The sequence below is a fragment of the Muntiacus reevesi genome, chromosome 3 (genome assembly GCF_963930625.1).
Source record: "Muntiacus reevesi chromosome 3, mMunRee1.1, whole genome shotgun sequence".
Classification (NCBI taxonomy): domain Eukaryota; kingdom Metazoa; phylum Chordata; class Mammalia; order Artiodactyla; family Cervidae; genus Muntiacus; species Muntiacus reevesi.
The window spans coordinates 99,626,882-99,770,717 of record NC_089251.1 but is presented as its reverse complement, the minus strand read 5'-3'; the positions used below and the strand labels follow the sequence as shown (position 1 = coordinate 99,770,717).

At 44.4% G+C, this 143,836-nt stretch overlaps 3 protein-coding genes and 1 non-coding gene across 8 annotated transcripts in view; 2 read left to right on the top strand and 2 right to left on the bottom strand.

Annotated features, from left to right (window-relative positions):
- The window catches only part of LOC136164614 (two pore channel protein 2-like), a 51,962-nt gene extending 3,254 nt beyond the window's left edge, over window positions 1–48,708 (bottom strand). Inside the window, exons 1-18 of the mRNA XM_065929829.1 lie at window positions 48,435–48,708; window positions 40,571–40,659; window positions 39,472–39,586; window positions 36,454–36,582; window positions 30,064–30,180; window positions 29,399–29,517; window positions 29,094–29,195; window positions 27,014–27,140; window positions 21,977–22,178; window positions 15,342–15,486; window positions 13,041–13,226; window positions 11,647–11,708; window positions 10,091–10,178; window positions 8,638–8,707; window positions 7,174–7,393; window positions 6,872–6,962; window positions 3,419–3,532; window positions 3,065–3,189 (exon numbers count right to left, since the gene is read on the bottom strand). Coding sequence (XP_065785901.1) covers window positions 3,065–3,189; window positions 3,419–3,532; window positions 6,872–6,962; window positions 7,174–7,393; window positions 8,638–8,707; window positions 10,091–10,178; window positions 11,647–11,708; window positions 13,041–13,226; window positions 15,342–15,486; window positions 21,977–22,178; window positions 27,014–27,140; window positions 29,094–29,195; window positions 29,399–29,517; window positions 30,064–30,180; window positions 36,454–36,582; window positions 39,472–39,586; window positions 40,571–40,659; window positions 48,435–48,509 — 2,176 coding nt within the window. The 5' untranslated portion in view covers window positions 48,510–48,708. The remainder of the gene's footprint in view (window positions 1–3,064; window positions 3,190–3,418; window positions 3,533–6,871; window positions 6,963–7,173; window positions 7,394–8,637; window positions 8,708–10,090; window positions 10,179–11,646; window positions 11,709–13,040; window positions 13,227–15,341; window positions 15,487–21,976; window positions 22,179–27,013; window positions 27,141–29,093; window positions 29,196–29,398; window positions 29,518–30,063; window positions 30,181–36,453; window positions 36,583–39,471; window positions 39,587–40,570; window positions 40,660–48,434) is intronic.
- LOC136165713 (U6 spliceosomal RNA) lies at window positions 4,126–4,234 on the bottom strand. The gene has a single exon (XR_010662711.1). It is a non-coding gene; the product is annotated as a U6 spliceosomal RNA (small nuclear RNA).
- A 17,660-nt stretch (window positions 48,709–66,368) lies between the features above and the next one.
- On the top strand, window positions 66,369–67,422 carry MTLN (mitoregulin). The gene is made up of 2 exons (XM_065927468.1): window positions 66,369–66,719; window positions 67,320–67,422. Exon 1 carries the CDS (start codon window positions 66,413–66,415, stop codon window positions 66,581–66,583), a length of 171 nt encoding a protein of 56 aa, XP_065783540.1. The 5' UTR covers window positions 66,369–66,412; the 3' UTR covers window positions 66,584–66,719; window positions 67,320–67,422.
- Window positions 67,423–73,066: 5,644 nt separating this feature from the next.
- NPHP1 (nephrocystin 1) lies at window positions 73,067–139,995 on the top strand. 5 transcript variants are annotated; one of them, XM_065929825.1, is made up of 21 exons: window positions 73,107–73,215; window positions 73,931–74,129; window positions 77,032–77,105; window positions 80,910–80,970; window positions 81,977–82,101; window positions 88,965–89,184; window positions 89,509–89,610; window positions 92,897–92,997; window positions 93,322–93,364; window positions 94,473–94,560; window positions 96,365–96,459; window positions 96,556–96,684; window positions 112,113–112,187; window positions 114,942–115,052; window positions 116,351–116,433; window positions 118,943–119,019; window positions 120,245–120,344; window positions 130,466–130,578; window positions 134,770–134,843; window positions 135,448–135,492; window positions 137,534–139,995. In XM_065929825.1, exons 2-21 carry the CDS (start codon window positions 74,127–74,129, stop codon window positions 137,804–137,806), a joined length of 1,992 nt encoding a protein of 663 aa, XP_065785897.1. In that variant the 5' UTR covers window positions 73,107–73,215; window positions 73,931–74,126; the 3' UTR covers window positions 137,807–139,995. The 5 variants fall into 5 exon arrangements, with proteins under 5 accessions (XP_065785896.1, XP_065785895.1, XP_065785897.1 ...); XM_065929826.1 differs by having other exon boundaries at window positions 73,151–73,225; XM_065929824.1 differs by lacking the exon at window positions 73,931–74,129 and having other exon boundaries at window positions 73,067–73,215; window positions 94,476–94,560.
- The last annotated feature ends 3,841 nt before the right edge of the window (window positions 139,996–143,836 follow it).

The window sequence follows — 143,836 nt, the reverse complement described above, 5'->3', positions numbered from 1 at the left end:
CATCCATACATGACTACAGGAAAAACCACAGCTTTGACTAGATGGATCTTTGTTGGCAAAGTAATGTTTCTGCTTTTTAATATGCTGTCTAGGTTGGTCATAGCTTTTCTTCCCAGGAGCAAGCATCTTCATTTCATGGCTGCAGTCACCATCTGCAGTGATTTTGGAGCCCGAGAAAATAAAGTCTCTCACTGTTTCCATTGTTTCCCCATCTATTTGCCGTGAAGCAATGGGACCAGATGCCTTGATCATAGTTTTCTGAATGCTGAGTTTTAAGCCAACTTTTTTACTCTCCTCTTTCACTTTCATCAAGAGGCTCTATAGTTCTTCTCTTTCTACCATAAAGAGTGGTATCATCTGCTTATCTGAGGTTATTGATATTTCTCCCAGCAATCTTAATTTCAGCTTGTGTTTCATCCAGTCCAGCATTTTTCATGATGTACTCTGTGTATAAGTTAAATAAGCAGGGTGACAGTATATGGCCTTGCTGTACTCCTTTCCTGATTTGGAAGCAGTCTGTTCCATGTCCAGTTCTAACTGTTGCTTCTTGACCTGCATACAGATTTCTCAGGAAGCAGGTCTGGTGGTCTGGTATTCCCATCTCTTGAAGAATTTTCCACAGTTTGTTGTGATCCACACAATCCAAGGCTTTGGCGTATTCAATAAACCAGAAGTAGATGTTTTACTGGAACTCTCTTGCCTTTTTGATGATCCAACGAATGTTGGCAATTTGATCTCTGGTTCCTTTGCCTTTTCTAAAACCAGTTTGAACATCTGGAAGTTCACAGTTCACGCCCTGTTGAAGCCTGGCTTGAAGAATTTTGAGCATTACTTTACTAGCATGTGAGACGAGTGCAATTGTATGGTAGTTTGAACATTCTTTGGCATTACCTTTCTTTGAGATTGGAATGAAAACTGACCTTTTTCAGTCCTGTGGCCACTGCTGAGTTTTCCAAATTTGCTGGCATATTGAGTGCAGCATCTTCACAGCATCATCTTTTAGGATCTGAAATATCTCAACTGGAATTCCATCACTTCCACTAGCTTTATTCGTAGTGATGCTTCCTAAGGCCCACTTGACTTCACATTCCAGGATGTCTGGCTCTAGGTGAGTGATCACACCATCGTGATGATCTGGGTTGTGACGATCTTTTTTGTACAGTTCTTCTGTGTATTCTTGCCACCTCTTCTTAATATCTTCTGCTTCTGTTAGGTCCATACCATTTCTGTCCTTCACTGTGCCCATCTTTGCATGAAATGTTCCCTTGGTATCTCTAATTTTCTTGAAGAGATCTCTAGTCTTCCCCACTCTATTGTTTTCCTCTATTTCTTTGCATTGATCACTGAGGAAGGCTTTCTTATCTCCTCTTGCTATTCCTTGGAACTCTGCATTCAAATGGGTATATCCTTCTTTTTCTCCTTTGCACTTCACTTTTCTTCTTTTCTCAGCTATTTGTAAGGCCTCCTCAGACAACCATTTTGCCTTTTGCGTTTCTTTTTCTGGGGATGATCTTGATCACTGCCTCCTGTACAATGTCATGAACCTCCATCCATAGTTCTTCAGACACTCTGTCTATCAGATCTAATCCCTTGAATCTATTTGTCTCTTCCACTGTAATCGTAAGGGATTTGATTTAGGTCATACCTGAATGGTCTAGTGGTTTTCCCTACTTTCTTCAAGTTAAGTCTGAACTTGGCAATAGGAGTTCATGATCTGAGGCACAGTCAGCTCCCGGTCTTGTTTTTGCTGACTGTATAGAGCTTCTCCAACTTCGACTGCAAAGAATGTAAACAATTTGATGTCAGTGTTGGCCATCTGGTGATATCCATGTGTAGAGTCTTCTCTTGTGTTGTTGGAAGAGGGTGTTTGCTGTGACCAGTGTGTTCTCTTGACAAAACTCTATTAGCCTTTGCCCTGCTTCATTCTGTACTCCAAGGCCAAACTTGCCTGTTACTCCAGGTATTGCTTGACTTCCTACTTTTGCAGTCCAGTCCCCTATAATGAAAAGGACATCTTTTTTGGGTGTTAGCTCTAGAAGGTCTTGTAGGTCTTCACAGAACCATTCAACTTCAGCTTCTTTAGCATTGCTGGTCGGAGGATAGACTTGGATTGCTCTGATATTGAATGGTTTGCCTTGGAAACAAACAGAGATCACTCTGTCATTTTTGAGATTGCATCCAAGTACTGCATTTCGGAATCTTCTGTTGACTGTGATGGCTACTCCATTTCTCCTAAGGGACTCTTGCCCACAGTAGTAGATATATGGTCATCTGAGTTAAATTCACGCATTCCAGTCCATCTTAGTTCGCTGATTGCTAGAATGTCAATGTTCACTCTTGCCATCTCCTGCTTGACCCCTTCCAATTTGCCTTGATTCATGGACTTAACATTCCAGGTTCCTATGCAGTATTGCTCGTTACAGCATCAAACTTTACTTCCATCACTAGTCATATCCACAACTGAGTATTGTTTTTGCTTTGGCTCCATCTCCTCATTCTTTCTGGAGTTATTTCTCCACTGAGCTCCTGGGCATACAATGGAGAACAAAAAAGATACAGCCCTGCACCTGTGGAGCTTTAAGTCTGCAGAGAAGACAGATGGTGGCCAGGCAGTCACTCAGCAACGCATGTGCATCTGACCTGAGCTAAAAGGCGGGGGAGGAGAGCTGGGGGGGAGCTCACAGGAGCACCTGACCTCTTGGGGAGCCCAGGATGCTTCCCCAAGGAAGTACTACCTGAGCAGAGACCTGTAGGAGGAGAGGCCTTGATTAGGCAAGGGGGGGTGGGATGAGAACGTGGGGGGAAAGCAGCATGCGCAAGGGGCCTGTGGCAGGATGGAGCAGGGGAGCCAAGGAAGTAGGGCCAGCATGACTGAAGGGCAAAGGCACAGGGGGTCCTGGGCTGAGATATTCAGGGGAAACAGAAAGGGGCCCCAAGCCCACGGCAGGTCTTTATCCTTGACCCACAGAAAGCCCCTGAAGGTCAGGTTTGCCTTCTGGAAACATCACACCAGCTGCTATGAGAAGGATGGATCAGAGGAAGTTCCAGGTGGGTTAAAACTTACTTTTTGATGCAATTCTAAAGTACAGTCCTTTCAAGGCCTTCTTTCTGTTGTCTCCATCGTCCGCACTGAAGCCACTGTCCTTGGTGTCCATGTGGTCAATGAGCCCCCCGTCCTGGACTTCTTCCCTTCAGGGAGGAAGACGCATGTGAACACAGCTGAGTCCCGCAGCTGAGTCCCTCTCTGTCCTCCCAGCCGTGGCCCCACGTCACCCGTGCAGCTGGTGAGGGTCTCTGAGAACTGGCACCCAGGAGCCAGCTGGCTGTCAGGGGACCTCGGGGGTTAAAGGTGGTCAGGACCCTGCCAAGAACATCCCACCTCCAAAGCCCATGAGCCGTGTCAGGAACTGCTACTCACTCTTGGACCCCCACTCCAAGCTCCTGAATCTTCTTCTCAATAGCAGTTTCCACTTCACTCTTTTCTAACGAATACGCCACAAAAAACGCCTCCAAAATGAACGCTATGAAAATACTGAGAAAGAATAAAAGGCAGAGGGTGTTATGTTGAGTCAGCCGTGGTCTAGGTGATGGGAAATCATAATGCCAAAGAGTTTTCAAGTCCAAATGAGAAAAAGACTGCCCATCTTTGCAAAGAAAACATAACATGAAGAAGAAATGACAAAATGTCTTTCAAGCATTGGGCACAACTTTTTTTCACCTGGAAAATCATTCTTCCTCTACATCCTATTTAAACAGTGACTATTAAGAAAATAGAGGGTTTTTTAATTCACAATTTTTAAAGATTATATTCCAGTTATAGTTATTATAAAATACTGGCTATATTTCCTGTGTTGTAGCTTATGATAAGTCACATCAGTCATGTCCAAGTCTTTGGTAATCTAAGGACTGTAGCTCACCAGGATTCTCCAGGCAAGAATACTGGAATGGGTTGCCATACCCTTCTTCAGGGGATCTTCCTGACCCAGGGATCAAACTCGAGTCTTATATCTCCTACATTGGTAGGCAGGTTCTTTACCCCCAGCGCCACCTGGGAAGCCCATGCTTGTTTGTATCTTATTTTATATGCAACAGTTTGTACCTCTTAATCCCCTACCCCTATATTGCAAAAGTATGAAATGATTCACCAATTTGTGTGTCATCCTTGTGCAGGGGCAATGTGAATCTTCTTTGTATACAGTTTCAATTTTATTACAAGTGTTGCCAGATCAAGCACAAAAATACAGTTTAAGGGGAAACTTGGGCCAAGTAATGGTTGATAGACACCTCTCCATGAATGCCTCATGTTTCTGCACATGAGATCTGGATCCTGTCTGGATCCTGGAGCAAAGGCACGGGAGTCAATTTAGGGATGTCTTAATTGGAAAAAAAATTCATTTATGGAAAACCCGAACTTTTTGACCACCCCAGTACACTAGACTCTGGAGATGTCCCATGGTACTAAAGCTTGGTGCTGCGTCCTCCCCAGAGACCACTGTGGCTAGCACAGACCTCTCTTCCCCAGAGAACTGCTTACATTCAAGAGTAAAAATAAGGTCTTTCCTGAACTTACTTACAAAATGGAAACAGACTCACAGACTTGAAGAACGAACTTATGCTTGCCAGAGAGGAAGAATGGGGGGAAGGGATAGTTAGGGAGTCTGGGATGGACATGTACACACTGCTGTATTTAAAATAGATAAACTTTTTGAAATTTAGTAATGTTTATCTTTTTGCCAGTTTTTCTAAATGTCCTCTGGACATCTAATAACAACTTATGAGATAGAAAAATTTTAATATTTTTATGTGGGATATGATTAATATAAATTAAATATAAATCTATTATATTTAAATTATTAATGACATCATTCAAGATGCTCCTATTCTTATTTTTTCTGCACTTGATAAAATATTCTCAAAGAAATGTTAATATGTCTCACTATGATTATATATTTTTTCTTTTCCCTATATTTCTTCTGATTTTGCTTTATTATCTTTGTTTCTTTGCTATTAAGGTGTCTAACAGTTTATGATGTCTATCTTCTTTGGGAATTGTACCTTTTATCATTAAAATTTTTCACCTTTGTTTCATTTAAAATAAATAAATAAAATTTAAAAAATAAATAACAGAAAACAAACAGGGACCTTCACATCTAGCACAGGGAACTATGCTTAATGTCACATGGCCGCCTGGAGGTGAGGAGAATCTGGGGGAGAATGGATACATGTATATGAATGGCTGAGTCCCTTCCCGACTCACTTGAAACCATCACATTGCTAACTGGCTATACTCCAAAACAAAGTAAAAAAGTTTTAAAATAAGGTGTTTCTCTTTTTCTCTCTCTCTCCAGAGGGGAGGATGGGCAAGTCTTTCCAGATATACAGATTAGAGTTTCCTCATTTTGAATTTCTCGTTCCACAGTCTAGCCCATCCAGCTGGCCCTCGTCTCGCTGCTTAGTGGGGATTAGGGCTCAGGGAACAGACCCAAGTATTGCTCTGGCTACAGCTTCTGCCATGAGGAATAAGCCATCTTTGTCCTGGACTCAAGGTGTCACACTCTGTCATTAAACACGCACGGCACACATGCATGATGACCTGTTAATCTGTGAGTAGGGAACCCCAGCCCCTTCACCATCTTGACTTAACACGATGCTGATGGAGCCCCCGGCTGTCACCACCCCCACGAACCTCGGGGCAGAGAGCATCAGAAAAACCCCCACAGCTTTCCACGTTGCCCAGGCCCACCATAGCATTCTGAAAATCTCTCTGAGAGCCACTGGGAGGCGTTTCTCTCTTGTTCCTGCTGCTGTTCAGTCCAGACTCTGCAGCGGGTTGGCAGCCAAAGCAGCCTAGGTGTAACAAGGTCCGGGGCTGGGCTGTCACGCTGAGAATTGTGTGCCCTGGGCGCAGAGAGGCGTACAACAGCCAGAAAACATCTCTGGGAAAAAACTCAGCGATCAAGGGCTTCCCTGGTGGCTCAGTGGGAAAGAGTTCATTTTGATCCCTGATCTGGGAAGATCCTACATGCTGCGGAGCAACTACTGAGCCTGTGCTCTGGAGCCCATGAGCCTCGAGTACTGAAGTCCATGCACCCTAGAGCCTGTGCGCTGCGAAAAGAGAAGCCGCTGCAAGGAGAAGCCCATACATCACAACGAGAGTGGTGCCCACTTGCTGCAGCTAGAGAAAAGCCTGAGCAGCAACCAAGGCCCAGCACAGCCAGAGAATAAATACATAACCAAAATTATTTAAAAAACGAAAACCTGTGACCAAGGGAACCCAGAGGCCCACAGGGAGCAAGCCAACTAGAATCAGAGAGTGGCAAGCTGGAGGGAAAGCCCTCTCAAGCGCTGAGATGTCACAACTGCTTTCAAACAGTGGCTAAGCTCCCCCACGCCCCAGAAGACAGATCAGGACAGAACCAGAACCACCGAAGAGAATTAACCCGTGGCAGCTGTGCAAGGACAGGTGAGGACCAGAGCTGGACGACAAGGAAACTCACTCACTCAGGTTCTAACGTGTCCCAGGACTTGGGCAGATGCCAGCAAAGGGTGGGCGCAATGCACAAGGATGTCCATCCCAGTGGGGAAGGGTAGGGAGACCTGCCCGGACCCTAGAGCCCTTCTGACCCGAGCAACTTGCGAGGCTATGAGGTGTATGTGACATACCGACATGCACGGCTGGCTGACACTGAAGAACGGAAGTGTGGATAGAAGTTAGATGCCTCCCTTCTGGTGTCCTGGGCATCCAGCAGGGGAGACGTGACCCACCCACAGGGAACTGCAGGGTGGAGCCAGGGAGGGGGGAGAGGGGAGCGGCTGTAGGTCTGGGGGCGGGCGGGCAGACCAGGAAAGGCCCACTGGCAGGAGAACTCACTTCACGATGAGAATGACGACCACAACGTGGAAGCCGATGAAATACAGCTTTGCTGCCTGGTGTGTCACGAGGGCAAAGCCGTCCGCGAGGAGTGCAAAGCTAAGGCACCAAACCTGCGAGGTCGCAGGTTCGTTAGTTGCTCAGTCGTGTCCCACTCTTTGCCACCCCTGGACTGTAGCCCACCAGGCTCCTCTGTCCACGGGATTTCCCAGGCAAGAATACTGGAGCGGGTTCCCATTTCCTTGTCCTCCCAGGAGCTGCTCTGAGCATCTCCCACCACACCCGCTCCTCAGAAAGGATATTGTGCCACTGGTTAACCACGGTGAGCTCCGTCAGCAGGATGAGTGAGGACGCCAGGTCGTTGAAGTTGTTCTTGCAGTACCTGCCTCGGGCAAATGCTGAGTCTTTTAAGGCTGGGTTCCCACACACCAGGGCATCAGGACTGCCAGAACCGGGGTCCAAGAAGTGCACTTTGCCGTGGAACGCTTCCATCCCAATGATGGCAAATGCATAGTAGACCACCTAGGGTGGGTGGCAGCAGTCATGGGGTGGCACGCGGGGTGAGGGGAGGCAGGAGGACATGGACATGGGTGGGCCAAGTGACAACAGCCAGCAGAAAAGGTGGCTACCCTCATTCCAGGAATGGCTGCACCCTAGCCATCAACATCAGGAAGAAGGGTGGGTGGGGTCTGCCCATGGACCACTGGGTGGTTCAGGGACGGGAAACACACCGGCTGGGCCCACCTTGACCTCTCCCAGAGTCTCCACTTACAAAGTCAAAGTGATGCTGCTAGCAAGTCAGGGGGTTACATTTGCTATTGTTGTTCACTCCTGTCTGACTTTTCACAACCCCATGGAATGCAGCCTGCCTGTCTCCTCTGTCCATGGGATTTTCCAGGCGAGCATACTGGAGTGGGTTGCCATTTCCTTCTCCAGGGGGGGTTTTCTGACCCAGGGATCTAACCCACATCTCCTGAATTGCCAGGCGGATTCTTTATTGTTGGGCCACCAGGAAAGCCCAACTCATTAGATTTTGCATATTTGTCATATTATGCACATTTGTCATACTGTATAGCGATTTCCCAGTAGAACTTAAAAAATAATCCAGATACAAGAGCCATGCACTGGAAGGAGCTTAAATCCCTGAGAACCACCTGGTGGTTAGGGCTAGGAATACCCCCTGGACTGTGGGTGAGAAAGAAACTTCGACGAGATTAACCCACTGAGGCTGGGGTGTTTATCATAGCAGCCAGTGTACCTAAACTGTTTGCATGTATAAATGTCTGACGTTTATACACATTTGCTATTTCTAAAAATGGGTCCTAGAAACCACTGAACTCATTGATTTCATCTCTCTTTCTTTCCATCACTTAAATAAGGCTCAGAGAGAGCTGCTAAGAATGAATCTCTTAGACTTTCCTTACTGCTGGTACAGTGGCTAAGAATCTGCCTGTCAAAGCAGAGGACGCGGTTTGATCCCTGGTCCGGGAAGATTCCATATGCCTTGGGCATCTAAAGCCTGTGTGCACCAACTAATGAACCCAGATGCTGCAACTACTGAAGGCCTAGAATCTGCGCTCTGCAACAAGAAAAGCCTCCGTAATGAGGAGTCCACCCACTGCATCGGAGAGTAGCCGCTGCTCAACAAAGCTATAGAAAGCCCAGTAAAGCAACGAAGACCCAGTTCAGCCAAAAGTGAACAAGTAATTTTTAACAACTGAACACCTTACCACGTGCTTCATGTGGATCAGAAAGAGAACACTCACCAAGACCAGGCCGCCGAATGTCAGCATCGTGGGGCCAATGTTAATCAAGGTGGTCACGATCACCCGGAACCTGGGATAAAACGAAGCTTCTGACGCAAGGAAAAGGGCAGGTGAGAATAAAGCTGACACCAGCCTAGCACCTTTGGTTCAATGCCTCTCCCTCCTGGCCTGGGTCTGTTCTCTAAATGCCGCTAGGAATCTGCCTTTACAATTTTGTCGCTGTCAGTTCATCTACCGAGCTGGGTGGGAGGGGCAGCAGGTGGTTAAGTTGTATTTCACCTAGAGCAAAGCAAGGCAGTTAAAAAAAAACAAAAACATGAGAAAGATAATCAGTTTCACCAGTAAGACAAAGGTGGGTTCTGAGGCTGAAAACCCATCCAGCCTGGGTGGACCAGCGATTAAGACTTTACCTTTCAAGGCAGGTGGGTGAGGGTTCGATCCCTGGTTGGGAAGCTAAGATCCCACCTGCCTTGTGGCCAAAAAACAAAACATAAAACAGAAATAATATTGTAATAAATTCAATAAAGACTTTAAAGACGGTCCACAACAACAAAAAAAGAAACTTAAAAAGAAGAAAAACCATACAGTCTCATCTGATTTTTTTCCTCCACCTTTTTTTCATCAAAAATCCAATCTGTATTAAAGCTTCCTTGGAGACTTAGGTGGAAAGAGTGAGTATTTTGTGGGGTAGCAGGCCAGTCCTCGAATGGAGGCATCCCGCTATACTCCTAGAAAGTAACCTAGCCTATCCAAAACAGAGTGGGTTTTTCCAGGTGTGGGGATCTGACTCCTAGGTTTGTGTCCTAGTTCTGTTTCTTTCTAGCTGAGCAACACTGGGGAAACTACTCACTCTCTCTGAGCTTCAGTGTCATGACCCATGAACTCAGGATCATTAAAGCGTTGTTGGAAGGATTTGACAAGCTCCAATACTTTGGCCACCTGATGCAAAGAGCTGGCTCATTGGAAAAGATCCTGATGCTGGGAAAGATTGAAGGCAAGAGAAGGGGATGGCAAAGGATGAGGTGGCTGGATGGCATCACTGACGCCATGGACATGAGAATGAAGGACAGGGGAGCCTAGAATGCCGCAGTTCATGGGGTCACAAAGAGTCAGATGCGACTTAGGGACTGAACAGCAACAAGACGATGGCTATCACACTGTTACCATGAGCCACCATCATGACATACAAGCACAGCAGAGGGACCAGGTCACGGGGATGAAAGTGATGGGCTGAATTCCTGCCCTCAGGGAGCTGCCACGTGGGTACCCTTCAGCATCTTCACAGGCTCCCTGCCCCCGCCCACTGCCCCCGGAGAACCCAGGTCCACGATACAAGTTCCACCCTGGGTACACAGGTGGGCGTGCTTCTAGCTCCCAGGCAGGATGGTCTCTGTCGAGCCCCAGAAAGGGGAAACCACCCAGGGGCAACGGTTCCCCATGGTTTCATCCTTACCTCTGAATGCTGACGATGACCCGTAAGAGCCGGAGTATTCTCAAAATCAAGACAATATCCAGTATCTGCTGACTGTTGTATTTTCTCGCTGGAAAAAGAACACAGTCAACTCACAATGTTCTTTCTGAGCACCTCCAGCTCCTCCTTTAATTCAACGACGCCTGAGACTCTGTGCGTCCTGGGCAAATGCACATCTCACTTCAAGAACAGGGTGATGGCTCCGAGCAATAAGGAAGGGAAGGCTCACCAAGCTGATCAGAGCTGAGCTGAGCAGCCCTGCCAGTCCTAGAGTAAAGACTCATGAGCGCAGGGCCAGACTTCAGACCATCGTCAAGAAGTGACTGTGGGTCCCATTCTACGGAACACGTTTCAGCAAGCCCTTCTCCCCCAGCATTCATTTCATAGTCAGGTTAAGAAGCTACTCTGTCTGGAATTCCCTGGTGATCCAGTAGTTAAGAATCCGACTACCAATGCAGGGGACCTGGGTTCAATCCCTGGTCTGGTAAGATCCCACGTGCCTCGGGGTGACTAAGCCCATGCCACAACTACTGAGCCTGTGCTCTAGAGCCCGTGCTCTGCAACAAGAGAAGCCACTGCAACGAGAAACCCACCAGCCTGTGCACTGCAACCAGAGAAAAGTCACACGCAGCAATGAAGACCCAGCACAGCCAAAAATATAAATAAATAAAAATTTGAAAAAAAAAACAAAAGAGAACCTGCTTTATCTGTAAATAATCCTCTCTGCCTTCTACAGGAAGGAGTGTGCAGGGTGGTGATGGCATGTGTGGGGAAGCCAGAGGAGGGTAGAAAGAAGAGGGTGGGAGGATGGTGGGCAGAGGCTGATGCTACAGCTGGATCCAACATGGGCAGGGACCAGCATGGGCAGAAGGTCAAGGATGAGCCCTGAGACCAAGGGCAGTTTTGGAGAAATAACCAGGTGAGTGTTTGGTATGATGATGCCTACAAATGAATCTCTACATAAAGAAGGCTGAGCACCGAAGAATTGATGCTTTTGAACTGTAGTGCTGGAGAGGATGATTGAGAGTCCTTTAGGCTGCAAGGAGATCAACCCAGTCAATCCTAAAGGAAATAAACCCTGAATATTCATTAGAAGGACTGATGCTGAAGCTGAAGCTTTGGCCACCTGATTCGAAGAAGTGACTCATTGGAAAAGACCCTGATGCTGGGAAAGATGGAAGGCAGGAGGATAAGGAGACGACAGAGGATGAGATGGTTGGATGGCATCACTGACTCGATGGACATGAGTTTGAGCAAACTCCGGGAGATGGTGAAGGACAGGGAAGCCTGATGTATTGTGGTCCATAGCATCGCAAAGAGTCAGACACAACTAAGCAACTGAACAACAACCATAGAGCTAAACACAGACAAAGCTACCATCCCTCTCCAGAACATGGGGCATTTTTACTGATTCTCTTTCATCCCCTCTGCATTGCTCCAAACACCCCTAAGGGTGCGCCGTGGATGTTCCACAAAGATTACTGATTAAACACATGATCCAGGAAGCAGAGAAGCTGGGAGTCGGTGATGACACTGACCTTGAATGGTGGTGTTGGCCACAGTGGCCAGCAGGGCTGCGATGATGATCAACGTATCGAACCTAACAGTGAAGAAGCAACATCAGTAAGAAATCCAGAGAAAAGTCTGTCAAGCTCAGGATACAGTGAATCCTAAGAAAATGCTGAATCCAATCTCCTAGGGAAAGCCAAGATCCAGCCATCAAACTCATCTCCATGATTTTTAGGACAGCAGATACAAAGAAAGAAACACTGTGTTTTATCACTGACTGGCTGGTCCAGTGAACCATTCCGGGAAATCTGTAGAAATCAACTGATTCATATCACTCTGCCTTCCAACATAGCTACGTACTTGCAAGAACACTTTGACACATTTTCAGACTACACAGTACAATCTTTCTTGGCATTAATTTTACTAAATGCATTGCAACTTAAATTTATTATTTTTCTTTTTGTGTTTTGGCCACACTGAACAATGTGTGGGATCTTAGTTCCCTGACCAGGGATCAAACCCACAACCCCTGCATTGGAAGCACGGAGTCTTAACCACAGGACCACCAGGGAGGTTCTGCAACTTTGTAATTAAAGATGAAATTCATCACGCCATTACTTTTCCTTCTGACAAGGGTGCCATGGTCCTGGACAACCCTGGTCAGGTCCCTCCTGTTGGGCCACACAAGAACTCTAGAGAGCTTCTCGGCACTGAAAGCAGTGACCACAGAGATCCAACTTTCCAAGCTGTGTCCTCCTAAAGTTGGTGTTCCGTGATGGCCGACACTCAGCGGCACCCAAGATGGTGGGCAGCATGCGGGCGATGGTTTGAGGCTGGCAGGTACCCAGCCTAGAGGAGAGAAGGGCACAAGAGATACACCCAGCCCAGGGAAGAGCTCACTCAGGTCCTCATCATCCAGCCACGCAGGCCGTGTTTTCTGATAATAAGACTAGAGTGTGGGGCCCAGCAGTTCTGGAGGAACTGTCTCACTGGGTGTGTATCCTAAGATCCCTTTTCAAATTCAAGATGCCATGATCTGTGATTCTAATTTTAGCCAGTCATTCGAACTGACAGGATAAACCACAGCTCTGACAACCAGATGTTCCCATGTCCTCAAGACTCATTATAAGAAGCCTGGGGGGCTCCCCTGGACTCCCAGAGGTTAAGATGCCACACTTTCACTGCAGGGGGCGCAGGTTCGATTCCTGGGAGGACTAAGAACCAAGATCCCTCAGGCTCTGCAGCATGGTCAGAAAAAACAAAACAAGACTAATGAATAAAAAACAACAAAAAAGAAACCTCAAAACTAGGCAGATGAAGTCTGAAACACTCCACACTGTATTCCCACAGGGTGACAGGAAGCCCCTGTCCTCACCCATGATCCCCCCACCACCCACAAAAAAAAAACAACACACAGACTCACCAGTTCCAGAACTGATTCCTTCCAAAATAAGCTCTGGGTTCATACGTATACAATTTCAGGAGAATCTCAATGATATATAGAGAAAGGAAAAGCCATTCTGCGTAGGAAATTAAGGAGTCTTTCTCATCCAAAGCAATGAATATGGTGTTTATTAGAATGATGACATCGTAAACCCAGACGAAAATCCTGGCAGCAGGGAAAAAAGAAGAGATTCTGTCATATATTGCAGTTAAAAAAGAAAAAAGCAGGTTTAGAGCCCTACAGGGACAAATGTGTTTCCTGTCAATGTGATGAATGGGATACACTCACCACCTCCCCCTCTACCAACACACACACACACACACACACACACACACATACACACACACACACATCCACCCCTCGTGGAAAGAAAGGCCCCAGCATGGTCAGGGCCCTGACATTCACCTGCCTCCCAGGCTTTCCTGCCAAGGAGAAAATGAAGGCAGAGTGAGGGAGCAGGACGAAGGCCTAGTGTTCCCAAGTTCGCCTTTCCGGCACAGCGGCTGGGTCAGAGGAAAGGTTCGGTAGACTCAAGGGGCAGGGAGAAGGTTTGGGGACCACTGTATCTCTACTGCTTGTCCCTGGAAAACTGGAATCCTTTGCTAAGAAAGCGCCTAAAAACTTCTTTTTTTTTTTAAACCAAATACTCTTTTATTTTATTTTTCTAAACAGGTTAAGATTATTTTAACAATATTTTCTATTTAACACAGTACACCCAAAATACTATCTGTTTAACATGTAATGATCACAAAAATTATAAGTGAGATATTTGGCAGCCTTTTTTGGTATGAAGTCTTTGAAATCCGGCGTGTGTGCATGTGTCTTTTTGTGTGCCTTTTTTAAAAATTGGGATACAGTCACTTTACACACACACGAGACTTCCAGGGAGTCAACATGTCCTATTTTCTCACCAAGTCACGGGTAAAAAGGGATGAAAAAAATGTGATATTTGGGCTCAGGCTCAACTTTTCAATGACAGAGCAGGTTGCCCCAAGCAGGCATCTGTGCTCTGTGCTCCAGAGAATCCTGGGTGAATCCTGGACGAATCCTGGACGTGGCCACAGGAAGATAGAGTCCTAACCCACTGTTCTGGGGAAGCTTCAGATTCTAGGGGTCAGCCCTGGATGCCACATGTAGACACACAAACATCCATCACATGAAACACATCTGTAGCTCAATGTCAAGATGAATGGAAAGGACCCTTCACATAAAGGGTTTTGGTTGATATAGAACACGGGCACTGAAAGGGATATTTACCTACATCATAGGCTGGGCTACGTTCAAGGACTTCTGAACAATTTACTTTCTTTAAAAAAAAAAAATTTCTTTATTTTGCAACAGGTCTTAGCTGTGGCATGTGGGATCTTAGAACTTTGTTGCAGCATTCGGGATCTTTAGTCATGGCATGTGGGATCTAGTTCCCCCCAGGGACAGAACTTGGGTCCCTTGCACTGTGAGTGTGGAGTCTTAACCACTGAACCACCAGGGACATCCCATCATTCACTTTTATGAGACAATAAATTCAAAGAAGGCAAGAGGGAATCTCTGCTGCTAGGAGTATTCCAGGCAACACATAGTGAAAATAAGGTCTCCAACCAGGATAAAGGACTCTTTCTGGAGCACATTGTGCTGTTCAGTCGCGTCTAACTCTGCGACCCCATGAACTGCAGCACTCTGGGCTTCCCTGTTCTTCACTATCTGCCGGAGTTTACTCAAACTCACGCCCATTGTATTGATGATGCTATCCAACCATCGGCCTGCCCCCCATTCTCCTCCTGCCCTCAGTCTTCCCCAGCATCAGGGTCTTTTCCAATCAGTCGCTTTTCACCAAGTCCATCTACTTGAGAATAAAAGATTCAATTGACATTCTTAACAGTCATTCCAGGGATGCTAACTCACGTCTTCTTACCATATACTTTACAGAGTCAAAATACCACACTTGCCATCAACTTCCTAATGACTCTGATAGGGCTGGAACTTTCTGAAATCAGAGAGTGATTAGCTTCCCTGACTCAGAAAGCACAGCCAGTCTGTGGCTCTTGAGAATTAAAAAAACAAAAACAAAATCAAAGAAGGAAGCGTAGTCTAAAAGCCTGGCCTCTGGCTAAGGTTAAACGCAGCTTGTCCAAAACCCTTTCCAGGCCTCCCTGAGAAAACAAAGGCAGCGAGCAGGGGGCTGATTTAGAGCTTCAGTGGTGAAATGTGCTCAGTCCAGACAGCACTAACTGATTCAACTACTTTGAGAGCAACTTCAGAGAAAACCGGCTCCATCTCACTTGCCTGTGTTGAACCATCTTCTGGACCAAGAGGCTTGTGGACGACTGGTATACCCGAGGCATCCAAGTTTCCAGTGGGTGTCTCTTGATGTTGATGGCGACCACCCGGATGTTGAGGAGGTCAGCCAAGCGTAGAAAGTTCATTTTGTCTGCAATGAAAAGACGACCCCCCAATATGGGGCCACTGTGACACTATGGTCCAAAGAGGGACACTGAGATAGCATCCTGGATCTGCATTTCACAGATGAAGATCTGAAGCCTCAAAGGCCAAGGCCAAGGGGCCAATGAGTGGCCCAGGCTCCCGCCTGTCCTCAAGCAGACCCTGAGCCAGCCCAAAGCAGCCAAACCAATGCTCTTAGGACCTGCTGATCGCCCAGGGCAAGCGGGCTATTCTCTGTCACCACCCAGGCATATGGGATACTGAGCAAGAGTCCACTGGGTTGCATGAACAGGAGTCCACTGTTCATGTATGAACTTCCTGTTACATACAACTTAAAGAAACATCACATTGATGGATGAAATCAGATTACACAGTGTTGCTGCTTCTTTGAAAACCAAGTTGAAGGCTTTGTTAAGCTTTAAAGAAAGTTGTAAATTGCACGTACAGATTCACGTATAGCTGAGATAGTTGTTAAAGAGTGGGGTGGATTTTTTTTTAAATTTTTTAAAGAATTATTTTTTAAAAAAAATATTTATTTATTTGGCTGTGCTGGGTCTTAACTGTGGCCCTCGGGATCTTTTATCTTCGTTGCGGCATGTGGGACCTTTAGTTGTGGCATGCAAGCTCTTAGTTGTGACATATAGGATCTAGTTGCCTGACCAGGGATGGTACCCAGGCCCACAGCATTGGGAGCACACAGACTTAGCCACTGGACCATCAGGGAAGTCCTGGGATAGAGTTTTTAAATTCTAGAATGCTTCTTGGTTAGAGGCCTAGATGATGGCCAGGTCTCCAAGTTTTCAGAAGTAAACCACCAGTCATGGATCTACAGATGTCACCATAATGATTAACTTGAGAATGACAGTGAACTGCTATCAACAGACACCCAGGCAAAGAGAAAGCCTCAGCCATGTCCAAAGTGTGGCCTCATCTGAGTGAGGAGCCTGAGTTAGACAAAACACTGAGTGATATTCAACAGTCAAGTTGCTTATATTCTCTAGGAGAGCCACAGTAAAGAATCTGCCTGCATGCAGAAGACCCAGGTTCGATCCCTGGGTTGGGAAGACCCCCTGGAGAAGGAAATGGCAACCCGTTTCAGTATTCTTGCCTGGAGAACTCCATGGACAGAGGAGCCTGGTGGGCGATAGTCCATGGGGTTGCAAAGAATTGGACATGACTGAGAGATTAACACTACACACTCAGTGATCCTAAGAACACCAAGTTGAATGAAAACATTCTTACATATCTTAGGATATCTATGAATACCTTATTCTTAGATTCTAACTCTAAAGATTCTGGGTCTTAAGAGTTAGAACCAAAACACATACATTTGTCTTAATAGTCAAAGGCGTGTAGTACCCACTCAGGGCGAAGGGCAGCCTGGGAAAATTAGTTGATGTGATAACTTGAGTTCAGAGACTTGGGCTATGTGAGCTCCACCATCTGACAGTAGGGAGACACTGACATGACAACCACAAATAGGGTCCAGGGGAGCCTCCTGATAAGAATCCAGCCAAGGGGCTTCCCTGGTGGTTCAGTGGCTAAGCTCTGAGGTCCCAGTGCAGGGGCCTGGGGTTCAGTCTCTGGTCTGGGAGCTCGACCCACATGCCACAGCTAAGAGTTCAAATGCCACAACGAAAGATTCCATGTAGTGCAACTAAGACCTGACAAGTCAAATAAATAAATAAAACTCTATGTGTGTGTGTGTGTGTGTGTGTGTGTGTACACAGAATCCAGCCACAACCTCAGTAGTCAAATAACCTCAACCAACAGGGACTCTATCAGTATCACTGGGCTCACATCTTTTCATCCAGAAGATTCTGTAGAACAAGAAAGGACAGGACTTCCCTGATGGTCCACTGGCTAAGACTCTGTGCTCCCAATGCAGGGGGCCAGGGTTTGATCCCAGGTCAGGGAACTAGATCCCATGTGCTGCAACTAAAGATTCCACATGCTGCATCTACGACCCGGCAGAGCCAAATAAATAAATAAACATTAAAAAAAAAAAAAAAGAACAAGAAAGGACAAAGAGGGTCCAAATTATGGTAATTTTGTGTCAAGAAATTTGTGCCCATCTGGTACTATATGTTGGAGATTAGGGGTCAGCAAATTCTTTTCTGCAAAGAGTAAATATGTTGTTTTGTGGACCAATTGATCCCTGTTTCAACTTTTCAATTCTGCCACTTTAACATGAAAGCAGCCATAAACAAAACACAGATGAATGAGCCTGGCTGTGTTCCAGTAAAATGTGTTTATAAAAACAGGCAGTGACCATATATAGCCTGTGGATCACAGCCTAGCAACTCTTGTTGTAGACACATTATTCTCTATACTCTCTGTTAACAATTCTATTCAGCCCTTTTCTTTCCACATCTATAAGTTTCATCTTTCTCAGTTTAACACCAGATTTAAGTCTAACACTTTTGGCACTAACAGAATTCCAGCATTTAACCTTGGAAACCACACAGGCCCATAGTTATAGATCAAGGGAGAAGGTGAGCATGCTTCACAGAACTGGTGGTCTCCCTGCTCGTACTGAGTGGAGACTACAGTGAAGTGTGAAATTCTGTGTGTCTTTCTGTTATTAAAACTGTCTTTGAAAGTGTTGGCTAGGGACTTCCCTGGTGGTCCAGACTTCACCTTTTAATGCAGGGAGTTGGGGTTCCATCCCTGGTGGGGGGCTAAGATCCCACATGACTTGAGGCCAAACATCAAACAGAAGCAATATTGTAACAAATTCTATGAAGACTTAGAAAAATGATCCACATCAAAAGAAAACCTTTAAAAAAATTTTTAAAAAGAAAGTGTTGGTTAACCAAAGGAGTCTTTGCACACCCAGACACCAGAAATAACTGCTATCTCCCCTAAAAGATAACCTACAATCCCTAGAAGTTAACAAATCTAATTGGCTGTCTTCCTTAAGCACATGTTTGCCCTGGTAACAGTATTTACATTGACATCCCTGTTTTGTGAAAGGCAAAATACTGGGGAAGTCTGCTAAGCCATGAGTTCACGGGCACCTTCTTGCCACTTCCATGGAGTGCTAATAAAATCTGTGACTCAGACGGACTCCTTTTTTCAAACTAGATGAGTCCTGGTCTCATTTAATTTACTAATAGGATCATGACTCAGGGGGCAAAACTGAGCAGGGTTTCCTGGGCATATATCTGGAGAAAAGTGTGCTCCAAAAGGATACCTGCATCCTAGTGCTCACTGAAGCATTGTTTAGAGCAGCTAAGACGTGGAAACAACCTAAACAGTCATCGACAGAAGAATGGATAAAGAAGATGTGGTGCGTGTATACAATGTAATATTACTTAGTCACTGCTGCTGCTGCGGCTGCTAAGTCACTTCAGTTGTGTCCGACTCTGTGCGACCCCAGAGATGGCAGCCCACCAGGCTCCGCCATCCCTGGGGTTCTCCAGGCAAGAACACTGGAGTGGGTTGCCATTTCCTTCTCCAATGCATGAAAGTGAAAAGTGAAAGTGAAGTGCGACCCCATGGACGGCAGCCCACCAGGCTCCTCCGTCCATGGGATTTTCCAGGCGAGCGTACTAGAGTGGGTGCCACGGCCTTAGCCTTAAGCAGAATGAAATAACGCCATCTGCAGCAACATGGGCAGACCTAGAGATTCCCATACTGAGTGAAGTAGGTCAGACAGAGAGGGAGAAATCCATGGCACCCCTTATCTGCGGAATCTAAAAAGAAATGATACAAATCAACTTATGAAACAGAAAGAGACTCACAGACTTACAGAACAAACATTGCTGGAGAGAAAGATGGGGGGTCATTAGAGATAGTTAGGGAGTTTGGGACAGACATGTACACATTGCTATAAGTAAAATGCATAGCCAATAAGGACAGGAACTCTGCTTGATGTTACGTGGCAACCTGGACGGGAGGGGAGTTTGGAGGAGAATGGATACATGTATGTGGATGGCTGGGTCCCTTTGCTGTCCACTTGAAACTGTCACAACATGGTTGATCAGCTATACCCCAACACAAAATAAAAAGTTTAAAAACAAAAAATTGAGCAGGGCTCAGAGCTGAGGACCGAGGCCTGCTGACTCCAGTCATGAGCCAACCAGTGGCAGCCAAGGTCATGGGTAGATATGCCTCAAGGGCATCTGCCGACCCCCTTTGCCCCATCTCACCTGCTCAGAAGGCCGTGTGATGTCCTTTGCTGAGCGTCCCCAGGGCATCAGAACCTCAGGGCGCTGCCTGGTGAGGTCTGGGGCTGTCGTCATGCTGCAGCTTTGCAGCCTCAGACCAGCCTCACGTCATGTGAGGGGGAAAGCCGTGTATGAAGCAGAACCACGGCGGTGCTGTGCTTTGAGTAAATGTTCAAGTTTGAGGTTTCGATAACCTAAGGCTATAAATCTGACACAAGTTTTCGAAGATTAGCAGTGCTAGGGCGTGGGGGATGGTAAACCAGAGATAGAAGAAAGTTCTAGAGAAGGCAACAGTCTAAGGCCGGAACCAGCCAAACAGGAGTTATGGGCTGATCTGTGTCCCCTGAGATTTAATATGCTGAAGACTTAGCTCCCAGCTCCTCCAAGGGTGCCTATATTTTGGAGATGGAGCCTCTGACGAGGTAATTAGGCAGAAAGGAGGTCATTAGGGTGGGCCCTGATCTCATATGACTGGTGCCCTTCATAAGAAGAGGAGGGGCTTCCCTGGCAGTCCAGTGGTTAAGAATCTACCTTGCAATGCAGGAGATGCAGGCTCAATCCCAGGTCAGGAAACTAAGATCCCACATGCAGCACAGTGTGGACAAAAAAACTTAAAAAAGAAAATCCACCCAGGAGGGAAAATTTAGTAATGAAAAATTGGGACTTGAATTTTATGTGTTTTTTTAATTCCACCTTTCTAGTCATTCACCTTTGCTGTGTTTTACCCAAATATACAAATCCATGGCGGGCTAGAAATTTAAAAGCTTCACGCACTTTCCAAAGAACTTGCAAAGTTTGGTGCTCAAGGATTGGCCAGCCACTCTTCCCCCATCATTAGCGGAACCCTAAGTCTCACACGAGGACCCAGAGTGTATCAGTGCCATTCCCTAACAGAGCCACCAAACCTGACTCTTCAGGGGGCTGAGAAGCCTGGCTTCTGAGCCATCGAGTTGGGTGGCTGAAGGCACATGCCCACAGCTCAGCGAGGACGCCTGGCAAGCCCTGCTGACCTGGCCTCCTGGGTCCAAAACCCTCAATGGAGGATGCTGGCACCCCCTGTTTAACAGTGTCCGGCCACACAGTTCCCTCTTTTCCCTGGACACTCTCATAAGTTCCAGAGGATCAGTCATTGTTTTCTTCTTCTCACACAGGCAGTGAGCCCTAAGAAAGCCCTGGCTCCGCTGGACTGCTTTGAGACTTCTTGTCTCACTTAAATCTACATCCTCTCAGACTTACCACAGCATTTGGATGCGTCTCCCTCTAGACTCTTCTTGAAACTGGTGAACTGAAGTTGGAGTGTACTGCAGTCATCGTATATCTTTCCCCATTGCTACCTCATCTTTATGGTCATTTTTAAAAGCATCTTTTAAAATGTATTTATTTATGTGACCACACTGCACAGCATGTGGGATGTTAGTTCCCCAAACAGGGATCAAACCCATGGCCCTTGCCTTGGAAGCATGGAGTCATAGCCACTGGCCCACCACGGAAGTCCCTTCATGATCATTTTTGATGTCACCAACATTTCCTGTTAAGCGACCCTTAGAATTTGGGGCAGTTTCGAATAATGATAAAAGGCAGGGGCCTTGGAGTCTAGATGGCCTGTACCACACTGCAGCTGTGTGGCCCTGGGCAAATGACTTGACCTCTCTGAGTCTCAGTTCCCATACTGACAAAAGAGGATAACGAGACCCCCGCCTCAGTGAGTCTGGGGAAGATCACATACAACAATCACAACAGTGGCACGCACATGGCAAGCACGCTACCAATATCAAGCATTACTGATCATCGCTATCAACCACTTATACATGAATATGGAGGTTACTTTCAACTTCTCACTTGTAAATGCTAAATGCACTTCAAGCGTTTATTTATACAGCCATTTTCCATGTTTTAGATGTGCTCCTGAAAGCAGAATCCCAGACAGGGAATGACCGTGTTCCAAGGTAAAGGGCGTCCGGAAGGCTCGGCACATGCTGACTACATGCACCCTGGTCAGAACACAGCTCGGGACCCTAACTCCACGGTAACACCTCCAGCCAATACACACCTCCATTTGCAAACGTGAGGAAATGAGGGACTTCTCTGGTGGCCCAGTGATTAGGAGTTTGCCTTCCATTGGAGAGGTTGAGGATTTGATCCCCGATCAGGGAACTAAGATCCCACAAACTAAGCCCACCTGCCACAGCTAGAGAGAAACCCGTGTGTCCCAGCTAAGATGGGACTCAGTCAAATAAATACATAGCTTTTTTAAAAAGAAAATGAAGACAATGTCCCATCCCCCCACTTCTCATTGAGGCTTCTTACCCACGTGCCCCGTCTGTCCCTCGTCGGAGATCCTCAGCAGGAGCTCCAGGTGGGAACTGCTGATGTCTGGAGCCACGACTTTGACCAGCTGCCTCCACCGGGCTTCCTTCACCACAAACGCTGTGCCCACCTTGACTTTCAGGATGTTGAAAGCTTCCGTCATTTTGTGACGCTTCAGGTATGCCAGTGTGTGAATCTCATTCTTGAAAAAACAACAGAAATGTGTGCGTTTTTCTTAAGAGGAAGATTGCAAGAAAGCCTCATTTCTCAGCCTTAAACATTTCAAGGTAATGGACGAGTTGGGATGAGTGCATCCTCGGGACCACGTGTATCCTTTCTGGATGAGCAGGAGATACCCAAGTGGAAAGGTCTCACCACGCCTAACGAAGACTCGTTGTCCTGCTCCTGCTCCTGGGTTTGCAACATCTCATCTTGTAATAACAACCCAGGAACTCATGCCACAGGGGGAATCGCAGAGAGAAGTCACTGATGAGTCTGTTAATTTGCAAGGTACAAATCCCTCCCCTGCTCCAGACATGGGTAACTATCCAGTATCTGAAGAAACAGAACTCTGCTTACCACGTGCAAGTGAGGGAACCCATGAAGGATAATCAGAATGCTGAGAAAACAAAGCAGCAGGAGGCAGACAGGTCCAAGCTCCGCCCTGCCCAGGAGCGAGGCAGATTCCAGAAAGGAAGGAGATGAGGTATGCTGCTGAGAGAGAGGGAGACGCAGGGGTGGGAGAAGACAGATCTGACATTAAGTCGATGAAGACAGAGAAGGAGAGCGGGAGGAAAGCAGGTGAGTGAAACAAGGCTAGAAGTGGTCTAGAAGGAAGAGGTCTGGGCTGCCATTAAGCCTGACTGTGCACAGGGAATCTTCCGGAAGAGAAGAACCCCTCTTCATGGTATAATGGGCCATGTGGATGCCCATCCCTACTGCTCCCTGTAAGCTGATAACATAGCTAGACCATAAATTCTTTTTTTAAAACTGAGTAGAGGTGATTTACAATGTCGTGTTCATTTCAGGTACAGCAAAGTGATTTAATCATATATAGATAGATAGGGTAGATAGATAGGGCTTCCCAGGCGGCACAAGTGGTAAAGAATCCACCTACTAATACAGGACATAAGAGATGCAGGTTTGATCCCTGGGTCGGGACAACCCCCTGAGGAGGGCATGGGAAGCCACTCCAGTGTTCTTGCCTAGAGAATCCCCACAAACAGAGGAGCCTGGGGGTTACAATCCATAGGGTCACACAGAGTTAATCTGAAGAAACTCAGCACACACAGTTGCATATATGTATATAAATATATATACACATAATACATACATATATATATGTATACATATATATACATACACACATATATATATATGGCTCAGATCATGAACTCCTTATTGTGAAATTCAGACTTAAATTGAACAAAGTAGGGAAAAACACTTGACCATTCAGGTATGACCTAAATCAAATCCCTTATGACTATACAGTAGAAGTGACAAATAGATTCAAGGGATTAGATCTAACAGACAGAGTGCCTGATGAACTATGGATGGAGGTTCGTGATATTGTACAGGAGGCAGTGATCAAGACCCTCCCCAAGAAAAAGAAAAGTAAAAAGGCAAAATGATTATCTAAGGAGGCCTTACAAACAGCTATGAAAAGAAGAGAAGCAAAAGGCAAAGGAGAAAAGGAAAGATGTACCCATCTGAATCAAGAGTTCCAAAGAATAGTAAGAGGAGATAAGAAGACTTCCTCCATGATCAATGCAAAGAAATAGAGGAAAACAATAGAATGGGAAAGACTAGAGATCTCTTTAAGAAAAGTAGAGACACCAAGGGAACATTTCATGCAAAGATGGGCACAATAAAGGACAGAAATGGTATGGACCTAACAGAAGCAGAAGATATTAAGAAGAGGTGGCAAGAATACACAGAAGAACTATACAAAAGAGATCTTCATGACCCAGATAATCATGATGGTGTGATCACTCACCTAGAGCCAGACATCCTGGAATTTAAAGTCAAGTGGGCCTTAGGAAGCATCACTACAAACAAAGCTAGTGAAGGTTATGGAATTCCAGTTGAGCTATTTCAAATCCTAAAAGATGATGTTGTAAAAGTGTTGCACTCAATATGCCAGCACATTTGGAAAACTCAGCAGTGGCCACAGGACTGGAAAAGGTCAGTTTTCATTCCAATCCAAAGAAAGGCAAGGCCAAAGAACACTCACATGATTGCACTCATCTCACATGCTAGCAAAGTAATGCTCAAAATTCTCCAAGTCAGGCTTCAACAGGATATGAACCGTGAACTTCCAGATGTTCAAGCTGGTTTTAGAAAAGGCAGACGAACTAGAGATCAAATTGCCAACATTTGTTGGGTCATTGAAAAAGCAAGAGAGTTCCGGAAAAACATCTACTTCTGCTTTATTGACTACACCAAAGCCTTTGACTGTGTGGATCACAACAAACTGTGGAAAATTCTTCAAGAGATGGGAATACCAGACCACCTGACCTGCCTCTTGAGAAACCCATATGCAGACCAAGAAGCAACAATTAGAACACACACGGAATAACAGACTGTTTCCAAATTGGGAAAGGAGTATGTCAACGCTGTATATTGTCACCCTGCTTATTTAACTTATATGCAGAGTACATCATGAAAAATGCTGGACTGGATGAGGCACAAGCTGGAATCAAGATTGCCGGGAGAAATATCAACAACCTCAGATATGCAGATGACACCACCCTTATGGCAGTAAGCCAAGAGGAATTGAAGAGTCTCTTGATGAAAGTGAAAGAAGAGAGTGAAAACGCTGGCTTAAAATTCAACATTCAAAAAACTAAGATCATGGCATCTGGTCCTATCACTTCATGGGAAACAGATGAGAAACAGTGGAAACAGTGGCTGACTTTATTTTTCTGGGCTCCAAAATCACTGCAGATGGTAATTGCAGCTGTGAAATTAAAAGATGCTTACTCCCAGCTGTGAAATTAAAAGATGCTTACTCCTTGGAAGAAAAGTTATGACCAATCTATACAGCTTATTAAAAAGCAGAGACATTACTTTGCCAACAAAGATCCATCTAGTCAAGGCAATGGTTTTTCCAGTAGTCAAGTATGGATGTGAGAGTTGGACTATAAAGAAAGCTGAGCACTAAAGAATTGATGCTTTTGAACTGTGGTGTTGGAGAAGACTCTTGAGAGACTGCAAGGAGATCCAACCAGTCCACCCTAAAGGAAATCAGTCCTGAATATTCATTGGAAAGACTGATGTAGCTGAAACTCCAATACTTTGGCCACCTGATGTGAAGAGCTGACTCATTTGAAAAGATCCTGATGCTGGGGAGGATTGAGAGCAGGAGAAGGGGACAACAGAGGATGAGATGGTTGGATGGCATCACCGACACAATGGACATGAGTTCAAGTAAGCTCCGGGAGTTGGTGATGGACAGGGAAGCCTGGTGTGCTGCAGTCCATGGGGTCGCAAAGAGTCGGACACGACTGAGCAAGTGAACTGAACTGAATTGAATAGATCCATCCCTGCTTTTCCCCTTTAGTAATCACAAGTCTATTTTCTATGTCTGTGAGTCTATTTCTTTTTTGTAAATGAATTAATTGGTATAATAGTTTAGATTACACATATCTGTGATATCATGTGGTGTTTGTCTTTCTCTGTCTGACTTACTTCACTTAGTATGATCATCTCTAGTTCCACCCGTGTTGCTGCGAATGGCATTATTTCATTCTTTTTTATGGCTGCAAATGGCGTGTTTCATTCTCTCTATATTCCATTTTAAATACGTACCACCTTTTCCTTATTCGCTCATCTGTCAATGGACATTTGTTGCTTCTGAGACTCAGCTATTGTGAATAGCGCTGCAATGAACATGGGAGTACAGCTATCTTTTTGAATTAGAGTTTTTTCTGAATATACACCCAGGAGGGAGATTGCTAGATCATAAGGTAACTCTATTTTTAGTTTTTAAAGGAACCTCCACACTGTCTTCCATAGTGGCTACACCAGTTTACATTCCCATCAGCATGTAGGAGGGTTCCCTTTTCTCCACACCCTCTCTAGCATTTATTATTTAAAGACCTTAAACTCTTAATGGGTGCAGCTATGTCTTCATCAGCTTTGGCTCTTTCATACTTTGTATGAAGTAAGTCAGACAGAAAAGGACAAATATCATATGAAATATCATATGAATATTATATGTGGAATCTAAAAAAAATAGTAAAAATGAACTTATTTACAAAACAGAAATAGAGTCACAGATATAGAAGACAATCTATATTACCAGGGAGGAAAGTGAGGAAGGGATGAATTGGAAGGTTGGGATTGATATATATCCACTACTATATAGAAAATAGATAATGAAATAGACCTACTGTATAGCACAGGGAACTCTGCTCAATACTCTGTAATGGCCTATATGGGAAAAGAAGTGAAAACAGAATGGATATATGTATATGGACAACTGAATCACTTTGCTGTGCTCCTGAAACCAAGACAACACTGTATATCAACGAAAAATTTAAAAATAAATACACTAAAATAAAGAGTTTACTTTAATACTCAATAAAAATTTGAAAATAAGTAAATAAAAACCCTCAAAAAAAGGAGAAAAGACTTCAAGGAGCCATGAGCAATCAGATGCATTAAGAGTGAGGGATAAGGGACCTCCCTGGTGGTCCAGTGGTTAAGACTCTGCCCTTCCACTGCAGGGTTCAATCCCTGGTCAGGGAACCAGGATCACACATGCCAAGTGGCCCGGCCAAAAAGAGAAAAAACAAAGAGTGAGGAGCAAATCCAGGATCTGCCCTGAAGCTGAGACACATGTCAGACCCGTGCCAGACTGACAAAGAACCACCTGGCCCAGCAGAGTTCAGCCAGGCAAATGAATCTTCAGATTCATCAAAGCAAAAGGAAAATAAGTATGCTCAAATATTTTGCAAATGCACAGGCTGGCGTCCCTGCTCCCACCCCAGCCAGGCAACTGACCCCCGCTGGACCCCAGGTCAGGCGTGTCACCTTCAAGTGCTTCCTGTAGTTGTTGTAGACAACAGCCAGAAAGACGGACATGAAGAGGTAGGTGTTGATGATGATGTAGGTGATAAAGTACAGAGAATACCACCAGTTGAGCTCGTAGGCAGGCATCCTAGAAGGAAATAAGTATCTGTCATGGTCTCCGTGCCCTGGGTCCACGGTGCACAGACAGCTGACCATAGGTGACCTCCCACGCGGACAGTCCACATGCACGGGGCCCAGGGAAACCTGTCTCACTCTAAGTCTCCCCCAGACAGTGCGACGGGGCCTCAAAGCCACCACCGAGCTTCACGCTAAATGGCTCACTCCAGACCTGCCTTCTGAAGTTCTCAGTGCCTTAGAGAAGTGCCAACTTCCAGAGCCAGCAAGATCTGGGAGATGCCCCCATCCCTCTCCCTCCCTTCCCACTGAGAAAATCAGAGCCCAGAAAGGAGAACCACTTGCCCAGAATTATAGAAAGAATCTGAACTGTGACCTGGGTTCACACTCAAGGCTTTTCAAGGACACCAGAATACCTTGCTGGGATGCGGGGAAGGCAGATAATTTTCTACCCACATTCGGACTATGAGAACGAAAGAAGTACCATTAATAATGGCACTGGGGCCTTCCCTGGCAGCACAATGGTTAGGAATCTGCCTGGCAATGCAGGGGACACGGGTTCAATCCCTGGCCCAGGAAGATTCCATATGCTACAGAGCAACTAAACCTGTGGAGGACAACTGAGGCCATGAGCCGCAACTACTGAAGCCCCGTGAGCATAGAGCCAGTGCTCCGCAGGAGGAGAAATCACTACCACGAGAAGCCCATGTCCCACAGTGAAGAGCAGATCCCACTCGCCACAACTAGAGGAAGCCCCAGTGCAGCATCAAAGACCCAGAATAACCAAAAAAACATAAAAAATAATTTTAAAAAGTAATGGTGCCAGGACAGGAGGCATAAATCAGGATGCATGCTCACACCACCTTTCACGGAAACTGGGTTTTGTTCAGCAGGGGACACTGAGGGAATCAGCCAAGGGAAAGAGCCAAGAAAAAACAGGAGGGCCAGGAACTTCACCGTGCTCATTTTTGGCTAGAGGCAGGCCTCAGAGTGAGCAAGAACCCAGGACAAGTTGACACGACAGTCCTACGCACAACTCAACAGGAAACGCGCCCTTCCCCCAAGCGCGTTATGGGAGGAGACGGGTGGACATCTGCAGTCACAGCCCCAGCCACACCCTAGAACCCAGGAGTCATCTACTCAGGGTGCACTGTTGAATAATCTTACCTCCACAAACAAGACAAAGCCATAACAAACAGGATATTAGGGAAAAGAAAAAAAAAAAGCCTGATGTTTTTCTCCTAAATAACATCCACATGTGTGGAGAATTGGCACTGTGGGACAGGGGGAGGGGACAACTCCTAATCTTTACATTTCTTTCCTGTTTCATTTAGCCAGAAAACCACATCAATGCTTAGGAGAAAAGCTGTGCTTCATTTACAAAAATGGCTTAAGTGTTTCAACTCCAGACTCAAAGAACATTCCAGAACAGAATTGAGTTCAAATACTTAAGTTGTGTTTCCAGAGATGTCTCCTGTTGCTTTTGGTTTTTTTAAAAAGGTCATCTAAATTTAGTTTTAATTTAGTCTTTTTTTTTTTTCTTTTTGGCCATGTTGTTGGCATTCAGGATCTCAGTTCCCCAACCAGGGATCAAACCAGTGCTCCCTGCAATGGAAGCTCAGAGTCTTAACCACTGGACTGCAGGGGAAGTCCCTCATAAAATTTTTGAAGAGTGCAAAGTGTTGGCACTAGCCTACCCTCTCTATTTAAATCTAAATTTACATAGGGACTTCCCCTGCAGTCCAGTGGTTAAGACTCGGAGCTTCTATTCCTGAGGGTAAGGAAGCCCTGGTGGGAGAACTAAGACCCCGCATATCTCATGGTGTGGCCCTCCAAAAAAAACTGTATAAAAATTTTACAACAAATATGAGTAAACAGAAAACCACCATTTTTTCCTCTTACAGTTGCTTTTAAGAAAGTGCACATATAGCAGGCATCAGTGGCTGTGAACCGGTGACTCACGTACATGACGTCAGGGCTGTTTGCAGTGGTGACCAGCACATAGAGCTCAAACGCTATGTCCAGGACGTTGGTGAAGTACGGCGACCCTTCCACCGTTCTGAGACCCCTAAAGACGACCCAACGACACAGAGTGTAAAAAACCCACAGACGGAAATGCAGCTGTGGTTTCCAACCCTTGTCCCCTTGCTGGAGCCCTGCTGGAGTGTCTGAACGGGGAAGACAGCCGCTGGTGATCAATTCTGCCACCAGCAGGCTGAACACACACATGGGAGAGTTCTCCGGCAGAAACCTCCAGAGCAGTGTGCTCACCTGTCCCCGAAAAGCTTCAAGGCCATGAGGGAGAAAATCATCATACTGAAGAGGAACAAGAGGAAGACGTAGAGGATGTCGGGCAGAGTGTTCCGGATGCTCCGGAAAGCCCTTCGGATCTGTGAAAACAAAATTTCGTTTCATTCACACACAATCAGCTGATTTTCTGCTAAAACAAAAACCCCACTCCCTTAGCAGACGCAGACTGGGATATGCTGTCGTTTTAGTTGCTCAGTCGTGTCTGACTCTTTGCAACCCCATGGACAGTAGCCCGCCAGGCTCCTCTGTTCAAGGGAGTTCCCAGACAAGAATAATGGAGTGGGTTGCCATTTCCTTTTCCAGGGGACCAGTGATCTAACCCACGTCTCCTGTATTGGCAGGGGGATTCTTTACCACTGAGCCACCAGAGAAGCCAAACTGGTATGCAGAGAATGCAGAAACAAGGTCCTACTGTACAGCTAGGGAACTATACCCAGCATCCCAGAATAACTGTACTCACATCCTGCCCATAATGGAAAAGGATACGAAAGAGAATGTACATGTAAATGTGTAACTGAGTCACTTCATTGCACAGCAACAATTAACATGGCACTGTGATTCAACGACACTTCAGTAAAAAAGTTAAAAAAAAAAACCATCTTGTGCATCCTAAATCATATCCTTACCTGACGACTTTCAGGGAAGTTAATGAGGAAGACTGGCCTCAAGGCCCTTGACCATCGAACTCCGCGGATGTTAACAGCTTCCAGGGACGCATAGATGACCAGATCAATCAAGGTCAGCTGTGACAGACATGGGGCAGAGATGTCAGTACTGCTAGAGGACTGAGGAAGTGGCCATATAGATGCATGTTCACTGACCCAGGAGGAAGGTCACAATACATCATGGGGAAAAAAAAAACCACATTTCATAAACAGCACAATCCAGTTTCATAACAGAACATTAACAGCAGCTGTCATCTGAGAGTTTACTGTATGCCATAGCCTCTAATAAGCTTTCCATAGACTATTCCACGCCCCCTGCAGAGGGTACCACTCCTGGATGGAAATGCTTGATGTACAGAGAGGGAGATTGAGGCCCCAGTCACACAACCGACAAGAGGGGCAGACCTGGGACTGGACCCCAGCAGGTTTGGTAACAGAGCCTCGGCAGTTACCAGCACTGCCACCTGTGTCCCCACACGCGGTACTTTTCTTCAGCCCCACATATGAGGCAGGTTTTCTAGCCTAGTTCCCCACTGGCACCAGTGGTAAAGAATCTGCCTGCCAATGCAAGAGATGCAATAGACACAGGTTCGATCCCCGGGTTGGGAAGATCCTCTGGAATAAGAAATGGCAACCCGCTCCAGTAACTTTGCCTGGAGAATCCCATGGACAGAGGAGCCTGGCGGGCTACAGTCCATGGGGTCACAAAGAACTGGACGAGACAGCATGCACACACACAATAGGATAAAAATATCCAGATTACAGAAAATTCCTATCAGTCCTTATTAAGGTCAGTCCATGATCCTGAGGATGGACAAAGGAAGAAGGACCCAGCGCAGTTTAGACAAATATAAGTTAAAAAAGAATAATCGACCATCATCAAAAATGTTAGGTCAGTCCCTTTGGAGGCAAGGCACCGAGGATTGAGAAAGCTCAATCACAGTGGGAGAGAAAATACACAGGCTCAGAAAGAGGCTGGTGCTGGCTGCTGCCTGGGGCGCCACCTGGAGGGAATCAGAGGGGTTATTCCACAGCAGCAGGGATGGACAGCTCGCCAAGGGTCACGGTATCTGGGGAGGCTTCCTGGAGGAAGCACTCCCTGATGGAATCTTTTGCTGCTGTTAATTAATTTTTGAGTTTTTGGCTGCACAGGGTCTTCCTTGCTGTGCTCAGGCTTTCTCTAGCTGCAGTGAGCAAGGGCTACTCTCTAATTGTGGTGCACGGGCTTCTCATTGTAGCGGCTTCTCTAGTTTCAGAGCACAGGCTCTAGGGCGTGCAGGCTTCAGTAGTTGCAGCACATGGGTTTAGTTGCCCCACGCCATGTGGAATCTCCCCGGGCCAGTGATCGGACCTGTGTCCCCTGCATTGGCAGGCAGATTCTTAACCACTGGACCGCCAGGGAAGTCCCCTTTGATGTAATCCTAAAGCAAATAAAAGCTTTAAAACACACAACTCAGAAGTCAAGAGCTGTGGAAGGCAGACACAGCAAAGGGATGCTCAGGAAGCAGGAATTCCTGGCAGTGGGGGCAGAGGGGAGCAGGAAGTGACAAGATCTCAGACTGAGGGCAGGTGATTTGAGGATCAGGCTAAAAAGATAAGTCTTATTCCCAGAGCCTGGGGAGCCCAGAAAGTCTTTCACATAAGGATGAAGGAGGTGAAGGAGTGAGATCTTCTGGTTATAGATGCAGGACAGACCGGGACGGGGCACCCTGTTTCCCCATCCAGTCCACTCCATACACCTCTGAGGAGGACCTCTGCCATGCAAGGCATTGTTCCAGCCTTAGAGAGAGAAAGCACTCGGAGCTCTCTGGAAGAAACCTGGATGAGACCAGGGGCTGAGGGTGCAGGGCGGGGCTCTGAGGAGGTGGGCCTGGCGTCCCTCTGGGAGGGAGGTCTAGGAGGCAGGTCTAGGAGGGGCGGGCCTCCAGCGGGAGGGACACAGAGCCTCCGACATGGACTTTGGCTTTTCTCTGCTGGGATTCGGGATGCTCTAAAGAAGGGAGCACAGCGACCAGATAAGACTTAGGCTTGAAAAGTGCTCATGTGCCCATCATAGTCAAGGCTCCGCGCTGGAAGTCTTAGGAGATGAGGATGGACTTCTGACCCTGTCCCAGGAGGGGGTCATGCAGCAAACAGGGCCATGAAAGAAGTACACGCTCTTCCAATTGTTTTCTTTTCTTTTTTTTTAAGTTTTCCCATGTATCTCATCCTCCACCTTCCTGTGTCAGGCAATACTGTGTTATGGACCGAACTGAAGATGTCATAAGTCCCACCTCAGATTGAGGGTTTTTGTACAGTAAGACACTCATATATGAACATGCTATGTTCCAAGAGCGCATTTGTAAGTCCAACAAAGTTAGTCCAACAAAGGTACCCAATTATACACAGTATTTTACTATATAGTACTTTACTTTATAGTATTTTACTGTAATGGGGCTTCCTGGTGGCTTAGAGGTAAAGAATCTGCCTGCGATGCAGGAGATGCAGGTTCGATCCCTGGGTTGGCAAGACCCCCTGGAGAAGAAAATGGCAACCCACTCCAGTATTCTTGCCTGGAGAATTCCATGGACAGAGGAGCCTGGCGGGCTACAGTCCATGGCGTCGACACGACTTAGTGACTAAACAACAACAGCTTTACTGTTGTAAAGGTTTATAATGCTTTTCACATAAAATACATTTTATAAAAAGCAAACACAAAAAATAAAAAAAAAAACATTTTTAATCTTAGAGTACAGTACCTTGAAAAGTACAGTGGTACCAGTTACATCACTGCTGCCTCTACGATCGCTCATGGACGTCCTGGAATTGAACTAGAGATACTGTACAGACGTGCTCTATGCAGCCCTGTACGGTACAGTGCACAAAACCACAGCGACCTGTAGAAGACGCCGCACACGACAATGCACACCAGACACGGGAATTAACTCACACGGTCAGACGTGTGAACACAGGCTCACGTCTGTGAAAGCTTGCAAGTTGCAGGTTCGTAAGTAGGGGACTTACTGTATTCATTTTTTAATAATAGGAAGTGAAGATATTTCTAAAGAAAATGAGACCAGAGAGATAACCCTGTGTATTTCGGGAGTTCAGCAGATGTATGGAGGAAGTCAAAACAAATTGAGAAAGGGTGAGAAGAGACAGTGGACACTCTAGGTTGAGGCAGACTGGCTCCTGCGCTGAGATGCTAATTATAAAGTGCCCTCAGCTAATCATGGCCCGAGACCACTGTCATCACAGCAGAACTTCCGAATACATCACGCTGCCTCACTTGGCACACCCTCTAAGCTAGTGTCCTTCCAGATCATTCTATGAAGTGCTATCACTCTTTCTTCTTTTCTTTTAACAAAGATGTGTTCCAACTATACTGTGACCTGCTCTTTTGACCAATTAAACAAGAAGCGATCTCTCCTTGATCACAGACACGTAAGTGCATACAAGGTCATTTTAACAGATGTGGATGTACCATGTTTTAGTCATCTCCTATTGTCAGGAAAAGAAGAGAAGTGAAAGGCAAAGGAGAAAAGGAAAGATATACCCATCTGAATGCAGAGTTCCAAAGAATACCAACGAGAGATAAGAAAGCCTTCCTCAGTGATCAATGCAAAGAAATAAAGGAAAACAATAGAATGAGAAAGACTAGAGATCTCTCCAAGAAAATTAGAGATACCAAGGGAACATTTCATGCAAAGATGGGCACAATAAAGGACAGAAACTGTATGGATGGACCTAACAGAAGCAGAAGATATTAAAAAGAGGCAGCAAGAATACACAGAACTATACAGAAAAGATCTTCAGGACCCAGATAACCATGACGATGTAATCATTCATCTACTGCTAGACTGAACTGCGAAGTCAAGTGGGCTTTAAAAAGCATCACTATGAACAAAACTAGTGGAGGTGATGGAATTCCAGCTGAGCTATCTCAAATCCTAAAAGATGATGCTGTAAAAGTGCTGCACTCAATTTACCAGCAAATTTGGATAACTCAGCAGTGGCCACAGGACTGGAAAAGGTCAGTTTTCATTCCACTCCCAAAGAAAGGCAATGCCAAAGAATGCTCAAACTACTGCACAATTGCACTCATCTCACATGCGAGCAAAGTAATGCTGAAAATTCTCCAAGCCAGTTTCCAACAGAACATGAACTGGGAATTTCCAATGTTCAAGCTGGATTTAGAAAAGGCAGAGGAACCAGAGATCAAATTGCCAATATTTGTTGGATCATCGAAAAAGCAAGAGAGTTCAAGAAAAACACCTACTTCTGCTTTATACCAGACCACCTTACCTGCCTTCTGAAAAATCTGTATGCAGGTCAAGAAGCAACAGTTAAAACCAATGGACTGGTTCCAAATTGGGAAAGGAGTACATCAAGGCTGTATATTGTCACCCTTCTTGTTTAACTTATATACAGAGTACATCATGTGAAATGCCAGGCTAGTACAAGTTGGAACCAAGACTGCAGGGAGAAATATCAATAACCTCAGATATGCAGAAAATACCACCCTTATGGCAGAAAGTGAAGAGGAACTGAAAAGACTCTTGATGAAAGTGAAAGAGGAGAGTGAAAAAGTTGGCTTAAAACTCAACATTCAAAAAACTAAGATCATGGCATCCGGTCCCATCACTTCATGGCAAATAGATGGGGAGACAATGGAAACAGTGACAGACTTTATTTTTGGGGGCTCCAAAATCACTGCAGATGGTGACTGCAGCCATGAAATTAAAAGACACTTGCTCTTGGGAAGAAAAGCTATGACAAACCTAGACAGCATATTAAAAAGCAGAAACATTACTTTACCAACAAAGGTCCATCAAGTCAGAGCTATGGTCTTTCCAGTAGTCATGGATGGATGTGAGAGTTGGACCATAAAGAAAGATGAGTGCTGAAGAATTGATGCTTTTGAACTGTGGTCCTGGAGAAGATTCTTGAGAGTCCCCTGGACTGCAAGAAGATCAAACCACTCAATTTTAAAGGAAATCAACTCTGAATATTCATTGGAAGGACTGATGCTGAAGCTGAAGCTCCCATACATTGGCCACCTGATGCAAAGAACTGACTCCTTAGAAAAGACCCTGTTGCTGGGAAAGACTGAAGGCAGGAAGAGAAGAGGACAACAGAGGATGAGATAGTTGGATGGCATCACTGACTCAATGGACATGAGTTTGAGCAAGCTCAGGGAGTTGGTGATGGACAGGGAGGCCTGGCGTGCTGCAGTCCAGGGGGTCAAAAAGAATCGGACACAACTGAGTGAACTGAACTGAACCGATTATCAGGAAATCCAGTTGTTTCCAATTTTTCAATACTAAGAACAGCTCAGCCATGACCAATCTTGTAGATAAATCTTTGAACACATCCTTCTAAAATCACCCTAAAGATCAAGTCCCAGGAATGGAAATATGGGAGCAAGCACTTGCATAGAAAAGGCTGTTCAAAAGGAATTGCCAACCAGCCTTCCAGAAAAAACAACTGATTCCTCCCCCAAGTAAAGGAGGACAAGATTGAAGGGATGAAAGGATTGAAATGTTTTCAATCTTGCCAACATTGTTTTACAGGCAAACGCATGGTCTTTTATTGTTGCTTTCATGTATAGTTCTTTTATGGGGGAGTATAGAGTGGCTTTATTTCTTTTCCAGGAAAAGGAGGAACACAGTAGGCTAGCACCTCAAGAACCGTGCCCTCCCATATATAGTTCTTAATTAGTCAAGTTAAACATTCTTGTCATATCTGCTAGTATTAACTTCCTCTTTTAGGACATGCCATCACCAATTTTCAGCACATATTTTCCATAGAAAAGTTGAGCATTTTTATTTTAAAAAAATCAAGACATCTATTTGGTATTTATACTACACTGAACTATGGAAAAGCTAAGAAATAGTCAAATAATATATTAATCTTTCAATCTTAATGATTGAGCAGCATTCATACAGATATACTATATATAGGTATATATAATACAGGTACTATGTTCCTGAACTTAAGTATGAATATACAGCATGGAACAAAACAATCATGTTTATATGTGTAAATGCAATTCAGGGAAAAGAGAATGGAAGGATATATGCCGGAGCTGGAACTAGCACTCTGTTCTGAGGCTGCCCTGCACCACATTTTTTAAAAATGTAGTTTCCGTTTCTTTTTCCTTTAATTTGGAAGTGCCCTTGAAACATTAAAATATTCACGTTGTCACATTTTGCCCAGTTGCGCTTCCCTTGTGGTTTTCTGGCAGCTGTGCCGCTGGTGCTTGCTATACCAACATCTGTGGTGTTTCTTGAACCCACTGAAACCTACCGAGTTTTTTCATACTTTCTGCCTTTGACCACAGCCTCTCAAAGGCACCATAAGAGCACTCACCACTATGGTTACCATGACGCAGATGTTTTTTGTATCCTTCCAGAAGACCTTCTGAGGAGTGACTTTTGCAAAGTGGACAAGTCTCCCAAAGAAGGCAGTCAGACAGAGCACTTCTGCTATTGAGGTAACCTGCGGCAAAAAAACAGAGCTGTGGCTGAGTTCTCTCCTACCCCCTGACATCACCCTGCGAGAATCAGCAGTGTCCCTCAATTCTACTTGGGCTTCCCTGGTGGTTCAGATGGTGAAGAATCTGCCTGCAATGCAGAAGACGCAGGTTCCATCCCTGGGTCGGGAAGGCCCCCTGGAGGAGGCAACGGCTACCCTCCCCAGTACTCTTGCCTGAAGAATTCCATGGACAAGGAATCTGGAGGGTACAGTTCATGCGGTCACAAAGAGTTGGACACAACTAGCAACTGACACTTAGCTTAACATTACTGAAAGTTACAGCAAAATTCTTAGCTGGTTGGAATGTTTTCTTTCTCTTAAAGAAACCTGCCTCTCAACCACAAATCTCATGACCCAACTGACAGGGTTTCCTGGAAGGGGCAGGGGGATTGTAAATTAGCAGGCAGAGGACCCCCAGAAGGCATTTCCCCAGGAAAGCGGGGCTCATGGATTGGCAGAAATGGGCATCTGCTATGCTCTCAAATTCCCTGTGTTCACACTCAGAATAGACATCTAGAAGTTCAGTGTCTCTAATAATAACGCCCCAGAGATGTGGTTTGAAATGCCAGGTCATTCCTTAGATCACTGACCTCCCGCCCTGCTGCTTGAATTTGGCTGAATGCTACCAGACCCACCTCGATGTCCTGACCACCTCCTCCTTGAGCTACGGGGCATCAATTCCAAACTCCCGCAGGCAGCTAGCTTTGCAGTCTGTGAGTGCAACTCATATTAATACTTTGCCTGCGCTTGCCAGGAGACAGTAAATCCTCCCTAACAAGAGTATTTTTCTCCATCAGTGGGGAGAGAAAAGCTCAGTGAGGGTGGAGGGGATGAACTTCTCAAGGGAAGGAGGAAGGGGTTGGCTCTGGACCCTGAAAGCAGCAGGTGGCACAATTTCTCCACCCCCGACTCCAGTCCTCAGGAGCCCTGGGCTCGGATATGGGCTGCAGCCTCTTCAAACTTTCTAGCTCTCAGCCTGTTCATCCTTGAGAGGCTATAGAGACTTACTGTCAAGACTAGGCTTACAAAAGGGCCTGGGGCATTCCAGGACACCCTGGCTCAAGATGAGATTTTCTTGGTAATGTTGTTGTTCAGTCGCTAAGTCGTGACCCCGTGGACTGCAGCACGCCAGGCTTCCCTGTCCTTCACCATCTCCCAGAGTTTGCTCTAACTCCTGTCCACTGAATCAGTGAGGCCATCCAGCCATCTCATCCTCTGTCATCCCCTCCTCCCCACCCATCCCCCATAACTTGACTTTAGAGACATGAAGTAGAAACACTGGCTGAACAGACAGCCAAGCCCAAGCTGTGTGTGACCGATGAGAAGGGTGAGGACACAGCAGAGAGGCAAGGGGCTGAGAAGAGATCCGTGGAAGCGCTCCTCGTCCAGGGCCGGGCGGCGGGGCGGCGGGACCAGCTCTGGTCAGGTCTGTGAACGCACAGCTCTGCTTCTTCAGGTTTGCTGTTTGTTTTGACAGACACTGGGCTAAAAGTTTTCTGCCTGGAGACGTCATTAATTGTGACATCCTCATCAAATGAATACCACCAACCTTGGGAGCATCCAGGGAAGATTGCCAGCTTTGATGGCCCCCAACAAGCACAACTCTGCTTTTTTACCTCTCTATGCGGGGTCCTCCCTGTTGACCCAGGGCTTGGGCATGTGAAGGGCTCTGGGCACCTGGGCGTTGGCGAGTATGGTGTGAGTGGAGGGTGACGATGCTTGCATGTTAGGACGCAGCTCCTTTTTAGACCCCCATCCACAGGGAGAAGCCTGAGCCACGAGGAGTGGCCGAGAGAGAGCAGAGAGCAGGGGCGCTCCAGTCCATAGATCCAGCCATGTGAGCCCCCAGCTGCCCAGATCCACTACCCCAGCCAAGAGAAAAATCTGCCCAGTTGAGTCAGTCACCTGCAGACTCATGGGAGGCAGGAAAACCTTGTTCTTTAAGGCAAGGGTCAAGTGAACTTTATCTGTCAAAGGACCAGACAGTAAATATTTTAGGTTTTGCAAGTCATATAATCTCTGTCATACCTACACAGAGGCGACAGCAGTGCTGAGTTGGGAATTAATGTGAGCAGGTCATCAATTTATTACTTGGAACCCATCCGCAGTAGCTGGGTAGTCTGATGCCTTACTTCAAAGCTCCTATAAATAATGACTTATGACTATGAAAAAAGCTAGATGTGTGGCAAGTACAAGACACATATTACACTATATGCTCACAGTGTCTACTCAACATTAAATAAACATGCCTTCAAACATCACTTGTCTGTTGCATATAACACTATATGCTCACATTTGCTGCTGCTGCTGCTGCTGCTAAGTCGCGTCAGTCGTGTCTGACTCTGTGCGACCCCATAGACAGCAGTCCACCAGGCTCCCCCATCCCTGGGATTCTCCAGGCAAGAACACTGGAGTGGGTTGCCATTTCCTTCTCCAATGCAGGAAAGTGAAAAGTGAATGTGAAGTCGCTCAGTCGTGTCCAACACTTCGAGATCCTATGGACTGCAGCCTACCGGGCTCCTCCGTCCAAGGGATTTTCCAGGCAAGAGTACTGGAGTGGGCTGCCGTTGCCTTCTCCTCACATTATCTACTCAACGTTAAATAAACACTCCTTCAAACATCACTTATCTGGCCAGTGTGTCCTTGTATGCATGGAAGACCCAAAATGGCCACTTATTTTCCAATGTCTACTGAGGAAAAGCATCAGGTCAGGGAGTAGGCAGAATTCTTCCAACCCCTCCCCCGGAAAGAAAAATGAAACCAAATTCATAAGTATTGAAAATCTGAGGGGGAAAATGTAACTGAATTCATCTATGGCAAAGTCTGACTAGCCATTCCGTGCTGAGAGCTTACCAAGAAAGGGAGCGGGAACACGGCTGGTTCCTCAAAGAGGGCAAGCGCAAGGTCGACCCAGATGAAGAAGTAGGTGGCTGCCCGCATGGTCCAGTGGTTATAGAAATGGTAAAGTCTAGAGCGGAGAAGAACAGAGGGAGTTACAAACGAGGAGCGGGAGTTCAACAGCTACCCCAAGCCCCATTAGAAGAAGAGGAATGGGAGGTCAACGACAAAGTCCAGGCTCTGACCACCCTTCCTTTCAATCCTAGCGATTGACTGAGTGCACACTACAAAATGTTCACAGGGAAAAAAACTCCGGGATATTACCAGCTCTCAAAGCGCATTCTCTTAACAGTCTCAAGCTAGGATGAATACCCTCCTGGTGGGGTGCTGGTGACCTTGAGATGTACTTTTGGAGGGCTGACACAGAGCAAACCCTCAGTCAGAGTGACCTGTTATTAATATTACATGGTGCAGAAGCCTACTTGATTTATAATGTGTATCAGCCCATCTCGGCATGGTGAACCCAGAGAGATCTCGGGGTCACACGGTTCTCGTTAGGAGGTATCCCGAAACCTGCCAGACAGCATCCAGGCATGAGGCATCTGCTGCTGCCTTTGGAGGTACTGACACCTCAGTCCTGATGGTAAGAATTTTTTTTCTCTTATTCTGAGCTGAATCTTTGGTTTTAGTTCAACCTTTAGGGGGTTAGGGAGAAAAAGCTGAATTGTCATGAAAAAAACAAACATATGAGTCCCATCAAAAGGCAATAGAAAGTAAAAGAACAAGTCTTCTTTTCACTTGGGAAGCTCTAAGAGGATAACTAGGAGAAAAAGATGACATGTTTCCAACTTGGAGGTCTTCTCTCCTGTCCTGGGTGTTACTTACTCAGTTATCTGACCTTAGTATATTTGCTGAATGCTTCCCTACCTGTGAGGCACCACGCTCTTAAATCTTGAAAAACAACACCACTGGATTTTGCCCAATTCTATATGCCATACCCTAAATACTTATCAAAATATTAGTTGATACAGTGACTTTAGTTTGGGTTCAACTTCAAGAATATGAAGTGCTAAAGGACAGGTGACTCTAGGTGACAGTTTAACACTTAAATTACCTGATGGCCTGAGGGGATGTCTCAAACGGAACGTTTCTGTTGTACTGGGCGTCAGAAACATAGGCAGCTGCCAGGAGAAGATCCTGGTCCTCATTGGGAGAAAGAAAGGGGAGAACAACAGTCAGAGCCAGAAAGGGCACTTTGCTTTCTTGTTTGTGAGTACTGAGTATCCAAGGAAAGCCCTCTTCTCCTCTCCCCCACCCTCCACGCTGCCCCACTCTCGCAGGAAGGAACCAGCACTAATGCTGCCACACACCCACCGCCAGGCGTTTTCTGGGCAACGAGAATCCTGCTTAACTTTCTGGAATTCAAGTGTAGGCTCTCAGAGGAGGAAATGAAAACCACTTGGATAATACAGCAGATTCTTTACTGTCTGAGCCACCAAGGAAGCCCCATATATTTAATAAGTGCACTTAAATGGTATAATTCTACATTCATAAGGGCTTCCCAGGTGGTCCTAGTAATAAAGAACCTGCCTGCCAATGCAGGAGACCTAAGAGATGCAGGTTCAATCCCTGGGTCAGGAAGATCCCCTGGAGGAGAGCACAGAAATCCACTCCAGTATTCTTGCTGAAGAATCCCACGGACGGAGGAGTCTGTGGGCTGCAGAATATGGGTCACAAAGAGTTGGACACGACAGAGCGTCTGAGCACATTCATACACCAAGACTCAAACTATAGACTTTAAATAAGTATGGTTTGGTGCATATTAATTATAGTTCAATGAAGTTGTTAAAAATTGCCCTCCAAAAAAAAATTTGGATTAAAATTTGATGTGGAACAATAATCTCACAGGTGAATTAACTGCTGTAAGAATATATAATCTGCTGATTCACATGCATTCTCAGGGGTCTCAGGGGTCTTAAAGACAGATCATTAAAGCCTAAGAAACATCATATAAATGTGTTAAACAATTATTACATATTACATATTTTCTTTTATGCAGTTAAAAAATATTTTAGTAGAAAACGTAATATCAATTATTGTTCTGTGGAATATCTTGAACCTTCAGGAACACTAGAGTTCCCCAGGACATGCTTAGACAGCTATAATATTTTAGTTATAAAATACTTGGCATCAGCAAAAGTTGATTTTTTTTAACGAACACACATTAATTTTAAGAAAATTCCATTAAGCTCCTAAAAGATCACATTGAGACAGCAAAGAATTCTGATACCAAAGATTTTTTAAAGAAAATATTTAAAGCAAAATCTCTTAAAGGCACTACTATTTCCAATTTTTGAAGATGATGAGGGAGGGACTTCCTTGATGGACCAGTGGCTAAGACCCTGTGCTCCCAATGCAGGAGACCGGGGTTGATCCCTGGTCAGGGAACTAGATTCTACGTGCAGCAACTAAGAGTTTGCATGCCACAACTAAAGAAAGATCCTGCGTGCCACAACTCAGACCCACTACAGATTATTTAATTAATTAAAATTTTTAAAAATGATGAGGGAAATCCCTGGTGGTCCAGCGCTAAGACTCTACACTTTCCCTGTTCAGGTTAGTTCTCTAGTGATCACTGGTCAGGGAACTAGGATCCCACATGCCACACAACTCAGCCACACACACACATACAAAAAAATCTTTCCAGCCCCAGGGAAACCGTTTGTGCACAAATATGAACAGTTTGACAACTATGAATTTGAGGGCAATCATCCACACAGCCACCAGGTAGAAAATGAAAAAAAAAAACCTTGTTGCTGTCAGTCACTCAGTCGTGTCCGACTCTTTGTGACCCCGTGGACTGCAGCACGCCAGGCTTCCCTGTCCTTCACCATCTCCTGGAGATTGCGCAAACTCACGTCCATTGAGTCGGTGATGCCATCCAACCATCTCATCCTCTGTCATCCCCTTCTGCCCTCAATCCTTCCCAGCATCAGGGTCTTTTCTAATGAGTCGGCTCTTCATATCAAGTGGCCAAAGAAATTTCTCAGGCAGCTGGCCCCTGAGGCTACCTCCCTCAGACCCCACCCAGACTCCCTGTATTGAATATGTAAGCATCATGGCACCCCATCCAAATGCCCCCTTGCCAGCCAAACCCATGCCTATCATTTTTAAATACGTTTACACTTTCATAACAGCTAACTTAGATAAATGTTTCAAAGCTTTCCCATTCTTCACGGCTATTCCGTTTCTGACACCTATCTCTTCTTAGGATCCCACCTGCTCTGTCCTCTGGTTCTTCTTGTTTTCCTTCCCTCCATCTCATGTGTGTACGACTTCTAAGGCTCCTGCCCATTTGTGCTTGGGAAGAAGTCCTCTCAATAGGCAGAGTTATGGTACATGAGCATTCTCACTTGTATTAAGCCCATTTATATCTTCCTTGTAAAATGAATGACTTTTCATCCAACCCAAGAATGTGGCTTATGTTACATATGCCACTCCAAAACTGCATATACTTTTCAAGTTTACATGGGAATCACTACCCAGGTGGCATTCATGGTAAAGAACTCGCCTGCCAATGCAGGAGACATAAGAGATGTGGGTTCAACCCCTGGGTCGGGAAGATCTCCTGGAGGAGGGCATGGCTATCCCCTTCAGTATTCTTGCCTGGAGAATCCCATGGACAGAGGAGCCTGTGGGCTAGAGTCCATAGGGTTGCAAAGAGTTGGAAACAATTGAGCCAGCTTAACACGCATGCATGCCCATGTCTACTGTGAAAATGGCGAAGACTGGATATCAGGCATTCCTCCAGACACAGCTGAAAAGTGGCTTCATATCTCAAAACAGCAGCTCCAGTCTAGGGGAGATACTGCTGACTGCCGGGACAATAGATCTCACCTCCCAGGCACAATACAATCACCTTCAGAGCTTTTCTTGTAAAAATCTTGCAGCCCATACCAATTACATCGTTCTCTGGGAGGTGGGACCCAGCACTGAACTTTTAAAGCTGCCAGGGGATTCCAACGTGCAGTCAAGGTCAAAACATCACTGGTCTAAATATGGCCATTCTAGTACTGTTTCTCAAAGGTTTTGTGTTTTCATGGCACTTGGACAATAACTGACTTCTCCTGGGTTTTTTTTTCTTCCCTTTTCTCAGAGCCATGACATTTCCTTTCCACTTAAAAACATATGTAAGAGTTTTGTGTTTTCTCCTCCTACCCTCCCCACTTTGTAAGCCTTCATTCTGAGGAAGGTGAATAATTTAAATCCCTCAGGGCAAGAGGGAGGAGGGTGTCCAGGAGGGAGGGGGAGATAGAGTCCAGTTCTTGTAGAACGAACAACTGGAAGCTCCAGATACCTTTAAGTTCAGAAACCCTGTTAAAACTGAAGCTGCTGATAAAAGTGCTTTGAAAAATGCCACGGGATTTCCCTGGCAGTCTAGTGGCTAAGACTTCACCTTCCAATGCAGGGGTTGCAGGTTTGATTCCTTCTTGGGGAGCTAGGATCCCACATGCCTCACAGCCAAAGAAAACAAAACATAAAAACAGAAACAATACTGTAACAAGTTTAATGTTGTTGTTTAGTTGCTAAATCTAAGGCAGGGGTCTCACTCTTTTGTGACCCCAAGGACGGTAGCCCACCTGACTTCTCTGTCCATGGGATTTCCCAGGCAAGAATAATGAAGCAGGCTGCCATTTCCTTCTCCAGAGGATATTCCTGACAAGAGATCGTACTCAAGTCTCCCGCAATGGCAGGTGGGTGGTTTACCACCGAGCCACCAGGGAAGCCCCAGCAAGTTCAATAAAACTTTAAAAATGGTCCACATCAAAAAAAAAAAAACAAATTCAAAGAGAGAAAAAAGCCAATATGTCTTATTTAGATATAGAAGAAAGTTTATAAAACTTAAGGTAAAGAGAAGTTACCATAAATTTCAAGTAAAGTGCTTCCCCTTGTCAGATTTCCCGTGTCATTAGAAACACCATGCCCTCTGTCCATCTCTCTCCCTGCCTCCCTTCTCTCCTCCCGTAGGGCACTCTGATGTCCAGAAGACAGCAGATCATTGCTTCCCCATGCACCTCACTCCCACCTTCAGTCAACAGCACTTCTCCTGGCGTGCCCACAGAACCAAACACCAACTCCCTGGCTTAGCCCTTAAGGCCTCTCCCTCTGTCTCGGCTCCCCCACTTTCCCTATAGGAATCCCTTCTCTGGCCCAAATCGATGTACTGACTGTCCCACTCCCAGCTCCACGCCCACGCCTGATCCCTTGCATGCCTAAAGCCAGGAATATCCTTTCCAACCCCCTCCATGGGGACCCATCTCAAATTTCACTTTCTCCTTGAGGACTGCCAATGCCAGCAGCTTCCATTTCCATGTGGGAAGACAGCCAAGGGATGCTTTCGAAGTGTATGGTGAGTGATCCATACAAAGAAATGGCTTCTGAGGGTAACCTGGGCACGGTAGCCTGGGCAGGAGGGGTGAGAATATCAGTGAGCTCAGTGTGGGTATAAACAAATCGTGTGCCTCTGTTCAGAAAGCAACAGCCTAAAGGCCAAGGGCAGCCTGAAGATATGTTTTGTTTGGCCTAGAGAGTTCTTTTTGGATGCTGGCTACTGATTCAAATTTTTTACAAAACTGGAGCCAACACAAAAATGTGAACTTCTGGTTTCTCTTCAAAAGATCATAACATCTGGCCATGTTGGGTTGTACTGCAGGAAGTTTTTGCAGCCCGCCCTGATGCTCGGTCACCTGAAGGAACGCTTAGTATGTTCCCCAATTTTGTGGGTTAGGCAGGCCGACCTCCCAGTCAGGGCCAACTTGGCTGGCTCTATGGTCATCTGGGGCTGATGGTCTGGGACCAGCTGCACTCACACAGCTCGGCCATGTGCACCCCACGCAGGCGGGCCAGGGCCCTTCCCTCAGGGCCACTGGGTCCCCAAGAGCATCTGGAGAACACACCCCAATGCCCAAGTAATTTTCATCCCTCTGCTTGCATCACATCTGCCAGTCTCCCACCGGCCAGAGCAAGTTTCATGGCCAGTGGTCTCCAGGGCTGGAGAAACGGACTCCACCTCCTGATGTAAGGGGATGCAAAGGCCCATTGCAGAGGGGGAATAGATCCAAGATGGAGTGGCCATTTTTACAATTGATAGTCCACGTGGCACAACCAGCTGGAGGTGGGTAGCTGTGGTCTTCTTTGTCCCGAGGACATGCCCTCTGGGTCACAAGCCCCAGTCCCCTCCCCAGCTGAATTGTTCCCATCCAGGTCACTACTTTTATGTTGCTCCCTGGCCCCTGTGGACATTTCAGCTTGTGACCACACCTGATTTAGGGTTTCCCAGGTGATGCAGTGGTAAAGAATCTGCCTGCCAGTTCAGGAGACCCAGGAGATGCACATTCAGTGCCTGGGTCGGGAAGTTCCCCTGGAGGAGGAAATGGCAACCCACTTGTCTTCTTGCCTGGAGAATCCCATGGACAGAGGAGCCTGGTGGACTACAGTCCATGGGGTCGCACAGAATGAGACAGGACTGCAGACACATGCATGAGTTGATCTCTACCTGATTTAAGTAACACCCTCCCAAGCCTTCCTGGTCACTGCCCTTTCCTCCTGCAAGGAACCTCTCTGAAAATTGCTATAAGGGAACACCAGTGAACCAACAGCCCCCAGACAAGGTGATCTAAGAGTTGGACGAACAAGTTTAAACATAAAAAAGAAGCACATGAAGTATCAAGAGGTGATCACATACAGTCACAAGGAAACAGCCTAGGACATGGGCTCTCAGCCTTGGTTGCCCTTTCAATACTTAGTAGCTTTACAATTACTGTTACTGGAACTTCTCTGGTGGTCCAGTGGTTAAGACTCCACGCTTCCAGTACACAGGGTGTGGGTTTGATCCCTGGTTGGGAAGATCCTCCATTCTGCAAGGTGTAGCCAAAATCAGGAGAAAAAAATTACCATTGCCCAGGCCACAACCAGGCCAATTAAATCAGAATCTCAAGGTAGAGTCTAAACCCAGATTTCTTTTTTAAATTAATTTATTTATTTTTAATTGGAGGGTGATTGCTCTACAATATCATGTTGGTTTCTGTCATCTATTCCCATGAATCAGCCACAGGTATATGTATGTCCCCTACCCCTTGAACCTCGCTCCCACCTCCCACCAAACAGAGATACATTTCTAAAAACTCCCCGGGTAATTCTGCCCAACAGTAAGGCTGAGAATCACTAGCATCGGATTATTTCTATTTCAAAACTGAAAGTTTTGGTCAAAGCACCAGAATGGCTTGCCATCTCAGCAGCAGCCAAAAGCAACACAAGGCAGAAAAGGGTTCTAAATAACTATTTGAAAGGGCAGGGCAGAAATGCATTTCAGGTGACTAGGCAGTTTCTTAAGTGACCCCAAACTAACTTTTAAAAAGGTTAACCAGGTCAAATTGGTACCAAGTGTCTGAGGTCTGAGCTGCAGTTTAATGACTTAGTCAATACTGCTATCTCAGAAACTGGGGTTCTGCTGACAGTGACCTGTTGGTACCAGGCTCTTCATCCGCTCTGCCTGCTCCCGGCTGACCCCTACAGGCATGCATTAAGCTTCTGTCTCACTCAGGACTCTGGGCTGTTTTCAGCCCTCCTGGAATTTCTAGAGGCCTCCAGTTACATTCTTTAATTTTGACAAAGAAGAACTGTGTTGAACACACAGTGAGACACCAGACAGACTGAAAAGATTCCCTTGCTGCAGAAGACTGGTGCTCACCATCAGCTTCATCGTTTTGCAGAATGAGGGGAGCAAGACCTGGGCTGGGTCAGAGCCAGGGACCAAGAATCCTTTCCTTCTCTTCCTCCTTGCCTTGCTTTTCTCCGCTGAATCCTTTAAGGGACAGGGTACATGGTAGAATCTACCTGTTGGAAGTGGCCAAGCCCCTCTGGGAGGCCAGTAGGCCAGGGAACACTGGGGGAACAGGGCGTTTAACCCCACCCAGAAGCCTGCCCCCGGGACCACCCTGAGCAGGGTGCAGGGGCCATATAGCTGAAGGGGGGAGGAAGGGGAAGACTCCTCCATACACTCAAGGAGACAAAGGACTGAAACACCCATCACCTCCCACACACTTGCAGGACTAAAGGAAACGCCTCCGTGTGCCAAGCACTGTGCCCTGGGCCTCACCGACACTGTCTTCTCGAGACGGGTGTGATTTATCACCGCCACCCTTACAAAGTGGGAAACCAGAGACTTCCAGCGTCTTGTCATTCACAGCTAGCATTTCCTGAATCAGAGCCGAGGCTCTTTCCATTGGCGCCCTGCCTGCCTCTCCACTGAGTTCTTGTCCTGGGAAAGGAAACAGCCCGAGAACTTTCAAGTTCCCAGCCTCCTCAAGCTCAGGCGGTCTGGGTGAAACCAGAGCTGAGCGGCTGCGCAGCGCGTCTGCCCGGCCCGCAGCGATCCGAAGAGCCTGGGCGGCAGCCGCACTCCCCGACCCACATCTTCCAGCTTCCCAGGCATTTCCCTTGCGGCGGGACCCTCGCTTGGTTTCCTGCCGCCATGGAGCGCCGTGCGGCGGGCACGGGCCACCCAGACCCGGGGGCGCGCCACACGGGGAGAGGACCCCCCAGCACGCAGCCGGGGCACCGATCCCAGCTTGGCCCCCGTCCGGGGAAGGCGGCTGCCGGCCGGCCTCCGGGTACAGGCTTGACAGCTCCAGTAACGACCCGAACGCGCGGGGCTGCTGCCAGGGGCACGGCGCCTCTGCGCTCCAGCGGCGGTGCGCCTCCTCCAGCACCCGAGCACCCGGAGGACCCAGAGGACCGAAGAAGCCCGGGGGCGGAGGGGCTCTGCATCCGCATCTCCACCCCGGGGCCCTCGTTCCCAGCGGCCGGTACTGGCTGGGCTCGGGGTCGCTCTCCATCCAGGAGTCCCGCGGGCCGCAGACGCGGGGCTGGGGGCGCTGCCGTCCGCCCGCAGGCACCAGCCCTCGGGGCGCCCTTACCTCCAGGTCGGGCGGCCCCTCGGAGGACGACGGGCGCGAGCGATGCGTCCCCGCGGCTCGGCTGTCCCCGGGCATCGCGGCGGCGGCGCGCGGGGCGGGGACGGGGCAGACCAGGGCCCCGGGCAGCGGACTCAGCCCTCGGGCTGCTGGAGGCCCGGGCTTGACGCGCTCCGCACGGCCCTTCGCGTGACTGCGGCGGGGCCCCGCGGGCGGAGGATTGGCGGCGGGCGCGGCGGGTCCCCGGCTCTGGCCCCTTCCCGCCCTGCCTCCGGAGTAGAGCTGAAGCCAGGGGCGGGGACGCGGTCTCGCCCGGGGCGGGGGCGGTGGGGGGCGGGACGCTAGGGGCTGAGCGGATCCAAGGGGCCGGCGGTGCAGGGGTTAGAGGCCGAGCTGGGGACGGGTCCCAGCCGTGCGCCCTGGGCGCTTAATTGCGCCTAGCTTTCTGTATCAATAAAATACGAACAAGACCTTCCTCCCAGAGTTGTTGCGAGAATTAAAGGAGTTACTGTATTCAGTTGCTGACACCGGCAGGTACCCAGTAAATTATGTTTCCTTCCCATCGCGAGTGGAACCCCCTGGAGAGCTGGGTGTGGACCCAGAGAAAGGCCTCCTGGGGCAGATACCTCTGAGAGGGGTGTGCGAACCCTCTTCCCTTCCCTGGTGAACCCCAGCCTCAGCCTGGCCAGGAACTTGGGGTTAACAGAGCCTCTGAATTTGGAAAGAAAGCAGATTAGATTTTCATGAGACTATTCCTGATTTTTTTTATGTTGGAATGAATTTTAAAATAATAATAATAATAAATGTTTACATGGGGTATTTTTTGCTTGTAGGGCAGGTGGTGCTGGGCTCCTGCACCAGTAAACTTCACTGCAAAGTGAAAGTGTTAGTTGCTCAGTCCTGTCTGACTCTTTGTGACCCCATGGACTGTAGCCTGCCAGGCTCCTCTGTCTATGGGGTTCTCCAGGCAAGAATACTGGAGTGGGTTGACATTACCTCCTCCAGGGGACTCTTCCTGGACCAGTGATCAAATCCCTGTCTTCTGCGTTGGCAGGTGGATTCTTTACCATTGAGCCACCAGGAAAGCCCATGAAATTCACTAACACCTCCCAAAGGAGGAAGAAGCCTGGCAGGGCAGGGACTGACTCCGATCACCTAGCAAGAGGCACGGTGTTCCTTCCTCTGGGTTCATCAGGACTACTCTGTGCTTGGTACTGATGGATGCCAAGGTCCAGGTTGGGGACTGTGATGGGCAGAATTATCACCCACCCACCCCAAGATTCCAGATCCTAATCCCTAGGACTGTGAATCTGTTGATTTACTCCTCTAAAGCAGGAGTCCCCAACCTTCCAGATCTCATGCCTGATGATCTGAAATGGAGTTGATGTAATAATAATAGAAATAAAGTCGCAGTAAATGTATCCCAAAACCATCCCCCCCAACCCATCTGTGGAAAAGTTGTCTTCCATGAAATTGGTCCCTGGTGCCAAAAAGTTTGAGGACAACTGCTCTAAAAAGACTTCACAGTACTGTTACTAATCAGTTGATCTTAAGATACAGATTGTCCTGGATTGTCTAAATTGACCCAGTGCAATCACATGAGTTCTTAGAAGCAAAAGAGGAAAGCAGAAGGGGAGGTGAGAGAGGATGGTCCTAGAAGGACTCAGCGTGCCTGGTAGGAATGCTGCTGTCTTGAAGATGAAGAGGAACTACAAGGAACTGAATCTGCCATCAACTTGAATGAGCCTGAATGGGAGTTCTCCCCAGAATCTCCAGGAAAGAACACAGCAACTTTATTTCAGTGGTTTGAGACTCAGAGCATAGAATCCAGTCATGCCTTCCTGGACTTTTGACCACAGACTGTGCTAATAAATGGATGTTCATTTAAGGCCCTAAGTTTGTGGCACTTGGTTACAGGCAAGAGAAAATGAATATAGGACCCTAGACTGCTTTTCAATGCCAGAGTCAAGTTCTTGTGGTGAGGCTGGCCTACAAGGAGAAGGGCAGGTGGACCAGGTCCTTAGCAGGCGTGCTGGGCACTGCATTTGCCACCACCCGCCTGTTCTGGTTGTTCCCCTCAATTCAAGTATTACACCCTCTGGGAGGCCCTTCCTCAACTTCTCCCAGCCAGTGGATCACTTCCTCTCTGTGGCCCCATGCTCTTCATGAAAACACCATTTGGTACCTCAGTTCTACTGTTTGTGTATGTCGTCACACACCACTTGGCCACCAGCACCTGGTGGGGGAGGGACTGGAAACCATAATGTCCAAATCTCCATTTCCTGGCACAGAGCGGGCATGTGGCAGGTAACTGAAATGCAAAAACAGAATTCATACCAGCTTGTGGCCAGTGGTTCTTGTCTACAGGGTGTCCGCAGTAATTAGTTCTTGTCACTGTTTATTGTGTGGATTACCCTAAAACTCTACATGCTCTTGAGAAAAGACAGTGATTCTATTTCTATCCAAAATCATGAGTATGGAATGGTTGTTTTATGGTGGGGTCTTTTAAAATGACTTTTCATCGATACAGTGTAAATGTGCGCAGTGTAAAGTAGAAACAACTCATCAAAGATAACCGTGGTTAGTGCATTTCGGCGAGCAGCCTTCTCCACATCCCTCCACCTGTGCACACAGACATACACGTATGCAGTTCAGTGCACATGAGATCATATTCTACCCTGCAGGTGCTGTTGGTCTTCCGTCTACATCCTTCCCACCCAGGAACCCAGAATCCGGCCAGGCTTCCACCCTCACAAGAGTAAGTGAAGTAAGCGAGGTCGCTCAGTCGTGCCCGACTCTTTGCGACCCCTTGGACTGTAGCCCACCAGGCTTCCCAGTCCGTGGGATTCTCCTGGCAAGAATACTGGAGTGGGTTGCCATTTCCTTCTCCTGTGGATCTTCCCGACCCAGGGATGAAACCCAGGTCTCCCACATTGCAGGCAGATGCTTTAACCTCTGAGCCACCAAGGAAGCCCTGGGTCTCTACCTGGCAGCAACCAAATGCAATCACTCTGAATCAATGGCAAATGTCAATCCAACAGATCATCCAGCCATCTCTCAACTTTTCAGGATAAGCTTGGTGTTCCAAATTATACACGAATGCATCAGGATTAACATGATTCCTATTTAGAACATAGGTTAGGGTACAACCTCCCATCAAATTTTAAGAAACACATAGATGTTCTGAAATGCTGATGGAATGAAAATAGACATGTAACAAAAATATTACTAAGTTGCCAGAAAAATAATTTACTGTATAATGATAAAAAGGCTGAATTCAGAAATCAATGACTAAAAACTGCACGAGAGTCTCCTGTCTTCCCCGTCTCTGCCTCTCAGCAGTAGAACAACAAAGGAGGAAAAATGTAGAATCCACATTTACTAAATCAAAATTCTGCTCTAAGTGGCAGGTTTTCTAAGAATAAACTCTGAGTTCAATGATCCTTTGGACTAATCTACCAAGTCACCTGATTCCATTTCAAAGTCGTGGTAAATCTTCCTTCTGAGTCCAGCTTCAGGTATTCTCACAACTAGAGGAGAATCCTTAATGAGGGTTCTCACTAAGAGAATCTATACAGGCTAATCTATACAAGAAGTTTTCCTGCCAACAGTTACCAAGGGAAGAATGTAACTTAAGGTGGCTCAACCCATTTTAAGAAGGCCGTGGGCTGGGCTTCCCTGGTGATTAAGAATCCGCCTCAGAATGCAGGGGACACTGGTTCGATCCCTGGTCTGGGAAGATCTCACGTGCTGCCGAGCAGCTAAGCCCATGTGCATGCGCCACAATGGCTGAGCCTGTGCTCCGGAGCTCAGGAGTCACAGCCTCTGGAGCCCCCCACCCCCCACCCCGAGAGCCCATGCTCCACAGCAAGAGAAGCAACAGAACTAGATAGTAAGCCTCTGCTCACCACACCTGGAGAAAGCCCACTCTCAGCAGCGAAGAACCCACACACAGTCTGAAAATACTTTAAAAAAGCTATTGGCTTCAGAGCAAAGACTCTCTCTCCTCTCTTCCCTCCCTTTCTATAAATGTAAAATTTTAAAACTCAAGAAACACATTTTCCTAATGGCCACTGACAACCATCTTCCAGTCAGCCTTGGGTAAGGATGATGCTGTGGATGGTAAAGCAGATAGATACATACAAGCATCCAGGTCTCTGAGGACCTTGTGGAAAGACTGTTTTTTGGTACCTCCCTCCTTACAACTGTCTAACTGTTGCAGGAAGAGGGACCCCTTCCAGGGCCTGAAACTGGGCTCTTGTCTAAACACTCAGAAATGCATTGTCCGAGGAGACACACGTGCTGACAAAGCAAGAGATTTTATTGGGAAAGGGTGCCTGGGCGGAGAGCAGGAGGGTAAGGGAACCCAGGAGAACAGCTCTGTCACATGGCTGGCGGTCTCGGGTTTTATGGTGATGGGATTAGATTCTGGGTCGTCTTTAACCAGTCATCTGACTCAGAGTCCTTCCTGGTGGTGCACGCCTTGTTCAGCCAAGATGGATGCCAGAGAGAAGGATTCTGGGAGGTGGTCGGACAGGTGGTGTCTCCTTTTGACCTTTCCCGAACTCTTCTGGTTGGTGGTGGCTTATTAGTTCCATGTCCCTTACCAGGACCTCCTGTCTTAAAACTCATGAAAATGGTCACTATGGGGCCTGGCCAGGGTGGACAGTTTCAGTCAGTGTGCCTCCCCTAACATAACCTCTATGGCTGATGGAGGGGGGGGAGGGAAGCAAGATAGTTAAGGGTGGTAGTATCCTGCAAGGAGTTTGATCTTTTTTGTATACCATTTTAAAAGGATGCATATACCTCTATTTTCTGAGAAATGCATAAAGTATTTTCCTGAAAGGATACATCGGGAAACTGTAATCAGGGTTTAACTTTGAGCACAAAACTGAAACGACAGGGAATGGAAACATGAAGTGAGAACTTTTTTTCCGCTCATTTCACACTTTTCAATGAGGTTTCATTTTCACTATGTTACTATCATGTGTTTGCACATCATAAAATTCACAAGGATGAGGGATGGAACTTAAGTAGCAATTTTGGCTGTTTAATGAAAAAATATTTTCTGTAATGGAAAAGATTAAAACTGATGAGTATGTCTGAAAATGCCTGTTCCTGGCAGCATCTCTGTAGTAGGGAGAATATACCTTTGCAGGAGAAGAAGGAATTCAGTTTAGAAAGCACTGCTTTTAGAGGCCAGCTGAAACAACGCACACCCTTTTGGAGTACTGAATTGGCTTACCAGAGTGACCATGGAAGTGCCACAGACTGCGGAGGTGGGGCCTTCAACAACAGAAGTTTGTTTTCCCCCTGTCCTAGAGGCTAGAACTTCAAGTTCAAGGTGTTGGCAGGTTGGTCTCTTCTGAGGCTTCTCCTTTTGGCTTGTAGATGACCATCTTCTCCCCATTGTGTCTTGACATAGGTTTCCCTCTCTGCCCGTCCATGTCCAAGTTTCCCTGTCTTATAAAAACACAAGGATTATTGCAAGCTGTTGATGGAAAACATCCCACCCCACTTCCAGAAATTTCCATTCAACAAATACTTCCTGAAAACCTTTTTATTTTTTAGACACTGTATGAGAAGCCTGACAAGTATCCACCCAAAATGATTTCATTTTAACTTAATTACATTTGTAAAAAAAAAAAAAAAAAAAAAAAACCCTAACTCTGGAACTTCCCTGGTGGTCTAGTGGTTAGTAATCTGCCTCCAAATGCAGGGGATGTGAGTTCCACCCCAGGTTAGAGAACTAAGATCTCATATGCTCCAGGCCAGCTAAGACTGTGTGCCTCATATGCTGCAAAAGATCATGCAGCAAAAAAATAATCTTCACATTTTGAGGTGCTGGGGGAGTTAGCTCTTCAGCATATGAATTTGGAGTGGCAGGGGACATAATTAGGCCCATACAGGTATTGGTTACACGTCCCTGGTGGCTCAGTGTAAAGGATTTGCCTGCCAATGCACAAGATGTGAGTTCGATTCCTGGGTCAGGAAGACCCCCTGGAGAAGAGAATACCAACCCACTCCTGTACCTGGAGAATTCCATGGAGAGAGGAGCCTGGTGGGTTGCAGTCCATGGGATCACAGAGAGTTGGACACAACCAAGTGAGCAAGTATGCCACACCCGACTTTAGAATTAAGAAAACAGAAGCTCAGAGGGGAGAATCAAGCTGTCCTAGGTCACACAGCCTGGAAGTGTAGCACCAGGATCACAAACCCCGGGCCACTGGCATTGTGGAATTTCCACTCCACTCACTGTGCTCTGTCCAGAAATAGCTCCTAGGGAATTTCAGTTGAGAAAATGAAAAAAGTTCATATTTTACCAAAGAAGTCTGCCTAATTCTGCCTAACCAAAGAATCTGCCAATTATCCCCTAGAATCCCGCGAGATTTGTAGAAGTATTTTGAACACTGCAAGGCAGCCAGTTAGGACACATTGTTGACAGGTGGTCATGGTTGACAGGTGGGTGGTGATGGTGGTTTAGTTGCTAAGTTGTACCCAGCTCTTTGCAACCCCAGGGACTGTAGCCCCATCAGGCTCCTCTGTCCATGGGATTTCCAGGCAAGAATACTGGAGTGGGTTGCCATTTTCTTCTCCAGGGGATCTTCCTGACCAGGGATCCAACCACTTGTCCTGCATTGGCAGCCAGATTCTTTACCAACTGAGCCACCACGGACAGTAGGGGGCAAACCTCATACAGGACTTCCCTGGTGGTCCAGTGGCTGGGACGTTGCACTTCCAATGCAGGGGCTGTGTGTTCGATCCTTGGTCCTGGGAACTAATATTCCACATGCTATGCAGACAAAGTAAATAAATAAATTGTAAAAGAACAACAAGAACAAAAACCCTTCTCAAACATGTTTCTCTGGCAGCACAACCCAACTGCCATCCTGCTGTCTTGGACTCCATCCATCTCCTCCTTCTCACATGCTCTGCTCCAGCCTCGCTGGCTTCCATTCCGTTTCTCAAACATTCCTCACGGTCTTTGCTCCACCCATTCCTTCAGCCCAGATGGCTCATCCCCCTGAACCCACCTGCCCAGCTCCCTGCCCCTTCAAGTGTTTGCTCAGCTCCCACCTTTTCAGGAACCCTGACTATCCCACTTAATTCTTCTATCCACTCCTGTCCTTCTGACCCCTCTTCCTCATCTCTTACTTTCTTGCATTGCCCTTATCACCTTCAACCTTAGGACACAATTTCTCATCTCTCATGTTTATTATTTATTATCTATGCTGTAATGTAATGTCCACAAGGGTAGAAATTTTTATCTTGTCCACAGACAGTTCTCAAAGCATCTGATACAGTATCTGGAAAATAAGAGGTTTTCAATAAGTGTGTGTTGAATGGAAATTTCTGGAAGTAGTGTGGAATGGCTTCCATGAAGACCTTGCAATTAACCACAGAAAAGAGGATGTAGAAGGTTATTCTGTGCTTTCGGTTCCCAAAGGACACAATTTTCTCAGGGCTCCCAGGCCGCCTCCCCTGTGCCCCGTGGGAAACCCACAGCCCCGTTTGGCATCTTGCCTGCATCCTCACTGGGGGTGATGGCTTGTTTCACCTCCCCCTACCCCTGGCTGAAGGCTCAGGGCCAGAACTCCATTCTGAACTACCTAGGTATCCTTTGAAGCCACACGAGAGTCCAAAAATATTTTTCAGCCTAAACTGCGGATCTGTTCCAAGTTGAGAATTTTATAAACAAAACTGAGTTATTAAAGCAATGGATGAAATGAAGCATCACTGTGGAGGATTCCACATAAAAGCTGTTTATAGTTCTATTTTGTTGGAGTCATTTCTTCTTTTGTGAATTCTCTGCTTTTGACAAGAGCAGTTCTCTAAGGGCTTCCCTGGTGGTCCAGCAGTGAAGACTCTGAGCTTCCACTGTGGGTGGGGCACGGGTTCAGTCTCTGGCTGGGGAACTATGATCCCACATGCCACAGGCCGCAATAAATAAATAAATTGTAAAAAAGAAAAACAACAAAGAACAACTTCTTTATATTAAAAAAAGGAGTTCTTGCCTTAGTTTCTTGGTATGAGAAGTGAGCCAAATTGCCAAGGCTAGGAAATAGTCCCCAAAAGACTGCCATCACTTCTGACACCAATCACAAATTTGGGGTGTTCCCAAGGCCACCAATAATTTGTTGTAAAGACTCACAGAACTCATTGAAAGCTGTTATGCTCATAGTTATGGTTTATTACAAGGAAGGATACAGATGAAAACCATCCACGGGAAAAGTGCATAGGACAGAGTCCACGGAACAGAGTGCTTCCAGTCATCTGACCTGGTGGAGTCCTGGACAGGGGCCTCCTGGCTGTGATGTGTGGCGATGAGCACAGATGACTGAAGAGTTTCCACTGGCCAGCAATGGAATGATCTGAACACTAGTGAGGAATACAATGCAATAGAGAGAAACATATTATGTGTGTTAAAATCTGTGCTTTTCTAATGATCCTTTAAAGATAGCTACAGAATGCTGGGAAACTAAATCATTATCTGAAAAACTGGTAAACAGAGGGGAAGATGCAAGCAGCTGTCTCACCTTTCTCAGTCAAACGATGCTCAGAGTAATTAAGAGTGAATGACGGGGGACTTCTCTGGTGGTCCAGTGCTTATATCTGTTCTATGCTAACAAATATAATTTACAGAATGAGTAAATATAACTCGTTTTGGAAGTGAGTTTGGAAATTATATTTAGAAATACATATTTGTTAGAGTATACTGAAAAATTTTTGAAAATTATATTTGTTAGAACACATTTCTTATAGGAAATGAAATGTATTCACCTGTCATGTAGCAGCAGCTGCTGCTGCTGTTCAACCCCTAAGCTGTGTCTGACTCTTTATGACCCCGTGGACTGTAGTCTGCCAGGCTCCTCTGTCCATGGGATTCTCCAGGCAAGAATACTGAGTGGGCTGACATTTCCTTCTCCCGGGGTCTTCTCAGTCCAGGGGTTGAACACATGTCTCCTGCATTGGCAGGCGGGCTACAGAGTCACCAGAGAACATAGGAACATATGGGGTACAGAGGAACAAATCACTTATAAGCATAAAAATACATATTGAAATAAGAGAAAATCTGGGAAGACACTTACCAAAGGGCCTGTTCACACAGTTTTTGAATGGATGATAGATGGTAGTATTGAATTCCAATGAATCAGAGGGATGGGCAAGATAATTTGATTTTAATATGTCAAATTTTAATATGTCACTTTGCCTCTGGCAATGGCTTATTTCAGGCAGACTTCCCACTGAGAATAACTAGAAAATCCTAACCAAAAAAAATTTTTTTAAAAATCTAAGGCAGCAAGGAGCTGCAGGGAACCTCAGGGAACCAGCGTCCTGGAAAAAAGGAACCTAGAGAGTGAGCTTGAACTTGGCTCAACTTCTCCCTTCAAGGCATTTGCCAATTGGCAAGTGGGGACTGACAGGCTGAGCCAAGAGCAGCAGGTGAGATGCTGAGATGCTGAAGGTAGAGCTGGTGATGTGTCAGAGCTGGGAGAACAAACACTCGGGGGCTTCCCAGGTGGCGCTAGTGGTAAAGAACCCGAGTGCCAATGCAGGAGACTTAAGACACAAGGGTTTGATCCCTGGGTGGGGAAGATTGCCCAGAGCAGGGCATGGCAGCCCACTCCAGTATTCTTGCCTGGAGAATCCCATGGACAGAAGGGCCTGGCAGGCTACAGTCCATGGGGTCACACAGAGTCGGACACGACTGAAGTGACTAAGAACGTGTGCGCTAACAAACACTCGGGTTCAGGACCTGCCAAACGAGGGCCACCGCAGGCTTTCAGAACGGACCCTCAAGGTATACAGTCCATAACGAAGTATGAGGCAGAAGTAGATCCACCTTTACAAGGACTGAAGCCTACCTTCTAATTCACTCAGTCCCTAATGGGATACAGGTATGCTAGTCTTTAGTAAGTCAAAGGTGAATGTTGTAATGTCTAGGGAAAATATCAAAAGGAAAAGAATGCATAATTAATGAACTGATAAAGATGGAAAAGGGAATAATAAGTTCTGCCCTGGAAGCAAGATAAATTCTCTCTGGATTACGATATTGTCCAAAGATTCAAATGATCAAGAATTTCTTTTAGGGAATTCCCTGGTGGTCCAGGGCTTAGGACTCTGTGCTTTCATTGCCAGGAGGACTGGTTCAATCCGTAGTAGGGAACTTCGATCCTGTAATCTTTGTCGTACTGCCAAAGCAAGACAAATGACAACAACAAGTCACAGATCCAATAAACTGTGAACACAAGATGGGTCAATACAAATAAAACTCACTTAAGAACAGCATATCAAATTACTAAAAATTAAAGGAGAAAATACTAAAATTGGCCAGAAGAAAGGTAAAAATTCATGCTGCCATGAAAGACACAAAAGCAAAATTTATGATTGACTTCTCAGCCTGAAGAAAAGGTAATGATACCTTTAAAGCAACAAAGAAAAATAATGCATAACCTAGAATTCTATGCCCTGGAAATTATCCTTCCAAAGCAAAAGTGAAATAAGGATAATTAAGCAAATTATAATTGAGAAATTTCTTTAGCAGCAGATTTGCTACAGAATATGTTAAGTGGAGTTTTTAGGTAGAAGAGAAATAATTCTAGATGGAAGCACAGAGACACAAAGAGGTATGAAGAGCAACAAAAAGCAATTCTTTCACCCCAGTAAAAATGTGGGTGAATCTTAATGAATATTGGCTGTGTAAAACAACAGTAATAACTGTAGGATTAAAACATATACACAGAATTTAAGTAAAAGTAACCAGGGCACAAAGCAACGCAGTTTTTAAACTGGGGAAAAGACATTTCTCCAAAGAAGATATACTAGGGACCAGTAAACACATGAAAATCGCGGTGACACACCACTTCACATGGGGCTTCCCCAGTGGCTCTGCTGCTAGAGAATCCGCCTGCAGCGCAGGGGCATGGCCAGCTACATTCCACGGGGTCACAAGAGTCAGGAGCAACTTAACAACTAAACCCCCACTTCACATGAGAGTGTTCGTGATAAAACAAAAAAATAGGAAAGAACGAAGTTGGAGGACTCACACTTCCTGATTACTAAACTTACTATAAAACCACAGTAATGAAACAGTGTGGTACTGGCATAAGAACAGACATATAAATCAATGGAACAGAACAGACAGCCTAGAAATAAACCCTAAGCTATACCATCAGTTGATTTTCAGCAAGGATGCCAAGAACATTCAATGGGGAAAAGACAGTCTCCTCAACATATGATGCTGGGATAACTGGACGTCCACATGAGTGAGGTTGAAACTTTACCTTATACCATATACAAAAAGTAACTCAAAAATGAATCAAAGGCCTAAATATAAGAGCTAAAACTATACAATTCTTACAGGAAAACAGGGAAACACTTTCATGACAAGGGATTTGCAATGATTTCTTGGTATGATACCGAACACACAGGTAATGACAAAAAGAGTTGGAGATGAAACCAATTCCATTTGCATACATACATTAAATGAACTTACAACAAATGTAAGCCTAATACTGTAAATAGTAATATCTTTTGCTTGGTGAGCACTTTGAAATGCAGACTCAACAGTGGTAGTTAATATATCATTCAAAGTACACTCTTGTAATTCTTTAACTCATTACACTTGACTATTCAGCCTGTAAATCCCCAGTAATCATCACCTCAAAGCCAGTTGACCATTATCAAGTCTACTAAAATGTCCCACTGAAACAATATACCCGGGGGGAAAATACAAAATCTCACATCAGGGGCACACTAGCTTTTTAAGAGGGATTTAAATCTTATACCTCTGAACTCCTTCCCATCAGCTCTATTCACCCCTCTGGCCTGAGTTACCTCCTCCTAAAACAAGAGGATTTGAAAACTTCCCCAGTGGTCCACTGGCTAAGATTCTGCATTCCCAATGCAGGGAGACTGGTCAGGGAACTAAATCCCACATGCTGTAACTAAGATTCTGCATGCCTCAATGAAGATCAAGGATTCCATGTGCCAAATTAAAAAAAAATTTTTTTTAAAAACGAAAATAAAACAAGGGCAATTTTCTATGGTCTCTGCCAGGTCTATGTGTCTAAGGTTCTCCCATATTCAAGGCTCCCGTGTACATGACCTGGCTTATTTTTAACCCAAGGGCCACTTAGGGATGAGGCATGGATTCTAAGTGAAGCTCAAATTGCAATATCAGCAGTGGCCAAAGTACAGAGTGTCAGGCAGCCAAAACTGGCTTTTAAATGTGCCTCAGACCTATTGAATCATACTAAACTCCTCATTTTACAACTGAGAAAATGAATATCCGGGGAAATTAAGTTTCTTCTTTGGATTATCCTACTTATCTATCCCACTTAAGATTTAGTTCACTTCAGTTCAGTTCAGTCGTTCAGTCCTGTCCGACTCTTTTCGACCCCATGAATTGTAGCACGTCAGGCCTCCCTGTCTGTCACCAACTCCCGGAGTTTACTCAAACTCATGTCCATTGAGTCAGTGATGCCATCCAGTCATCTCATCCTCTGTCGTCCCCTTCTCCTCCTGCCCCCAATCCCTCCCAGCATTAGGGTCTTTTCCAATGACTCAACTCTTCGCATCAGGTGGCCAAAGTATTGGAGTTTCAGCTTCAGCATCAGTCCTTCCAACGAACACCCAGGACTGATTTCCTTTAGGATAGACTGGTTGGGTCTCCTTGCAGTCCAAGGGATTCTCAAGAGTCTTCTCCAACACCACAGTTCAAAAGAATCAATTCTTTGGCGCTCAGCTTTCTTCACAGTCCAACTCTCACATCCATACATGACCACTGGAAAAACCATAGCCTTGACTAGACAGACCTTTGTTGGCAAAGTAATGTCTCTGCTTTTTAATATGCTATCTAGGTTGGTCATAACTTTCCTTCCAAGGAGTAAACGTCTTTTAATTTCATGGCTGCAGTCACCATCTGCAGTGATTTTGGAGCCCCCCAAAATAAAGTCAGCCACTGTTTCCCCATCTATTTACCATGAAGTGATGGGACCAGATGCCATGATCCTAGTTTTCTGAATGTTGAGCTTTAAGCCAACTTTTACACTCTCCTCTTTCACTTTCATCAAGAGGCTTTTTAGTTCCTCTTCACTTTCTGCCATAAGGGTAGTGTCATCTGCATATCTGAGGTTATTGATATTTCTCCCAGCAATCTTGATTCCAGCTTGTGCTTCTTCCAGCCCAGCGTTTCTCATGATGTACTCTGCATATGTCAAATAAGCAGAGTGACAATATACAGCCTTAACATACTCCTTTTTCTATTTGGAACCAGTCTGTTGTTCCATGTCCAGTTCTAACTGTTGCTTCCAGACCTGCATATAGGTTTGTCAATGGGCAGGTCAGGTGGGCTGGTATTCCCATCTCTTGAAGAATTTTCCACAGTTTATTGTGATTCACACAGTCAAAGGCTTTGGCATAGTCAATAAAGCAGAAATAGATGCTTTTCTGGAACTCTCTTGCTTTTTTGATGATCCAGCAGATGTTGGCAATTTGATCTCTGGTTCTTCTGCCTTTTCTAAAACCAGCTTGAACATCTGGAAGTTCACGGTTCACGTATTGCTGAAGCCTGGCTTGGAGAATTTTGAGCATTACTTTACTAGCGTGTGAGATGAGTGCAATTGTGCAGTAGTTTGAACATTCTTTGGGATTACCTTTCTCTTGGATTGGAATGGAAACTGACCTTTTCCAGTCCTGTGGCCACTGCTGAGTTTTCCAAATCTACTGGTATATTGAGTGCAGCTCTTTCACAGCATCATCTTTCAGGATTTGAAACAGCTCAACTGGAATTCCATCACCTCCACTAGCTTTGTTCATAGTGATGCTTTCTAAGGCCCACTTGACTTCACATTCCAGGATGTCTGACTCTAGGTGAGTGATCACATCATTGTGATTATCTGGGTAGTGAAGATCTTTTTTGTACAGTCCTTCTGTGTATTCTTGCCACCTCTTCTTAATATCTTCTGCTTCTGTTAGGTCCATACCATTTCTGTCCTTTATCGAACCCATCTTTGCATGAAATGTTCCCTTGGAATCTCTAATTTTCTTGAAGAGATCTCTAGTCTTTCCCATTCTATTGTTTTCCTGTATTTCTTTGCATTGATCACTGAGGAAGACTTTCTTATCTCTCCTGGCTATTTTTTGGAACTCTGCATTCAAATGGGTGTATCTTTCCTTTTTTCCTTTGCTTTTCACGTTTTTTCTTTTCACAGCTATTTGTAAGGCCTCCTCAGATAGCCATTTTGCCTTTTTGCATTTCTTTTTCTTGGGGATGGTCTTGATCCCTGTCTCCTGTACAATGTCACAAACCTCTGTCCATAGCTCATCAGGCACTCTATCAGATCTAGTCCCTTAAATCATAAGGGATTTGATTTAGGTCATACCTGAATGATCTAGCGGTTTTCCCCACTTTCTTCAATTTAAGTCTGAATTTGGCAATAAGGAGTTCATGGTCTGAGCCACAGTCAGCTCCTGGTCTTGTTTTTGCTGACTGTATAGGGCTTCTCCATCTTTGGCTGCAAAGAATATAATCAATCTGATTTCGGTGTTGACCTCCTGGTGATGTCCATGTGTAGAGTCTTCTCCTGTGTTGTTGGAAGAGGGTGTTTGCTATGACCTGTGCATTCTCTTGGCAAAACTCTATTAGCCTTTGCCTTGCTTCATTCTGTACTCCAAGGCCAAATTTGCCTGTTACTCCAGATGTTTCTTGACTTCCTACTTTTGCATTCCAGTCCCCTATAATGAAAAAGACATCCTTTTTGGGTATTAGTTCTAAAAGGTCTTGTAGGTCTTCATAGAATAGTTCAGCTTCTTCAGCATTACTGGTTGGGGCATAGGCTTGGATTACCGTGATATGGAATGGTTTGCCTTGGAAACGAACAGAGATCATTCTGTCGTTCTTGAGATTGCATCCAAGTACTGCATTTCGGACTCTTTTGTTGACCATTTCTGACTTTCTCTCTCTCCCGCATGCTGTGGCGCTCTTCTCTTCGTGTCTTTGGATCGACGTGCCCTCACGCCTTGTAAATGGATTTTCTTGCTATCTTCTAAATAAAGTGGAGCTTTTCTCTAAGAGCTATAACACGGTCTGTCCAGGACCTGAGCGCTATGACACGCCGAGGGCTTTAATGTCCATCACTCCAAATCTTTGTTGTGCTGAGACAAGAGTCGAGGAGCATACACTCGCCTGACATCTCTGATGCCGTGACTCGGGTTTAACCTGGCTGAAACAACCTCCGCTCGGAAGAGGCCAAGCGCAGCAGGAGCCCAACTCAGTGAAGCTCCCGAGGTAGAAGCGAAACGTGAAGAAAACCCAGCACAAGGGAAGTGACAGGAGGACCATAGTGCTGGAAACCGGGACAGCAAAAAGCTCACGTGGCTCAGTCTCAGGTTCCAGAAGACCTCCAGTTAAGGTAGGAGGTCCTCGCTCCTATGGCTGGAGGGACATATGCCTAACGAAATCTGAACTCCTTTACAAATCTCTCGTTTCTTGTTTCCTCGAACCCCACCCCCCCCACCCCCCGCCGCGAACAGGCGGCAGCAGTGGGCACAATTGAAGATTTAGTTCAGTCACCCACAAATAAGCCTCTTGTAACCACTCCATGCCTGTCACTCAACATGAAATGTTTACTAAGTGTCTGTTACTTGCAAACCTCAGAGGGCAAAAAAATCTGCTGGCAATGGAGGAGACCCAGGTTTGATCCCTGGGTCAGGACGATCTCCTGGAGAAGGGAATGACTACCCACTCCAGTATTCTTGTCTGGAGAATCCCATGGATGGAGGAGCCTGGCGGGCTACAGTCCATGGGGTCACAGAGAGTCAGACATAACTGAGCAACTAACACTTTGTGCCAGCCATTATTGTAGGCACTTGGGACTCATCAATATACAACTGAGACCAAAAAACAAAACAAAACAAAAAAACCCACCCTCAAGTAGCTTACATAGTAGAAGGGGATCTGGAGATAAACAGTTTTTGTATTAAGTAAGGATTGGGTTGGCCAAAAAGTTTGTTTGGATTTTTGGTAACATACTATGGAAACCCTGACTGAAATTTTTGGCCAAACCAATAAATTCCATAGCACATGGAGGGTGATGAGGATGGAGTAGGAGAACAAAGCAGGAAAACAGAGAGCAGAAGTACCAGACAGCGGGGATTTGTTGGGCTTGTGACGTTTAACTAGGTCCCGATGAGAAAGTGACAGTTGGCAAAAACCTAAAGGAGGTGAAGGAGTTAGTCCTGAAAGTATTGGGGGGAAAGTACAGCACACAGGAAGACCACCCTGGAAACGCCCTCAGGTGGCACCCTGCCCAGTGGGCTCAGGAAACAACGAGAGTGCGTCTTTCTGAACTATGGTCTCCTCAGCCCCTGCACTGCAAGGAGATCAAACCAGTCAATCTGAAAGGAAATCAACCCTGAACAGCCACTGGAAGGACTGATGCGGTAGCTGAAGTTCCAATACTTTGGCCACCTGACATGAACAGCCAACTCATTGGAAAAGACACTGATGCTAGAAAAGATTGAAGGCAAAAGAAGGGAACGGCAGAAGAAGAGATGGTTAGATAACATCACTGGCTCAACGGACATGAGTTTGAGCAAATTCTGGGAGACAGTGAGGGACACAGGAGCCTGGTGTGCTGTGGTCCGTGGGGTCCCGAAGAGTCAGACACAACTAGCGACTGAACAACGAAGCTGCCTATGTGGTTAGCATGACTGAAGAACCAATTTTTGAATTTTTAAAAACAATTTAGGGACTTCCCTGGTGGTCCAGTGGCTAAGATTCCAAACTCCCAGGGCAGGGAACCCAAGTTTGATACCTAGTCAGGGGACTAGATCCCTCATGCTGCAATTAAGAGCTCAAATGCCACCCCTCAAAGCTTACAAGTGAAAGTGAAAGTCACTCAGTCATGTCTGAGTCTTTGCAACCCCATGGACTATACAGCCCACGTAATCCTCCAGGCCAGACTGGAGTGGGTAGTAGCCTATCCCTTCTCCAGCAGGGTCTCCTGCATTGCAGGCAGATTCTTTAGCAGCTGAGCTACCAGGAAAGGCCAAAAGCTCCCATGCCACATCTGAAAAGATCTTGTATGCTGCAACCAAGACCTGCTGCAGCCAAATAAAATAAAATAAATCTATAAAAACAATTTAATGATTTTTAATATAAAAACCAATATTCAACTCAGTCATTGGAGAAATTTTTACATGTATTTGGAACGATGTGGGTATGTGAATCTAACTTATCAACTAACTTTTACAAATTCTAGAAACTGATCAAATATCTGCACTAAAAATTTACTGTTCAAATTGAGATGTTTGGTTAATTTTAACATCTACACCAGATTTCACAGACTTTTAATATAAAAAAAGAAAAAAAACCCTCATAATAACTTCCTCTATGTAAACTAAGTAAAATATATATTAACAACAATTTCATCTGTTTGCATTCTTAATAAGTTACCAGAAAATTATTTTTTTTCCCCAGAAAATTTAAAGTCACATACTTGGTTCACATTCTACTGCTTCGAGAAAATATAAAGAGGTCGAACTGCCCATGGGGTTAGAAACAGGCACCACTGAAGTTAGGTAATAATGCAAGGAAATATCTGATGAATGCCAAACACGTGCGGTAAGGGCTCTGAGGAGGGAAAGATGGGGATGTAGGAGAGCCAAGCAAGTCTTCAACAGGTGGTGGTGGTTTAGTCGCCAAGTCTGACTCTTGCGACTCCACGGACTGTAGCCTGACAGGCTCCTCTGTCCATGGGATTTCCCAGGCAAGAATACTGGAGGGGGTTGCCATTTCCTTCTCCGGGGGATCTTGCCGACCCGGGATCGAACTCGGTTCTTTTGTATTGCAGGCATATTCTCTACCCACCCACGAGATTCAAGAGATGCGCCGCAGCACGTGACCGCCCCTGAACGCGCTGGGTCTTTTGACCCCGCCGCTCGCCGTAGCCGCGCCGCACGGCCCCGGGTTCGCGATGGCGGACGTGTCCGAGAGGACGCTGCAGTTGTCTGTACTGGTGGCTTTCGCCTCCGGAGTGCTCGTGGGCTGGCAGGCAAACCGGCTGCGGCGGCGCTACCTGGACTGGAGGAAGAAGAGGCTGCAAGACAAGCTGGCGGCGACGCAGAAGAAGCTGGATCTGGCCTGAGACCCCGCCCTGTTGGTCTCCGCCGACTCCCGCGCGACCACCTCGAGACCATCTAGCCTGTCCCGTGCGGCGCCTCGGCCACACCTAGGCCCGTCTCACGCCCTCCGCCCGCAGTGCCCGGCTTGTCTTGGAGTTGGTGAGCAGTATTTATAGCAGGGCTTTAAGGGCAGATTTTGGAGATAGACGAATATCTTGGGGCAGAAGGGTTTCAAGGGCCCCAGAAAGAGGAGAAAGTTATGTTTTCCATGGTAACGCACACTTTAGTGCCATAGTTCAGTTCCTGTGCGTGTTTAATGGGACTGCCCTAACCACGTGCAAACTTATGCACCTTGACAACAGTAAGCTTCAAAATGGTAAATACTCGAAAAAGTAGAAAGCAAAAAGACGAACCGTGGAGGTGTTCCTACCACTCTTTTCTCTCCCTGATCAGTTTATATTTAAAAATATCTTTGATAGCACCATAGTACATCTTTGCATTCATGCTTTGTCATCTCCAGTCTAAATTCTTAGCTTTTTGGCAGGCTGGGAAAGTGGAAAGAACAGTGAGTGGCTTGGAAGTCAGGAGCTTTGAATCTAGTCTTGGCTTTTTCATTAGAGCTCTGCAAACTTCCAGGGTCTCAGTTTTCTTATCTGTAACACCAGATCTTATTGTTCATGGTTTAACTAAACAGTAAAAATAATTTGAATTATCCATTATGTATTTCTAATTTTTATTTTTCTTTTCTGTTTCCAACAGCTCATTGAAGATGGGTATGGAGAACTGGACAGAAATAATTTCACCTTGCACTTTATGAATCAATTTTATTTTTAAAATAAAAGTAAACGATTTAAACCTTTTATTAAAAGGGAAAGGAGTATCATTGCATTAAGAGAGCTGGAGCCTCAAAACTGATAATTACTGTTTTTGATCACATACCTTGTTTTCTAAGGAATCTCTGCTAGTTCATTGATACAACTGCAAAGCAAAGTTGGTCTCGGAACCATTACCAGCCCCTTTGCTCAGCAGATTTGCTGGAGCTATTCTGGAAACCAAACAACTGTATAAAAATACCTGAGGTAAGGGAATATATGTAAGACCTTCACACTTCTGAGAGTGACAACATACTCCAAGCACCAAGTATAAGTTTTTATTGACAGAAATTTCTTTTGTATCGTTAACAGAATATACACGTAAAAGAGAAAACTCATTGAATAGAGCTTAGTGATAAATCCCAAGTACAGTTGACCTTTAAACAACATGGGTTTGAATTGCATAGATCCACTTAAGTGTAGATTTTTTTTTCAATAAATCTACATGTAAGTGAACCAGTATCCACTTACTATCCACAGTTGGTTGAGGCCATGCATGTGGAAACATGGACGGGAATGATCAACTGTGGCACTTGAGCATCCTTAGATTTTGGTGTCCATGGCAGCTCCTGGAGCCAGTCCTCCAGTGGTACCAAGGGACGACTGTGTCTAAAAATCAAGAGTGAGTGACCAAGTCCCTATGTGCTAAGTTGCTTCAGTCGTGTCTGACTCTTTGCGACCCTATGGACTATAGCCCACCAGGGTCTTCTGTCCGTGGTATTCTCCAGGCAAGAATACTGGAGTGGGTTGCCATTTCCTCCTCCAGGGGATCTCCCCAACCCAGGGATAGAACCCAGCTCTCTTACGTCTCCTGCATTGGCAGGCGGGTTCTTCACCATTAGCACCACCTGGGAAGCCGGTGGTGCCTCCAGGCTATTAGTATGTGCCCAGTTAAGCATCTGGGTTATGACCAGTTCTCTCTGGGCCTGTTCTTGGGCCAGGTTCGTGGTGCACCTGGTCTTTCCAATGCTGACTCCTTTTCTAGTACTTATTGTAGCACCTGGACACACTTGCCTCCCTCTCCTGTCTCGCCTCAGTGTTCATCATCCTTGCCACTCAGTGTCTGTGCTGTCCACCCCCCAGTTTCGTCTGGTCCTTATGTGGTTTTAGCCACCGCACGGCTCCTCATCTGCCCCTTGTGTTCTGCCCACTGCACCTTTACTCGTGCCCATGTGTGCCCATCCCTGGGTGGACAGCCGCCTCTGACGTTGCCTCTCACTGTTTCTCCTCTGTCTCTACCCCTTGCCCTACTTAAATGTGTTTGGTTTTTTTTCCCTTGAAAATACCTTACTTGGAGATGTTACTTTTCCCCTGTTAGCCACTAGTTCTTCACTATGCGTCTCTCTGAAGCTGTTAAATTCTTTTTCATCTTTTTAAAAGTGAGCTCAGATCATTGGTGTAGGGGGAAGAGCTTGGGAATTGGATTTATAGGAATGACCCCCACATGGGGAAATGTTATTACAAACCTCCCTGAGAGATGTGAAATGTAAAATTTTAACAGCTTCTGAGACTCATAGTGGACTAGTTCTCCACTATGAGCCTCTCCAAAGCTGTTAAATTCTTTTTCAGTAGCTCCTGTGAGGATCCATACAAGGTTGATATTCTTTGTAACACACTGATGGAAGAAAATCATAATGAGTTTTTATGAAACAGATTGTTCTCAGGAGAAACAATGGCTGTGGTTTGCTTTGGTTTTGGCTGCCTCACTGCAGAACTGTCTTGCTTTACGTTCCTCTTGATTTTCATAATGGAATTAAGGGGTTGAACAGCGGAGGAGCAATGACTGGTGTTAAAGCGACTGCTGAGGGTACAAGTGAAAAGAAACCTAAGTTAGAAAAGAGCACAGCTGAGTGAGTGCATTCCTTACAGCTTGGTGATTACTGAAGGGCTAGTTCTCAAACCTGAACATGTGCAGAAAGCCCTGGAGTATCAGTACAGATTCTGATCCTGCAGTTCTGGGGTGAGCCTGAGCATAGGGGTCTCTAACAGACTTCCGGGTGATGATGATGGCAATCAAAACTCATAGAAAATGCTTGTCACTCTGAATAGGGTACAAAAGTGTATAAAATCAGTCATCTCTCCACTGGAGGTAAACAAGAGTAATAACCTTTTTTTCATCCTTCCTCATTCCTCATACATGTACATATATGTAAGGGGTTTATTTTTACCAACATAGAATTGTACCACCTTCATGACCTTGTAATTTTTCATGTAAAATATGGAGCTCCCTATAAAACAGGTAGAGAGTTGTCCTTATTTATTTAGAGACATATATGTAAAATAAGGATTTCCTAAATGACAGATTGTCTTTAATGCAGTTTTTTTTCCTTTCTGTTTACCTCTTACAAGATCATTCAGTTCAGTTCAGTCGCTCAGTCGTGTCTGACTCTGCACCCCCATGAATCACAGCACGCCAGGCCTCCCTGTCCATCACCAACTCCCAAAGTTTACTCAAACTCATGTCCATCGAGTCAGAAATACCATCCAACCATCTCATCCTCTGTCATCCCTTTCTCCTCCTGCCCCCAATCCCTCCCAGCATCAGGGTCTTTTCCAATGACTCAACTCTTCGCATCAGGTAGCCAAAGTATTGGAGTTTCAGCTTCAGCATCAGTCCTTACAATGAACACCCAGGACTGATCTCCTTTAGGATAGACTGGTTGGATCTCCTTGCAGTCCAAGAGACTCTCAAGAGTCTTCTCCAACACCACAGTTCAAAAGCATCAATTCTGCACTCAGCTTTCTTCACAGTCCAACCCTCACATCCATACATGGCCACTGGAAAAACCATAGCCTTGACTAGACGGGCCTTTGTTGGCAAAGTAATGTCTCTGCTTTTTAATATGCTATCTAGGTTGGTCATAACTTTTCTTCCAAGGAGTAAGCGTCTTTTAATTTCATGGCTGCAGTCACCATCTGCAGTGATTTTGGAGCCCCCCAAAATAAAGTCTGACACTGTTTCCACTGTTTCCCCATCTATTTCCCATGAAGTGATGGGACCAAATGCCATGATCCTAGTTTTCTGAATGTTGAGCTTTAAGCCAACCTTTTCACCTCTTTCACTTTCATCAAGAGGCTTTTTAGCTCCTCTTGACTTCCTGCCATAAGGGTGGTGTCATCTGCATATCTGAGGTTATTGATATTTCTCCCAGCAATCTTGATTCCAGCTGGTGCTTCTTCCATCCCAGCATTTCTCATGATGTACCCTGCATATAAGTTAAATAAGCAGGGTGACAATATACAGCCTTGACGTACTCCTCTTTCTATTAGGAACCAGTCTGTTGTTCCATGTCCAGTTCTAACTGTCACCTTCTGACCTGCGTATAGGTTTCTCAAAAGGCAGGTCATGTGGTCTGGTATGCCGTTTCTTTCAGAATTTTCCACAGTTTATTGTGATCCACACAGTCAAAGGCTTTGGCATAGTCAATAAAGCAGAAATAGATGTTTTTCGGGAACTCTCTTGCTTTTTCGATGATCCAGCGGATGTGGGCAATTTGATCTTTGGTTCCTGTGCCTTTTCTAAAACCAGCTTGAACATCTGGAAGTTCACGGTTCACATATTGCTGAAGTCTGGCTTGTAGAATTTTGAGCATTACTTTACTAGCGTGTGAGATGAGTGCAATTGTGTGGTAGTTTGAGCACTCTTTGGGATTGCTTTTCTTAGGGATTGTAATGAAAACTGAGCTTTTCCAGTCCTGTGACCACTGCTGAGTTTTCCAAATTTGCTGGCATATTGAGTGCAGCTCTTTCACAGCATCATCTTTCAGGATTTGAAATAGCTCAACTGGAATTCCATCACATCCACTAGCTTTGTTTGTAGTGATGCTTTCTAAGGCCCACTTGACCTCACATTCCAGGATGTCTGGCTCTAGGTGAGTGATCACACCATCGTGATTATCTGGGTCATGAAGATCTTTTTTGGTACAGTTCTTCTGTGTATTCTTGCCACGTCTTCTTAGTATCTTCTGCTTCTGTTAGGTCCAAACCATTTCTGTCCTTTATCGAGCCCGTCTTTGCATGAAATGTTCCCTTGGTATGACAGTTCATCTGAAAATACTTTATAACATTCCCTCAGTTGTTGGATTTTTAGTGGAAAAACTAGCTATTTAAGTGAATTTTAAGTATCATGAGCCATAATGAAGAAGTTAATTCAAAATAAAGACAGGAGCTATAAGTAAAACAGAGCAACAGTAGAATAGTTGAGTATACTAGAATATGTGATACAATGAAATGCCAAAGAGCAATGAGAGGGAGCAACCTACAAGCTGCATGATGATATAGATGCATTGCACAAACAGGTTGAGTGAAAGAAGCCTGACAAGATGCCAGTACACAGTGTGAATCCACTATTCAGTTCAAAAAGAAGCAAGACAAATTTTTACAGTTAGACGTTGGGGTAGTGTTTACTTTTAGTGTAGGAGTGGAGGTGGGCGAGGACTAGAAAAAAGGAAGACTACCAGGATACTGATCACCACCAGTATCCAAATCTGGTTGATGTTACATGGAGCTGTGTTCAAAGTGAAAATTAAGTGAGGTGGTTCTTGTCACTTTTCTGTTGAAGAAAGAAGGCAAATAGCATGGCTCTTGGCCTGTGGGATTAACTTGTAAACATGTTATCAGTGTGGTTCATCTTTTAAAAAGTGAGCTTCTGCCCGTAGTGGGAAGAGTTTGGGAATTCGATTTATAGGAATGAGCCCCACTTGGGGAAATGTTATTACAACCTCCCTGAAAGATGTAAAATGCAGCTCATAATCACGGTTAGAGACTTCCTATAGAACAGAATGACCATCCCTATACCATAGAAATCAGGAGGCAAAAACTACAATTAAGTGATACTCCAGCAATATCCCAAATAGCAAAGTATTAAATACTGCCTTTGTGAAGTGAGAGTATACAGCAGAACCACGAATCCCGTATAAGCCATGTAAGAAAACTATCTGTACAGTTCATTTAAGACATTAAGAAGCTTCAAGTACCCTGGTGGCTCAGACGGCCAAGAGTCCGCCTGCAATACAGGAGACCTGGGTTTGATCCCTGGGTGGGGAAGATCTGGAGAAGGGAATGGCAACTCACTCCAGTATTCTTGCTTAGAGAATTCCATGGACAGAGAGGAGCCATGGGATCGCAAGAGTCCGACTCGACTGGCTGAGCGACGAACACAAGATTAGTTCAGCAAAATTGGTGCGCGCAGGCTCAGTCGCTTCAGTCGTATCCGACTCTTTCCGACCCTATGAACTGTAGCCCGCCAGGCTTCTCTGTTCATGGGATTCTCTAGGAAAGAATGCTGGAGTTGCTTGCCATACCCTCCTCCAGGAGATCTTCCCCATCCTGCTGGCTTCCGCATTACTGGCGGGTTCTTTACCGCTGAGCCACTGGGGAATCCGAGTAATCCTGCAGGAATGTGGTAATACTGAGTATTATGGGACTTGTAGTTTCGGACGCAGCGGCACGTTCTCCCCCACCTCCACCCCAATCCTTTGGGATTGGCGAGGAAAATGTGACTTGCTGGGCAGTGAACCTGAGCAGCGAGCTCCGGACCTGCGGGTTGAAGGAGCCGCTCCCTCAAGACAGGATCAATCCCACACTCTTCCAGAATCAGCTTCCCTGCGGGCTGCAGGGCGCCGAGGCGGACGCGTAGTGATGGCGTCACGTCCCGGTGCTGCCGCCATGGTTTCCCTGGCGACCGGTGTGCTCTCCGCGCCTAGGCGACGGAGATGCTGGCGAGGCGGCAGCGCGACCCTCTCCAGTCCTTGCAGCGCCGCAGTCAGGAGCTGAAGCAGCAGGTACCGTCTGGTGAGAGACCTGGGCTCCGGCGGCGGGCGAGCTCTGGGGCGCACCCTAACTCTGAGAGTCATCCCCAACCCGACCTTTCCAAGTTGTAACCTCCCCCTCCCGCAACGTCCCGGGACCAAACCCTGATTCTAACCCCTTACGCTCCCAACCCAGCCCCGGGGAGACTAGAAAATGGGATCCTTGACTAAGTGCTGTCCTCCTTTCCCTCCACCCCACCTAACAGCTCCATCTGCAACCTAACAACTCTTCTATCCCATCTCACCTCCAAATCTAAACTAATAATGACATTCCAACCATCTCTGGACCCAACATCACTTTCCTCCATTCTCCGAGCTTCCTTTCCTTTCTCTGTCATCCACTGGAGGCTGTTGAGTGTTTTTGCTTCCCTTGAGCCCAAGCCAAATATGCAAGGAATAATATATAAGAAAAATGTTAAGACCTGACAAATGAGCAAAGGACATGAATTAAAGAAGAAATACTGGTCACATAAACATGGACCAGTTTATCTTCACTTCTAAGATAAGCAATTACAAAGGAAATAAGATACCACAAACACTTAAAAAATATTGATGCTTAGTACTGGGGAGGCTGTGATCAAACAGGTACTTTTACTGCCCCAGGGTATAAGGCACAGCGTTTCTGGAAAGCACCTTGACAAGATGTAGAAGATATTTATGCTCCTAGGCTGTGTAATTGCATTTCCAGGAGGAAGCACAAGCTGGAATCAAGATTGCCAGGAGAATATCAATAACTTCAGATATGCAGATGACACCACCCTTCTGGCAGAAAGTGAAGAAGAACTAAAGAGCCTCTTGATGAAAGTGAAAGAGGCGAGTGAAAAAGTTGGCTTAAAGCTCAACATTCACAAAACAAAGATCATGGCATCCGGTCCCTTCACTTCATGGCAAGTAGATGGGGAAACAGTGGCTGAGTTTATTTTTGGGGAGTGCTCCAAAATCACTGCAGATGGTGATTGCCGCCATGAAATTAAAAGACGCTTACTCCTTGGAAGGAAAGTTATGACCAACCTAGACAGCATATTAAAAAGCAAAGACATTACTTTGTTAACAAAGGTCTGTCTAGACAAGGCTGTAGTTTTTCCAGTAGTCATGTATAGATGTGGAAGTTGGACTATAATGAAAGCTGAGCACCGAAGAATTGATGTTTTTGAACTGTGGTGTTGGAGAAGACTCTTGAGAGTCTCTTGGACTGCAAGGAAATCAGTCCTGAGTGTTCATTGGAAGGACTGATGGTGAAGCTGAAACTCCAATACTTTGGCCACCTGATGTGAAGAGCTGACTCATTTGAAAAGACCCTGATACTGGGAAAGATTGAGGGCAGGAGGAGAAGGGGACGACAGAGGATGAGATGGTTGGATGGCATCACCGACTCAATGGACATGGGTTTGGGTAGACTCCGGCAGTTGGTGATGGACTGGGAGGCCTGGTGTGCATATTCATGGGGTTGCAAAGAGTCAGACATGACTGAGGGACTGAACTGAACCATACTTTAAAAAATTGAGACAGAGTTTGAGGCATGGAGGTATTCATCACAGTATACTTAGAAAAGTCTGGATACAACTTAAATAATCAGTAGTAGAAGAATGTTTAACTTATATTGGGATATAATACAGTGTTTTAATTTTGTTATGGAGATTTTAACGTGTTAGGGGAAATATTTGTGATAAAATGTCAAGTTAGAACAAATATAAAATTGAATATGCAATATTTCAGTTTAAAAATTTATATGGTTCAGTGGTCTCCTGCAATGCAGGAGACACAGCAGGAGCCCGTGGGTTCCATCCCTGAGTCAGGAAGATCCCTTGGAGGAGGAAATGGTAACCCACTCCAGTATTCTTGCCTGGGAAATCCCATGGACAGAGGAGCCTAGCGAGCTACAGTCCATGGGGTTGCAAAAAAGTCAGACATGACTGACTTTTTTTGTTTTTTGTTTATTGACTAAACAACAGCAGCAATATGCAATATACCTAGAAAAAATATGGAAAGAAACATGCCATAATGGAAACTCTGTGTGGTAGAGTACTAGTTGACTATTGTTCTGCTTCATATTTTTTTATATTTTCATAAGTTTGAACACTGTATACTACTTTAAAAATTAAGAAAAAGGTTAGTAGTGATGAATGGGTTGTTTATTTCCTGAAATTCCTATTTCACCTTGCTAATTTTACTTTTTATCTCTCATTTGATTTGTTAATATTACCAAGTATTATTTCCACTAAATGAAATGATTTTATAATCTTTAGCAAACAAAAGATGTACTGAATGCTCATATATTATCCAGTTTTGTACTTTCATTTAAAAAGTACAAAAGATTGGGTGGATAAATATTTCTTAAGGAACTCTATTGGAATTATAGTGGTACAACAAAACAGAATACTGTTCTGGTAGAAATAAAAATAAAAGTTGATGAGACACTGACTTAAGCTGAGCTTTGGCCAGATGCTTTATATTGTATTGAATTTTAAATTTAGTGGGACATTGACAGAACCAGGAAAAAAACCAGAAGTAAGCTACAACAACTGTTACTGATACAAAGATGAAAAAAAACAATGACTGGGGTTATCACTCTGGAACTCAATTGGCTTCTGAGCCTCTTGATACCTTGTGTGTCTGGGAAGGGCTCTGTGATATTGTGGGGTCCTCCTTCCCTGACCCCATAATGGATGTGCTTCTGCCCAAGCTCAGTCACGGCCGACTTTTTGGGACCCCATGGACTATATATAGCCCACCAGGCTCCTCTGTCCATGGATTCTCCAGGCAGGAATACTAGAGTGTTTTGCTATTTCCTTCTCCAGGGAATCTTCCCAACCCAGGAATGGAACCCACGTCTCCTACATTGGCAGGCAGATTCTTTACTGTCTGATCCACCAGGGAAGCCTCCACAGGGGACCTTGAAGCAAAAAATGGCACAGCTTCCACCCTGTTATCCATGGGACAAGTTATGAAGGACCCGTCTGGGTTATGCCTGTGATGGCTGACTCTGTCACCATGTGTGTAGATGTTGTAAATAACAGATGCAAAGTGCCACGGGTAGAGAATTTTTTTTTTTTTAACCACTTTGTCCTTTCCACATCTATAGAATCCAAAAGATGTATGTGCCTCTTTTGTGGGTATGTTGGCAAAGTTACAGGTAGTATTTGGAAACTGCTAAGTCACAGTATAAGATATAAGAATGAGGATAAGAAAGAAAAAAACTTGTAGTTTATTCATACAGGGAGTATTACTCAGCAATAAGAAAGAATAAACTAATGATACACACAGCAGTGTATATGGAAGTATACTTCTGATATGGCAGTATCTCAGAAATATGCTGTGTGAAATGATTACACAAAAGAGTACATTCTGGGAACTTTCTGGAGTAATGGTAATTTTCTATAGGTTGATAGGGGTTTGGATTACATGGCACTTGCCAGAACTTAACAAATACAGTCTTAAGATGAAATGTGTATTTCATTGTATGTAAAATTCACAGCAAATACTGAACTCTAGTTAGTGATACCCGTGATGTATTGTTTAAGGGAAAATATACTGATGATTGTAATTTTCTTTGTAATACATAAAAAATCAGATGGGTTGATGAATAGATGGATCAAAAAAGTACAGTAAAATACTAATGGCCGAACCCAGGTGGTGGGCATGTGAATGTTCACTGTAAAAGTCTTTCAGCTTTATCGTGTGCCTTAAAGTGTTCATTATAAAATATTTGGGAAAAAATTAAAATTTTATTTCCTAAGGTTATGTGGGATTTAACAATGTGATATTTTAGACAGTCTCCATTTATTGTAGGTTGATGGGTTGCTTTTAGAGAGTCGACTGAAAGGAGCTCTAGAAGCAAGTAAGAGGAGAAATATGTACCAAAGGTAAAGTATACTAAGTTATGTAAGCTTTGTAGAGACTGTACTTAGATTTCAGTGAGCAGTATTTATAGCATAGAAATTGAGGCATTATATTTTTTAAATTAATACAATTTCTGAAAAGACAGTAATAATAGGAAATAATATTGAGGTAAAAATGAATGAAATTTTTCAAAAGTATTTTGAAATATTTCTTACAGTTATCTATGTCTACCAAGTCTAAATATTGGAATAAGGTTAAATAGAGGATGACAAATGTTAAAAAGAAGTAACTTACATCTATTTTGTACTTTTGTATATACCAGGCAGTGTGGGCCGCACTCTAAGAATTTTTTCTTAATTAACTTTCATAATAACATCTGAAAGTTACTGAAAGTTAGTGAGCTACTCATTAATATAGATGAGAAATTTCAGACTTACAGTGATTAATTAATATGTCTAACATTACTCAGCTATAAAACATCAAAGTGGGAAGGCAATAAAAATGTTTTCAAAGCAACAAGAAATGCAGAATTTATTTATTTAAGTACAGTTGATTCATTAATATGATGTGTTAGTTGCTGGCGTAAGGCAAAGCGATTCAGTTATAAATATTCTTTTTCAGATTCGTTTCCATTGTAGTTTCTCACCAGATATTGGACACAGTTCCCTGTGCCGTGCAGTAGGACCTTGTTGTTCTCCCATCCTCTGTGTGACAGTTTTCATCTGCTGACCCCAGACTCCCGGCCCACCCCTCCCCCCTCCTGCCCCTTGGCCGCCACCAGGCTGTCGTCTCGGTTTGTGCTTCTGTCTGTTTCCTAGAGAGGTTTATTTGTGTCCCGTTTTAGATTTTACACGGATGTGATATCATACAGTGTCTGTCTTTCTCTTTCTGACTGACTTCTTTTAGTATGATAATTCCAGGGCCATACGTGTTGCTACAAATGGCCTCATTTTATTCTTTTTAATGGCTGAGTAGTATTTCATTGTATTAACATGTATGTGCCGCATCTTCTTTACCCATTCACCCTTTAGTGGATGTTGAGGTTATGTCCACATCTTGGCTATTGCAAATAGTGCCGCTGTGAGCATAAGGTGTATCTTTCCAAGTTCGAGCTCTCTTCAGATACATAACCAGGAGTAGGATTGCTGGATCAATAGGCCAACTCTAATTTTAGTTCTTTTGAGGAACCTCCATACTGTTTTCCTCCGTGGCTTCACCAATTTATATTCCTGCCCACAGTGGAGGAGGCTCCCCCTTTTCTCCACACCCTCTCCAGCATCTGTCTTCTTACAGACTTTTTAATGATGTCCATTCTGACCAGTGTGAGGCGATACCTCATTGTATTTTTGGTTTGCATTTCTCTAGTAATTAGCCATGTTGAGCGTCTTTTCCTGTGCCTGTTGCTGATCTGTATGTCATTTTTGCAGGAATGTTTCCCTAGGTCTTCTGCCCATTTTTTGACTGAGTGGTGGTTGTTTTGTTGCTGTTGTTGTTATTGAGTTGTATGAGCTGTGTGTATATTTTGGAAATTAAGCCCTTTTGGTTGCATTGTTTGCAAATATTTTCTCCCAGTTCATATGTTATCTTTTCATTTGTTTATGGTTTCTGTTGCTGTGCAGAAGCTTGTAAGTTTGATTAGGTTCCATTTATTTTTGCTTTTATTTTCTATTGCCTTGGTGTTATTAGACTGACCTAAGAAAACATTGGTATGGTTTATGTCAGAGAATGTTTTGCCTATATTCTTTTCTAGAAGTTTTATGGTGTCATGTCATATTTAAGTCTTTAAGCCATTTTGAGTTTATTTTTGTGTTTGGTGTGAGGGTGTGTTCCAACTTCATTGATTTACATGTGCTGTCCAACTTTCCCAACACCACTTGCTGAAGAGACTGTCTTTTCTTCATTGTATATTCTTGCCTCCTTTGTCAAAGATTAATTGACTTTAGGTGTGTGGGTTTATTTCTAGGTTCTCTATTCTGTTGCACTGATCTATGTCTGTTTTTGTGCCAGTACCATGCTGTTTTGATTATTGTAGTTTTATACTGTTGTCTGAAATCTGGGAGGGCTATGCCTCTAGCTTTGTTCTTTTTCCTCAGGGTTGCTTTGGCAATTCTGGTTCTGTATAAATTTTAAGATTATTGGTTCTAGTTCTGTGAAAAATACCGTGGGTAATTTGATACAGATTGCATGAAATCTGTAGATTGCTTTGGATAATGTGGCCATTTTAATGATAATAATCCTTCCAATCCAAGAACCTGGAATTTCCAGGTGGCTCAGTGGTAAAGAATCCACCTGCCAGTGTAGGAGTCACAGGAGACGCAGAGTCCATCCTTGGGTCAGGGAGATCCCCTGGAGGAAGAAATGGGAACCCACTCCAGTGTTTTTGCTGGGAAAATCTCATGGGTCCTGGTGGGCTACAGTCCATGGGGTTGCAGAGAGTTGGACATAACTGAGCAGCCCAGCGTGGACACAGTCCAGGAACATGATCATCTTCCCATTTCTTTGCATTATCTTTACTTTTCTTTATCCTTGTTTTATAGTTCTCAGCGTATGTCTTTCACCTCCTTGGTCATTTATTCCTAAGTATTTTGTTTTTTTAATTTTATTGAAGTATAGTTGATTGTTGTATTAATTTGTTGTGTTGATTACACTGTTGTGTTAGTTTCTTCTCTACAACAAAGTGACTCAGTTACACACACACACACATATATATATTCTTTTTCATATTCTTTTCTGTTATGGTTTGTCACAGGATATTGACTGTAGTTCTCTGTGCTATACAGTAGGACCTTATTGTTTATCCATCCTATATATAATGGTTTGCCTCTGCTAATCCCAAACCCCCGTCCTTCCCTCCCCTCAGCCCTTGTCAACCCCAAATCTGTTTTCTATATCTGTGAGTCTGTTTCTGTATCATAGATATGTTGATTTGTACTGTATTTTAGATTCCACATAGAGTATTTTATTTTATTTTTTGATGCAATTTAAAAAGGAATTATTGTTTTTACTTTCTTGTTCTGAAATTTCATTTTTAGGATAAAGAAATGCAGCCAACTTCTACATATGAATCTTGTATCCTGCTACCTTGCTGAATTTATCAGTTACAGTAGTTTTTGTGTGGAGTCTTTAGGGTTTTCTATATATAGTCATGTACTTTGCATACTTTTCTCTCCCAAGTTGGAAAACTTTTGTTTCTTTTTATTACCTGATTGCTATGAGTGGGACTTCCAGTACTATGTTGGAGTGGTGAGAGTGGGCATCCTTGTCTTGTTCCAGATTTTAGCAGCATGGCTTTCAGCTTTTCAGTGTTGAGTATTATATTGGCTATGGGTTTGTCATAAGTAGCTTTTATTATGTTGAGCTATGTTCCCTCTATACCCGCTTTGGTAAGAGTTTTTATAATGAATAGATGTTGAATTTTATCAAATGCTTCTTGTGCATTTGTTGAGATGATCACATGGCTTTTTTCTCTTCTTTCTTTGCTGTGGCGTATCTAATTGTCTTCTGGGCTGAATCCTGGGTTTATAGAATTTTAGAACTACGGAAGCGTTTAAAAGTCCAGTGCTTTCCTTATTTTAGAATTAGGAAACTGAAGCCTGGAGTCACTTAAGTCTTCTGAGTTTTGGTTATCATACTTCATACCTTAGATTTGCTATGAGGATCACCCAAGCTAATGAGTGGAAAGGCACTTACATATGAATTTTTAAACATCATTCATGCAATAGAAATAGCCTTGCCTGCTTAAAGACTGAATATATGATTTTATAAAATGGCTTTTTTGGTTATGACAATTAAAAAATCAATATTTTTCTTTCTTTTTGAAAATTTAGATGTATCCAATTAAAACAGGCAATAGATGAAAATAAAAATGCTCTTCAAAAATTAAAAAAAGTAAGTATTACAGTTGATCACATTATTTTTTTGAAAGAAAAAAATCTGTTTCTACCTGAATATTTTATTAAGTGGGAGTTCCCACCTGCTAGAGTGGGTAGGTTCCCGGGTTCATGTAAGTGCTGAAGTGTGAACCAGGGCCCCAGATACTGATTAAGTTCACCTGTGATGAGCTCACCCAGCACTGAGGACTCGGAAGAACTTGGAAGAAGCTATTTTTATTATTGCATTGTGTACATTTTCTGTTTTACAGTTTAGAATTGTTTTCACTTTAATCACACTGTGGGGAAGCAGATAATCTGGCCCAAAGGTACGAGGTAGAGAAGCTTCCTGAGTCACACAGCAGTGCTGAGATCGGTGACTCTGCAGAAATGGGGGGAACTAGAATTTTCTCTTGGCAATTCCATCAGGATTTCCTCTTTTAATATGAGGCTGAACTTCAGCGAAGTGTTCAGGGCCAGAGACTCGGAGAGCACTCAGGGTAGAAGGCGTGTAAAAGTCATCTCCCTACCTGTGTGTGAATCTGCTTTGCTGCATTTGAGACAAGCGCTTTCTAAGTATCTCTTTCGAATTTCTCCAGTGATGAAAAACTGTGGTTCAGGAGACTGACTGACCCTAAATTGGAAAACCTAACTACTAGGGCTTGCAAAGGTGAAGCAGTTTTCCCAGGGTCTCACTGCCAGTAAGTGACAGAACTTGGACTTGGCACCTGTCTTTTTAACCCCAAAGCCTGTCCTCTGTCTGGAACCTGTCCCTTACTGACTGTAGAGGGTCTGCAATACCTAGCAACAAAACAAAACAAAAAAAATTGGAGGTATGACTTTATTATGCCATTTGATTCACATTCCAGCATAATCTGCATTTCCTTATTTATCTAAGATAGGCGTAGTCTCATATTGATCTTTGCTTTGTCTTGTGTCACCTACTAGAGTTTTTTTTCTATTACAAGAAGTGTAATAAAAAATTAATTTTTTTTTTAGTGAAGTAGACTTATATTCTCTCATAGGCTGATGAACCTGCACCTGTGGGAAATTATTATCAGAAGAAAGAAGAGGAGCACAATCTTTTGGATAAGCTTACCCACCAACTGCAGGAGCTTGCTGTGTCCATAAGCAGAGAAAATGGCACTGGGTATGCACCTTCCTTTCTTCCTTTCAAATATTATATCACCAGCAGTTTAGATGTTTTATTCAAAATAAAGTCATATATAGATGAAAACTGTAACAGTATTATCTGTCAACAGTTACTTATTGTATATAGGAGAAAGTGTGAGCTTCCTGGAGAGATATAAAGAAGTAGAAGCCATAATCTCTCAAGTAATTCATGAGCTAGTTGGGGAAGCAAAACAGAGATGTGAAAAGCTCAATAAACAGACGTTAGAAAATAAGGGCCATGCCTTTAATGTCAGGGTCGATGTGTAAAAACAAAATTATCTGAATTATCTATTTGCTTATTTCCTCCTTTTATAAATATTTTTTTAAAAATGGAAGCAGAAACATGCATTCTTTTCCTAATGGAGTGGCTGTTAGTAATAGGCTTTGTAAAGTGGAAAGAAAACTTGACGGTGTAAACAAACCCAGTTCATAGGGAGATAAAAAGGGAAAAGTCAACTATGTAGACTCTTGAAATGCTGTTCCCATACTTTTGCACTGTATTCTCGGGGAAAAAACACTAAAGAATATATTATTAGAAGGTTTCTAGAATTTCCATCGATCTCCAGTACTGAGAATGACAAAGTGGCTGGTATTGGACTTAACCTTCCTACCAAAAAAACGCTGTAGAATCTGGACAAAATATACAAAATGGCTGTCTGAACTCACTGAACATCAACTGAGCAGGGCTGATGTCCTTAATACAGAGAGACACAAGAGGTGACTCCTGTATTCACCCAGACCGTCTCCCTGGCCATAGTTTATGGGCTGTGTGTGATGCAGGAAGGTAGATCGCAGACAGGGAGCAGCAGTCTCTCTGGGCTCCAGAGATCAAGTTCTGGAGTTGCTGGGACCTAGTGGCCCAGTGGTTAAGACTTTACCTTCCAGTGCAGGGAGCTGAGATCCCACATGTCTTGGGGCCAAAAGCCCAAAACATAAAACATAAACAGTATTGTAACAGTTTCAATAAAGACTTTAAAAATGATCCACATAAAAAAAGAAAAGGTCTTAAAATTTCTGGAGTTGCTGAGGCTACTGGGACATGTGGGGAGAGGGAAGAGACTTGCAGAGAGACAACTCCAGAAATCTGAGGGGACTCCTGGGTTACACAGAGCTTGATTCCAGAAGGCCTGGTAGAAAGCACCTGCTGGAGACTGAGAGCTTAAAAGATTCTGGAGGTCACAGAATCCTGGAAAAATGTTGGGATTTATACACAGCTAGAGTAGAGAGACCTTGGTGAATGCTTCATGCGTCTGGCTAGAGAGCATGTAAGACCCATGTCTAGGAGTAAGGAATACACTATAATATTCAGAACTGTGATCCTGGATACAGACAAAACTGAAGGAAATCTTTCCCAACAAAACCTAAAACCAGACCTTAACATAAAAAGATAACAGGACAAAATTCACTACTCTTTAGAGGATGACAACATAATCCAGAGTCTCTAAATATATCATCCACAATGTGCAATAATTATTAAAAATAATGACTAGAAGTGCAAAAAAAGTAGGGGAAAATAAATAATAGATAATTAAGCAGTAACAGTAAATAAAAACAGACCCAGATCTGAACTAGATAGTAGAGTAATGTGACTGGGATTTCTAAACAATATGATTAATATGTTAAAGAAAATAGAAGAAAAGATGGATGAAATTTAAAAAAAAGAATATTTTAAGAGAATTCAAATGTAGAAAATAATCAAATGATCATTCTACAACTGCAAAATATAATATCTGATAGAATAACGGCTGAGAACTTTCTAAGTCTGATTCAATATATAGCTTCAAAAAGGTGGAAAATGTCTTATAATAAAGAGAAAAAATAATCAGTGGAAGCCTGGGTGACCCAGATGTGAAAATTAGCACACCAGAACTATCAAAGATCTATTTTCAATGTGTTGAGGAATTTGTTGGAGAGATAGGCAGATTGGTTGATTAGAGAGGATCTTAAGCAGAGAAATGAAAACTAATACAGACCAAAATGAAAACTCTGAAGCTAAAAAACACAGTATGTAAAATTTTTTTTTAAATTGGTGGTTTGATGGATAACGATATAGTAGAGGAAAAGATTAGCAGACCCAAACTCTGAGCAGTGAAAACCTTCCAAACTCGCGCACAAAAAGAAAAAAAGAATGCAAAGAACAGAACAGAAGCGTGGTTTAGGGCATGGTCAGAAGTTACAACCTGTGTGTAACTGAATTCCCAGAAGCCGAGGGGAGAGAAAATGGAGCACAGGGAATATTTAAGTGAAATTGTAATTGAGGTTTTAAAAAGTTATTGATTCAGTGATCCAAGAACTTCAGAAAACCCCAAAGAATAAATATACAGTAACTACACATAGGTGCGTTAGTTGAACTGCTGAAAACTAAACATAATGGAAAAATCACAAAAGCAGCCAGGGAAGTAAACATGTACAGGCAGACAATTCAAATTAAAATTGATATCTTGTTAGAAAAAAATACAGGTCAGAGGATAATGCGGGGACATCATAAAAGAATTGAAAGGAAAAAAGATCTGTCAATCCAGAATTCTGTATAGAGCAAAAGTATCTTTTAGAAATTAAAGTGGAATGAAGACATTTTCCCAGGGACGGAGGAGCCTGGTGGACTGCTGTCTGTGGGGTCACACAGAGTCGGACATGACTAAAGTGACTTAGCAGCAGCAGAAGACGTTTTCAGAGAAAGAACAGCTGAGGAAATCTGTCAGACAATAACTGAGGAATTTGCTATAGGAAGTCCTTCAGGCTAGAAGGAAATAATCCCACATGAAAACTTGGATCTGCAAAAAGGAATAAAAAGCCCTGGTATGTGGGTAAACAGAAAAGACTGTTTTTCTTCTCTAAATGTCTTTTTAAGAAACACTTGATTGTGTAAAGCAAAATATACATTTGAGAATTTATAATACACAGTCAGTTTTCATTATTTGCAGTACTTATACCCCACAAAATTGCTGCAGACCCTGAATAGTGAATACTACACTGTAGCTTCTAGGAGAAGCTAGGTTCCTACTGAAGCAGTGAACAAAATGCTTTTTGTCAACTGAGTAATATACATCCTTGTTTTTTGTGTGTTTCTGTGTAAAGATACCTTATTTAATGTATGTTACTGTTCATTAATATTGAACTCCACCAACAGCCCTGTGATTTATGCCTGAAGAAGTCTAATAGTAACACACTAATTTTCTCCATTAGGCACATCACAGCTTTCTTCTGGTTGGGACCACTACATAACATTTCAGCACTGTATTTGGGGGCCATTTAAGATAGCATAAATGGGTTGCAAGTAGAAGATTGGAAAAAGATATTCCATATTTACCCTAGCCAAAACAAGGGTGATGCAGTTACAGTAATATCGGGGGAAATAGACTTTAAGGTCAAAGCTAATTTAATAGATTAAGACATTTTATAGTAATAAAAGGACCAATTCAATAGGAAGAAATTATCCTTAATGTGTAGGCACCTAATAGGCGCTTTACAACATATAAAGCAAAAATTTCTAGTACTACAGGGAAGCTGACAATATAATCCACAAATCTTAACCATCTAATTAAAATGTATTTGTAGAACACTGTATCCCACTAGGTAATACGCATCTCTTCCAAGTGCATATATAACATTAACCAAAATGAATCATAATGGACCATACAGCAATTATCAACAAATGTCAGAGGATTGAAATCATGCAGCAATTTTGGTGACTTGGAATTACATTAAAACTCAATGACAATCCAAAACTAATACAATGGTGAATGTCAATTATATCCCAGTTAAAGAAAAAAATAAACTCAAATGACAGAGAAATAAAAAAAAAATCTCCAAATGTTTGCAAATTAAATCACATACTTCTGGGACTTCCCTGGTAGCTCAGTGGTTAAGAATCTGCCGGGCAGCACAGGGGATGTGGGATTAATTCCTGGTCGGGGAACTAAGATTTCCTATGTAACTACTGAGCCCACATGCTCCAGAGCCCATGTGCCTCAACAAAAGGTCCCGTATAGCATGATGTGCCTAAACATAAGACCCAATGCAGCCAAATAAATAAATAATTAAAAAAGAATCACACACTTCTATGTAACCTAAAGATCAAAGAAAATATTACAGTGGAAAACTAAATATTTTGAATGATAATAAAAATGCAGTTGTGGGCTACAGCTAAAGCAGTGCTTAGAGGGAAATTTATGGCTTTAAATGCAACATTTTTAGAAAAGAAAAGTTGAAAATCATCTACTAAAGTTTCCAACTGAAGAAGCCAGAAAAAGAACAGCAAATTAAACCCAAGGAAAATAGAAATAAGGAAATAATAAAAATAAGAGAGAAAACTGAATAATAAACTGACATATAGTAGATAAAATCAATAGACCAAAAGTTAGTTCTTTAGAAAAAGTAATTAAATGAGTAAATTCCTAGCAAGACTGGTCAAGAAAAGAGAAAGAGGGAAAACACTAGCAAAAAACAAGGATGAAAACTAACCACTCAGAGCCTACAGAAATTTAAGATACTGTGAAGATGCTCTGAAAAACTTTATGCCAATAAATTTGAAAATACAGATGAAATAAGTTCCTTGAAAAATAAAATGTACTCAAATTGACAAGATGAATAGAAAATCTTAATAATCCTACCAAAAGATCTACTAAAGAAGTTGAATGTATAATTAAAACCCTTTCCACAGAATAAATCCTCAGGTTGTTTCACTAACACAAATATCTGCAACAATTGAGTAAGACAGTACCAGTATTATGAAATCTTCCCAGAGAACAGAAAAAGAAACATTTCCAAATCATTTTATGAGCATTATGAAAAGTGAAAGTGTTAGTCGCTCAGTTGTGTCCAACTCTTTGTGACCACTTGGACAGTAGCCCGTCAGACTTCTCTGTCCATGGGATTTCCCAGGCAAGAATACTGGAGTGGGTAGCTATTCCCTTCTCCAGGGGATCTTCCTGACCCGGGCATCGAATCTGGGTCCCCCGCATCACAGGCAGACTCTTTATTGTCTGAGCCACTAGGGAAGCTCAATATCAAGACATGATAAAAATATTATAAATAGAAGGCCTAATGAACAAATGCACAAACGCAATATAAGATGCTAGCAAATAAAATCCAGGGCACATAAAAGTGACAGTCCATCATGACTAAGTGGGATTTATTCTAGAATGCAAGATTAATTTAATATTTATTATTACTTCTTTGACTGTGACGGGTCTTGGTTACAGCACTCAGGGAGCTTTGATCTTCCTTGTGCTATGCTCTCAGCTGCAGCTTGTGGTATCTATTAATAGTTCCCCCAACTGGGATCAAACCTTGGCACCCTGCATTGGGAACACCCCAGTGGATCACCAAGGAAGTCCCTGCAAGATTAGATTAACATTGAAAAAATCAGTAATTGAAATTTACTGTATTAGCATAATAAAGAAGAGTCATTTGGCTAGCTTTATGGTTAGCAATCTCTATTTGCATCATAGTATTGTTAGCTGTTCTGTCCTGTCCATTGTGTCTGTCTTGTCCAGACTCTCTGAGACCCCATGAAGTGTAGCCCACCAGGCTTCTCTGTCCATGGAATTCTCCAGGCAAGAATACTGGAGTGGTTGCCATACCCTCCTCCAAGGGATCTTCCTGACCCAGGGATTGAACCTAAGTCTCTTATGTCTCCTGCACTGGCAAGTGGGTTCTTTACCACTAGCGCCACCTGGGAAGCACTATCCTTTTCTACTTCGCCCAAAGCTCCAGGATTCCATTCGCCACCGATATACAGAGAAGTTGAACTTCAGGCTTCCTTAGTTTATACTATTTCATGCCTCACTTTTAATAACCCTCTTTGTGTTTAGCCTTTCTACCAGTCTCCATGGAGTGTGATCATCTTTCTCAGAGCAGGTCCGATCACACCCTTCCCTGCCTTCATTTCTAGGGAACACCTTAAAAATGTAGCTCACACACGCTGCGTTTTGCTCCTCTGTTTTCCACCTCATCTATTGCTCATTCTTCCCAGACCTCTTCCTACCATTCATGAGCTACTAGAGGTTCCTTCTTTTCCAGCCTTCTTCCTCCACTCCTTTCCCCACCTTTTTTACCACCCCCCTTTACCTGATTAATTCCAACTCATCTATCAAGTCCTAATTCTAAGCCTTTCCTGATCCCCACCGTGCAGTGTAGGTTAGGTGCCTATCTTGTGTGTTTCCCTGGTATGCTGTATTTACCTCTACTGCAGCATCTGTTGAACTATACTGTAAGTATCTGTCTGCTAGATTGCCTCATTGTTCTCCCGGAGAACAGGGAATTGTCTGCTTTACCTTTGTTTCTACTGTGTCTGACATGGAAACTGACAGGTAACATCATGATCATCGTCACTGCCAACTTTTATTGAGAACTTGCTGTGGTCAGACACTGTCCAAGTTTGTAACTCCTCTAATCTTCGTGAGGACCTTATGAGGCAGGTTCTGTTATTATCTCTACTTTACCAATGAGAAATGAAGAGTCTAAAAGAAATGTACCCAAGACCAATCAACGAAGAGGAGATAGAACCAGAATTTCATCTCAGAATCCATGCTCTAACCACTGTGCAATAACACTCAAGCAGCATTTGCTGAATGGATGAATCCAGGACTTAAGTTCAAGTCTCCTGGCCTCCAGACCAGCACTTGCTCCACCACATCAACCCACTCCTCAGATACTTTACCTCCTCCATTACTATCAGGTCATGTATTCTTTGCTAGATGGTAAAAACTGTTAGTTGTACTTTCCCTTTATGTTTCTTTTTAATTTGCCTGTTATAAATATGGGCCAGTTCTTCTGTTATACTTGTTCTGTTCTTCTGCGTTATTTCTAGTGATCCTCATCAATTACTTTTTCCAGAACTGGGGCACTTACTGAAAGAGAGGAAGAGGAGAATTCTGCTGAAGAAGATGAAGAAGACGACGAAGAAGAGAGCGCAGAAAGTGGGGGCGAGGATGAAGAAACAGAAGAGGAAGAGGAAGAGAAACAGGAAGGCGAATCTCACCCAGAGGCCACAAGTGGAGAGTACATTGCTCTTGGAGATTTTATGGCTCAGCAAGTGGGAGACCTCACATTTAAAGTAAGTAGAAACAAACTGGAAGCAAACCTAAGGATAAATTTGCATACCTAACAGAGTAAGAGAACTCTACCTATATATCTGGATTAGAAATTCCTGATATTAACTTTTTAAAGACTCAGTCTGTTTAAATAAAATAAGGGATAATTATGATTTACAAACAGTAGTTGTAAAATTCTTTTATCAAAGTTACCTGGTAGTAAAACGGTAAGAAAAAAAAAGAGTAGATGCTCCTCTGGTTTTGAAAATACAATAGTTTTAATATTGATAATTCTGAGCTTAGGGGTAAATTCTAATTAAAATGTTTTACTTTTATTTTGCCTTAAGAAAGGGGAAATTCTTTGTATAATCAAAAAAAACTCTGATGGTTGGTGGATGGCTAAGAACGCCAAAGGAAACAAAGGCCTTATTCCAAAAACCTACCTGGAGGTTAGTCTTTTTTGTTTATTCTTTCCTTTTTCTCCTTTAAGACTTTTTTTTTTTCATTTATAATAAAACACTAAGTTGTATTCTTTGATCAGTTGGCTAGTGAATGACTTAAGATATAGAATTTGCTTCAATTTTAGAGGATCAGAGCATGGGAAAAATTTGGGGCTTCCCTGATGGTTCAGCGGTAAAAGAATCTGCCTGCCAATGCAGAAGACATGGGTTTGATCCTTGGGTTGGGAATATTCCCTGAAGAAGGAAATGGCAACCCACTCCATTGTTCTTTCCTGGGAAATCCCATGGACAGAGGAACCTAGCAGGCTACAGTCCACAGGGTCACAAAGAGTCGCACACGACTTGGTGACTAAACAGTAGTTATAGTGGTCTGCTCTTATGTCGGTGAGCTGTAGCATGGACAGAGGAGCCTGGCGGGCTACAGTCCGTGGGGTCACACAGCGTGGGACAGGACTGCGTGACTGAACAGTCATCACAGTGACCCGCTCATATGCAGGTGAGCTCCCGAATACTGAGTGACTGAGCAGGAATCATAGTGACCCGCTCATATGCAGGGGAGCTCCAGGATACTGAGTGACCGAGCAGGAATCATAGTGACCTGCTCTTGTGCAGGGGAGCTCCAGCATGTCGTCACACAGTGAAGATACACTGTGGGTTCGTGTTGATCATAAAAATGAATAGACATTTATTTTTTGTTGTGAAAGAAAACTGCAGTTAACTTTTCTTACCTTCCACAAATACATGATCCTTTCTAAGATGTGAACATAGTGTATGTGCATGTTGATTGCCTAGTTCTTTCATATTTCATAATATGGCATGGTCATTTGCTGTCCCATATATATAGATCAGTGCTGTTCAATACAAGTATAATGCAAACCACAAATGTAATTTAAAATTTTCTAGTAACCACACTGAGATGTCTTGTTTTTCCTCATACCACTTCTGGCACTAGCTGTGTGGGTTTTTTTTTTTTTTGACACCAGATACATGTTGTTTTTCACACTGTTTTTTTGAAGCCAGCCAAGTATCCAACAATGCAGTTCACTTCTGGCACCAACTCCTGGACTTAGCACAGACCCCACGAGATAAGGGTGCAGTCCTGTAAGACTGCCCCACTTTGGGGGCTTCCCTGATCATCCAGTGGTTAAGAGTCTGCCTACCAATGCAGGGGATGCAGGTTCAAGCTATGCCTCAACTTATATTTAAGTTATATATAACTTATATGTAAAGTATACCACAACTACTTAACCCACACTTATGAACCTGAAAACCGAATCTACAGAGTGCCCATGCTCTGCAATGAGAGAACCCACCCCAGTGAGAAGCCCACACACTGCAAGTAGAGATTAGCCCCCGCTCACAGTGAAGATTCAGCATAGCCAAAATTCAGTCAGTCAGTGAATCAACCAGTAAATAAAATATTTTAAAAGTTGCTTGGACAGAAGAGCCTGGCAGGCCACAGTTGACAAGGTCGCAGAGAGACGCAGCTGAGCAGAGCAGCAGCAACAGTCTACAGCTCGAAGTGACATTGCATGGAGGCTGGGGTTAACTTCCATTAGAGCTGAAGACCTCCCAAACTGCGGCCTAACTAAGGCAGACGCACGTTTCTCTTGCATGTGGAGGAAGTGTGGAGATGGGCAGTCAAGCGATGGCAAGGCCCTACCTCGTATTTTACTCGGGGCTTCCTTGGTGGCTCAGTGGTAAAGAATCCACCTGTCAGTGCAGAAGACACAGGTTCGATCCCTGGGTCGGGAAGATCCCCTGGAGAAGGAAATGGCCACTCACTGTGTCCATGGGATTTTCTTACCTGGAAATCCCGTGGACAGAGGAGCCTGGCGGGCTACAGTCCATAGCATTGCAAAAGAGTCTGACATCACAGCGATTAAACAACAGAAGCAATATTTTACTCTGTGGTTAGATGCCATCAGCTGTCTCTAGGGTTGTTATCTCTTTAGGTTGGCAGCTATATCTTTTAACAATTCCAAGCAGAGAAAGAGGAAGTGAGGAAGAAGTCAAAAGGCAAGAGCTGCAGTCTTTTATAGAAGGTTTCCTGAAAGTTACACAAAAAGCTTCCATTTATATCTCCTGGACCAGCATTTAGTTTCTTGACAACACCTAGCTGTGAGGAGGGCTTGGAAAATGTAGTTTTCTTAGGTTGCGTGCATGCTCAGTTATGTCCGAATCTTTGCAACTCCATGGACTGTAACCTATCAAGCTCCCCGTCTGTGGGACCTTCCAGGCAAGGATACTGGAGTGGGTTGCCATTTCCTTCTCCAGGGGATCTTTCCGACCCAGGGATCAAACCCACGTCTCTCCTGCATTGGCAAGAGGATTCTTTACCACTGAGCCACCGGGGAAGCCCCTTTTAGCTTGACTCATTGCTATAATCAGGGACTCTTGGAAAAGAAGAACCTGAGTTGTGATCAGTCTGCACATAACCTTGTCCCATTATTCCCTTTAAATAAATTCCTAGATGCTCATTGCTGCTGCAAAGGGTTTACACCTTGGTATATTGATAGAACTTGCCATTTTGCAAATTAGGAAAGTTATTCTTATTTGGACTCCCATCCCCAGCAGCTGAGAATATTTGTTTGTCTGCACACTTGCCATTGATGGCTGTCATCAGTCTTTTTGCCAAAGTGATGACCAAAAATAAAATGGGCTCATTATTGTTTTTTACTTGCATTTATTGTATTGCTAGTGAGGTTGAGTGTCATTTCACTTGCTTTATTTATTTCTATTTCTATTTATTCTTTGAAATTTGCCTTTTTAATTCATTTTTCAAAGGGATTTTTGAAAATTGTATTGCTATAGCAGTGTTTTTGTATTATCTTATAATAAGGATATTAAGCCTTGGAAACTTGAGGCAGATATCGTCTTTGTTGACTTTCAACCAGATTTACCTCTACGTAGTTAAATCTGTCAGTGTTCCATTTATGATTTTTGGTTTTGCTCTCATGAGTGGAAAGGATTCCCCCATCTCAAGATTATTTTCTTCTAACACTTCTGTAGTTCTTTTATTTATATCTTTTCTTCTTTTTTTACATTTGAATCAGTTCCATCTGGCACTTATGTTAATTAAACTTGTTCTGTACCTTTATCCTCGTACTTTTTTTCAAATAATGACATCATTATTTGAGCTTTTATCCACTGATTTTTGATATGTCTGTCATATACTAAATCCCTACCTACACTCAGATCTTTCTGAAAGTACATTTATTGGTTGATTTTCCCATTAGGTAAAAGGCACTTCATATTTCACATTATTTTTCAGCCCTATAATAAAGAAGAAGGCCAAGAATCAAGTGAAGAAGGCAGTGAAGAAGATACAGAGGTAGGGGATGAAGCAGCAGAAGGCGCAGAAGTCAAGCAAAGGTAAAATGGTGTGAGGGGACATAAAAGCAGGTTCATGAAATGTGTTATTTGTTTATCTTTACTATTATAAATAATGGAAGAATTTCTTGAAATGGAAACAACTTATAGTCTGGGAGCTTTTCTCATTACCATTTGCTTAAAGGTCATTACAACTTTAACTTTGTGGTTACTTTTAGCATGTGATATTATTCTTAGTTTCATGTAGCAGTGTTAGATTGTCAGAAGATACAATGATATACTTTGTTCTTTGATTACTGAAGTTCTCTGACTGAGTGAACAGGCATAAACTTTCCGAGCACTCACCTAGCTACTCTGTCTCCCTAGAACCGATTCTCACTGGAGTGCTGTCCGGAAAGCCATCTCAGAGGTTGGTATCTCCTGTCTTATTAATGGGGCTTCCCTGGTGGCTCAGTGCTTATCTGCCTGCAATGCAGGAGACGTATGTTCTATCCCTGGGTTGGGATGATCCTCTGGAGAAGGGCATGGCAACCCACTCCAGTATTCTTGCCTGGAGAACCCCATGGACAGAGGAGCCTGGCAGACTATAGTCCATGGGGTCACAAAGAGTTGGACACGATCGAGCGACTAACACTTGCACTTTTCACTTCATCTTATTAATAACGCCTCATTTTGTTACCTAATAGTTCTGATAAGAGTTCAGATTCAAAACAACTTTAAATGAAAGCGTTGGATCTTAAGTGGGTACAGGGCCCGGAATGCACAGAACATTAATACACACCTCTAGTTTAGTAAGTCTGTACTCTGAGTAACATTTCCCATTAAGTCTTTTCTGTTCAGAAGAGTAGATTTGAGGGCTTATAAATGTCCCACCTTGATTCTGCTTGAATTTTCTATCATTTGGGTAAAGACAATTGTTAATTTTAGTTTTGTAGCATTAAAAAATTCCAAAAAGCTCAAAAAAGTAAGAAACCACCCATAATCCTGTCATTTAAAAAGTTACATAATGAAATGAAACCCCACTCCTTCCATAAGTAATCACCACTAACCGTTTAGTAAGTATATCCTTTCTGGGATTTTTACTTTATTTATTATTTATGGACATGGGTGCACGTGTATGTATGTTATATATACACACACACACACACACACACACACACACAAAGCCATTCATTCTTCAGTGCACATCAGTTCATGGTATCAGCTCATCTGTGACTTGGCACACTCCTTTGTGGGGCTGGACAGGCCATTTTGACAGGGACCACGCAGAAGCAGCCGGTCTAAAGCACAGAGCTCGGCTCCCAGAGCACTGCATGGGGCTTAGATCTTTGGGAAAGGCCAGGTATCAGCGATGGCATCGTCTCATAATTGGGGGTTAAACTGCTGTATTCTTCCACCAAAGTCTGGACATTTGTATTTTTGTTTTGGGAGTTGTAGTTGCTATAGTGATAGAGTATTCTAGAGGTGAGAAAACCTGAATGAAAGCAAGCAAGTCAATTTTGTTTTACTCTCTTCAGCAGATAAACACTGTTGATGTGTTGACCACGATGGGAGCTGTTCCTGCAGGGTTCAGGCCTTCCACCCTCTTCCAGCTCCTGGAGGAAGGTACAGGTGTCCATCAAACAGACAGACTGAGTGAAGCCGTCATGGTTTACATCTAACTTTTCTGGCACAGCCAGAGAAGGTTGTTGCTAAAGATGTTGGATCTCACATCTCTTGGATGCTCATCTTGCCCCTCATCTTGCCTGTGACAGGGGGAGGGAGCCCTGATCCTATCAGAAGCCAACCCCCCTTTCATTTATTTCAGAAGCAGGACTCGCAGTGAGCACCCCTCTCCTGTATCTGCTGCCTGCTCTCCCCTCCCCCACCGGCTCCTTGCCTCAGCAGTAGTCCCGGCACCACCTCTATGAACCAGCGCTGCTCAGCCCTATCCCACTCTGGCTGAAGCCTCCCTTTCTCTGCTTTTCTTCACATCAAGACTTTCCCCAAGAGTTATCTCTATTCACTGTTTCTGTTTTCTTACTCATTCTTGGATTGCCCTGTATTTGGCACCATTTGTTCATAAGCTCGTTTTATTTTATTTTTAAATATTTATTCATTTATTTGGCTATATCAGATCTTAGTTGCAGCATGCAGGATCTTTAATCTTCATTACAATATTCAAGATCTTTTTAGTTTTGACACGTGAGGCGTTCAGTAGCAGCATGCAGGGTCTAGTTCCCTGACCAGGGATTGAATGCAGAATGCCCACGCTGGGAATTTGGAGTCTTAGCTCATTTTAAAGAGCAGCGATTTTGGGGAGAGGCTCACCTGTATTCCCTGAGTTGTTATCTATGCTGGGACTGCTTTGAGGCTCCTCTGTTGGAAGGCTCTTCTCTGTGCCCCCCAAACACCCACCTCCTCCTCATGCTTCTATCTCAGGGTAAAACGCCACCTTCCCAGAGACACCTTCCTTATAGGTTCTCCTACTCTCATCCATGTCAGTATCCTTTATAGGTCTAAGTCAGCTTATAATTATTTTATCTAGTCTTTTGTCTACCTATTTTTCTTAATTATTTTCGCCCACTGAGCTGTAAGCTCATGGGGGCAGGGGACATGTTTCTCTGATTCACCTTTGTGTTTCCAGTTCCTAGCATAGCAGATTTGTTGTTGTTGTTCGGTTACTAAGTCATGTCTGACTCTGCAATCCCCTGGACTACAGCCCGCCAAGGGTCTCCTGTCCTTCACCATCTCCTGGAATTTGCTCAGATTCATGTCCATTGAGTCGGTGATGCCATCCAACCATCTCATCCTCTGTCACTCCCTTCTCTTGCCTTCAATCTTTCCCAGCATTAGGGTCTTTTTCAGTGAATCAGCTCTTTGTGTCAGGTGGCCAATGTATTGGGGCTTCAGCTTCAGCATCAGTTCTTCAGTGAATATTCAGGGTTGATTTCGTTTAGGATGGACTGGTTTGATCTCCTTGCCGTTAAGGGACTGTCTGAGGAATAGATTTTGTACTAAGTATTCATGACTAAATTATGGAAAAACAGCATTAAAATACTTTTATGTAAAGAAGTAAAATTAATGATGACACCCTTTTTCTAGAATGTCCAAAATGTGGTTACAGATTTTCTGCATTTTACAAAAATATTTGAATGGGTCATCTTCATCACGGGGCATGTTACTGGCCTGACAGTCTTAAGGTCTTTCCTGAAGCTGCTTTAAGGTCAGCTCTTATGTGCTTCCATCTTGACGTTTCTTCCTGTTCTTATCTCTGTTGGTATGTCTGTCTTAGGAAGCAAGTTTCTAGCAAACAGCATGCATGGTATTTTTGATGTGTTTCCTAAGTTTGTACCGTAACATCATGGATTTGGGGTTTTGAATTTCATTCATTCTTTGTAAGAATATAAAGGAAAAATTATTTTTGCAGGGAATCAATTTCGAGCAAGTTACTTCTTACAGCCAGAGCTCACAGCTTCCCAGCTGGCCTTCAGAGATCTAATGTGGGATGCAAAAACCGGCTCTGTAAGTATGGTTACTCTTTACAAAAGGTGCTCGGAAAGTGAGTTTGTCTCATAAGTCATAAGGGCAGACCTTCCTCGTAACTGATTGCTCTTGCAGATCAGGTCAAGACCGAGCCGTGTTTCCTTGATTCTGACTCTCTGGAGCTGCAGGGTGATTCCTCTTCCAGGGGTGAGCATCCAAGTTCTGAGCAGACACGTGCGCCTCTGTCTGTTTGACGGGAGTGAGGTAAGCTTGCTGGGGAGTCTGACTAGTTCCCGCCACATGCATTTTTTAAATTTAATTTTTATTTTTTTTAACACCAAAAGCATTGTATAGTGGGACGTAGCTGATTAGCAGTGTTGTGACAGTTTCAGATGAGCAGTGAGGGGACTCAGCCTTGCTTACACATGTACCCGTTCTCCTCCACACCCCCCCACCACATGTTAAATGCATGCTGCATAGGATCTGTCCGTCTCTTTCTTTCTCTCATCTCTATGTGTGTGTATAAGTACCTAGATAAAATAATGTGTAGAGTTAGTGTTAGTCACTCAGTTGTGTCTGACTCTTTGCAACCTCATGGACTATAGCCCACCAGGCTCCTCTGTCCATGGGATTTCCCAGGCAAGAATATTAGAGTGGGTTGCCGTTGCTTTCTCCAGGGGATCTTCTCAACCCAGGAATCAGACCCAGGTCTCCTGCACTGTAAGCAGATTCTTTACCATCTGAGCTACCGGGGAAGCCCCAAATAATGTATGGTAGCATGCAAACAGCAAGGGTTCTGATGACACAGGTTTATAAACTCCAGACTCTTTCACTGGCTAAATGTATGACATTTATATATCACAGTTAGCTCCCGTGAGCCGTAGATTTTTCACTTATAAAAAGGTACTGATGCCTACCTCCTAGTGCTATATGCAGTTCACGTTTTCAGTATAGAGTACTGCATTTTGAAACATTTCTTTGTTTACTTATGGCTGTGCTGGATTTCTGTTGCTGCATGTGGGCTTTAGTTGCGGCCAGTGGGGGCTGCTCTCTAGTTGTGGTGTGCAGGCTTCTCCTCGCGGTGGCTTCTCTTGCTGCAGAGCGTGGGCTCTAGAGCCCGAGGGCTTCGGTCGTCATGGCCCTCTGGCTGAGCTGCTCTGCAGCACATAGAATCTTCTGGAGCCCGGGTGAAATTCACATCCCCTGTAGTGGAAGGTGGATTCTTAACCACTGACCACCGGGCAAGTCTGAGTATTGCATTTTTGACAGGTGTACACACCTATGTAACCAACATTCCAGTCAACCTGTGGAGCATACCATCACCTGACAAAGTTTCCCTGTGTTCTTTTCCACCCCCTTCCTCTCTAATGCCTAAGAGAAGATTTTCCACCCAGTACCAACCAAGGAATTTGAATGACTCTTAGTTAATTGATTTGTTTAGGAGATACAGCTAAAACAGTGCTGAGATGAAAATTTATGACTTTAACTGAATATACTAGGCAAGAAGAGAGATTTTAAATCAGTGATCTAAGCTCAAACTCAAGAGTCTAGAAAAGGAAGAGTGAGTGAAACCTGAAGAAAGTAGAATGGAGGAACTAATAAAGAGCAGAAACTAATGAAACAGAAAGCAAAACAGAAAGTCCGAAAAGGCAAAGTTTATTCTTTAAAAAGATTAATAAAATTGACAGATGCCTAGTGAGACTGATCAAGAAATTTTAAAAAGAGAGACTTCCCTGCTGGACCATTGGTTAAGGCTTCACCTTCCAATGTGGGGGCAGAGGTTTGATCCCTAGACAGGGAACCAGGATGCCACATGCCTCAGTGGGACCAAAAATAAATAAATAAATAATTTTTAAAAATAAATTTTGAAAAGAGAGAAATAAAGAAAACAAATGATTGTTGCTAAAACTCAGCCTCTGTTCACTGGTGCCAAACAGAAACACAGAGACAGAGTTTTGGGTGAAGTAGAAAAAAGTAGCTTTTATTGCTTTGCCAGGCAAAGCGCCCCACAGCTGGCGAAGGCCCTCAAAACTGTGTATCCCACCCTGGAGGCGAGGTAGTGAAGAGGGGCAGTGAGAAGTCTTACAGTGTGTAGGGGGCGCGGCGTGGCCAGCGCGTGGACTCCTACCCGCCAGACTCCTCGGTCCATGGGGTTCTCCAGGCAAGAATACTGAAGCAGGTTGCCGTGCCCTCCTCCAGGGGATCCTACCCACCCAGGGATCGAACCCATGTCCCTGTGTCTCCTGCTTTGGCAGCGGGCTCTTTACCACTGGTGCCACCTGGGAAGCCCGAAAGAGGAGAAGGGGTATTACAGAAAACTTTATGGCAGTAAATTTGGTAACACTGATAAACAGATAAGTTCTTCAAAAACCATAATTTAACGAAACTGACCTGAGAGGAACTAGAACAATTTGAGTAACCCCTGTTAAAGATATTGAAACTGAAATTAAAACTCTTCCAGTTGAGAAAACTCCAGACCCCAGATGGTTTCACTGGTGGTTTCAGCTGAACATTTAAGGAAGAAGTAATACCACTAGTACACAAACCCTTCCAGAGAACAGATGAAGAGGGAATGCTTCCCATCTTGTTTCATGAGGCCAGGAAAAACATGCTACCAAAATAAGACAAGACTTTACAAAAAAGAAAAACTACAAGACCAGTACTCCTCATGAATATAATGAACTAAAATCCTAAGCAAAATATGAGTGAACTGAACCTGACTGATGATTATCCAGCTCAAATCTATACCACTCTTAACTTATCTGCTTCTCTGTTGACATTAGTTAGCATTGTTAGCATGCAGCTCTCCCTTGAAGTACAGGCGCACGTGTGTGCTGAATCATGGGAGACTCTTGGCAACCCCAAGGACTGCACCCTGCCAGGCTTTTCTGTCCATGGGATTTTCCAGGCAAGAATACTGGAATGGGTTGCCATATCCTACTCTGGGGGTCTTCCCAGCCCAGGGACTGAACGTGCGTCTCTTCCACTTCCTGCCTTGGCAGGAAGATTCTTAACCACTGCGCCACCTGGGAAGATAAAAAAGGACAATATAGCATGATTAATCGGGATTATTCCAGGAATTCAAAGGTACCCTCCTGTGTAGCCAGTATTTAACATTTGAGAATAGATCATTGTAATTTGCCATATTAACATATCTAAAGAAGAAAAAAAACCATGTGATCACTCAATAGACACAGAAAAAGCATTTGACAAATATTAACACCCATTTGTGATTCTTTAAAAAGTTCTCATCAAATTAAGAACAGAAGGGAAATTCAGGTTGGTAAAGGGCAATAGTTCAGTTCAGTTGCTCAGTTTTGTCCGACTCTTTGTGACCCCAAGGACTGCAGCACGCCAGGCCTCCCTATCCATCACCAACTCCCAGAGCTTCCTCAAACTCATGTCCATCAAGTCAGTGATGCCATCCAACCATCTCATCCTATGTCGTCACCTTATCCTCCCGCCTTCAATCTTTCCCAGCATCTAGGTCTTTTGAAATAAGTCAGTTCTTCGCATGAGGTGGCCAAAGTATTGGAGTTTCAGCTTCAACATCAGTCCTTCCAATGAATACCCAGGACTGATCTCCTTTAGGATGGACTGGTTGGATCTCCTTGCAGTCCAAGGGACTTTCAAGAGTCTTTTTCAACACCACAGTTCAAAAGCATCAATTCTTTGTTGCTCAGCTTTCTTCACAGTCCAGCTCTCAAATCCATACATGACCACTGGAAAAACCATAGCTTTGACTAGACGGACTTCGTTGGCAAAGTAATGTCTCTGCTTTTTAATATGCTGTCTAGGTTGGTCATAGCTTTTCTTCCAAGGAGTAAGTGTCTTTTAATTTCATGGTTGCAGTCACCATCTGCTGTGATTTTGGAGCCTAATAAAGTCTGTCACTGTTTCCCCATCTATCTGCCATGAAGTGATGGGAGCGGATGCCATGATCTTAGTTTTCTGAATGTTGAGTTTTAAGCCAACATTTTCACTCTCCTTTTTAACTTTCATCAAGATGTTTTTTAGTTCTTCTTCACTTTCTGCCATAAGAGTTGTGCCATCTGTGTATCTGAGGTTATTGATATTTCTCCTGGCAGTCTTGATTCCAGCTTGTGCTTCATCAGACCAGCATTTCTCATGATGTACTCTGCATATAAGTTAAATAGGCAGGGTGACAGTATACAGCCTTTCCAAATCAGATTTGGAACCAGTCTGTTGTTCCATGTCCAGTTCTAACTGTTGCTTCTTGACCTGCATACAGATTTTTCAGGAGGCAGGTAAAGTAGTCTGGTACTCCCATCTCTTTCAGAATTTTCCACAGTTTGTTGTGATCCACCCAGTCGAAGGCTTTGGCATAGTCAATAAAGCAAAAGTAGATGTTTTTCTGGAACTCTCTTGGTTTTTCGATGATCCAGCAGATGTTGGCAATTTGATCTCTGGTTCCTCTCCCTTTTCTAAATCTAGCATTAACATCTGGAAGTTCACCGTTCATGTTCTGTGGGAACCTGGCTTGGAGAATTTTGAGCATTACTTTACTAGCATGTGAGATGAGTGCAACTGTGCGGTAGTTTGAGCATTCTTTGGCATTGCCTTTCTTTGGGATTGGAATGAAAACTGACCTTTTCCAGTCCTGTGGCCACTGCTGAGTTTTCCCAATGTGCTGGCGTATTGAGTGCAGCACTTTCACAGCATCATCTTTCAGGATTTGAAATAGCTCAACTAGAATTCCATCACCTCCACTAGCTTTGTTCATAGTGATGCTTTCTAAGGCCCACTTGACTTCGCTTTCCAGGATGTCTGGCTCTAGGAGAGTGATCATACCATCATGGTTATCTGGGTCGTGAAGATTTTTTTTTGTATAGTTCTTCTGTATATTCTTGACACCTCTTCTTAACATCTTCTGCTTCTGTTAGGTCCCTACCATTTCTGTTGTTTATTGTGCCCATCTTTGCATGAAATATTCTCTTGGTATCTCTACTTTTCTTAAAGAGATCTCTAGTCTTTCCCATTCTATTGTTTTCCTCTATTTCTTTTCACTGATCACTGAGGAAGGCTTTCTTATCTCTCCTTGCTATTCTTTGGAACTCTGCATTCAGATGGGTATATCTTTCCTTTTCTCCTTTGCATTTCGCTTCTTTTCTTTTCTCAGCTATTTGTAAGGCCTCCTCAGACACCCATTTTGCCTTTTTGCATTTCTTTTTCTTGGGGATGGTCTTGATCCCTGCCTCCTGTGCAATGTCATGAACCTCCATCCATAGTTCTTCAGGCTCTCTGTCTATCAGATCTAATCCCTTGAATCTATTTGTCGCTTCCACTGTAATCGTAAGGGATTTGATTTAGGTCATACCTGAATGGTCTAGTGGTTTTCCCTACTTTCTTCAAGTTAAGTCTGAACTTGGCAATAAGGAGTTCATGATCTAAGCCACAGTCAGCTCCTGGTCTTGTTTTTGCTGACTGTATAGAGCTTCTCCATCTTCGGCTGCAAAGAATATAATCAGTCTGATTTTGATGTTGACCGTCTGGTGATGTCCATGTGTAGAGTCTTCTCTTGTGTTGTTGGAAGAGGGTGTTTGCTATGACCAGTGTGTTCTGTTGGCAGAACTCTATTAGCCTTTGTCCTGCTTCATTCTGTACTCCAAGGCCAAATTTGCCTGTTACTCCAGGTATCTCTTGACTTCCTACTTTTGAATTCCAGTCCCCTATAATGAAAAGGACATCTTTTTTGGGTGTTAGTTCTGGAAGGTCTTGTAGGTCTTTGTAGAACCGTTCAACTTCAGGTTCTTTGGCATTAGTGGTTGGGGCATAGACTTGGATTACTCTGATATTGAATGATTTGCCTTGGAAACGAACACAGATCATTCTGTCATTTTTGAGATTGCGTCCAAGTACTGCATTTTGGACTCTTTTCTTGACTATGATGGCTACTCCATTTGTTCTAAGGGATTCTTGCCCACAGTAGTAGATATAATGGTCATCTGAATTGAAGGGCAACAAGAGAAAACTAAAGCAAAGCTAGTATCACTGTACTTAACGTAAGATACTGAACACTATCCACTACGGTCAGTAACGATTCAAAGTTACCTAAGAAATAAGAAGATAACTAGGGTTTTTTTATATTGACAAAAGACTTGAGCAGGCACTTAAAAAAAGAAATATGACAGACCAACAGGCATATAAAAAGTTCCTGAGCACATAATATGTCATCTGTGAAATGCAAATGAAAACCAGAGTGAAAGAGATACAACTATAGACTAAGAGACCACCTTAAACATAATCATACAGGCAGGTTAAAAGTTGAAGAGTAGAGAAAGATACACCATTCAAAAGATTTTATTATCAGACAAAGTATACTTCAGGACAAGGAACATTATTGGGAATAAAGTGATACATTACATGATAGGAAGATGTAACAGTCCTCAATGTGTATACACCCAACATCAGAGCTTCAAAATACATGCAGTAGAAATGGATAGAACTGAAGGGAGAAATGGACAAAGCCACACTTATAATTATAATATTTAATACTCCTCTCTACAATACTGTAGAACAAGCAGACAGAAGATTAGTAAGATTATAAAACAACAGGATAGCACCATGAACAAACTGGATCTAATTAACGTTTGTGAAACACTTCACCCCCCAATTGCATTCTTTTTAGTGAATATGGAACATTCACCAAAATAGATGGTCCTGAACAGATTTTAAAATCATGCAGTGTAGGATTTTGATCACAGGGAGTTGAAATAGAAACCAAAAACAGAAAGAGAACAGGAAAAAGTCCTTGGAAATTATGCAACAGATTTCTAAATAATCAACGAGTTAAGAAAAGCATTGCTTAGAGGGAAGTTTGTCACACTAGAAAAGGAGTCTCACTTCCATAATCTGAACTCTTGAGGGGGTGATGCTTGCTGTGAGATCTGAGGGGTGAATAGGCCGTAAGGAGATGGGGAGTGTGTACTGAGTGAACAAGGAGCGCAGGCAGGGCCTTGAGAGGAAAGGATGTGGGAAGGGGCGCTGGTGTGGCTGAGCAGAAGGAGCGAGGAAGTGCAGGGTGGGATGAGGTGGGGGTGCCGTGTGAGACCGTGTAAGCTGCGAGCTTTTGTCTTTGTCCTAAGAACAGGAAAACTGTTGGAAGAGAGTGACATGACTTAGACGTACATCTGAGGGTGATTTCTGCCTCCTCCCTGGAGGTAGATTAGAGGGGTGGCCAGAGGGACCCGAGTAGACCATTTGGAAGCTTTGTCACAATGTGGTGGTCAAAGGGCAGCAAGTGTCCACGCCTCCAAGAAAATGAAATCTGAAATCTGGAGCCGTTTTGCCTGGAATTAAACCCAGGCTCCACCAGCTGAATGTGGGATGCGAACCAAATGACTCTGCCTTGCTCTCTCTGGTGTACCTTGCTTAGGGTCAGTGTGGAGATGAAACAAGTTAATGGGAGTAAAGCACTTAAAGCTAGACATCGTGTGAAGGTAAATGCTAAGCTAGTGGAGGTGATGAAATTCCAGCTGAGCTATTTCAAATCCTAGAAGATGACGCTGTTAAAGTGTTGCATTCAATATGTCAGCAAATTTGGAAAACTCAGCAGTGTCCACAGGACTAGAAAAGGTCAGTTTTCATTCCATTCCCAAAGAAGGGCAATACTGAAGAATGTTCAGACTACCGCAGAATTGTGTTTATTTCATATGCTAGCAAGGTTATGCTCAAAGTCCTTCAAGGTAGGCTTCAGCAGTACATGAATCAAGAACTTCCAGATGTACAAACTGGATTTAGAAAAGGCAGAGGAGCCACAGATCAAATTGCCAACATTTGTTGGATCATAGAGAAAGCAAGGGGATTCCAGAAAAACATCTGCTTCATTGACTATGCTAAAGCCTTTGACTATGTGGATCACAACAAACTGTGGAAAATTCTTAAAGAGATGAGAGTACAAGACCATCTTGCCTATCCTGAGAAACCTGTGTGCAGATCAACAAGCATCAGTTAGAACTGGACATGGAATAGCAGACGGGTTCCAAGTCAGGAAAGGAGTGTGTCAGGGCTGTATACTGTCACCCTGCTTATTTAACTTGTATGCAGAGTACATCATGAGAAACGCTGGGCTGGAAGAAGCACAAGCTGGAATCAAGATTACCGGGAGAAATATCAATAACCTCAGATATACATATGATATCACTCTAAAGGCAGAAAGTGAAGAGGAACTAAAGAGCTCTTGATGGAGGTGAAAGAGGAGGGTGAAAAAACTGGCTTAAAGCTCAACATTTAAAAAACTAAGATCATGGCATCTGGTCCCATTACTTCATGGCAAATAGAAGGAGAAAAAGTGGAAGCAGTGTCAGATCTCATTTTCTTGGGCTCCAAAATCACGGCAGACAGTGACTGCAGTCATGAAATTAAGACGCTTGCTCCTTGGAAGAAAACCTATGACAAACCTAGGCAGCATATCGAAAAACAGAGGCATCACTTTGCTGACAATGGTCTGTTTAGTCAAAGCTGTGGTTTTTCCAGTAGCTATGTATGGGTGTGAGAGTTGGACTATAAAGAAAGCTGAACGCCAAAGAACTGATGCTTTTGAACTGTTGTGTTGGAGAAGACTCTTGAGAGTCCCTTGGACTGCAAGGAGATCCAACCAGTCCATCCTAAAGGAAACCAACCCTGAATATTCATTGGAAGGACTGAAGCTGAAGCTCCAATACTTTGGCCACCTGATTCGAAGACCCAACTCATTGGAAAAGACCCTGATGCTGGGAAAGATTGAAGGCCAAAGAAGGGGGCGGCAGAGGATGAGATGGTTAGATAGCATCACCGACTCAGTGGACATGAATCTGAGCAAAGTCTGGGAGATAGTGATGGACAGGGAAGCCTGGCGTGCTGCAGTTCATGGGGTCGAAAAGAGTCAGACATGACTTAGCAGCTGAATCGCACAAGAACAAAGCACTTACACGAATGCATGGAACTCCATAAGATCACCAGATGAGAGTGATGGTGGTAGCTTGATGAGAGAAGTAGAGGTGAGAGCTGTGGCTGGAGGGATATTTAGGAGGCTTGGTTGGTAACGGGTGGAACGTGGGGAGTGCGGGAGAGCGGGGCGTCAGACGTGAAGCCAGGTCTCTGACTTCCACGTCTGGGTGGATGGTGGTGACATGCTCTGAGGTAGAGAGCACTGATAGCAGGTCAGGTGTGGAGTTCTTGGGTTTATCTTTGTCCCTGCTGAGTATAAATAGTTATTTAAAAAAAATGCAAACCTTTTATTTTGTATTGGAGCATAGCCGATTAACACACAGTGTGTGATAGTTTTAGGCGGCCAGCGGGAGGACTCAGCCACACCCAGACATGTGCCCACTCTCCCGCAGGCCGCCTCCCGTCCAGGCTGCCGCCTGGCACTGGGCAGAGCGCCCGGTGCTGTAGGGCAGGTCCTTGCCGGCCATCCGCTCCAAGTGCAGCGGTGCGCGCGTGTCCACCCCACTCTCCCGCACTGTCCCCTCCCCCCGTCCTGCCCCCAGGAGCCGTACCTCATCCTCAGTCTGCGAGTCTGTTCCTGTTTTGTCAGTTCACTTGTGTGATTTCTTTTCAGAGTCTACCCAGGATGGATGTCATAGGACATTTCCCCTCTCTGCTGACTGACCTCACTCAGTGTGACCCTCTCTAGGTCCGTCTGTGTTGCTGCAGATGGCCTCATTTCGTTCGTTTTGATGGTTGAGAAGTACTCCATAGTGTACATGTATCACATCTCCTTCATCCAGCCCACTCTCGGTGGGGCTTTCCCTGTGGCTTACCGGTAAATCGTAGCCTACAAGACAGGAAATGCAGGAGGACTGGGTCGATCCCTGGGTTGTGCAGATCCCCTGGAGGAAGCCATGGCCACCCTCTCTAGTGTTCTTGCCAGGAAAATCCCATGGACAGAGGAGGCTGGTGGGCTGTGGTCCATGGGGTTAGGAACAGTAGGACGTAACTGCGAGATTGAGCGGTGTCATGGACAAGGTTGCTTCCATGTCCTGGCTATTGTGAGCAGTGGTGCACTGAACATTGGGGTGCACGTGTGTTTTCAGACCGTGTTTTTCTCTGGATATATCCCAGGGGTGGGATTGCAGGGTCTTATGGTAGCTCTGTTTTTAGTTTTAAGGAACCTTTATACTGTTCTCCATAGTGGCTGCACCAGTGTACATTCCCACCAACTGTGTAGGAGGGTTCCCTTCTCTCCACACCTTCTCCAGCATTTATTGGGCTTCCTAGGCAACACAGGGGTAAAAAATCCACCTGTCAACGCAGGAGACCAAGAGACGCGGGTTGGGCCCCTGGGTGTGGAAAATCCCCTGGAGTAGGGCATGGCAGTACACTCCAGTATTCTTACCTGGGAAACCCCATAGACAGAGGAGCCTGGTGGGCCCCAGTTGAAGGGGCTGCAAAGAGTCAGACATAGTTGAGCACACACACCTAAGCTAAGAGTATACTACTCACTCACAGCATGACGAGAGTACCTTTGTTTCATCTGAACCGCACAAAAGCACTGCCATGAATGAACACTAGGTGTCATCAGCATTCAAGAAGAGATGAACTGCCTTCTTCCTAAGAGCTGGTTCCGTACTTTTTGCTCTATCTCTCACTATTCTTACACTTGACAACATAAAATAAAGATTGGAATTTTATTTTGAATAATATATCAGAATCATAGAAGTTATTTTATATAAAAATAATAGAGATTAGTTTATGAAGCAAATTTATGTCATGTTTTCCAAATCATGGAGTTATAGAACATATTAAATAGTTATATGCTCATTCTATTTATTTGGGCTTCCCTGGTGGCTCAGATGGTAAAGAATTTGCTTCCAATGTGGGAGACCCAAGTTTGATCCCTGGGTTGGGAAGATCCCCTGGGGAAGGGAATGGCTACCCACTTCAGCATTCTTGCCTGGAGAATCTATTTACTTAAGAATACTTCTTTAGTAAATTTAAGCCAAGTCACAAATAGAAAGCATTATTACTAAAACTAATTAATAAGACACTGCTTCCAATAATGACTGAATAAGCTCCTCTCCAAACAACTAACCCAGTGATGATAACTGTGAATTTTGGGTAATATACGAAAAGCCACTCCCTCAAGTCTCTGACAAGCATCCCAAGTCATGTGGGTCCTGGAGGGGAATCTTAATTCTTGAGTCTGCTATTTTATTTTTTCCCTTCCTTCCCTCTTTTTCATTCCTCCATTTTCTTTTTCCCGTCTTCCTGTGTGTTACTTAAACATTCTTTAGAACTCCATTCTGAAGTGCCTGCCGTGTTATTGAGTGGCTCTCTTTGTACAGCTTTTTTAGTAGTTGAACTAAAGTAAGTAGGTATTATTTTATACCTGCATAACTTCCCCCAGTCTGCTTGTCAACATCCCAGGTCAAGTGATCAGTAGAAACTCTAATCCTCTCACTGCTTTATGATTATCTTAAGAATCTCCTCTACACACATTGAGCACGACATCACACAGTATTATAATTCCGCTTCGACTGTTCAGCTTTTCTCCAGCTGCAGAGAGCAGGGCCTCCTCTAGTGGCAGTGTGTGGGCTTCCCATCGCGTGGGCTTCTCTTGTTGCAGAGCACAGACTCGAAGCTTCAGCAGTTCCAGCACATGGGCTCAGGAGTCTCGGCTCCTGGCCTCCAGAGCTCATGCTTAGCAGTCGTGGAATGCGCCAGGGCATGTGGGATCTTCTGGGATCAGGGATGAACCCATGTCTCCTGCATTGGCAGGTGGATTCTTTACTACTGAGCCACTAGGGAAGCCCTACCCTTGTTTTTACTCTTTCCATTGTTCTTTCTTCCTTCCTTCCTGATATTCAGAGATTTCTTCTTTTATCATGTTCTTTTCTATTTAGAGAACTTCCTTTAACCATTCTTTCAGGGTAGGTCTGCTGGCTATAGATTCTTAGTTTTTCTTTATCTGAGAATGCCTGCTTTCCCTTTATTCATGGTGGATATTTTCACTAGATATAGAACTCTAGGTTGGCATTTCTTTTCTTTAAGCACTCAAAAAATATTGTTCCGCTTCATTGGAATTGGTTTTACCCTATGGGTGAATCTAGGTGGTGTTTTTGTCTCATTGCTTTCAGGATATTGTGTTTAGTTTTTAGAAGTTTATATACTTTGTCATGGATTTCTTGGATTTATGCTGTTTAGGGTTTTCTCAGCTTCTTAAACTGTAGGCTTATGTCTTTTGCCAGATTTGGGGATTTTTCAGCCATTATTTTCTCAAATACTTTTCCAATTCTAAACTCCCTTCCCTTCTGTGACTCAGATAGCATGAACATTAGATCTTTTTGTTTTGATCTCATAGGTTCCTGAGGCTGTGACCATTTTCTTTCCATCTGTTCTATTCAGTTGTTCAGACTGTGTAATTTCTGTTTGCCTGTCTTCAAGCTCACTGATTCTTCTCTCTCTTTTCTGCTCTGTGATTGAGTCTATTCAGTGACTTGTGTGGGTGTCTGTATCTGTCTATTTTCAAACTTGGGGTTCCCTGGTGGCTCAGATGGTTAACAATCTGCCTGCAATACAGGAGACCCAGGTTCAGTCCCTGGGTCTGGAAGATCCCTGGAGAAGGAAATGGCAACCCACTCCAGTGTTCTTGTCTGGGAAATCCCATGGACAGAGGAGCCTGGCTGGCTGAGTGACTAACACTTTCACTTTCATTGTATTTTTCAGTTCTAGAATTTCCATTAGGGTCCTCTTTCTTTTTCTTTTTTTTGTTAAAATTTTCCTATTTCTTTCTTGTGACTCCATGTTTCTTTCTATATTTTAAATTTATTTTAAGCATCTCCATAGATGTTTATTGAAGTGTTTTTAGATGACTGCTTTAAAATGCTTTTCAAATAATTCCAACATCAGTCATCTTAGTGTTGGTATCTTTTTTTTTAACTTTTAACTTTATATTGGAATATAGCTGATTGACAATGTTGTGATGGTTTCAGGGGGATGGCAGAGGGGCTCAGCCATACATATACATGTGTCCATCCTCCCCCAAACTCCCCTCCCATGCAGGCTGCCACATAGTATTGAGCAGCGTTAGTGTCGTTATCTTTTGATTGTCTTTTCTCACTTAAGTTGAGATTTTCCTGGTATTTGGTGTAATGAATGATTTTTTTTTAATTGTATCCTAGACATTTTGAGAGCTGGGAGTCTGGATCTTAATAAGTTTTGCTTCTATTGTAGTGCACACATTAACACCGTTACTGCCAGGTGAGAACAAGGTCCCGCTTCCCCTCCTGGCCTCTGCACGCACCTCTGGGGAAAGGCGTGTCTCCTTACTTTGGGACCCTGATGAGATTCAGGCTCCTCTCTAGGCCTCCGGCGACAGCACTTGCCATGTCATTGCTTAGGACCTATGATCCCTAGCCATCCCACTTTCCTTTCCCCACTCTGGACATTACAAGAGGATAAAAATAAGGTTTCTGAATTTCATTGTATTAAATTTTCCGTCAAAAAAAGAACTGTGAACAAATAATGAACTCTATGCTATGCATGTTAACATATTTAGAGAAAAGTTTACTTATGTCTGCAATTTTGTAGTGTATTAAAAAGTAAGATGAATTGATGGATGGCTAGATGGTATATATGATAAAGCAAGTATAGTAAAATGTTGATGGCAGAATCTAGGTGATAAGCTTAGGGTGTACTGTAAGTTTCTTTTAACTTGTCTGGTATATTTGACACATTTTATAATCAACCATCATTGTATGTTTCATCCTTAAACAGTGATTGAAGAGCCTTAAGAACTCAGTAAGAAATAATACATCAACAAACTATATACCTATTTTGCCAATAATAAGAGAAATAGAAAACAAATCTAAATCTCACATTTAGACTCTTATCTTTGAACATTATAATCTTCCAATTTGCTTATTCTTTTTCCTTTTACATGTATTTTACACCACAATCTGACTTTTATTGAAATTAGCAATATTTGTTAAATTAGGAACTGTTTCAAATACGTAGAAACATGCAGGAAAAAAAAATAATAGCTATGCATGGCCTTGTCAGCCAACTCTTCTGAAGCCTCTCAGTTTGCAGTGTATAAATTCTAGGCTTCCTACTTAGCTGTAGATTATTCTCATAAACCTAAAATCACTCTGTATTTCTATCTTCCTCCTTAACACACAAAGATACTCACATGCTTTAACTCCCTGCTGTCCCCATCTTGTTATCATTGCACGTAAAATGCTCCTGTGGGCCATATCTCTTAAAAGGTCAGTTATACCTAAAATTTCTCCTGATCTTCTGGTTAATCTCTCTCAGCTGTTAAGTATTTCGCTTAGTACAGTCTATTATCAGTGCAGAGATCTGAGTCTGAATTCATTTACCAGCTCTTTTGTTGTTTTGTAAGTGCTGTGACACTGGGCTTTGTTAATCATTGCTCCCCTCCCCCGAACACACTTCCCACCCTCCTCAGCCTTTACGGTGCTCCTCAGCGCCAGGCAGATTTGTCCGCTGACTCACGAGTCTGTCTGGTCATTTCTCGTTGCCAGTTCCATGAACAGGGGATGCTTGTCTGTTGTGTTCACTGCTGTGTATTTCCAGTGCCTAGAACAGCACTGGTTTACAAAAACATCTCCGTTATATGTTACATGAACAAACAAATGGGTATTTCAAAGGGGTAATGAAGTGCCCGAGGATTATAGTGAGGCTTGGAGCAGACATTGGACCACTCACGAGGCTGCTTATATGTGTTTATGTATAAGGATGCGTTTGAAATCACACTACTAACGTAACGAGGTGTGCAGAGGATCAGTATGATTGACTGTTGCCTTAGTTCATTCAGCTGGTAGAGAATCTGCCTGCAGTGCAGGAGACCCCAGTTCGATCCCTGGGTTGGGAGGATGCACTGGAGAAGGGATAGGCTTCCCACTCCAGTATTCTTGGGCCTCCCTGGGGGCTCAAATGGTAAAGAATCTGCCTGCAGGAGACCTGGGTTTGATCCCTGGGTTGGGAAGATCAGCTGGAGAAGGGAACGGCTATCCTCCCCGGTATTCTGGCCTGGAGAATTCCATGGACTGTATGGTCCATGGGGTCGCAGAGTCAGACATGACTGAGCGATTTTCACTTTCACTTTAGTTTGTTTCTCAAGGGCTTCCCTGGTGGCTCAGACTGTAAAGAATCTGCCTGCAATCAGAAAGATCCCCTGGAGAAGGAAATGGCAGCCCACTCCAGTGTTCTTGCCTGAAGAATCCCATGGATAGAGGAGCCTCCTGGGCTACAGTCCATGGGGTTGCAAAGAGTCAGACCTGACTGAGTGACTAATAGTAGTTTGTTCCTCAAGGAAGCCCTGCCAGGCTCACCGTCTCCCATCCTTCTCCCTTGCTTCCCTCCATTGGCCCCTGCCCCACCCAGTCGTCCCGCTCTTCCGCCCAGCGTATTCCTTCTCCTGAAGATGTGGGATGGTCTCAGCGATGGGACACTTAGGGCACAGCCTGGGGGCCACACTTCAGCTTGCCGGTTACCCAAGGCCCCGTGGACCGCCCCCCCATACCATTCCGTGGGCATTCACATGTTCCCTTCTGTTAATCATTTTAAAAGTTATGTATGTGGTTGATGTAAAAAGAAATACAGAATCGCCCAAAGAAGAAAGATACTCTCCCTCTGCTCTGCTGTTCACTGTTTGGAGCATGGAAGTGGTGATGTTCCAAAGAGCTTTCACCAGTATGATTCCAAATGGGAAAATCTCATTTCAGGTTCTGAGCAACATTCATACAGTCAGGGCCACGTGGCAACCTAAGAAGCCCAAAACATGGACCTTTTCTCCCCAGGTAAGGAATCTGCTGAGTGAATTGAGTGAAACATGAGTTTCTTTTACCCATTAAGTATTATGCAATTAGTTTCTAAGGTAAGATTATCAAAATGTATTTGGTAATACACTGGTGTATTTGGTGTTGCTGGAGAAGACTCTTGAGAGTCCCTTGGACAGCAAGGAGATCAAATCAGTCAATCCTAATGGAAATCAACCCTGAATATTCATTGGAAGGACTGATACTGAAATTGAAGCTCTAGTACTTTGGCCACCTGATGCGAAGAACTAACTCTTTGGAAAAGACCCTGATGCTGAGGGCAGGAGGAGAAGGAGGTGACCGAGGATAAGACGGTTGCATGGCATCATTGACTCAATGGACATGAGTTTGAGCAAACTCTGGGAGACAGTGAAGGACAGAAAAGCCTGGCGTGCTACCATTCATGGGGTTGCAAAGAGTAGGACACAACTGAGTGACTGAATAAGAACAACACATTCCTGAAGTAACGTATCTCTGTCTAACACAGAGTATATGGGGCCAGGTTTGAACCTTTAGATTATTTAATGTTCTCTGAGGACTTTGATAAAAATCACTCATGTTTCTGCCTTACCAAAGTTACCGTGCCTATGAATCATCTCATTCAATGAGTCACAAGGTTCAATTTTAGAAAATTATGTCTGATGGAAAATGAAAACAAAAAGAGAAACCTTCAAAGAGAATCTTAACATTTCTTAAGAAGTGTTTTTTTTAAAAAATGCAGTCTCCAGCTGTGCTCAGGAGAGCTGTGCTTTCTTGAGATAAACTCATGGGTGACACCTGGGGAGCCGATCATCCCTTGACATCCAGGGACTGTCAAGATTGAGACAAACAAAGACAGGAGGGAGGTTAAGTGGCTTCAGGCCACTGAGTCATTGTCACATAGATGCCAGGGGAGATGACGATGTCTTTATGCTCTCTTAATAATATTAGTTGTCTGTAGTTCTGTTTACTTTTTTCTACCTCTAGTTTCATTGCTTCCTTCCCACGGCTCACTCCCTTGTGTCACTGCCCCCAGGAACCCTTCATTAAACTTCTCCTGTTGCATCAAGAGACCTCACAGCAGGGCAGAGCATCACCACATGGGCACAGCATGAGGAGGAGCCCGCCACCTCGCCTGTGGGCCGCACGTGTCCACACTTGTCCCCAGCACCCCCCCTCCAAGTCCAGTGTGATCTTTTCTTTTAAGATTTTTTTTTTATGTGAACCATTTTTAAAGTCTTTATTGAATTTGTTACAACATTGCTTCTGTTTTTTGTTTTGGTTTCTCATTGAGAGGCATGTGGATCTGAGCTCCCCAACCAAGGATTAAACCCGCATCCCCTGCATTGGAAGGTGGTCTTAACCCTCTGGACCACCAGAGAAGTCCTCCAGTTTGGTCTTTTAAGCATCCTTCTGCTTTCATTTTGGCCCAACAGCTTTTCTCATGTTCTCCTGGATATAAAGATGAACTGATGGAAGGGATAACTAGTATGTATAGGTTCCTTTGTGAGTGAAATTAACCATCCATCCTTTAGGTGTGAGGCATGCTTCCTGGATACTGTGAAACTTGTGTGTTGGTAGAGAAGAAACAGAGACACATACAGCACCAGTATCCTCTGAATGGAGCTAGACTGCGTGCTGGGCACTGAGGCAGGCCGTTAGGTGCATCTTCTCACTGAATCCTTAGAGCCTCTCTGTGGAGTGGGTGCTATTGGCAGCTGTGACGCAGGCAGCGTGTAATGGTTGTGGGGCTCCTGGTACTGTGGAACCATAGAGAAGCAGGTTTTATAGAAGAGAAACTGATCTTGAAGGATGTGTGGGATTTTATAGGCAAGGAAGAGGGATGTTGTGGTCCAGAGAGAATGAAAGGAAAGGAAAATTTCCAAGGCCTGCCTCAGGGAGGCTGGGCAAGTGTGTATGCAAATTATAATTTTAGTCCTGTCTGCAAAGGACAGTGGTTAATATAAATATCTCATCAGGGACTTACCTGGTGGTCCAGTGGTTAGAACTCCAAGCTTCCACTGCAAGGGGGCACAGGTTTGACCCCTGGTCGGGGATCTAAGACCCCATGTGCCACGCAGCATGCCCCCTCCCCTCCAAAAATCTTATCGAATATCAAACTATGTAATACCTCCAAAGACCTTGGTGCAGTGCTTGTTTTACATTAGCTTCCTCTCTAAACAAAGAGTAAGTGACTGTAAAGGTAGCTTTCTTTAGCACAGAAATTACATTTTAAAATTTCAAACCGTTGGTATAGATGAGTCCAGTCCATCTGCTTTTTGTTTCCTTTAAAAGACCTTGAAGACTTCGCTGATGGTCCAGTGGTTGAGACTTGGCCTTGCAGTGCGGGGGCTGTGGCTTCAATCCCTGGTCGGGGAGCTAGGATCCTACAGGTCTGGCAACGAGAAAACGAAAACATAAAGCAGAAGCTATATTGTAACAAACTCAATAAAGACTTTAGAAGTGGTCTACATTTTTTAAAAATCTTAAAAGAAAAAATACCTTTATTATTTTGCAGATGATAGAGCTGAACTGTCCTGCCATTTTAAAAAAGTTTATTTTATTGAAGTGTAATTGATGCTGCACAACAAAGTGAGTAGGTTACATGTGTACATTCAGTCTTTTTCATGCTCTTTCCCTTTATGGTTTATCACAGGCTAGTGACTCTGGCTCCCTGTCTGATGGTAGGACCTCATCGTTTTTCCTCCCTCCTTTTTCCATGTTTCTTAGTAACTTCTGTTTTCTACTTTGTTTCAGGTTACTGGCATCTTGCCCTGCTTGCTTGATGGCGACTGTTTCATCAGATCCAATTCTTCCTCTCCAGATCTTGGAATATTATTTGAACTTGGAATTTCTTATATTCGCAATGTATGTCAGTTGAAAGATAACGCTTAGATTTTTCTGTGTAATAGAATATTAACCTCTTGAGGAATGGCAGTGATTCTAATTTATTTTTTTTATGATGCTGCTTTTTCAGCAGCGTTTAAAGCAACTCTTTTTCTTTGTATTTATATGAAATGAACTCCAGTGCTTTATAAGTCTTTCAAATGAAGATTTGAAAAAGATGGGACTTTACAGGAAGTGATAGAAGATGTTCAGTGGCTTTCCAGCACAGAGCTGTACCTCTGTCCCTGAGAGTCAGAGTGCCCTTAACCTTGTAAATGGGGGTTCTAATGAAGGGACCTGGCAGAGTGGACATTTTTATTAAGGGAACATCAGAAACTTGGACTAACTTACATCATATAAACTCTTGAATCAGTGGGTGTGGGTCTGTGGTAATATATAGTTCCATATTTTAGTAATAGCTTCACAGGTGTGGTGTATGCGCTTGGCTTCGTGGTAACCCAGAGAGCTGGTTGTTAAATTCCGTTAATGGTGTTATGCTGTCCTTTCATTTGTTTTCTAGAAACTTACTCATTCATTGTTTATTTCTGGCTGCGCTGGGTCTCGGGTGCTGCGAGCGGGCCTGCTCCTCATTTGGTGACCGGTCCCTCATTGCGGCGGCTCCTCTTTTTGCGGAGCGGGCTCAGCGGTGGGGGTGCCCGGGCTCAGGTGCCCCGTGGCATATGGAATCTTTCCCCGGACCAGGGATCAGACCCATGTCCCCCGTGTAGGCAGACGTGTTCTCACTCACTGCGCCACCAGGGAAGCCCTGCCCTTTCGTTTCTTTAAGGCAGACTCATCCGTGTGTGTGGCTGTGTTGGACAGGATCAAGGAGCAGGACCCCCAGGGGGACACACTGACCTCTGACAGCTGACGGGGGCAGGGGGTGACATTCTGAGCAGGAAGCCCCTTGAGGGACGTAGTTGACTCATTCCATTTCTCACTGAGACCCAACGCCTCCTGCTCGCACGTAGCGTTGATGTGATCTGGGATCATTTCCTAGCATATTTGTATCACTCAGGAAACAATAGCAACAGTTGTCCTAGCATCAGGCTCAGGGTTTTTCAGGAACGACTTAAGGTAAGATGTTCCCTTGACGCCCTGCCTGCACTGTCTGCCTGCGAGTCTGGTGAGCCTCCCCTGGCTCTCACTTTGTTTTCTTGCAAAGGACTTTTTAGTTCTAAAGGCAAATACTGGTTTTATTCCTTTTAGAAGAGCTCGGTATGTGCTTATACATTTAACTGATTCAGACACGAAGCTTCATACCCAGTTTTATTTTCTAGTCCACTGGTGAAAGAGGAGAGTTGAGCTGTGGCTGGGTGTTTCTGAAACTTTTTGACGCCACTGGAATTCCTATTCCAGCAAAGTAAGTTGGGTTTATATATTCCCTCCAAGTGGGTAATTTTGTGGAAATTCGTTTTTAGAACCTAGACACCTAAGGTTTCCAGAGGTTTCACATTTCAGTAACTTGAGCAGAGAGGGCTTTTTAATGTTGATTTTAATGTTCTTTGGGGGCTTCCCTGGTGGCTCAAATGGTAAAGAATCTGCCTGCAATGCAGGAGACCCAGATTCAATCCCTGGGTCGGGAAGGTCCCCTGGAGGAGGGCAGACTACCCACTCCAGTGTTCTTGCCTGGGAAGCCTCCTGGACAGAGGAGCCTGGCGGGCTGCAGTCCATGGTATTGCCAAAGAGTCAGACAGGACTGAGCGACTAACACTTGGACTTTCACGTTAATACTCTTTTAAGGTGGTATGTGAGCACAGCACGCATAATCTCTTCCTAGCAGGGGAGGGATGACACAGACAGCGAAGGCGTCTTACAAGGTGTCTGCCCCAGCCGTGCGCTGAGAGTGTTCCTGCAGTGACTCCCTGAGGTGGTGGCGCCCTCCCAGCGCCGGGAGAGAGCCCGTGTGCAGGCGCTCAGCACAGGCGTGTCCGCCTCTGCGCCCCCACGCACTGGCCCACCAGGCTCCTCTGTCCACGGGATTCTCCAGAGCCTCTTCCCGACCGAGGGTTTGAACCCAAGTCCCCTCATTGCAGGTGAATTCTTTACCGCTGAGCCACCAGGGAAGCCCAAAATAGAGCCTACTGCTGCTGAGTCACTTCAGTCGTGTCCGACTCTGTGAGACCCCACAGATGGCAGCCCACCAGGCTCACCCGTCCCTGGGATTCTCCAGGCAAGAACACTGGAGTGGGTTACCATTTCCTGCTCCAATGCATGAAAGTGAAAGTGAAGTCGCTCAGTCGTGTCCGACTCTTAGCGACCCCATGGGCTGCAGCCCACCAGGTTCCTCCGTCCATGGGATTTTCCAGATGAGAGTACTGGAGTGGGGTGCCATTGCCTTCTCCAGAATAGAGCCTAATTCTCACCAAAGAGTGGGAAAGCTAGGTCAAGGGTCCCCAGGTCCTCCGTGACTCCACCTTTCTTCTATAGGTGGTATGTGGAAATTGTAGCAGCAGCCACTGTAAACAAATTTAAAATTTAAGACCAAAAGCAAATGTGTGTAATGTATTTCCAATATGTATAGTATCTAACAGTCACAAGATTGTTATCTTTAATATAAAAAGAGCTCTCAAAGACTAAGAAGAAGACAATCCAAATCTGAAATTGGGTGCACACACACAAATCTGAGTCTAGGATATAAACAAGAAACTCACAGAAGGGATGCAGATGGGCAGTCAGTAGGGTGATGATGGAGACCCTAGATTTGGAATGATAGAATTCAGGACCATAGCCTGGACTCTGTATAACTGTCAAGACGTTCTTTAATGTCTCCAAGCCTCAATTTCCCCCATCTTTAAAATGGGATTATAGTAGTTCCTATCCCAAAGGTTTAATTCAGATAATGCTGCCCACTTCATCCTCTACTGACACCACAGGGGTGGGTGTGACCTTGCCACAGACCAGAGGTAAAAGTCCTCCTGGCGGCGCTCTGGTGGGAGTGTGGGGCACTTATCACCCCAGCCCCTCATCCCAGTACTGCCTGTAGATGTAGAAGCCCAGACTTCTTGTGGGCTTTCTGTGTTTCTGGTTTTATTTTTTGTTTTTAATAATGTTCAGGGTTTTCAGTTGTGCTTACTGAGAGGGAAAAGTGTGTCTATCCAATCTTTTTTAAAGCCTTAAGCTATTTTTTAAAATGAGACGGAGGCCTGTGTATTGATACAGAAACATCTCCAATGTGTGTTGTTAGAGGAAACCAGCAAGTTGCAGAATCACGTGTGCGCTGACGCCCCTTCTTTTCACGGAGGACTGTGCCCGTGCGCCTGTGTAAACTGGTCCTGGAGGATGTCTCTGGGGAGCAGAACTGGGGCGGCAGCGCCACAGGGTTAAGAGGCAACTTTAAAAGGAAATGTGTGTCAGTTTGAGATTTGCTGTGTGTATGAATTTCTTTCAAAATAATTTCTACAGAAAAAGATAGGACACGGGGCTTACCAAACCAGGGGGGAAAGGGCAGGGAGGGAGTTTTCGGGTTTTTATTGATCATTTCTATGTCATTTGAAGTTTTTACAACAATCTACATGTTATTTTTGCATTTTAAAAGTAGTATAAATTCATAATAGCTTTATTTCCAGTGATGATTCAAAACTTTTGAAAAAGACATTTAAATGGCACAAGTCATTAAAGTCTCAAAATGACATCAGTTAATCTTTCTCACTTTAACGTGGAAAATGTATTTTCTATAGTTCATAGTTAAGAAGGAGACTCCGTTTACTGAGAGGATAACCCTGGGGATGGATAACAACTTTCGTTCTCATTTACCAATGAGTGAGACATAAATAAAATGCCTGTGAACGTGCTTGTGCTAAGACAGTGTTCCACTGCCGACCCCACTATTACACAGCCTCACATGTGCACCGTGTCCTTTTCTTTGGTAGGACTTACAAGCTCTTCTTGAATGGCGGCACCCCGTATGAAAAAGGTGTTGAAGTGGACCCTTCAGTATCCAGAAGAGGTACCACTTTCTTTCTGTTGCTTTCTACCCTTTCCTTAAAGATTAAACAAGCAGAAGATGCATCAAAGAAGACAGCTATAGTCTAAAAAGCCTAACACTTTTCACGTGAATTCACATTTTTAAAAGTATGTCATTTGATATTAAAATCTTAATCATTTTCATCTAAGTGAATATTTCCTTGGTGGCACATATGAGACTTTAACATAGGAAATTAGGAAGCGTAAGGACTCTGTATTGGCTCGTTTTCTTTGAGCACAGGGCCTCAGAACTGACAGACAGGCCAATTCAGTGATTTCCTCTTGCTTGGTCACTGTGATACACGCCAGGCTGCCCTCTAGAAACACGGAGCATCTTTTGATGTGTCCACTGACCAGGCACTATGCTAGATAATGGGAACATGGAGAGTCAGGCAAATATTTATGGTGCTTGCCTCTCGGACCTCGGAGCCTGACAGATCTGAAACTCCCCTCTGGCGCCTCAGACAGCCCTCTCCTTGATTCATGATTTAGGACACGCAGCAATGCCAGCCTCACCGTCTTGGAACAGGAAGGTCCCGGGGTCTGAGATACAGTTGGTTCCACTTGAAGTCAGAGATGCTTTTTAAACTCCCCTTTCCTCTGTAATCCAGCAGCAGTGATGCTGTCTAAGAATCTGCTGTAGTGGCAGCTCCAGGGGTGGGCCAGTTGGGAACCTTCTGAGGGTCTTTGAAAATGAAAGTGAAAGTCGCTCAGTCATTTCCCACTCTTTGCAACCCCATGGACTATAGAGTCCATGGAATTCTCCAGGCCAGGACACTGGAGAGGGTAGCCGTTCCCTTCTCCAGGGGATCTGTCCAACCCAGGGATCAAACCCAGGTCTCCTGCATTGCAGGCAGATTCTTTACCATCTGAGCCACAAGGGAAGCCCAAGAATACTGGAGTGGGTAGCCTATCTCTTCTCCAGGGGATCTTCCTGACCCAGAAATTGAACTGGGGTCTCCTGCACTGCAGGCAGATTCTTTACCAGCTGAGCCGTCAGGTAGGACCTCAGAAGGTCTTTAGGGCATATCGTACTTCATTGGTTCATTTAGGGTGTACGGGCAGCTGCTGCCTTTCATTCAGTTCAGCACTCCTGGTGCTGAAAAAACTTTGTCTCATTTTTATTATAAAATTTTGTGTAAAATACTGTTTTATCACATTCACTGCCTAAGCACTAAGTTTTGATACTTATTTTTTCTTTTTAAAAGCACAAGGTAGTGTTTTCCATCAGTTGATGACAATGAGGAGGCAGCCTCAACTTCTGGTGAAACTGAGATCTTTGAACAGAAGATCAAGGAGCACGCTAAGGTCAGTGCCCGTGGTTACCTGCTGGTGAACCTGGGCTCGTTCGGCGTTTATGGACCTTCTCTGCTTCCAGCTTCTCTTCCTGCTCAGGCACTGTTTGTTAGTTTTTTGGTTTTTTTCCCTCACTGATTCTTCAGCCAAGGATCAGTAGGGAAATGGAATAACACATTTCAGATTAACTTACTCTTCAGTTTGCCAGTTAGTACAAATGATAGATGTAGTCGAAAGTAGTATAGAAGCTTTTGACTAAGCAGGGCTTATCATCCTTGATCCTTCTCTTAGGGAACTTTGGGGAACTTTTTAAAAAAAAATCATCATGAATTTTTTTTTTTTTGGCCACACCACATGGCTTGTGGGGGCTTAGTTCCCAGACCAGGGATTGAACTCGTGACCTCAGCAGTGAGAGCGCAGAGTCCTAACCACTGGATTGCCAGGAAATTCCCTGGGGAACTTTTTTAAATGTCAGGTTTATTGAGGTATAATTTACACGCAAGTAAAATTTACCCCTTTTACTTTAAGTTCTTTGAGTTTTGACAAGTGTATACAGTCATGTAGCTACCACACAGTCAAGATAAAGAATATTTCTGTCACTCTAAAGAGTGACCTCATGCCCCTTTGTAATCAAATCTCTGGCTCTGGTCTCAGGCAGCAGTTGACCAGTTTTCTTTTCCCAGTTTTACCTTTTCCAGAATGGTCTACAAATGGAATCACACAATGTATAGCCTTTTGAGTCTGGCTTCTTTCATCTAGCATGACATAACTGAGATGTGTCCATGCGGTTGCGTGTGTCAGGGCACGCCTGCACGCGTGCTCAGTGGCCTAAGTCGTGTCCGACTCTTTTTTAACCCCATGAACGGTAGCCCACCAGGCTCCTCTGTCCATGGGATTTCCCAGGCAAGAATACTGGAGTGGGCTGCCATCGCCTTCTCCAGGGGATCCTCCCAACCCAGGGATGGAACCCAAGTCCCCTGCGTCTCCTTCCCTGACAGGAGGATTCTTTGCCACGGAGCCGCCTGGGAAGCCCCGTGTGTTAGTGGTTTGCTCCTGTTTGTTCTAACTGGTGTTCCATTTGGTGGATATACACAATGTGTTTGTTTATTCACCAGTTCAGAGACATTTGGGTTGTTTCTAGGTTTGGGCAGTCATGAATAAAGCTACTCTAAATATTTGCACAAGAGTTGTTTGTGTGTGTGGACTTAGTTTCTTATGAGATTACTGGATCATCTGGCCTTTGCTTAACTTTATAAGAAATTGCCAAACTGTTTTCCAATATGACCAGACTGTTATATACTCTCTCCAGCAACGTATGAGAGTTCCTGTTACTCCAATATTCTTGACAGCATTTGATATGATCGATTTTTTTCTGTTTTGCCCATTTTAATAAGTGATTAGTGGTATCTCATGGTGGTTCTAGTTTACATATTCTTTAGGGAGCTTTTACACTGGTAGCATCCCAGGTCTAGCCATTTCCAACTCAGTAATCTCTTGGACAGGCCATTTACCATCTTTCTCAGGGTCTCAAGGTCTATGTTTTTAAAATGGACATAATAATATCAAGCCCCTCAAGCTTTAATGAGGTTTAAGGAAATGAAAATATATAAAGCATTTGCCTAGTATGTATGGTACATGCCTCACAGTAATACACAATAAGTATCACAATAATTATTAGTATTATTATCATATGTGTACTCAGTGGATCAGTCATGTCCAGCTCTTTGTGACCCTGTGAACTGTATAGCCCACCAGGCTCCTCTGTCCATGGGATTTCCCAGGCAAGAACACTGGAGTGGGTTGCCCTTTCCTGCTCCAGGGGGTCTTCCCGACCTAGGAATCGAGCCCGGGTCTCCTGCATTGCTTTAACGTGTGAGCCGCCAGGAAGCCCCAGTATTGTCATGTGTGTAAATAAGTGCAAATATCCTATGTGCAGATAAGTATAAACATAATAGCAGATGGCAGTGCTGTCATAAAATTTGTTCAAATGAGGATGTGCTGTGTAGCTGGTAAGATCAGAGAAGTTCAGATCAGGCCTTGACGTTTTGGAAGAGGCGCCGTTGGACGATGTGGGGCTGTGGAGAACGTGCGGCACCGGAGGGTGGGCGGAAGGGCGTGGCTCGTGAACAGAGAGGGGCAGCCGGGCAGCCCCACCGTGACCTGCTGACTGCTGCCGGGCTCTCAGGGGTCGGGGAGACTTGGAGCACTCGTGAGCGGCTGCTTTCCTCGCTTGAGATCACACTCCCAGTTTAAGTATCCCTTGTTCTTATCACTAGTGCTGAAATGTGTTTCATAATGATAGTGTTAACTGTTCAATCTTTCAACAACCATTAATTGTGTACTCATGGGTAGTATTCACTCTTGGCTCCCCGCTGCCCTGCCCGCCACCCCGGATGTCCACAGAGCCTATAAACTGCCCCTTTTTGGCCAGTCTTTTCTTGGACAGTTTTTATTTTTCAAGATAAAAAAAAAAGCAGTAGCACAGGAGTGGTCTTTGTAAAAGGAAAGCTGTTCCTGTTCGGCCTCATTCTTCCTACTTCTTCAATCACCTGCTGCTTCTCTGGTTGATAAGCTTTCCAAAGTCTAAAGCACTTCCAAGCATATCTTTCAAGTACAGCTTTTAATAGTGTTTCTTTTGGCTTCAGATACTGGCTTGGAGATATGCTTTACAATCTAGACATCAATCTGACTGGGTGAGCAGTGGTCAGATCGACGGCCCATTCTCCCAAAGCCGTAAATGTTCTTCTGTGTCCTGGGTTCTCCCTCAGCCCTCAGCCCCGACCTCAGGAATAGAGGCCCTTGTTGGTTACAGCACATAGTAGGCACCCGAAAAATGTTTGTGAAGTGATTTCAAGGTAGAGCTCTTCCTGCCGCTATGAAAGCTCTGCCCTGCCGCCTGTGGCTCCGGGCCTCCCTCATCTCATCTCTGCGTGCACGCGACTCTCCTCCCAGAGCCCAGAGAGAGCCCTGAGGGCCATCATGAAATTGGGCTCCACTTTGAGGATCCAAGGGATACCAAGGGATCAGAGATACCAAGGGAACACTTCATGCAAAGAGGAGCTCAATAAAGGACAGAAATGATATGGACCTAACAGAAGCAGAAGATATTAAGAAGAGGTGGCAAGAATACACAGAAGAACTGTACAAAAGGGATCTTCATGCCCAGGTAATCACGATGGTGAGATCACTCACCTAGAGCCAGACATCCTGAAATGTGAAGTTAAGTGGGCCTTAGGAAGCATCCCTACGAACAGAGTTAGTGGGGTGATGGAATTCCAGTTGAGCTATTTCACATCCTGAAAGATGATGCTGTAAAAGTGCTGTATTCAATGTGCCAGCATATTTGGAAAACTCAGCAGTGGCCACAGGACTGGAAAAGGTCAGTTTTCATTCCAGTCCCAAAGAAAGGCAATGCCAAAGGATGTTCAAACTAGCTCACAGTTGCACTCATCTCACACTCCAGTAAAGTAATGCTTAAAGTGCTCCAAGCCAAGCTTCAGCAATGCGTGAACCGTGAACTTCCAGATGTTCAAGCTGGTTTTAAAGAAAAGGCAGAGGAACCGGAGATCAAATTGCCAACATCCCCTGGATCATCGAAAAAGCAAGAGAATTCCAGAAAAACATCTATTTCTTCTTTATTGACTATGCCAAAGCCTTTGATGGTGTGGATCACAACAAACTGTAGAAAATTCTGATAGAGAAGGGAATATTCACCAGACCACTTGACCTGCCTCTTGAGAAACCTGTATGCAGGTCAGGAAGCAATGGTTAGAACTGAACATGGAACAACAGACTGGTTCCAAATAGGAAAAGGAGTACGTCAAGGCTGTATATTGTCACCCTGCTTATTTAACTTATGAGAAACGCTGGGCTGGATGAAGCTCAAGCTGGAATCAAGATTGCAGGGAGAAATATCAATAACCTCAGATATGCAGATGACACCACCCTTATGGCAGAAAGCAAAGAAGAACTAAAAAGCCTCTTGATGAAAGTGAAAGAGGAGAGTGAAAAAGTTGACTTAAAGGTCAACATTCAGAAAACTAAGCATGGCATGCGGCCCCTTCACTTCATGGCAAATAGATGGAGAAACAATGGAAACAGTGGCAGACTTTACTTTTTGGGGCTCCAAAATCACTGCAGATGGTGAGTGCCGCCATGAAATTAAAAGACACTTACTCCTTGGAAGAAAAGTTATGACCAACCTAGGTAGCATATTAAAAAGCAGAGACATTACTTTGCCAACAAAGGTCTGTCTAGTCAAGGCTATGGTTTTTCCAGTAGTCATGTATGGAAATGAGAGTTGGATTATAAAGGAAGCTGAGCACCGAAGAATTGATACTTTTGAACTACGGTGTTGGAGAAGACTCTTGCGAGTCCCTTGGACTGCAAGGAGATCCAACCAGTCTATCCTAAAGGAAATCAGTCCTGAATATTCATTGACAAGACTGATGTTGAAGCTGAAACTCCAATACTTTGGCCACCTGATGCGAAGAGCTGATTCATTTGAAAAGACCCTGATGCTGGGAAAGATTGAGGGCAGGAGAAGAAGGGAACAACAGAGGATGAGTTGATTGGATGTCATCACTGACTCGATGGACATGGGTTTGAGTAAACTCCGGGAGTTGGTGATGGATAGGGAGGCCTGGCGTGCTGCAGTCCATGGGATCATAAAGCGTCGGACATGACTGAGCGACTGAACTGACCAACGGACTGACTTGCAGAATCCAGAAATGTGCACTCCTGTTAGTGTCCAGTGTGGGCCTTGGGACCTGCCAGTAGGACTGTGGCCTCAGGCAGGCTGTCCCAGAGACAGGCTGTGGGCACGGAGAAGCCAGAGGCCCGGGCCCTGCTGCAGAGCCATGGGCTGTGGTGCAAGGGCTGTGCTGTGGGTTCTAGGTAAGAGGTTGGGTGCAGGTGCACCCCAGAGGTGGGCCTTGAGGTGGGGTTAACCCTGCTCAATCTCCTTTCCCTGACCTGCCTTTCATAGTGGGTGGAAAAAGAAGGCATTAATGCTACCAGTGGGGCTTCCCCAGTGGCTCAGCGGTAAAGAATTCGCCTGCCATGCAGGAGATGCAGGAAATTTGGATTCTATCCCTGGGTCGGGAAGATACCCTGGAGGAGGGCATGGCAACCCGCTCCAGTATTCTTGCCTGGAAAACTCCACGAACAGAGGAGCCTGACGGGGAGTCCCTGGGTTTGCAAAGAGTCGAACATGACTGGGCACACACACACAATTCTACCAATAGCCTTCCTCCTTCTCTGCTCCAAAAGTCTGCCCCACCTCTATCTCCACTCCCTGGTGCTTAAGAACTTCATCTTTTGAGACTTCCCTGGCAGTCCTGTGGTTAAGACATTACACTTCCACTGCAGGAGGCAGAGGTTTGATCTTTGGTCAAGGAACTAGTCCCACATGCTACAAAAAAAAAAAAACACCATCATCTTTGTTTAGCCAAATTTCTCTGCCTGAAAAGAAAGGACAGGGGCTCTTTTTTGTTACGCCAAGGGTCATATACCAATGTAGGTAGAGCCAAGGGAAGGAAACCCGGTTATAATCTATCAGTGCCCAGTTTCCCCCGTATCCTTGCTGGCCAGCTTCATCCTGCCCTCTCACAAGCCAGCAGTGTTCCCTGTGTGTCTCCTGGGCTGTCAGGAGCGGGTGAATCAATGTGGACTCGTCTTCTTTTTATGTATTTATTTTTGGCTGCCCTGGCTCTTCGTTGCTGCACACGGGCTTTCTCTTCTCTAGTTGCAGCAAGTGGGGGCTACTCTGTAGTTGCAGTGCGTGGGTTTCTGATTGCTATGGCTTTTCTTGTTGCAGAGCAAGGGCTCTGAGGCGTGGGCTCAACAGCCCAGTGGTTCCTGGGCTCTATGACACAGGCTCAGTAGTGGTGTACAGGCTTAGTTGCCCCACTGCACGTGGGATCCTCCCGGAACCCACGTCACTGACACTGGCAGGCGGATTCTCCCGCACTGAGCCACCAGAGAAGCCCTGGACCCATTTTCTTGACCAGAGAAGCAGCCCCAGAATCCTGTGCCTGGATCTCCTTTTACAGAGACAACTGTGATTGTGTGCACTCTCAGCTGAGACAAAACAGGGAGCAAATAGATCCTTACCTTTCACCAAGACTTGGTTTTCTGATTTTGGAGCTGTTTTTTGATGGGATGTAACTTGATATGATTTGACCAAATACATGCTTTTTCTCTCTCTGCTTTATGACTTTTAATTTTTTAAATTATTTTTTAATTGTTATTTTTTTTTTACAGTAAGTTCTTGATGGTTATCCATTTTAAACATAGCCATGTGTACATATCAAATCCTAAACCAAAGACATGTTTTTAAACTCCTGATGAGGGAAAGCCCTAGATTTAGACCCAGGCTCCCAGTGCATGGGCTCTGAATCCTGAGAAACCCTGGTCTATGGGAGTAGGCTATATATCTGGGTATAAATTTGCTATAAATTTATTTTCCTTTGCCCTTCTGATGTATCTCATTTTTTTTTTTTCTCTTTTACTTCCATTGTATTGTTGCTAAAAATAAAGGAAGTAATAGTGTTACTTGAGTGTTAGTTGCTCAGTCGTGTCCAACTATTTGCAACCCCACGGACTGTAGCCCGCCAGCCTCCTCTGTCCATGGAATTCTCCAGGCAAGAATACTGGAGTGGGTTGCCATTCCCTTCTCCAGCAGATCTTCCTGACCCAGGGATGGAACCCAGGTCTTTACCATCTGAGCCCCTAGGGAAGCACCAGGAAACTTGCCTGGGGCCTGTTATCATGTTTATTGTACTTTTGCTGGTCTCTCTGTGAGGTCAGAAAGGTATATCTTTACTTCTTCAGCTTAGAACTTGGGTTCTAAGTTTGGGAAAATCAAAGAATTTCCGTAAAGGAAACTCTGATAAAGAGCCAGCAGCATTGCTTTGTGTTATGGTGAGATGCCAGAAGGAAAGGAGTGCCCACACAGTGGGCGCTGAAGACCTCTCCCACAGGCTGGCCGCAGTGCCTGCCAGATGGAGTAGGCTGCTCTGGGAGAGAAGGGGAGGGGAGGATGGAAGGAAGGTTCCGCCCCTTCCCCTCGCAGAATTAATGGCTGTTTTTCAGCATGCGATGAGTTTGGGCATGCCCCTGAAACACTGCCCGCATGAGCCACAGAGCAGAGGGTGGGAGGCAGGACAAGCCTTGGGAATCACAGCATGAAAACAAGAAGGCATGTGGTGGCATCAGGGCAGCTTCCGTGTTCCTCTGCAGCCAGTCCTTGATGTCTAGGTCAGGTACACACAAGATCAGAATTTTAGCAGGGTTGGAAAAAGATGACTTCTGACTCTGTGTACCAAATGTGGTATATGAATTTAAGTGTGGTAAGAGAATCTATCTTGCATTTTTGACATTTCTAGAAGTGCAAGGGTTATGGAGTGGTCAAGGTTGCTTATCTAAATTATGTGAAACTCCCCGTGGAGGTCACATTCATTCTGTTCTCTTCCAACTGGCTGGAAGCCTGGATGTTACCTGTGTGATTAACTTTCCCTTCTAAAATTCTCATCCTAGAAATTAGAATAAAGGGTTAATTTCTGAAACTAAGATCTCCTTTGTAAGGTGACGTGGTTTTTCTTAGCTCAAAGACATCTTCCCCTTTGATAAGAGTACATTGTTTGCCAGGTTTTTGAGATTTCTTCTATGGTCATTCTTCATGCTTAGCGACAGAGTTCACATGCTTCTAAAAATGACACTTAAAAACTGTGTGTTTGGGGTGACTCAGGATGTTTTCTCGAGTGTCTGCTCAGGGCAGCCCCAGCGCTCGGTCCCCACTGAGTGCTGTGTGCACCCGGCGTCTGGTCTGTAGACTGTCTCTCTGGCTGTATCACGTCTTGGCTGCAGCGTGAAACATCTTCACTGTCATTTGGGGTCTCTGTGGGCCCTCCAGCTGTGGCACACGGGCATTAGTTGCTCCTCAGCATGTGGGGTCTTAGTTCCCCGACCAGGGATTGAACCTGCATTCCCTACATTGCAAGACAGACTCTCCATCACTGGACCACCAGAGAAGCCCCCGGCTTCAGGTTTAATATCCACATAGCTGTGAATTTTCCAGTTTTTCTTCTGGTGTTGGTTTCTAGCTTCATTCCATTGCGATCAGAAAAGATAATTTGGGGGGGGGAAAGAAAGCATACTTTATATAATTTGTCTTTTAAATTGTTAGGACTTATTTTGTGTCCAGCATATGGCTATCTTGGAGAATGTTCCTTGATCACTTGAGAAAAATGTATACTCTGCTACTGGGCAGTGTTCTGTATATGTCTGTCAGTTACAGTTGGTCTACAGTGTAGTTCAGGTTCTCTTTCCTTCCTGATCTGTCTGGTTGTCCTCCAGGCACAAGAAGCCTGGCAGGCTGCAGTCCATAAGGCCGCACAGAGTCAGACACGACTGAAGCAACATGGCATGCCTGCATGCTGGTCATTCTGTCCCTTATTGGAGGGGGAGTATTGAGGTCTCCTCCAGTGATTACAGATCTGTTTCTCTCTTCGCTTCTGTCAGTGTGCACTTCATATATCTAGCAGCTCTGATGCTTATTGTATATGTTTATAATTGTTATGTTTTCTTAATGAATTGGCCCTCTTATCATTATATAACATCTTTCTTTGTCTCTTGTAACAGCCTTTTGGCTTTAAAGTCTCTTGTCTGATATCAGTATATCTGAGCAGTATATATTCTCTCTTTGTTAACTATTTGTATGGAATATTAACTATCCTTTTATTTTCAACCTATGAATGTCCTTACATCTAAAGTGGGTCTCTTGTAGATAGAATACAGTTGGATCCTGTTTTTAAAAAAATCTATTCTGCCAATCTGTGTCTTTGGACTGAGGAGTTTAATCCACTTACATTTAAAGTAATTGCTAATGTGGAAGGACTCAATTGTATTTTGTTATCCATTTTCTGTACATCTTAAGTTTTTTTTTTCTTGTCCCTCATTTCCCCCTTACTGCCATCTTTTGGTTTTAATTGACATTTTCACAGTGATCCATTTTGATTCCCTTTTCATTACCTTTTGTGTATAGATTTTTTTCTTTCTGGTTACCATGAAAATTACATACAACATCCTAAAATTCTTATGGTCTATTTTAAACTGATATCAACTTACCTTCAATATTGAAATTTTTTTGTTCTCGAACACTTACTGTGTACCAGGCATTCCCTTAAACTTTCCACATTTACCTCATTTTAATCTTTTTAATAACCTGAAATGCAGGTATGACTATCTGTGTTCTACAAATGAAGAAACCAAAACTCAAGGATAAAATTAACTCCAAAGCACATAGCTTGGAAGTAGCAAAGTCAGAATTCAGTCTGATCTGTCACACCCTCCTGTGTCCCACCCAGCACTGTGAAAAGCTTGAACTCGTGTTTCCCCTGCATTCATGACAGCGGGTGGGGGTGGCAACACGGCTTTGTTAAAACTTGCAGCTGACTAGTCCCGTTCTTTCTAATTCATGACTTTTATTTTTTATTTGACATTTAACATGGATGTGTATGCAAACGTGGAACAAAAATTGTAACTCAAAGTTGTGACTTGAAAGTATACACATAAAAATAAAAGTTTTTTGAAGTTTAACATGGCCAACTTATAGTTAATGTTATAGTTAACTTATATAACATTAACTTAGACTTAACATTAAGGAAATTTTCCTTAACATTCTTTTCAATAATTAAGCAAAACTCAGAACTCTTCATTAGAGTGATGAGTATACATTTAAAAAGCACCACCAAAAAAAAAAAAAAATAATAATAATAATAAAATAAAAAGCACCACCAGTTCAGTTCAGTCACGTTCAGTCACTCAGTCGTGTCTTACTCTTTGCGACCCCATGGACTGCAGCACACCAGGCTTCCCTGTCTATCACCAACTCCGAGAGCTTACTCAAACTCACGTCCATCGAGCTGGTGATGCCATCCAACCATCTCATCCTCTGTCGTCCCCTTCTCCTCCTGCCTTCAATCTTTCCCAGCATCAGGGTCTTTTCCAATGAGTCAGTTCTTTGCATCAGGTGGCCAAAGTATTGGAGCGTCAGCTTCAGCACCATAGGTTGGATCATAGGGGATTGCTTAATGAATATGTTAAACAATGTATTCTTTCTTCTTTAATAGTCTACTACCAGAAACATTAATTGGAAGCATGTGCTGCGTCCATTTGTTGATATTTTATCGCCAGATTCTTGGAGATGTTCTCCTGAAGGACAGGATGAGCCTGAGCAGTGCAGGTGAGACATCTTTGTACAGTTTCCTCACTTGTCACAGTGCCCCATGCTTTGAGTAAATGTAACCTCTGCCAGCCTGTACCTTCTGCTTCTGAAGGTGACAGTTGGAATAAAACATTGAGAAGAGCATCAGTGACCATCAGTGACTTCACTTGCAAAGTCTTGTGCTCAGCATGCATCCTATGAGTTCAGTATGTGTTCTGTTCTTTACCATATACACTTTTCACATCTTAAATTCTGGAGACTTGAGACCCAAATTTCATATATAATCATATTTTTCTTTTTTTTTTTTTCCTTTTTTTATTAGTTGGAGGCTAATTACTTCACAACATTTCAGTGGGTTTTGTCATACATTGATATGAATCAGCCATAGAGTTACACATATTCCCCATCCCGATCCCCCCTCCCACCTCCCTCTCCACTCGACTCCTCTGGGTCCTCCCAGTGCACCAGGCCCGAGCACTCGTCTCATGCATCTCACCTGGGCTAGTGATCTGGTTCACCATAGATAATATACATGCTGTTCTTTCAAAACATCCCACCCTCACCTTCTCCCACAGAGTTCAAAAGTCTGTTCTGTACATCTGTGTCTCTTTTTCTGTTTTGTATATAGGGTTATCATTACCATCTTTCTAAATTCCATATATATGTGTTAGTATGCTGTAATGTTCTTTATCTTTCTGGCTTACTTCACTCTGTATAATGGGCTCCAGTTTCATCCATCTCATTAGAACTGATTCAAATGAATTCTTTTTAACGGCTGAGTAATATTCCATGGTGTATATGTACCACAGCTTCCTTATCCATTCATCTGCTGATGGGCATCTAGGTTGCTTCCATGTCCTGGCTATTATAAACAGCGCTGCGATGAACATTGGGGTGCACGTGTCTCTTTCAGATCTGGTTTCCTCAGTGTGTATGCCCAGAAGTGGTATTGCTGGGTCATATGGCAGTTCTATTTCCAGTTTTTTAAGAAATCTCCACATTGTTTTCCATAGTGGCTGTACTAGTTTGCATTCCCACCAACAGTGTAAGAGGGTTCCCTTTTCTCCACACCCTCTCCAGCAATTATTGTTTGTAGACTTTTGGATAGCAGCCATCCCGACTGGTGTGTAATGGTACCTCATTGTGGTTTTGATTTGCATTTCTCTGATAATGAGTGATGTTGAGCATCTTTTCATGTGTTTGTTAGTCATCTGTATATCTTCTTTGGAGAAATGTCTGTTTAGTTCTTTGGCCCATTTTTTGATTGGGTCATTTATTTTTCTGGAATTGAGCTTCAGGAGTTGCTTGTATATTTTTGAGATTAATCCTTTGTCTGTTGCTTCATTTGCTATTTTTTTTTTTTTTTTTTTGCTTCATTTGCTATTATTTTCTCCCAATCTGAGGGCTGTCTTTTCACCTTACTTATAGTTTCCTTTGTAGTGCAAAAGCTTTTAAGTTTCATTAGGTCCCATTTGTTTAGTTTTGCTTTTATTTCCAATATTCTGGGAGGTGGGTCATAGAGGATCTTGCTGAGATTTATGTTGGAGAGTGTTTTGCCTATGTTCTCCTCTAGGAGTTTTATAGTTTCTGGTCTTACATTTAGATCTTTAATCCATTTTGAGTTTATTTTTGTGTATGGTGTTAGAAAGTGTTCTAGTTTCATTCTTTTACAAGTGGTTGACCAGTTTTCCCAGCACCACTTGTTAAAGAGGTTGTCTTTTTTCCATTGTATATCCTTGCCTCCTTTGTCAAAGATAAGGTGTCCATAGGTTCGTGGATTTATCTCTGGGCTTTCTATTCTGTTCGATTGATCTATATTTCTGTCTTTGTGCCAGTACCACACTGTCTTGATGACTGTGGCTTTGTAGTAGAGTCTGAAGTCAGGCAGGTTGATTCCTCCAGTTCCATTCTTCTTTCTAAAGATTACTTTGGCTATTCGAGGTTTTTTGTATTTCCATACAAATTGTGAAATTATTTGTTCTAGTTCTGTGAAAAATACTGTTGGTAGCTTGATAGGGATTGCATTGAATCTATAGATTGCTTTGGGTAGTATAGCCATTTTGACAATATTGATTCTTCCAATCCATGAACACGGTATGTTTCTCCATCTGTTTGTGTCCTCTTTGATTTCTTTCATCAGTGTTTTATAGTTTTCTATGTATAGGTCTTTTGTTTCTTTAGGTAGATATACTCCTAAGTATTTTATTCTTTTTGTTGCAATGGTGAATGGTATTGTTTCCTTAATTTCTCTTTCTGTTTTTTCATTGTTAGTATATAGGAATGCAAGGGATTTCTGTGTGTTAATTTTATATCCTGCAACTTTACTATATTCATTGATTAGCTCTAGTAATTTTCTGGAAGAGTCTTTAGGGTTTTCTATGTAGAGGATCATGTCATCTGCAAACAGCGAGAGTTTCACTTCTTCTTTTCCTATCTGGATTCCTTTTACTTCTTTTTCTGCTCTGATTGCTGTGTATAATCATATTTTTCCCTTAATGTCTTTAATAATGTTTTTACTGGGTGTTTGGTATACATATCCTCTTTTTGGGAAGAGAACAAATTACCCCCAGATAACTGGTTTTAATGCAAGAAGTTTAAACATCAGTAAAATTGGTGAGACCAAGTGAGAGGTATTCATGGGTTCTATATTGCAACCTTTTTGTCAGCTTGAAACTTTTCCCCAGTAAAATGTTAAAAAGTAACTAAAAAAATCAGTGAGTTGTCACACATGATTGAAATTGGCCAGAGACTGGCATGTGTTGTAAGAATTCCCTCTAAAGAAGTTTCATTTTATTGGATATTCTTTATTGAGTGGGTACTACACACCGGGCCGCCTTTTTTTTTATTGGATATTCTTTATTGAGTGGGTACTACACACCGGGGCCGCCCATCCTTATCCTGGTGGAGCCACAAACTTCAAACACAAAGTTATGTGAATAATCCTTTTTAATCTTAAATGTTCTGAAGGGAAATACACAATAAGAGCATACACTAGGAAGACCTGAATTAATGTGTGGGGTGAAGGAAGGCTTTTCCAAGCAAGGAATATGTAAGACAAGACCCGAGACAGGAGTGAGACAAAGAGGGGAGATGGGTGGGCTTGGATCTCTTCTGGCTAGAAGGACCAGCGTGTCTGAAGACCCCAGGCAAGAAAGTGCTGAGTGCACTGGAGGAATTGAAATTGAAAGCAGGCAGTGTGGCCGGAATGGAGTCAGGAGAGAGAACCCCAGGATGGCTTAGCACTCGTGGACAGGCGGAGTTCATGGTTAGACACGAGTTCTCTCCCGGAGACGCACTACCTGGGTAGGCAAGTAGAAATGGAACTCAGAGAAGCACCAGCATTCCTCAAGGAATAATTATAACTCTAACGGAAGCACAGTTTAAGCCTTTCAGTCATCACATGCCTTTGAATTGGTTTCAGTGACTCTAGAAAAACTTCATGAATGACATGATGCCTTAAAGAGGAAAAGGCTTATTAGGGTTTTTTTTATAGGTAAGAAGGCTACTCAAAATTGTTGACTTTATTTGGACCTGAGCATCTGAATAAACCTAGTAAGACCTAGAGGAAGGATTTTTCTCAACTGAGAACACAAGATTGTGGAAGTCCCTGCCCTTGCCACTTGTGGGGTGTCCTTCCTGGTGTGTGTCTTTGCACGTGCCCTTGTTGATTGTGAGATATCAGTGTTCTCCTGCACAGTATGTAGGCACACGGCCATCTCCTGACGCCTTTCAGTGTCACCACCGCCATGGAGGTCCTCCCCAGCAACGGGGGGCTGGAGTCAGGCCGGACCCTCCCGCCCTCCACCTCCTTTCCCTGGGTGCCTGCTGGTTCCCGCTCAGCCTTGTAATTGGAAGATTCCTCTTACCGCACCACACTTCAGTCATGAGGAGGAAAGGGAGCTAGGGAAAAAAACACAGAAAGAAAATCAGGATTTTCCAGTCTGACTCTGTTCAGAGCCACCTTGCTCCCATCCTGAAAGCTTACTTGATACCAGTCTCATTTCAGAACCCCCGGGTTGTGGATGTGGAGACAGGTGGGGATTGGGGGGACAGCTTCCAGCCCTCCGAGAGGTTGAAGTGGGTAGAGTGTGTAATCAGCAAATCATGTGGCACAGTAATTTCAATCTGAATGAATATTTGTATGTCTATTGCCATAAATTACATTGGATGAAGCTTATATAAAATCCTTCCTGTTCTTTTGTATTTCAGATTTAATTAGTAATCCAGTGCTGGCCACCTTCCCCAAGCTCTTGGAGGAGTCAGACATAATGGATGCACTCAGGGTGGGTAGTATGTGTCATGATGGAGGCCTGCTGGGTCCCAGAAGGTCTTCGGTTCATACTTTTGTGAGGCTAATTGAACTCTGGGTGTTTTATTTCTTTAAAGAAGCTTTTCTGAAACTTTGTGCACAGATTAGAAATATTTACTTGCAAGTGAAAGTGAAAGTGTTAGTCACTCAGCCATGTCCAACTCTTTGCGACCCCATGGACTGTAGCCCTCCAGGCTCCTCTGTCCGTGCAATTCTCCAGGCCAGAATACTGGGGTGGGTAGCCATTCCCTTCTCCAGGGGATCTTCCCGACCCAGGGATGGAACGCCGGTTTCCTGCATTGCAGGCAGGCTCTTTACTGTCTGAGCCACCAGGCAAACCTGTTAAATCGTTCCTACTTGTAGCTTGTGAAGAATGGCTTGCTGATACATTCTGCCTACTCCGTCTGGTTTGGGTCCCTAGGACTTGATGCCTGACTAGAGATCCACTGCTCACATGAGCCGGTTCTGTATGTCGTTTTTAACCCTGCCTGTAAGTTTACTTACAGAGTGAAGTTGCAGAGATGTGGCAAAGACTTGTGAATACTCAGATTAATCTAGTGTTTCTGTTTGCTTTTTAGAGTTCCTGGGCTGAGAAAGAGAGTACGTTAAAAAGATCAGAGAAGGTAATGTGACGGTGCACCCCAGGCTTCACAGCTCTGTGCTCAGTGTTCGCTGCATGTCCTAACCACACGTCTTGTTTAGCTGAAGTGGCCCTTCTCATAATCCCTGTTGACAGTTCAGCCTTGTTATTATGGTTTCAAAGACACCTTCAAAGAAGGCTATAGGTGATCAATTCTACACATTTAAAAAAACACTTGATCAAGACAGTCATTTCAGACACACTTTTTTTTTCCTTTCAATTTTTAGTGTCTTTATCTTCTCCCATGTTCCTTGGGGAGATTTTTTTGTTGTTGTTTCTTTTTTATTTTTTAAATTATGAAAGTATGATAACACATTTACAGGAAACTTGGAAATACAGAGCAAAGTTACATACAATTCCACTGTATATTACAGTTATTTTTTTAAGTAGATAAATTAAGATTTTTAGTTGGTGTTTCAATATCAAGCTCTCAAAAATGAATAGAATGAATATGCAGGAAAGTAGAAGGATATAGTAGACCTGAAAAACACCATGAACCAATTCAACATAATTAAGATGTATACAATTTTCACACAACAGTAGGCTACAAATTCTATTCAGCTTCCCATAGACCATAGGAGACGCTGGAACATATCCAGAGACATAAAACAAGTACAAAAATTTGATGGTCTAAAGGTATTGAAACCATACAGAGTCTGTTCTTTTATGTTTCTAACTGTGGAATTATGTTAGAAATCAATATCAAAAATCTTTGAAAATAACCCACATATTTTCAAGTGCAACGTGACATTTACCAAGAGAGTCAGACCACTGAGTTTTATTGAATTGAGGGGAAGTTTCTAAGCCAAAATATTCCAACTGCCTATCAAATTTCTCTCATTAAAAAAAAAAAAAAAATTCCCTGGCTCTGAAAGTCCATATCAGGTACAGAGAAGTAAGAGGAAAATTGGCATAAGCTGCACCTTCCTTTGAAAGCACGCATGACTGTGCGTCCATGGCCCAGAGCGTGTCATTACCAGACTGAGCTCGCAGCCATCAATGTGCAGAGGCTTGACTGCCCTAGTCCGAGATTGACAAACTTTTTTGGTAAAGGGCCAGAGAGTAAATATTTTTGGCTTTGCAGGCCACATGCTCTCTGTCTCAAATACCCAGCGCTGCCTTTGTAATGCAAGGCAGCTACAGGCGGTATTAAACACCTGAGTAGGACTGGTTCTATGAGACTATAAAAAGAGATGGAGGTGGGCTGCATGGGGCCCATGGTCCATGGCTTTTGGACTTTTAATCTGAACTTTTCATTATCCTCAAGGAACATGGGAGAACAAAGAAAGACACTAAAAATTGAAAGGAAAAAATAAGGTGTATATACTGTATCCTTATTTGATCTTCCGTTTGACCCAAATTGGCAGGTTTAATGCTGCTCTTGCTCAGTAGTGGACAGGTGCTGGGCCTCGGACCTGTAGAAGCAGCCTCTCCAGCTCCCCGTGTCTCAGTGCAAACCTCCTGCACCCCTGCAATGCCCGCCTGAGCTGTGGAGCTGAGTTGCCTGCCCTTGGGATGTTACCCAGCTCCTGTTCTGGGGGAGGAGGGGTTGACAACACATCCTTACTCCTTGGGCTCCTTCCTCTGGATTTCAGGCAGGGCCCTTGCTACACTTCTCCTGTGACACCTTGGGCTAATTCAGTGATCCAGCTGGCTTCACACTGTGTCTTCTTAGTTCCATGTACCTGGAACTGCACCCTTGGCCCCAGAATCAGACTCCAGTGTCCCTGTCTCCTTGATGGAGTGTGCGAGACCCTCGGTGGAGCTCAGTGGGCACCCTGGGTTCAAGGAGTCCCTCTCAGACCCTCAGAGAGAACCTCTCGTTTGTCCCCGAGGTGACTTCTGCTGGGTCCGTGTCCTGCCTGAACAGCTGGTTCAGAGCCCATTACCCGCCAGGAATCCCCGGCACCTCCATCCCACCACCTCCCTCGATGGCTTCCAGTTAGCAGAGTCCCTAGATGAAACACTTGAGAAGTAATGGCATGGGTCCGCTCACAGTGACTGTTGTTGCGGGTGTTTTCCAGAGAGACAGGGAGCTGCTGACGGCCGTGTTCCTGCTGGTCTACCACGACTGCGTGCTTCCCCTGCTGCACTCCGCGCTCCTGCCCCCGTTTAGGTGGGCCGAGGAGGAGACTGAGGCTGCCCGGTGGAGGGTCATCGCCGACTTCCTCAAGCAAAACCAGGAAAATGAGGGCGTCCTCCAGGTTCTGCTGTCGCCGGAGGGGGTCCATGAACCTTTCGACATTTCCGAGCAGACCTATGACTTCTTGGGTGAAAGAAGAAAGAACATAGCCTGACAGCAGTGGCCTTTGACCCTCAGCTTCCCGCTGAACCTGATAGACCCTCCACGATGCCCTGTATCACATGGCCAAACCAGAACTAACAGTCCCGTCACTTTTCTGTACAGGCCACATTCTATAGGAAATATTTATCTGATAATTTGAATATGTGTCATACAGTAAAGCAAATTTTTATAAGTAATAATTTAAAGAGAATTTTTTTTTCAAAGAACAACTGCTACATTTCTTTTAAAATTGAGTGTAGTTGAGTATAGTATGTTGAGGATGAGATGGTTAAGACAGCATCACTGACTGAATGGACATGAGTCTGAGCAAACCCTGGGAGACAGTGAAGGACAGGGAAGCCTGGCGTGCTGCCGTCTGTGGGGTCATAACGTGTCAAACACAACTTGGTGGCGGAACAACAGCAACGTGCTCGATGTGGAATGTGAAGGTTTCAGGTGTACAGCAGAGTGATTGGCAGTTTTTAAAAAGTGCGTTCTATTTAAAGCTGTTATAAAATACTGGCTATGTTCCCTGTGTTGTACAATATGTCCTTGTACTATGTTTATTTTACACTTCATACTTCTATCTCTTAGTCCCCTACCCCTGTCTCTCCCATCCCTGTTTTCCTCTCCCCACTGGTGACACTAGCTTGTTCTCTGTGTCTGTTTTTTTTTTCAGCGGAAGTATAATTGATTTCAGTGTTGTGTTAATTTCTTCTGTAGAGCAAAGTGAGCCAGTGACACATACATATATACATTCTTTTTTAATATTCTTTCCCCTTACAGTTTACCATAGGATATTGGATATAGTTCCTTATGCTATGTTGTAGGACCTGTTGTCCATCCATTCTATATGTATTTAGTCACTAAGTCATGTCTGACTTTTTGTGACCCTACAGACTGTAACCCATCACGCTGTTCTGTCCGTGGGATTTCCCCGGCAAGAATACTGGAGTGGGTTGCCATTTCCTTCTCCAGGGGATCTTCCTGACCCAGGGATTGAACCAGCATCTCCTGCATTGGCAGGCAGATTCTTTACCACTGAGCCAGCAGGGAAGCCCTTCTATATGTAACACCAACTAACATTTAAGTTGACTATATCTATACATTTGTATAAAAGCAAGATTTTATCAAAACTCAAATATTTATGATTATTCAAGAAAGTGAAAATATAATCCACAGAATAGGAGAAGATATTTACAAATAATATATCTGGTAAGTGTCTAGGAAACAGAATGGGGATTCCCCAGTGGCTCAGTGGTAAAGAATCCACCTGCAATGCAGGAGATGCGGGTTTGATCCCTGGATTGGGAAGATCCCCCAGAGGAGAGCATGGCAACTCACTCCAGTATTCTTGCTTGAAAAACCCATGGACAGAGGAGCCTAGAAGGCTGCAGTCCATTGGGTTGCAAAGAGTTGGACACAACAGAAGTGACTAAGCACACACACACGTGCAATTTTTGCTAATAAAATTTATGTTGTGAAATGAGGAAATCAGGATAATCTATTTGAGAAAGATGTGTTATTGATCACTCACTTCAGTCTAATATTTGAGCGTGCTTTCTCTTTTGCTCAGTTGTTCTGTCATGTCCGACTCTTTTGTGACCCTCTGGTCTGTAACCCACCAGACACCTCTGTTCACGAGATTTTTCTCAAGAACCCTGGAGTGGGTTGCCATTTCCTTCTCCAGTGCATGAAAGTGAAAAGTGAAAGTGAAGTCGCTCAGTCGTGTCTGACTCTTCGCGACCCCATGGACTGCAGCCTACCAGGCTCCCCCGTCCATGGGATTTTCCAGGCAAGGGTACTGGAGTGGGGTGCCATTTGCTTTTTTAAGTCCATATAATTAGTGCTCATTAAAGAACAAACAAACAAAAAAAACACTTGCAGACTTTGGAGAGTGTGTTGACCTACACACTCAGAGAGCAAAGATTCTGTTGCCTTTCGAATAATCCTGTGACTGCTGGTAAATGGTCCCAAGCTTCGCTGTTAGCAACAGCGCAGCCGGCGTTTGCTGGGTGCCCACTGTGTGCGTTCTCCTTGACGAGGTCACCGCTCACAAGTGCTACAGGAGGCCAGCCCTGGGTTTTTCCAGTGTTATCAATACTGCTGCAGAAGAGACAGACCAAGTAGATTTGGTAATCTGCCTAAGGTCAGAGGTAGTAAGTGGCACAGCTAATACACTGAGTAGAGACGTCAAGTATAACTTTCTACAACCGAAGACGTTCCCCTGCTCAGTGGAGACGTTTAAAAATTGTACATGAAAATATAATGTGAGAAATCTGTTGGAAGAAAAATACAATCAGAGTTTAATCTAAATTATCAGAGTGCTGACTGAGGAACTTGTTTTGAAACGTACTGTCTTAAAGGAGGCATTTACTTTTTAAATTTTATTTTATTTGGCTGCACCACGCAGCATGTGACCTTAGTTCCCTGGCCAGGGATCAAACTGAGGTCCCCTGCATTGGAAGTGCAGAGTCTTAACCACTGAACCACCAGGGAAGTGTCCTAGGAGGGGGTCACTTTTAGAGGTCCATTGTATCACGAAACTCCTGGGCTGCATCTCACTTCAGTTCAGTCGCTCACTCGTGTCCGACTCTTTGTGACCCTGTGCACCGCAGCACGCCAGGCTTAGGCTTCTCTGTCCATCACCAACTCCTAGAGTTTGCTCAAACTCATGTCCATCGAGTTGGTGAGGCCATCCAACCATCTCATCCTCTGTCGTCCCCTTCTGCTTTCAGTGTTTCCCAGCATCAGGGTCTTTTCCAGTGAGTCAGTACTTCACATGAGGTGGCCATAGTACTGGAGCTTCAGCTTCAGCATCAGTCCTTCCAATGAACACCCAGGACTGATCTCCTTTACAATTGACTGGTTGGATCTCCTTGCAGTCCAGGGGACTCTCAAGAGTCTTCTCCAACACCACAGTTCCAAAGCATCGATTCTTTGGCGCTCAACTTTCTTTATGGTCCAACTCTCACATCCATAAAATCCATAGCTTTGACTAGGTGGACCTTTCTCCAGAAAGTAATGTCTCTGCTTTATAATAGGCTGTCTAGATTGCCCATGGGTTTTCTTCCAGGGAGCATGGGTCTTTTAATTTCATGGCTGCACTCACCATCTGTAGTGATTTCAGAAGCTAACATCTCAGTTAGCTTCTGCTGAACCCTTAAGGGAAACAATTTTGGTCTTCATCTCAGACATTCACGTGTCAAAGGGGCACAGATGTCGTGAGAATGTGGCCTTGGAGAAGAGATTTCAGCATGTCTCCATTCCCCAACCCCACCCTCGGTGATGTGTGGGAAGCAGCATGTCCAGGCACCATTCATTTGTCTAACATAGCGAGCTGCCTCTCCAGTTCCCTAGGCTAAGCCTGCCTCCCTCCGAGACTCTGACCCTCCCCAGCTCCTGTGACAAGAAGGGGCTCCCACCTTTGCAAAGGAGGTGGTGTACAGAGTTTTCCCATTCTGTCAGCGTTATCTCAGCTTAGGCGCCCATTGTATTATATGCACGAACATGAAACCACGTCACTCCCCACCGTGAAGGTCATTTTACTATAGAATCTTTCATTCCTAACGGCCACAGTTTCATTTTTCTAATCATTTAGGTTATTCTTAGCATCCAGTCAAAGGTGGGTCTTTTTATGAAAGAAATGATGGCTGGTGAATTCCTTTCAGTGAGTGCACAGCGTGGAGAGAGGGAGCTTTCTTTAGAGGGTGTTTTCACAGGCTGTCTTCTGTGTTCCTCTGAAATGTGTCATGACTGACTAATATAGCCAACTTTAGTGTTTCTGACACATAAGAAAAACACAGGAGAGCAAACAGTTTCAGCAAGGCTTGGGCCCAGAAGTGAGACTCGGAGGCGGTCAGCCCGCAGGGAGGTGCCGGTTCCGCAGGGGCGAGGTGGGCTGTGCCAGCGAGAGACTGAGGTTCTCGCTTCAGTCAGCGGAGGGTTTTTAAAAAAAGAGACCAAAACAATGAAACTTCTCTGGCTTTTCAGTGCCACTTTTTAGCTTCCAAAACAGGAAGAGGTTGTCAAGGAGCCAAAAGCATCCTGGAAGTGAGTCCTGGGGCGGGGGGTTGTGTCCAGGAGTGTGGCTTGGAAACAGTGAGTTAACTGTGAACCCAGGTCGGGGAGTGGTGGGGGGACACCCAGTGCAGAGTGCCCCTGTGAGGGGAGTCCCCACATCAGAACCTTTGTGGGGGAGCAGGGTTCTAAACTGTAAATGGTGCCACCCACCACCCCCACTTCCAGTCTCATGCAGTAGATGGAGGGTCTGCTGGAGGCGGTGGGAAATACTGCAGTTCCCTGGCCTGGCTGCATGGCGATGGGTGGGGCACCTCAGAGCAGGTGCCACCTCAGTCCCAGTGGGCTTTATGGTCTAAGATTGAGGCAGGGCGACTCACCAGGGGCCGGCTGAAACGCGTGACACCACATACACACGGAGCAGGTTTGACTAGCCAATGCAGTCAGCGCCTGGGTAACCCCGAGGGAACCGGAGGGCGCTGGAGGTGTCACCTGCCAGCCCAGGGCTTTGTCAGTCCACAGTGCTACAGGACATCCTTCACGGTGGACTCGCTCACTTCCACTGGTATGCAGCATTCCAAGTTGGGAGATTTATTCCGGGCCTGGAGGTGACTAGAGCCGGCTGTCACCTAGCTGCTTTGTGTTCTGTCTCTTCAAAGCAGAGAATCCGAGGCAGAACCCTACTGACTCAAGACACCTCGTGTCTGAGGTTTACAATCGCCCATTTGTTCATTTGTTCATTCATTCATTTGCTCCATGTTTGCTGAGCAACTACTAGCAGCCTGCAATGCAGGAGACCTGGGTTCGATCCCTGGGTCTGGGAAATCCCCTGGAGAAGTGAATGGCAACCCACTCCAGTATTCTTGCTGGGAGAATCCCATGGACAGAGGAGCCTGGGGGGTCTACAGCGCATGGGTTGCAGAGTCGGACACAGCTGAGATGACTAAGCACACACTACCCTCCAGGCTCAGCATTTGGCTCTGAGGACCTGCTGGGAGCAGCCCCCGCTGGGATCCCTGTCCTGACTTAGCGGTGCCCAGTGTGGAAGTGATCGTGCGTGAGAACGTGAAGAAGGGCACAGCCAGCCAGAAGGGCCTCCCGCTGCATCTTTCTGCTGTCGCCGCCGTGTTTAAATCCCAGCAGTCCTCTGGCCGGGGCATTACGAGCCCTGCAACAGGCGCTAACTCAGCGTCAGCGGAGGTGATCCCCTAAACTGCAGTCTCGCTCTGCAGCACCACCGCCCCATGTGGGGACCACCCTCCGCTCAGTTTGCAGAAACCTCGCCCTCTGAACTCCCACCATTCGCTGTCTGAAATTCAGGAACACGTGGATTTAATAACCTGTGGCTCCCTCAGGAGCCAGACTTGCTGGCTGAAATTCTGATCATTGTTGCTCAGTCGCTGAGTCGTATCCGACTCTGCGACCCCATGGACATCAGCAGCGCGCCAGGCTTCCCTGTCCTTCACTCTCTCCCTGAGTCTGCTCAGACTCCTGTCCGTCAAGTTGGTGATGCTATCCAGACATCTCATCCTCTGAAATTCCGATGTGGATGGGGAGGAGTGGCACTGTGCTGTGTCAGATAGGACAACGGAAGCCTGGGATTTGATGCCTCAGTGACTGACCCTGAATGAGCAGGTGGGGGTGAGGTGGAAATCAGAAATCACAGGTGGAACACAGTTTGAACTCGGGACTTTGGAAACATGGCTAATGTGCAGTCCATTTCTCATGCTCTGGAGACAGACTGAACCTTAATCTCATTTGTGTCTGACTTTGCCAACGAAGATTAACTTTGCAGAACTTTGTCCTTTTGAAGAGGCCACTTGGGTGATAACAGAAAGGACTCGAGGCTTTCTGAGCCCTCCACCAGGTAGGGCTCTGTGGGTGACCCCAAAATTGTCACATGAGTCTGTCCTCTTCCTGCCAGCTGCCCTCTGACCTTGAAGAATTCTGTGCCTGCCCAGACTGAAAGGGCACCGGGAACCAGATGGCCCCAGACACAGCCATTAACCACAGCATCCTCCCA

Coding starts and splice junctions, on each gene's coding strand:
- NPHP1 (XM_065929823.1), top strand. CDS start 73,147: ATGCTGGCGAGGCGGCAGCGCGACCCTCTCCAGTCCTTGCAGCGCCGC. Junction 89,185..89,508: donor TGGGAGACCTCACATTTAAA/GTAAGTAGAAAC, acceptor TTTTGCCTTAAG/AAAGGGGAAATTCTTTGTAT. Junction 94,561..96,364: donor CTTCCAGCTCCTGGAGGAAG/GTACAGGTGTCC, acceptor TTATTTTTGCAG/GGAATCAATTTCGAGCAAGT.
- MTLN (XM_065927468.1), top strand. CDS start 66,413: ATGGCGGACGTGTCCGAGAGGACGCTGCAGTTGTCTGTACTGGTGGCT.